The sequence below is a fragment of the Mangifera indica genome, chromosome 17 (assembly GCF_011075055.1).
Source record: "Mangifera indica cultivar Alphonso chromosome 17, CATAS_Mindica_2.1, whole genome shotgun sequence".
Lineage (NCBI taxonomy): Eukaryota > Viridiplantae > Streptophyta > Magnoliopsida > Sapindales > Anacardiaceae > Mangifera > Mangifera indica.
Window position 1 is genome coordinate 3880557 of NC_058153.1, and position 141234 is coordinate 4021790.

The window sequence follows — 141234 nt, forward strand, 5'->3', positions numbered from 1 at the left end:
TAAGAAGAAAATAACTTGAGACCTACAGGTATACTCAGCTCGCCTACAAAAATTCATTATCTACAAATACAGGTAAAAAAAATGTAAGATCTATACTAATTTTTAAGTGAGTTGCCAACAAGTTATGCGAATGACCTGCTCGTTTTGTTAAGTCTATTTGCCACATAAAATGCATTCTCTCAACTAGCTAGTGAAAGAGCTCGATAAGACAATAAACATATTCATCATCCACAATTTTAATAGACCTCTTACTAGTTAACAATTGAAGGTTTCATACTTATTTGAATATTGTTCCACTTACGATCAATAGAAAAACATTTGCTCATTAATCGAATTAATTCCTTAAATATCATGTTTACAAGAATTTTTGCCCCTTTCCCATTGCCTCCAAAATATTCCATTTTATTATTATTTCTTTGTATCTATTCCCTTCTATATCGAACCAAACAATAACAAAACTCGTTATTTCGATTAATTATACAATAGAAATATTTATAATTAAATTTACCTGAAATTTCATCCCTAAACATATAATTAATTACAATTTTAAAAAAAATATCAATTTATCTTTTACACGATAGAATATCCCTTTACCCTTACATGGTTAAATGCCACTTAACCTTGATAAAATATCTCACTAATCTTTAATTGAACCAAAAGAAAAACAAAACTAATCATAAAATTTAGGGTTTTACTGTAGGCTGTTAGAATTTAGGGGTTAAGGGCATTATGTGACCCTCACTATGGTAAAATATCAGTTCACCCCCCATATCTGGAAACATTGTTTAAATCCATGGTGATCTTTCCTATAAACTATTTGGTAACTAAAGTAAAGAGAATTTGCATAAACAAATGTATAAGTACAATTTGAGTACATAGACGATGTATCATCATATGATTAGATGTTATTTTATCTTTGATTTAAAATAATCTAATTACATGATGATATATCATCTATGTACCCAAATTATGATTATATAACATTGTTCTAAGTTAAAATGTATAAGCACAACATCTATTAAGTACAAACCACAATATAAACACTTTTTCAATAGAAAGTTGTAATCCGGCCACAAAATTTCCCATCTCTCAGCAAGATATAAGAAAGGGAGTACAGTAGTAGCGATTTAATATGTGAGATAGATGAGTGAAACTCAAGGGTTAAAGAGAGAAGCGCCGCCTTTGCATTTCCAGCCTTCAGTCTCAGTTTGCATACTGAAGCCCCACTCAACCAGACACTGTGAGTAGAGACAGATTTGAACCGAGTTTATTTTAGTTTAATTCGAATGAACTTGAAATCAATGCAATTCAAATAAACTCAAGCTCGAATCTAAGGGTTAAGTTTTTTCAAACTTAAGCTTGGGGTGTTTGGCTTGTGAAATTAAAAAATTTTGTTATAAATTGATTAAAATAATATTATTTTGATCAATATATATTATATATCTTTGAGACGGCCTTGAACTTGGCTCCACTCAAGTCTCAAGCGTGTTTGGCTTGAATCCAACCCTAATTGTGGATATTTGAATGGCAACACATTGTTCGTACTCTACATTCCATGTTATAAGTTTCTTCAGTTCCGGACAATACTTTTTGCGTTTCCATGTTCTGATGAAATCCCTTTATATGTCGACCAACAATGCGTTTCTATATAGCTAACAAAGATCCTGACAGATAAAGAGCGAGAGAGCTGCATTACTTGGTTTAAGTCCGAAGCGGCTTGTGGGAACTGCTGGATTAATGGATCTGTTTCATCAACTATAGAAAAAAAATAGTGAATAGGGGTTATACTTAATCAAATCGGTTTTCAAAGGAGAAAGGGACAAGTTTCATGCTGAAGAAAAAGTTGTAAACAAGCTTTCTCTACCAAAAAGCCAAAGCCCACGTTAGAGAAAGAAAATGTTGATCATAACTCTAATAGTATACTAACATAAGGTATTAGACTTGTTAGAAAATATAATTTTTAGTGTAGAGTTTATATGATTTTGGATTTTTCAATTTTAACAATTAGCTTTTGAGATGATTATAACTCTATTAGAATCCAAATACAAGGTATAAGACTTGTATTATATACTAGAGAGTATAACTTTTAGTATATGATTTATATGATTTTAAGTTGGGCTCAACGACCCCAATAATCAGTTTTTAAGGTGTGATTTTCTCAAAATTTATATCATTTAATGACATGGATATTGTACTGTTAGCCTGAGGCTAACAAGAACCTAATTTTTGAGATATGGTTTTCTCATGTCAAACTATTAGCCCTCCTACTTTTAGTTAAGAGTCTATTCAGTATATAAATCAATGTAATTCTCAGTTTCTCAAGACTTGGCAATTTTCCTGACTGAAATCGGATCTTCAAAACATACTATTCACTATTTAGTAACACAGTGAAATTCCAGTTGTCTTAGATTATTCATTTTGAAGGTCACCAAAACGAGATTCCTGAAGATTTGTGAGTGCTCTAAAGTCTTAATCCTTGGGATTAGGTGAAACCAAAATGCCTTAAACAAGCATCAAATCTAGCGATTAAAGAAAAATAAATCATATCTGCACTAAAAAAGAGAATGTGGAAAAGGGCTTACACCATTGTAGCCATGGATAATCAATTGGTGGGAGCTTAATTATTTGTATTGAATTGAATGGTTCTTGTAAAGTTGCTTGGTTAAGCATATATACTTTTCTACCCTAAAGTAAATCTCTGTGGGGTTAACTCACTTTCTACCTTTGAATGGAGAATTATTGAACCCATTACTGGAAGAAGATAACTTTTCTTCCCATTATTCTTATTTGATCATTTCTCTCAGCAGACCTGTTATTGTCGTCTTGTTAAAATTTACCATCACTTTGTTTCGAGTAATGAAAAGAAGTATTCACTTCAAAGGAACAAATTCAATACAAAAATACTTGTTACTTAAGAAAAATTGAATATTTTGCATATCCATAGAAAAATTTGTTAGAAAATTTCTTGGTATAGACTAACTTTAATTATAATTTTGGTTGAAGGTAATTAAATTCTTTAACGATAGTTTATAGTTGAATTTAAATAATCAATAAAGATAAATCCATTATATTTAAAAGTCAAAATATAGGTAATAATAAAAAAAAGTTTATTAAATCTTTTATGAGAGTTTCAGTAACCTATTATATATTAATTAGATCATTTTTCCGAAACTAATATAATATACTTTTATCAGTAGAAGACTAATCATTTCGATATAGTTAATCTTATCATTGTTACAAATTCATATTACATATACTGTTATAACCCTAATTTGAGCATGGAATAATTGTTATTTGATGGGTGATGTTGGTGATGACACCAGCAAAAAACCCTCGCATGCAATGCATATGATTGACTGTTTTTGTTTTGTGAAAGTTTTAAATTAACCATATAGATATATTCCTTACGTGATCCATTGGCCAATCCTTCTCATGGCCTTGTATATATAGACCCTAGAAATCTTCAGTTTAATTCAACACACAAGCTTGGAAAAATCTTTCAACTGATGATGGGGAGATCGATGGTTTCTAATTATATATCCAGGTTTAGCTAGTGAGGCAGATGACAGAAGAGAGTGAGCACACATGGCTATTTTCTTGCATGAATCGCGGGCATGCTTGAAGCTGTGCGTGCTTGCTCGCTTTCTGTCGTCTGCTAGTCTTTCTCTTTCTCTTTCATCACCATTTCCTTTATTTTTGTCGTTATCAGCCATAACATAATCCATGTTAGCTGCGCAGAGAATTAAAATCCAAAGGGAAAAGGTCGACTTCGATGTTGTCCCTTCACTGGCAAAGCTCAGTTATTAGAAGGAAGGCATAGTAAGTGAAAACCTTGAAGTTGTGAAAGCTAATCGTTAGGGCTTGAAAACGGCGTGGTGCTCAAGTCAACACGGGTAAATTCTATCCCTCTTTCGATAACTTCTTGCTATGAGAATATGCATGCATGGATATAAACAATATTATACATATTTATTTTTTTGTATATAATTTATATACATATATAATATATCATTTTGTGATTAGATATTATTTTATTTTTAATTCAAAATCATTCAATCACATCATGATACATTATTTATATATATGAATTTTGATCCAAAAGTAGGTATAAGTTTTATTGTATATTAAGAGGCCAACTGGCAAGGTCCTTAAGTATCCATGGAGCAATATTATGTTTATCCATTTTGAGTATACAAATGAGTACACACTTATATATATTATTATATGATTAGATATTATTTTATCTTTAATTTAAAATTACTCAATTACATATCTAAAATAAATATATATAACTTAACACACTAAATTTTTAACATTTATAGTTACTTTGATCGTGAGTACATAAAGTTTTCTCTTTTATTTCAAAAATATTAAACAGAAATCTTGGTAATTTTGTGGATTTTTACTAAAAATGTTTTACTGGTATATACTATGTTATATTCTTAGTCTCTCGATGCGCCATGGACCCCTGTTTCAGCTTTCAACAAGAAATTAGTCAATGGAGGTGGGCTACTTTTGGACCACAGAAAAAAGACTTTAATTTCCTTTGAATATCCTTCTTGTTGTGACATGAAGTCTCACATCATTCTCGTACTGTCCATTAAACGTATATATAAGCAGGGGTCAGAAGCCCTTAACTTGAATGATGCATTTTCATAAGAGAAACAAAACTGTGCGGGCCTGAAACCCAAAACGGATAATATCGTTCAGATTGTTTATAACACGTTATCAGTATGATAGCGATAGAGGGATGTGTTATGACCTAAAGTCCCACATCACTTCCGTACTATCCACTAAGCATGTATATAAGTAGGGGTCAGAAGCCATTAACTTGAATAACGCGTTTTCATAAGAGAAACAAAACCGTACGCGTCTGAAGCCCAAAGCGGAGAATATCGTTTAAGCTATTTATAACACTTCTCTAATTATTTAACTAAAACTAGCCTGAATTTATAATACAATTAATCACTTTTTATATAGAAAAAAATTATTTGCATTATTAATATCAGAGGTAGGCTACGAAGGAGAGATCGGTAGTCTATGTTGCACTGGGTACTGAGTTGATTCTGAGTGAAGAACTCATGCACGAGTTGGTTTATGGGTTTGAAAAAAAACTGGGTTGCCTTTTATTTGGTTGTTAAAAACTGGCTAAACGTTGAAGGAAAGATTATGGTAGGCTTTCAAAAGGGTCCACGTAAAATTGTTTTGATTGTGTCCATCTTTAGTTTCGATCTGCCATCATTATTCATTGAGTAGGATGAGCTTAGATTGTTTTCGAAATCTCGTTTGTAACCCGTTGTAGTTCAAATGTAGTTCCCCTAAGGGTGTGAAAATCGGGTCTCGGGTCAAGGCTTGATATGAGGGTGTGAAGAATGAAGATTCAGAATGTTAGGCATTGCAGTCATGTGGCGTTCTAAAAGCTACTGAAACTGCTGTGGTTGCTAGGATTTTACTTTGATTTAAGTTAATTCAGTTGACCAAACAGAAGTTATGATATTTCTGTTAGGATTCAAAGTGACAGTTAACAGAAGAAGACGGAAGTTGTTAAAACTTGTGATACGGTGAGCTTCATCTCAAAACTTAGCGTTTTCACATAAAGGAATTTCATCAAGAAGGATTTTCTTCATTCTTGTCCGTCGATCTCTGCTATCTCAAGTTACAAAATTCAATTGCCAAGATTTAGAGTTTCTGTAACTTTAGTTTTTCAATCTAATGGATCTACCCATGAATGACCAGGATTGTCAATTAAGTCCCCATCTTACCAAATAATTACCAAATAAACCGGTGGCTTTAATCCTATGTCAACCCTAATTTTAAATATTCTTAAAATCGTCAAAAAAAAATATTTGAAATGTTTATCTGTTTCTTAAAAATTCAGATGGGTTCACTATTTTCCACTCGGAGTTTGATGAAATAACGTTTTCATTCTTTAAATTTAAAAAATTTATTTTTTCACTTGTTTATCTAAGTTAAATATTAATTTTAATATTTAATACTGTTTACACACCTAATATTATGAACAAATTTTTTTAATCCCAAAACTTTATATCCTTCTTTTTTCCTCCTCATCTCTTTTTTTTTTGTTTTTCCCTTCTTGTTTCTCATTTTTTTGATATCAAAAGACACCTACAGCGAGCTAGCAAATTTGGAAGCAACTATTTCTAGATCAGAGAGGTGTGTGTTGTGATTATTCTGTTTCTTTTTATCATGTTCTTCATTTTTGGTGTTTTCAAGGTGGCTTTTTGACACTGTCCTCCAAATTTTTTACACTATTTTGGTGGCTTTTCGTAGGTTTTCTCATGTTTATAATGTTTTTCTCCTTTGTTCCCAACTTTTGACATTGTTATAGCGACCTTTGGCGATGTTCTGCTGTTTCCAATGTTAATGTTTGGTTTTGTCTCCTTTCGGTGTCTTTTTGACACTATTCTCCACTTTTCAATACTATTTGAGTAATTTTCAGTAGATCTAATAAACGAATAGGTGAGTTAGATCTAAACTAAGTAAAAATGAGTAAAAAAATAAGTTAATTTATATTAGTTGTAATTTTTAAAACTTATATTCAATTTTATGGGTATAAATCAACCCATGAGTTATCCATTATTACTTTCTCATAACATTTTAATTTTTATTATTTTAATATATTTATTTGATAATTTTAATATTTTTCTTTTTAAATACTCTATAATGAAGATAAGTATTTCATAGAAGAATAAAAATCTATCTTAAATTATAAAAAAAAATTCTACAGATTTGAAAATTTTTACTATTAAATATAGAATAAATATTTGTAACAAAGTATGTAATGCTCAAATTCTTCAAGAACAAAACTATTGAAAAAATATTTATATAATGGGATGAATATAAATATAAAAAATAAGTTTCAAAATCCAAATTGGAAAAAGTAGGTACAAACAAAAACCCTAATTAACTTGAAATTTGGAAAAAGTAGGGTAAACAAAATCCCCTAACCTTAATTAAGTTTGGTTTCAGAAAATGAGAGACAAAAAAATTAACTTAATTAAACAGGGATATTTTTGGTATTAAATAAAAAACAAAAAAATGTAATAATTTTACAATTGAGATATTAATCAATTTGAGGGGTCTCAAAGTCATTTCTCATTCCGAAATTATTATAAATTATTGAACCGAAAAAGATTCTGAACAAAATTATGGACTGCCGCCCACCGGCAGCATCAAAACACAACAATTCTCACGTCCTGCATGCGGCAGGAGGATCCAGCTTGATAGTACTAATTATCTCCATACAAGGCCGTCCACATTTGGTGTGCAGGGAATACGTACGGAAGATAACCGCAGAAAAAGTTGTGATCGGTGTCTTTGTGCCATTCCTGCCGAAAGATTACACAAATGGATTGATATATTGAGAATCCGAGCCATTTGGTCAAATATTCTATCCGCGTCCGATATAAAAAATATTTTATTATTAAAATAAAAAAATTATCTTAAAAATATATTTTTAAAAAATTATTATTATATTTAATAAAATTTAATTAAAAATATAAATAAAAATAATTATTGTGTTTAGTTAAGTTACTAAAAGAATACTAATATATTATTTTACTTAAATATTTTTAGATTAAATTATTCTAAAATATTTTTATATTTTTTGTTATATTAATTAAAAATGAGATTATTTTTATTAAAAAATTAATAAATAAGAATATAATTATAATAAAATTAAAATTATCTTAATAATCTTTTGATACATAAGGTAGAAGTAATAATCATATTATTTCTTATATTACATGTCATATTATCATTAGTAACAAAATATTAATCGAATATTTTATTATTTATAAATCAAATAAAATAATAACATAATAAAAGATATATTACTATACTAATCTTTATAAACTTTTAACCAAACGCCTTGGATTAAATAATATTTTTTATTAAAGTTAAAAAATTGTCTTAAAAATAAATTATTTAAAAAATTATTAATATAAATAAATTATTATATTTGATAAAATTTAACAAAATTGAATAAATATAAATAATTATTGTATTTAATTAGAAATAATAAAACAACAATAGTATATTATTTTATTTGAATATTTTTTGGTATAATTATTCTAAAATATTTTTATATTATTCATTATATTAATTGAAAAAAAAATGTATTTTTGTCCTAAAAATTTTATAAGGGTAGAATTGTAATAAAATCAAGAGTATTTCACTAATATATTAATACTTAAGATAAATATTGTGATAAAATATTTCAATAATCTTCTATTATCAATAATTATATGATAGGTAATATAAGAGATATCTCTATCTTATAATTCTATTATGACAAAAATACTCTTATTTTAAATTAATATAATAAGTAAACTGAAGTATATTTTAAAATAATTATATAAGTATATTTAAGTAAAATAACATATTAATATTTTTTTATTATAATCAAACATGATAAATATTTATATTTATCAATTTTTTTAAAATATAATAATAATAATTTATATTAAGTAATTTTCTTGATAATTTATATTTGTACTAATCTTTCCATTTTTGTAATAAAAATTTACCAAAATCAAACACATTCTAGGCATCTTGATTGACCAAGTTTAGACTTTTTAAATAGTCACGCGGAATATTATGACAAAATTCAAGTGAAGTTTTAAGGCATACGCACTGAATTCCAGCATACTGCGCACTTAAAAGTCCAGAATCTGTAACGCATCAGGAGTAAATAAATATGACATTTTAAAAAAGGAAAAATATAAATAAATGAACAAAGCCAATCAAACTGGATTTAAAAAAAAAAACATTTTTCTCTTAAAATTCTAGTTTCTACTGTCATAGTTGCCCATTAAATCTTGGGCTGATATGTTTGATGCAAAGCCCTATGTGTATATATATGCAATGAACAAAAAAGAGAGGGAAAAAAGAAAAAAAGACACACAATTATAGTATTAAACCGTAATATTCTTGAATTACATTCATACTATTGATAATATCATAGTGTATATATTCCAATTATCACATCAAACCACATAAAAAATCTCGTGTTTCACTTATTATTTTACTTATCCTTTAAACACATTGTAACATACTAATCTAAGTATTTTTAAATCTAATTATTATTGACGTAATCAATTTTGTACAAAATTTTCAATTACGTTTATCAATTAACGACGAAAAATCATATCTACAATTAATAATTTCCGTAGTTTGGTCTTCAATTATAGATTAATCATATACGTATCAATTTTATTTATACAAAAATATCGTCCAAATTTCCATAGATATTGTGAGTTAAGGCGTAATAGGATTTTTGTGGGGGGAAAAGTAAATTCAAAGTTTCACTAGATTATTATCTTACTCTATAATTGAATTTAAATAATTGAGAGTTACGCATATATAAAAAAATATCCTATTTATAAAGATGTTAAAGTCTTTTTAAATGAGTGTTATCAAGTATATATCAAATCTAGGTGAGTCTCCTTCTTGATGGGATTGTTACGTGTTCATGAGTAGAAGGAATAGTTGCAATAGATTCCTCCTTTATTTCTTTACTTCTCTTTTATAAAAAGAGAGATTTGAATTGAATGTTTCCTATAAAAGTTTTTTCTTAACTTCCCTTTGCAAATGTTTCCAAAGTTATTTTTAATTTTTTTCTTTTGAGTTTAGATGGAGGAAAAATGTTCGAAGTCCCAATCTTCTATAGAAGGAGAAGAGTCAGTGTTTTAAAATTAGATTAAATTAGTCAATTTAATCAATTAAACTATTAATCAGTTTATAATCCAATTCACTTTATATACATATTGAATTAAAATAATTATTTAAAACTGATAAAACTAAGTTTATATAATACTATAAAATTTTATATTATTAAAATTTTAAAAATAGATTGTCAATTATTTAATTAACGTATTTAAAATTATGTTTTATATATTTTATATTTAAAATATTTGATAAATAATTGATATTATTTAAAAATACATAATAAGTTAACAGTGTGTTCATGCCGTGTATAAGATGTTGGATTGATCCTCACAGCTACTTTTCACATTTATTGGTAGGTGGTTCATTATTGCCTATTGTTGTATTTTCCTTTGGCCAAAAGATTTATTTCCACCCAAGGTACTGGGAAAACTCAAATTTCTTATTTTCTAATTTTTAAAACTTAAAAATTTCTGTTAAAAATCTCAATTATGATTGAAATAAAATTGTCATTAAAATTTAAAAAAAAAGTAAAGTTTTATCATATTTTTCTCTCATAATTTAAAATTTTTGTTATTTTCCCCATCCAAAATTTAGAAAATGATAATTTTTTCCTAGAGTTTTGTTCTCTTCTTTTAGATGACAATCTATTGTCTTCGACAGTTAACTATCCTCTCTCTGCCTTTATCTCTCTTCTCGATCTCCCTCCCTTTGCTCTTCAATGACAAATTGATGAAAACTGTATGAAAATCCAGATAATTTTTGTCTAAATGACGATGTTTAGACAAATAATTTAGATACATCGTTGTCTAGATGAAAAGATCTCTTTATCTAGACGAAAACGGTTTAGATTTCTAGATAATTTTTGCCAATCCATCATCGGAGAGCAAAGAGAGAGAGATCTAGAGGGGAGATAAGGCCGAAGGGAGGACGAACAATAATTGGAGATAGCTGATCATTACCGAAAAGAAGAGAAACAAACTTTAAGAAGAAAATTGTCACTTTTCAAATTTTAAGTAGAGATGAATTATAATATTTTTAAATTAAAAAATAAATATGATAAACATTCATTTTTTTAATAAATAATAATTTTATTTTAAATTTTAATTAAGATTTTCAATAAAAATTATTTTATTGATAAATGTTTAAATTTTAAAAATTTAGAAACTACAAATTTACAAGAAAATGAGTTGTTTGACTTTTTCCTCTTGTGTTGTTTTTCATGGTGACTTCCCATACGTGTACGGTGTACCATTATTCCTCCACGAATTTTCAGTCATGGACTGTTCCAACCGTATTGGTTTATCTATAAAATTAAACAGCTGAGGGTGCAAGATGAAAATAAGTGGAACTTAGAGACTTCTGCAGAAAACAAAATAATCACCCAACGACCGTTCGACATTTTTAAGATTCTAACACGTTGGGCCCGCGTGAACTGGCCATTGATTCAAAGCTGAATGGAATGGAAGAAAACAGGACACAAGTATAACTTTAATTAACTATAATCCCCATAATTACTTTAATTAATTACTCATCTGGAATTCATCATTGCAAGTAACAAAACATGCTGACTGATGAGTTGATTTGACGGCAACGATAGGGAACGTGGTTACGTATGAAAACGCGGAGCACAGGATCAGCTGCGATAAATCTGATCATTATGATCAAATTTTGGATTATTTTTGCATTGAAAAATCATCAGAAAGAGACTGGGGATGTCGCCAACAAAAGCGATGATACATCGAAATATATCATTAAAACAATAATTGTTCAAAAGACAAAATAAATTTTTAAAATATAAATATAATGATGAAATCTTATATTTAAAAAATTAATTTTTATATCTAAAAAATATAAGATTATAAAAAAATCATTAATTTTTAAAATAAAGATGAAAAATAAATAATTTTTTTCTTTAAAAAATAATTTTATTAAATTAATAAAATTTTAAAATTTTAAAATTTAATCAACTAAAAATTTAGAAATGCTCTAAGTCTTGGGTGGGAGTGGGTCTCTTGGCCAGCAGAACAAGCATAACTTTAATTAATTATTCTTTTGGAATTAATTATTTCGAGTACTAAACATGTTGACCGATGGGTTGATTTGACGGCAACGAAGGGAATGTGGTTATCTATGAAAACGTGGTGCACAAGACCTAGAAATTATGAAAATTTAGAAATTAATTATGACGTATGCGATGACATAGGGGATGATGTGACAGTGTGACATATGGCAATTTAATTTAAGTAAGAGATGGAGGACGGTTTGTGATTCACGGGAGTCTTCTGTTGGATCGACGCACGTGCCTATTAACCATATTTTATTATTGTTAAATATCTAAATCATTGTTCCTTAACTCGAGCTGCAATAATCACATGCTTGTCGAGCGATAATACATGAAAATACTTCAAATTAAATAAATAAAAATTTACACTTGGGGAAAAAAATAGAATAATATCATATATAAAAATAAATAATTATATTATTTAATTATAATAAATTGTTATTTTAAATTATTTGTCCCATGCATCTCATCAATATTTTTTATATTTATATGTGTGGATTGTCTTTCGCTACTTTAATATTGTTGTCTTTTAATTGACAACCAACTCGTATTGATGTATCATTGATACATATATTGCGTACATGCAATAAGAGCTAAGCGAGTGCATCGTGTAAGAGCTCGCCTATGTTTACATGTTGACGGAGCATGCTTCATCGGATGACTTCTATTTTTTGTCCAACTAGATAAAGAAAAAGTAAAAAGGATTTACCAACATGCGGAATAACATAGACATTAGGCACAAAAAAAAAAAATTAATTAAAATAATCAATAGGTTTAATCGTTTACGTTTTCCATTATCTTTTATCTTATTCTAATCATACAAACTCTTTTTTTATTAACCGTCATAAAAAAAAATTGACTGACTAATACCTTTTTTAACTTACTACTACCAGACTTTGACTGCATAACCTTCTTCTTCAAGCGGCGTTGCTTTTCCAACAATCTAAAAAATCACCAGAAGATCTCACAATCATGAGTGGGTTGATGGCAAACATCCACCAACTAGAGATATGCAAAATTAAAGGAAAATTTTACACAAACAATTAGATAATTAAAGTGGTTTAACTTATCAAGCACAAACTTACGTTATTGTTATATTATTAACTTTTTTTTGAAGAAATTTGGTAAAATAATTATACGAGAATACAAATTATTGTCTCGTTACCTTTAGGCAATTCTACTATTTATAAAATATGAAAAAATAACTATTGAATAGTTACATAACAAGAGAAAAAATTATTAATTGTGTTTATCTCCTAAAAATAGGATAAAAAGATGAAATATTATTAATTAAATTACGAAAATGGTTGAAATTGTTAAAACGCACTCTCCCCACTTTCTTGGATAACGAAATTTCTACCTATTTTGAGTCAATTCTCGTATTAATAGTATGTCTTGTTGTCACATACCCCTTAGATGATTAATTACTCATGATGTAATGATTAAATATTTTTACGATGTAATTCTTATGAATTTTTGACGGGGGGGAAGTCTAATCTTTCAACAAATCGTAAAAAAAAAATTTTAAAATTTAATACACTTATGAAATGTTGTTCATTTAGAATGTTTGAAATATATTATAAATCATAATTGACACGTATTTCTCAACAAATATTTCAACCTTCTAAAAGATTTGTTCTCTTTGTCATTCCAAAAATGTTATAATATATATGATATTATTAATAATTTTACTTGCACATAAAAAGAAGTGCAAAAGACTATTTTCTACTTAAACTATGTTAAATTTTTAAAGTTTCTCTCGTTAATTTTAAAAATATTATTTACCAGCCCATGACCGATTAAATTTAACGAAACTTTAACACTTAAAAATTTAATTCATTTTTCCCCTAAAAGTTTAAAAATTAACATTTTATTCCCTAAGCCAAATTTGGAAAGATCACATTTTCCCTTAGGGTTTTGAAACTAAACCCTAGGGGGGAAAATGTAATTTTTTTAAACTTGGCTTAGGAAATAAAATATTAGTTTTTTAAATTTAGAGGAGAAAATAAAATCATATTTAAGTTTATTTTTAATATTAAATATAAAATAACGATTTTATCCTTAAAATTAACAGATTTAAACAATCATAGGTAAGTAAATAAGATTTTTCAAATTAACGAAGAAAATTTTGAGTATTCAACATAGTTTGGGTGGGAAATAGTCCTTTGGCCTAAAAAGAATGTGCAAAATATTGTAAAATATAATTATAAAAACGTCACAGTTGGTAGTGTTGAACATGTTATTTAACTGATATAAATAAATGGTATATGATCTGCATGAGCTGTAAGTATTAATTTATTCATGTATTAGTCAAAAGGATAGTTTGAATAAAAAAGTTAGTTAATTTTATATACTATACATTTTACAACTGGCCAAAGGACTTATTCCCCTCTTAGCTTTGATGACATACCAAAATTTCATCCGACAATTTTACAAAATTTAAATATTTATTTATGAATTAATTTATATTAAAATTTTTTATTAAGATTAAATGTAAAATAATTATCTATTAAAATTATTTAAAAAATAAAAAATTTATTATATTTTTATTTCTAAATTTAAAAATCTAACAATTTCTCCTTATTTAGAATTTAAAACGTGACTATTTATATTTTAGGTTTTTTTTCTCTTCTCTTTAGCAACTATTTACCTTCTTCCCTCTTGCCTTCTCTCTTTCTCCCACTCAATATTGCCTCTGTGTTAGGCCAATTTCTTCTTAAACCAAGACTGTTCATCTTTGTCAAAAGTCTCCAATGAAGATGGTTAGAGATGGAAGGAAAAGTGACCGAGAGGGAGAGAGAAGATGGGAGAGAAATGACCAACAGTTAGAAACAATAAATCATTATCAGAGAAAAAAGAAAAAAACTTGAAGAGAAAATTATCATTTTTCAAACTTTAGATAGAGAAAAACTGATAAATTTAAGAGAAAATGTGATAAAATTTTAATTTTTTAAATATTTTTAATAAATAACAATTTTATCTTTAATCATAACTAAATTTTTTTATAAAACTAATTTATAAATAAATATTTAAAATTTTTAAAATTAATTATAAAAATTTGGAATTATATCAAACCTAGGGTGGGAACAGGTCTTCTGACCTTTACAAATTAACAACTTTCAATATTGTATTTTCTGACCAACATGTCACTTTAAATCCTTTGTTCAATGAGCTATACTCATACATCATTCTCTTAACATGATAGAATCTTTTGACTTTTTGTGGAGATGATGAGTTTCCAGATAAGGGGGTGATTAGAATTTTCTCCTTTTGGTTATCAAAGGATTCTGGAAAAGTCACAAATGCCTTGACAGAATTTGAAACTTATTTTAACAAAAAGACATTAATACCCTTTGTCTCTCCCCTTTTTAAAATTAAATTATTAATTAAACAAAAAGGTATTATAATTTTTATATAAAATAGTTAATATAATTAAATACATAAAATAAATATATAAAAATAATATATTATAATATAATTAGATAATTTTAAATTAAATATAATATTATATTTAATTATATAATAATATATTATTTATATATCTATTTTATATATTTAAAATATACGTGTATAATAGTTCTCAAATAACAAATATTTTTGGGTTTTTTTTGGTTAATTTCCTCTAATTTCAGGGGAAATTAAGGAGCTTTATCCGAAGAAAGAGCTTTAATGATAAAGTTTCCTTTCTGTTTAAGATTCCCTTGGTCACTTTCTACCTTCCTTCGTATCTCCGTTTAAACCCCCGCCTTCTAAAGAAGCTTCCCAATTCCCAACGTTCTCAATTCCAAAACCATCAAACTGAAAGCCCCCCAACCGCGTAAAATTTTTTTTACATAAAAGTCCGAAAAGTCAAGTCACCGTCCGAGCCCCACACCGCGTTCACATTGGCACACGCGCTTCCTTGTACGCGCACCTCTTCTCTGTTTCACCTGCTATATAAACAATCTTTCTTATCGTTGCTTCTCCAATTTGAACTCAATTGCGTTCTCATTTCTTCTTTCAACCATTTGTCGTCCTCTCGGAGCAAAGTAAACCAGTAGACTTAGTCTTTCATGGAAACTACGCCTTTCCCATTTCTTAATCAAGAGGAGTTTTCCCATTTCTTAAGTCTCCTCTCTGAAATGGATAATGGGAACACCAATTTAAAGAAGCGGAGAAGAAAGGAAGAGGAAGAGTTTAACAAGAGTGCTTGGAGTGATATTCTTACTTCGTTAATTATGTTAGACGAAGAGGAGAAACAAGAACAAGAGCAGTGGTCTTCCCAATCTCAGCAAGATAGAGCTCTCTTTGAAGACAATCAAAAGCGAAGCAACCAAGCTATGAATGATTATTTAACTGAATTTCAGCAGCAATTGGACGAGGTAGATGCAGTGGATCAGTTGAGGACTAAACGGTGTCGTCGTGTGGCTGCCGTGGTGGCTACTACTGCTTCTGCTGCAGCAGCATCTGAAAACGCCGCCGCTGTTGCGGATAATTCGAACCAGAGCAATTCGGCTGGGCCGAGTCACAGGCGGTTGTGGGTGAAAGACCGATCCAAGGACTGGTGGGACGAGCGAAATCACCAGGATTTTCCTGACGAACAGTTTAAGCGTGATTTTCGGATGAGTAAGGCCACCTTTAACTTGATTTGCGAGGAGCTGGAATCTGCGGTTATGAAGAAGAACACTATGCTTCGTGACGCTATTCCGGTTCGCCAACGGGTGGCGGTCTGTATTTGGCGGCTGGCCACTGGTGAACCGCTCCGGGTTGTCTCGAAACGGTTCGGATTAGGGATTTCAACTTGTCACAAGCTGGTGTTGGAGGTTTGCTCGGCCATTAAAACCGTCTTGATGCAGAAGTATTTACAATGGCCCGATGAACAGAAAATGAAACAAATTAAAGAGGAGTTCGAGTCCATTTCTGGGATTCCAAATGTTGGTGGATCAATGTACACAACCCATGTGCCAATCATCGCCCCCAAGGCCAGTGTTGCAGCTTATTTTAACAAAAGACACACAGAGAGGAACCAGAAAACTTCTTACTCCATTACAGTTCAAGGAGTCGTCGATCCAAGAGGCGTTTTCACTGATGTTTGCATTGGGTACCCAGGTTCAATGCCAGATGATCAAGTTCTTGAGAGGTCCGCTTTGTCTCAACGGGCCAACCGCGGGCTTTTAAGAGATGTTTGGATCGTGGGAAACTCTGGGTATCCACTAATGGACTGGGTTCTAGTGCCTTACACACAGAAGAATTTAACATGGACACAACATGAATTCAACGAGAAAATCGGGGAGGTTCAGAGAATAGCTAAGGATTCTTTCGCAAGAATGAAAGGCAGATGGGCTTGTTTACAAAAGAGGACCGAAGTGAAACTACAAGACTTGCCCGTGGTTCTTGGAGCCTGCTGTGTTTTGCATAATATATGTGAATTGAGAAACGAAGAGATGGACCCTGAGCTCAAATTTGACCTCTTCGACGATGAGATGATTCCTGAAAATATCCTGAGGTCTCAATCTGCCGCACAGGCTAGAGATTACATCGCTCATAATCTTCTTCACCATGGGCGCGCTGGGTCTTCCTTTCTACGTTAATCTTCTGTTTTTGCAAATTTGTTATTCTTTTTGGAGTATAGGTTGTTAGTTACTTAATTTACACACTTATTCTGTTGTATTATTGTCATTAGATTTTTTGGTGGGTTCACTTCTATGTATAAGATTTGTTTACCCTCTTGACTAATAAAATGATTGTATACTTATATTTGATCCCCAATTACTCTTCTAAACAATTTTATTTTTGTGCAACTAAATCAGAGTTGTTGAATATCTTGACTTTAGCCAAGTAAACGGACTTACTTTTCAATTCTTTGACTTCAACGACCCTGTAACCAAAATTGGATTGTCAGTCTGTATATGAAAGGGAGACCAATTTCAAATTGGATTACTTTGGGCTGATGTCAGTAATGACGTTAAGTTCACACTGAAACTTCCGTATAAGTATAACACACAAGTTGTTCCTTTACTGGACTGGCTCAATTAATAGGTTCCACGTGGATCTATTTGTGACGCACTGCCAGGCAAACAGCTTGGTAGGACCCATGCCAATATGTTCCCTCCACGTGTCTTTGAGAAATAGGATGTTGAATGCAGCACAGCAGCAGCTGACATTTTTTGACCTTTTGCGGCGTTGTCACTTGTCACTATCGCTAAAATTCTCAAATTAAAGAAGCCAGGCAGAGAGAGGAGAAGAAAGAAGGGCATGGAAAATCATAAGAAGAAGGAGGAGGAGGCCCCAGTGACAGTAATGATCTGTTTAATGATTTTGTTGGTGTCAGATTAATATAAAATTATTGAATTATCCGATTCAATCATTATATGACCCAATTTGAAGGCTTATTTATTTGACATCAATAGTTTGAGTCCATAGAAAGGGTCCGGCCAAGCAGCATATCGAGAACCAAACCACTACATGGCTCAGAAGAAGCACTTCATGAACACAGAGACAGGTTTCTTTCCTTATGTATTGCATTTCGAAATTTCTCAATTGGATGCCCTATTAATTCCGCAAATTTTGACATTCCGCTATATATTTGATCGGCTGAAGAGTAATCATTCATTATTGCTTGTTCTGTGAATTTGCAATTCTTTTATGCAGTGTTGATTTAAGCATTGTTATTATATTGCCTAAAGGGAATGGATTATGCGAGGGGAAAAATGGAATTATTAGAAGAATTCACTATTGATGTTGCTTTGATAATATATACGGTGCAGGGCAGTGAATTATTTTTAGCTGTTTGCATAGTCATAATTTGTTAATGCATATTTGATTTGGAAAGAAAATGTGAATCTCAAACATGGAGGGGAATGTATTGTTAAAGTTGCAGGTGGAAGCGCCTTTGGATGTTTGCCGGACTAATCTATTTTTGATTCTGGGCTAAGCTTAAGAAGCTTAACATCTCTTCTATGGTTGCTTTGGGGATGTGGGATTTGTTAAGGGTGTCACAATCAACCCTTTACGAAAATGGCTTTGATACTAGTTGTAATATATCCAGAAGAATCTATTGTCAAGATATTATCTATTTTGAATATATAATTCATTATGTTTTTGCAAAACCCATTTGGATGTAAAATCCATCATATTTTTGTTTTTAGATTTTACAAACCAAAACGTATTTTGACAGTTTAAAAAACTTACAAGTTGTTTAACCAATTTTATCTACTTATTCTTAAGCGATGTGGATGTACAAGCGTACCTAATATTTCTCGTGTTTTGCTGATGTAGGATTCGCTTACAAGTGTCACAATCTTGGTGTGGTTTTTGGATTATAATATATTGTTAACAAGTCAACTTATATTTAGAAAGTGCCTTTGGATGTTTCTGTGCATTGGAAAAATCACTTTGAAATTTCCAGAGGAGGCATGAACCCTGAAGCAAAGGATCTGATGACTAGGTTGCTTTGTGATGTTGAGCATAGGCTTGGCACTATAGGGGCAAGTCAAATTGAAGTATTTTTCTTATTACTGCTATCATCATTAGTTGATAAATTTGCTATTCCCTTTAGTGATTTTTTTAACACCAAATATGATCTGGCTCTTCTTGGTTCAAAGATATTTTGTGGGACAAACTGGATGAAATGGAGGCAACAGACTGTCTAGATGGTCCTTCAGTAATTTACCATGCCCTTTTACTATTTTGTTTGAATTTCCGAACACGTGGTTGCATGTATACCACAGTTTGAACATGTTAGAGCTGAAAGGAATTTGCTTGCTGAATGTGGCAGTCACTGCATTGTGAAACTCTTCTGTTCCTTTCAAGATGCTGAGTACTTTTAATTGTGGAATTTCTGCACTGGTGGGGACATGAAGACTTTGCTGATGAGTGAGTAGACCTTGACTGAAACTGTGGCTAGAGATTTTACATTGCTGAAAGTGTGCTGGCCATAGAATCTATTCATAAGCACAACTACATTCACAGGTCTGTATTTTCCTGTGGTGACATGTTTTTCAAAAAACCTATGTGGGTACTGAGTTTCTTGAAGTGCAAAGTAATTACAACTTGGTCTACATCTTCCTGGTTTAGGTTCACAACCAGTGTCTGGTTATATTTTTTCAGAGATTTAAAACCTGACAAGCTGCTGTTGGACAAAAGTGGACATATGAAGCTCTCTGATTTTTGTCTTTGCAAGCTTCTTGACTGGACAAATTTGCCTGGTATAAATGAAAATGAAGCTTTGGATGATGAGGATTTGAATGAATCAATGGATGTTGATGGCTGCTTTCCAGAATCTGGTAGTGGGAGACATTGGAAAAGCCCTCTTGAACAATTACAGTATTGGTATGCACTGAATACCTTTTCTTGAGAACAGACATGGCACATATCCCTTCTGTTTTCATTGCAGATTACTTATGTTCAAGACAGACATGTTTGCTATCTGTATTTTGAAGGATTACATAAATAAAACTGAAGATAGTGATTTATAATGGATGGAAATTTAATTATGTGGCTACAATTGGAATTTGTTGAGGAGCTTTGTTTGCCCAAGGGTTGTTTCTCTGATGGGGCATGGAAATGCAAAGTGATTTTTGGAGGTTATGTTTCACTTCTCACAAATGATAGCATATATAAACATATAATGTGTGTATAGATCTCAAGGGTTAACTTGAGTGGTTGAGGAAAAAGACTCCCTTATAAACGGTAAGGTTTGAGTAGCATAATTTGTTATGTGAAAAACTTCGACTGATTAACTTGAAACCAAATAATGAGGTGTTACAAGAAACAAAACCCTGATGTACCCACTTAGTGCAGTAGTTATGAGTCCAATCATTATGTTCTGGGTTTACTTGTTTGACAAAGTTAGACAAAGCCTCGGTCATAAAATATATGTGTGTATGTGTATGTATGCGCTTCGAAGTTTTGGGTTTAGTTGCCTTCATTATCATTTTCCTGTCTCTTTTATCAACATTTATCCCTTAAGGTTCTGGATAACTGGACTGTGTATCTCTACACAGTGACTGAATTCTTACTGCAAAAGAAGTGCAACAATCTTAATTATTTTATTACATGATTAATCTAGTCATTAATGGTTTATTCCAATTACTTAGATTTAGAAAGTTCTGTGTTTTAAGTTTCTGTTTTCTGATTATTCTATTAACAGGCATTTTCCACAGTGGAACACCTGATTGTATTGCTCTGGAAATGTTTGCTGAGAAAAGGATGTAAAATGGAATGTGATTGGTCAGCTAATAAGCTGAATTATGCTTTCTACTAACTGATATATCAAGGATCATGCTGAAGGGTTTATGCTGTTCATGTTTTTCCATCACTTACTTGTTTTTTCAACTTTCCTTACTTAAGACCATCCTTTGAGGACCAGGGGATTTCAATCGGCATTCTCATGCGTAAAATCTTTTTCAATTGTCATTTAAGTTACTCTACTCTATTTTGTTTACTTTTTTATTCCATCGTTTAAGTGAATTTTTTACGATAAACACTCTCTTAGAGATCAAACTAATCATATCAAACATATTAAACTATTAATTCAGTGATCGATTCTATAATTATTGAATCAAATAAGTCAAAAGTCTTATCTTAATATGTCACTAAAAAAACTTAAACTTAAACCTAAACTTTTTACCGTAAAAGCCTACTCTTTTATCATTTAAGTTACATTTTGGATAGTCATTTGAGTGAATGTTATTTTGTTAAAATGGTTAATTTTCAACCAGAAAATCCAAAAAGCATTTTGTATTTATTTAAAATACTTTTAACTTTCCAAAAGGAAAGGATGGTGAATATCCCATAGGAACTAATTTGTCCCCTCTTAATGTTAACTCAAGTAAGTTGATATAGGCTCATTCTTATATATATTTTTCACCAAATAACGTCGATTATGATATGTAATCTTCATGCACAGTCATTCAAATGGTTGCATGCATCCTTATCATATTAAATCATATTTTGAAACACGTTATATCTTATATTCAAAATCATGCATGCTTGTATATGGTGGCTAATATAAACTTTATCCATTTATATATCTGGTGCATGAGCAAGCACCCTCAACGTGCGTAGCCATACATCTTCTCATATTAAAATGCCCTCACACCATATATACAAACGTGCACTCTTAATATGCATGATATTTCAACATACTTAAACAATACTTTATACATAAACATTAATCAAATATTAAAAATGATTGAATTACTCTTAAGATTAGAGGGGGTAATGGGTTGGCCGGATTAGCTTTGGTGTGACCCTCCAGATTAAGACTCGTATAATAACGAATTTTACAAATTATGTTGCCTTATAAAAAGTATGAGATTTACAGTCTGAACTATATAAATAGAAGATTGGATTAATTCATTAATTTTAATAAAAATATAAATTTTATATTATAATTATTAATTAATTTTTATTTTCTAATAATTATAACAGCAGTAATGAATGGGCTGTGCTAACTCACAGATTTTGTGTCTAAGATCAAGGCCCATCTAACTATTACAATAGCAAATCGGATCGGTTTTCTATGCTTTAACATGGATCATAGGTTAACCCGATTCATTTAACACCTCAACTTAGGATGTGTCTAGGAAAGGTTATCGTTGAACGAACTTTTGGCTGGGTGGCAAAAGTTGTTGCCTCGGAGTATTTTGGGCGTGGACAAAAAACACCTTTGTGACACTTGCCACGATGGTGACAGTGACACAGATTTATTTGGGCTCATGCCAAGGGTGTCAGTCAAAGATTAATTTTAATAATAAATAGGATAATTAAATAAAATGAACACAATTGAGGGACTTAATTTAATACTAAGATTAACCTTGTATCAACAAAAAAAAAAAAATTCTAATCACATCCTATAAATTTCGAAATTTCATATTTTCAATCACTTGCCGTATTGGGGTTATTAGATAATTATAAGTATGTATGGATAAATTAAAATTTTATCAAATAAAAATAATTTGATATTTTATCAAGTGGGGGTAAATTGATATTTGTTAATTTTTGTATTGAATTTTGTAAGAGTATATTTTGTATTTTTTAGTTATAATACTCAAACTAAAAATTTAAAAACTATATTTAAACAATCTTTAAATTAGAATATATCTATTTGCCCACCAAAATAAAACATATTCGAAACCCCACCTTGCAAATCAGATATACCGAATAAGGTATGTGCGATGAAAAATGACTAAATGCCCCCCTAAGTGTGCCCTACCCCCTGCTTACTTAAAAATCACCATAAACCCCCACCACACATAACCGATGTGGTTTGAAAAATAATAAATAAACCTTTTGTCTTCAACTCAAACCACCACTTATGATTCGTATGGTGATTGTGAATCACGTGTGGTGATTAGATCACCTTAAATATATTATTTTCAAATCTAATTTCATTACAAATAGATCGAATACCTATTCTAATACAAATTCATTAATAAATTTCATCAAAATCATAAATAATTCAAACTATTTTACACAAAAAAATCAATCAGAAAAATCGTAGTGAAAAACATTATAAATCTACACAAAATGCTTAAATCTCTACACAAATTTCATCAAAATCACAAAGAATTCAAACTATATGATAATGAATTATTTACTAATTTTTTCTTCTTCTTTTTTTTGTAAAAAATAAGCAAAATTGTTGAATCTTGAGTTGGGAGAACAGGGATGATCGGTAAGTATGAGCGTACAAGATGAGAATAGAAGATTCCAAAGTTTAAAGTATAACTGGACTGTGTATCTGTGCACAGTGAACGAATTCTTACTGCAAAAGAAGTGCAACAATTTTAATTTTTTGATGGCGGGGTTAGTTATTTGGACCCGAGGTTTACACTACTTGATATAGTTAGTTTGGTTCCAAAAATAACGATCCAATTCGGATAAGGTTTTTATTACCAAAAAGAAAAAAAAAACAATCTTAATTTTGTTATTACACGATTAATCTAGTTATTATTGTTCATTCCAATTACTTAGATTTAGAATGTTCTTTGTTCTAGGTTTCTGTATTCTGATCATTCTATTAACAGGCATTTTCCACGCGTTTGGAACGCCGGATTATATTGCCATGGAAATGTTGCTGAGAAGATGATGCAAAATGGAATGTGATTACTAATTGATATATCAAAGATCTTGTTGAAGGGTTTATGCTGTTCATGTTTTTTCATCACTTCTTTTTTTCAACTTTCCTTTCTTAAAAGACCATCCCTTCAGGACTAAAGGGGATTTAAATCCTTATTCTCAGGCTTAGAACCTTATTTTATTGTTACTTAAGTTATCCCACTTCATTTTGTTTACATTTTTGTTCCATCATTTGAGTAAATTTTTTTTTTTGTCAGATCGCTCTTTCAAGATCAAACCAATCATATCGAATATATTAAATTTTAGGTTTAGTGACTGATTCTATAACTACTGAATCAGATAAATCAAAAGTCTTATCTTAATATATCATTAAAGATATTTAAATCCAAACTCTTTACCTTGAAAGTTCAACTATTTACCATCCAAGCTATCTCTTGATGGCCACTTGAGTGAATTTTATTTTGTAAAAATGGTTAATTTTCAACCAAAAGATCCAAAAAGCATTTTGTATTTTATTTAATATACTTTTAATTTTCCCAAAGGAAAGGATGGTGAATATCTCATAGGAACTAATTTTCCCTCTCTTAATCTTAACTCAAATAGGCTGATATAGGCTCATTCCTATATATATATATTTTATCAAATAACTTTGGTTATGATATGTAATCTTTGTGCACACTCATTCAAGTGGTTGCATGCATCTTTATCATGTTCAATGATATTCTAAGACACGTTATATCTTATATTTAAAATCATGCATACTTGTATACAGTGATCGATATAAGCTTTATCTATTTATATATCAGGTGTATGAGTGAGCACCCTCAACATATGTAGCCATACATCTCAGATTAAAATGTTGTTACACCATATATACAAACATGCACTCTTAATATGTATAATCATTCAACATACTTAAATAATACTTTATACATAAACATTAATTAAATATTAAAAATGATTGAATTACCCGTAAGATTAGAGATGGTAATGGGTTAAAGTAGATCAACTCTGGTGCGACTCTCTAAGTCTAAGACTTGTATAATAATAGATCTTATGAGTTAGATTAACCCATGAAAAGTATGAGACTTATAATCTGACTCTATATATATATAGGTAGGGATGGCAACGGGGAGGGGCGGGGAGGGGATATCAATCCCCGTCCTCGTCCCCGTAGGGGACATCAATCTCTGTTCCCGGCTCGTCCCTCTTACGGGGATAACAAAGAATCCCTGTCCCCTTCCTGTGAAGGAAAGTCCCCTTCCCATCCCCTCCCCATCCCCTTCTCGTCCCCACGGGGAAAAATCTTCTCCCCATACCTGTAAATATAAATTTTAATTCCTTCCTATATTTTAATAAATAAAATAAATCATATTGTTCCAAAATATCACTTGTTACAAGAGCTACAAAATATTCATTGTTATTTTAGTTCAAATGCAAGTTATTAAGGTTATAGTTTTTAGTAAATATGTATGTGATTTAGGGTAATTTTGTAGTAACATTAAATTTAACACTTTTCATTCACTTCAATTGATTTTATTTAGTTTATAATTTGTCTTTTTTTTTGTAAAACCTAGTGGATTGGTTGACAAGTTTTGAAGTTGAAATAGAATTAGTTTGATGCATTTAGATTTTATAATAACGAGACTCTTGGGGTTTTTTTAATATATTAAATTAATAGTTTAGAAATTAATAAAAGTTGATAATTGATAATTCAAAAATTAGTAAAATTAAAGTTATAGTTTTAATAAATCATAATGTAAAAGTTTCTAGAACTTAATAGTTTAAAAATTATTATATTAATATATTAGATTTAGGGAGTGAGGTGGGGTGGGGCGGGGCGGGGCGGGGATATATGTATCCCTGTTCCCGACCCGTCCCCGATTACGGAGATTTTTTTCATCTTCATCCCTATCCTTTTCTCTTTTTTTATCAAAAAATCTTCTCTCTGTTAGGGTTGGAGTCCCTAAAATCGAGTCCAAATTGTCATCCCTATATATAGGGTTGGGTTAACTTTATTAATTTTAATAAAAAATAACTTTTTATATTATAATTATTAATTAGTTTATTTTTTTCATCTTTTTAATAATGATGACAACGGTAATATATAAGGTAAATTAATGTACTAGTTTTGTGTCTAAAATTAAGACCCGTCTAATTGTAACAATAACGAATCGGGTCATTTCTTTATGCTTTGACTTAGATTATGGGTCAACCCAACTCATTTAACACCTCTGTTTAAAGATGTATCTCGGAAAGTTTATTGTCCAAGAACTTTTGGCTGCGTGACAAAAGTTGTTGCCTCAAAGAGTATTTTGGGCGTGGAAACAAACCACCTTTGTGACACTTGCCACGATGGTGATAGTGACAGATATTTATTTGGGCAAGGGTGGCAGTCCAAGACTGGGGTTTCATTTCTTTTTTGTGAAAATCGTCTCATTAAATTATATAAAATGACCACAATTTAAGTACTAAATTTAATACTAAAATGAACCTTGTATTAACAAAAGAGTATTACCATCACATCCTATAAGTTTAGAAATTTCACATTTTCAATCTCTTACCATATTGGGTTGGGTTATTAGATATTATAACTATGTGGGGGTAAATTAAAATTTTATCAAACAAAACTAAATTGATATTTTATCAAGTGGGGGTAAATTGATAGTTGTTAATTTTTGTGTTAGAATTTCGTAAGAGTATATTTTGTACTTTTTAATTATAATACTTGCTCCATTCAACAAAACTTTGCTTCACTCCATTAAAGGAACTAAAAATTTAAAAATTATACTTAAACAAACTTTAAATTAGAATATATCTATTTGCCCACAAAAATAAAACATATTAGAAAACCCTAAGATATGTGTGATGAAAAATAACTAAATACCCCCCTAAGTGTGCCCTAACCCTTGCATACTTAAAAGTTACCATAAACCCCCACCACACATAACCCATGTGGTTTGAAAAATAATAAATAAACCTCTTGTTTTCAACTCAAACCACCATGTATGATTCGCATGGTGATTGCGAATCATATATAGTGATCAGATCACCTTAAATCTATCATTTTCAAACTTAATTTCATTACAAATAAATCGTATCTCTATTCTAATACAAATTCATTAATAAATTTCGTCAAAATTACAAATGATTCAAACTATTTTATACAAAAAAATCAGCCAAAAAAATCGTAACGAAAAACATTATAAATCTTAGAAAATGCTTAAATCTCTACACAAATTTCATCAAAATCACAAAGGATTCAAACTGTATGATAATGAATTATTTGCTAAAATTTTTTTCTCTTTTTTTTTTTTGTAAAAAAAGGAGCAAAATCGCCGAATCTTAAGTTCAAAGAATAGGGATGTTCAATGAGTATAGCTACACAAGATGAGAACATAAGATTTCAAAATTAGAAATCCATTTAATGCTTGTTATACATGTGCATTTTTATCAAAGTCTAAAGTATTGGTCATACAAGTTTAACACACAAAAAAAAAGGTTAATTATATTTAGATTAAGTTAATTCTTGTTAATCTAATTAATTTATCTAAAAAAATATGGTAAGTGATGCTAAATATAATTAATTAATTTTCTTTTTATCAATTTCAATTATGCATTATTTATTAAATATTTTTTTATGGATCTTCTAAAGTAATAAAAAGAAATTAAAAGATGTTTAAAAATAAAAAATATTTTAGTTATGTTTTAAAAATAATTTGTTTTTTTTTTCTATTACTTTTATGAAACAACTTTTATGTGTCTCATTAATAATGGTAAAATAAAATAAAATAGAGTAATTAATATTTTTTGACCCAAAGTTTGATGCAAAAATCCTTTTCCACCCATAATTGATATCAATAACATTTTTTCACCCAAATTACAACTCTTTTAACAGAAAAAGTATTGTAGAATATACCATTATCCTAATATTCTTTTAACTTGACCTTTCCTTATGACATCATTGACTCACCTCATTTTTTATTATTTATTATGTATTTTGTTTAATTGAAAATAGCAATTTTGGTAGATTTTTTTAAGGCAAATTTAAAATTAATATATTATCTCAATTCTGAATTTAATTATGATTCTAGAAAATATATATATATATATATATATATATATATATATATATATATATATATATATATATATATATATATATATATATATATACACACACACATACATATATATATATATATGTATATATAATGTTTATAAAAATTGTTAACAAAAATATTTGAAATCTATCAAATAATAGTTTCAGCTAAACAACAATTTTCGCAAGTCTATGCAACAATGATTTCAGTTTTACAAATCAACATTTTTATTATTAAACACTCAATATACACAAAATCAAGATAACCCGATCGACTTCCCTAATAATAAAAAGAAGATGAAAATGGTTGAAAAAGATATATTTAAGATCAACAATTTTAGATGTAATAGTAGCTATCGGAAATGGCGACCAGAATCTGACAACGAGGCTAGTAGGTGGATCTAGCTTTTAGCAAATGTGAGAAAAGAGGATAGGAGAGTTTGCAAGAGAGAAATCCAAGTGAAAGAAAAAAAGATTTTAGAAACCAATTAATGTTGCATTGAATAAACAAAAAGATAAACGTTGAGTCTAACTCTTGAGCTAATCTATTTTTATTAATATTAAATTACGTTTTTGTCTATTTATTTTAAATTTTCTATTAACATTGTTATAATTTGGATAAAAAAATATTATTAATGCTAATTACGGGTATTACGGTGAAAAAGGTTTTCCCATCAAACCTTGGGTGGGAAAACGTGATTTGCCCAATAAAATAATTATTATTCATTTGGAATAATATTTAATAACAATTAGTGATAACTAATCAAACATTCACATGCATTAATTGCCATTTCTTACATAATCCACGTCAGTTAATGTCGTCAAAATTTAGATTCACGCATGTCTACATATCAACTAGGAGCTTTCTGACGCTTGGAGCCGGCTCAACACTTTCTTCCCAAAATATCCCTCCTCAAAAATCCAGTTTTATTCTAAAATAAAACAAATAGTGGACAAGGAAGTAATTGTACAAAGGCCAGTTCTATTGCCGATCAAAACACAGGCTTCAATGGCTTTGTACGAACTTTGATATCGATTTCCAGCTCCAAATCACACAATCTCTCACAATTTTCCCATTAAAATCCACAATCTGTAGATTCTTTAATGCTTCGCAACACCGCTTATAGAAGGATTCATTATTTTGGCCATTCAAGGTAGATTCAAATGTCTTCATTTTTTACGTTCCTTCTAGTTCTAGGGTTTACTAATTTAGCTTTAAAGTTTTTATTCAGGTTAATTGAAGGTAGATTTCGTTGTTTTTCTTAAGGTTTGTGTTGTGTCTAAGCTCTAGGGTTTTTGTTGTTAGTAATCTTTGGAATTGTCTTTTTGATGGTTTTGCGGAGGTTTTGTTCAATGAAGTGAGGTTGAAAAGTGAAATAGAAGAATTAAAGGAGATAAAGTGATTTTGAACTATTACTAAGCATGTTTACGTAGCTGAGCAAGTCATTTGATCCATGTGGTTTTTGTTGGTTAGAATGTGTTGAGGAATGGTGAAATGTGTGCAAATTTAAACGGGGAAGTTTCTTAACGAGAGTATTATTGTCATTCTGTATCATTAATGGAGAATTCAATGGACTGAGAGTGAACCTAGAGGCAGTTGCAAGTTTGTTAAAAATAATGGAATGTCTTTGTAAAAAGAGGGAAAGTCTAAAGCCAGATTTCTGGTCATACACCTTACTGATATGTAACAGAAACTACATTCCAAGTATGTTGCTTTTTAAATTAATTGGATGCTAATTTACAGTTTGTATTTTGATAAATCGAGCTATGATGGGCCCAACAGTGCGTATAAGATTATTACACTTGTATAAGAAAAAAGTATTTGTTCTAGGCTGGGAAATTGCAAAAGTGCTTTTTATAATTAATAATTTTCTTTTACTGCTCTTCTTAGGTGAGTTAAGTTTTTATTTCCTTAGACGCTTGCATAAGACAGAAATATAGATTTCAGTGCATTAATTGATATTTGTTTTTCATAAAATTTTATGTCGTCATCTGAGTTGCTCATAATTGATTTTGTTAATAGTCCATTTTTGTATTTTTTTTAATCATGTTATTGGCTTACAACTGATGTCATATTAAGTTTCTTGCATGATGGAACTCTTGAGCTTTGGTTCATTAATGTTTGTCACATCTTGAGAGCTTGGTTTGTCTGTCTGTGTTTTTGCTGCAAATTGAACTGCAGTGGCTAGTTAAGGAGACAACAGTTGTTCTCGACTTCTGTAACAATCATATATCTCTAAGTTTTGCTGCCTGTAGCCAGTTCATGATATGTTTTGATGATTGTCTTGGTAGTTGAAATGGAGCTTGAATTCTTTTATTTATGTTGGCATGGTTTATTGATGAAGTTGTTAACCAATTCAGAGACTGGTTTTCTAGACAAGTGGGGCATGCACTTTTGGATTCTGTAAAAAATCTTTATGCTAGAAGGATCTCATCTCCTGTAAAATAGGATTGATGGTGAGATTAAAGGTTTATACAATCTTACTTCGTTTAAGTACATATGTTCAGTGAGAGAGAAATATAGAAAAGGTCGATCTTTATAAAAGTAAGAGATACTTAGAGTTGTCAGTAAAACTGTTTTAATTTACTGATGAATTAATTTGTAATTAATTTATTCTATATTGATGATTTCCATATTGAGAATGAAGGGAGGCTTTTGAGAGACTTTACTAGGAACAAGTATTTTTAAATGACTGAAGTGACTATGGATGGGAAAGATGACAGATTCATGGTATTACAACACTTATGGCCAAAGAAATGTATGTATCATAGTGAACTGATCTCTACCAACTGAAAATTTGTTATTTATATTTTGTTCTCAAGATTATGGTTGTTTTCTTATGCAAGATTCAATGTGTCCAAGGTCAAGAGAAAGGTTCAAGGTATGCTAGTCAAGTTGGAGTGAGAAGATGTGATGGCCTATAACCAAATAGATGATATTGTCATATATGGAAGTTTTTAATGAGAAAAGATAGAAAAAAGTACAAATGAATTACCTGAAGTACTCAAAATTGAAAATTTGTTATGTTTAGGTGCTATTTATTTGTTGACTGCTTGCAGTTTTAATGTAGTTGATTAGTTCAGCAAATTATAATTAAAAAGGGTCCATTTTCATGGTCAAGAATTTCATAGCTTCATGACTTGGTGGGGAGGCGTGAATTGATGAATCATGTACTTATAAATGAAAATAGAAAGTTTTCTGGTCTATGAGTCAGTTAAGCTTATTTTCATACTCCCGTAATTTTGCAACTGAAATACTTGTAATAATGTTGAATCAAATCCAACCTTTAATATCCTGTCACATTCCTGTTGTTAGCATCAAGTATCTAAATTTTTGAATCTGGACATATTATGTGAAGCTTAGTATAGCATTTCAATGGAATTAAGATTTGTGTGCCTGTTCTTTAGTTTCTCCTTTTTGCAGGTACACTGTCTTGTCATTTTCCTCAGAACATCAAAATTGGCCTTTATGTACCGTGCTGCTCCAATTTTGTCATGCACCACGGCAGTTTTTTGGTTTGTAACAAAGAGGATGATCAGAAGCTGATGCAATGGCAATGTCTAGCAAGTTTGATCTATCTTCTGGTAGCCCAGATAGGCCATTATACACCAGTGGACAGCGTGGATCCCACTTAGCTGCTCAACTGGACAGATCAAGCAGCTTTCGTGAGAGCATGGAGAATCCAATCCTAGCTTCTCTTCCAAACATGTCCAGAGGCAGTTCTGTAGTGACACAAGGAGATGTGTCAAGTTTCTTCCAATGCTTGCGTTTTGATCCGAAGGATGTTGTTGCTGATCATAAGTCTAATCGTCCAGGAGAATTTAGACGACACGTGAATATTGCTCTTGGGGTTCCAGTAGATGATTCTCCAAATGGTTTGTCAAAAGGAAAGCCTCTGCTATGTCCTGTACCGGAGGAAATTAAAAGAGCCAAGGCTGGTCTACGTGAAAACTCTGTCAAGGCCAGGTTGTTATTTGTAGCATATGTATTTTGGATTAGAATTACAAGTGATTTATTGTAATGTTTTCTTGGCTGGGTTAACAGGGAACGCATGAAACTTTTCAGTGAAGCCTTATCTGTTTTTAACAAGTGCTTCCCAAGCATACCCTCAAAGAAGAGGTCTCGATCAGAAAGTTTTGCTAATGACCAGCGTAGTGCCTTATTATCAAGTGAGAGGTCAGTCCTTGGACCAAACCTTAGTAAGACGGGGATTCATAGTCATGCCATGCCTGGTGGCTTTGAACTAGAGTCAGAAGAGCGAACAAAAACAGCTGTTCCAAATAAGCGCACTCGAACTTCTTTGGTGGATGTGAAGGGGGTATGTATCCTGAAATTCTTTCTTTAATGTCTTTTTTGTATCACATTTTTTCAATTTTTATCCCGTATTAAGTGTTTTACATAAAAGTAATATTTATAATTTACTTGCAACAACTATTTTAATGTGCTTATTGTTTATGGATTGGGTGTTGCCTCTACTTTTTCTTGTTCCTTTTTAAAAATCATCATTTGCCTATGTAGGATGTAGCTATTTTAATTAATATCCTTGTTCCTTTGATGCTGCTTAAATTATGTATTTGAAGGAGACAGACAAGAAGGGGGTAGAGACCACTCAACAAATGAAATGTATTATATTTGTTGAAGCCTGTCAGTTTTCTTTCTAACTGTCACATAATTTGAATCTATTCTTTTTTGTTTTTTCCTGATTGAGTGTGGGGTACTGTTCTGTTTTATGCTTAGATATTGTTAACCTTAATTTATACATGTTTTTGGTAGTTTACCCTTGTGATTTCTTTGTATCAGTTAATAGTTCTGTCCCTTTCCAAAAACAAAATAATAAGGAAAGGAAAATGGTCTGTGTTGCATTTTCTTTCCATGAAGGATTGTTTGCTTATCTAACTACATTCTCCCCATGTTATATGATTTTACTGTTGCTTGTTTGCTTAATACTGAAGTTGTAAATGCCAATTCTTGTGTCCTTATCACATGAATATGACATTCTATTGGAATAATTATAGATGGATGTTCGGAGTAATGCTCTTGTCAGACCACCTGGCTCTGTAGATAGGGATAGGGAAATGCTAAGGCTTGCAAACAGTGGTAGTGTTCAGGGTGAGGATCGGACTTTATCTATTAGTGTTGATGGTTGGGATAAATCAAAAATGAAGAAGAGGCGTTCTGGAATAAAGCCAGAAACATCTCAAAGTTTTGTATCACCTAAACCTACTGATGGTTATCGGGAACCTAAACAGGGGTTGCAGCAAAGACCTGTTACTGATGCCCGATCAAGGATAAATGAGTCACATAGCTTCAGGTATGACATCTGACAGTGCACTAGTTGTTAATACGAGTAATGTTATATGTGCATATGTGCAATGATGACTGTTTGAAGCCTTGACATGCATGTATTAAATGTCTCCTTTTGGTATTGCTAGGAGGAAAATTTTTAAAATTTGGCCTTTGTTTTGAGAAGCTTTTTTTTTTTTTGGTAATTATAAAAAATAATAATTGTATTAGTAGTAATTTTTTAATACCGTGTTTTATTAAAGAAATTATGATGTGAATTTTCATGCCTCTTGGCGGGAATTTCTTGGAGGTTGGGGTTAATATTGGTGACAGTTCTTGCTTGTAGTCCATCATCAATATTTTATCTAATGTTATTTTGCTGTAATTACACTATTCCTTTCTTAGTTTCTTATCTATTATTTTCTTTGGGAAGTTCAGACTCATAAATTAGAGCCAAGTTTCAAGAATTTGAGTTTTTTGCTGATTGCATTTTTTGTTGCTCTTTTATGCTCTTGAGTTTTTTATTCTCTTGGTATCACGCTCTTAATTATGATTGAGATATTAGGGATAATTGGTACACCTTTGAAAGCTGTCCTTGATCGAGGTTGTGGTATGAATCGGGAAGAAGAATGACTGACATGAATGCATACATTTTCAAATGATTTATATGTTTATTGTGCTTATGTAAGTTTTACCATTGTCTGCTGTATTACTGCTATACAGGTTAGCCTCTTGACAATAATTAGGAAAAGCATCTCAATATATGGTGGTATTAAGATTAATTCAATGATTTTTATTTTTGCCTTATTGTTTATGGCATTGGTTGAGATGTTGAATTTCATGCATCAAAGAAGTATATGAAGGTGAACTTTCAAAATTTAAATGAGTAAATATGCTCTTCTTCTGTTTATAATTATCAACTGGCCTTATGGTCAGTATTCCTCTCCACTGATACTAGCTGCCTGATTCACATATTGAATAGCATGCATACCTAAATGATGGAAATGCTTGACATCAAGGATTGCCATATCAAATACCTTAATCCATTTGTAGTCGTAAGCCTAGTCGTTCATTAGCTTCTTGCAACTATTAGTTGACCTTGATTTTAATTGAGAACAATGTAAAAAACCTTTGAAAAGATTTTTGGCAGCGAAGTATGAGGGGGACAAACTTTCTTTCTAATCATGTTCAAAAGTATGTGTGTTTTTTGGAATATGTGAGTTAAGGATTTTTTGCCATATCATTTCATTGAAATTCTTACTGGAATAATTTGTTAAATGGCATCTCCTTTCCAGTTGATTTTCCCCATTGATAATTACCCTTTCAACCTCCTTCTTTTCATCGATGTTATTAATATTTATCGTAATATAGGCCAGGAGTTGCTAATGGAGCTGTTGGAGTTGGAAAATCAGATGGTATCTCACAACAGACTGGCTTGGGTGCACGTGCATCCATCCCTAAGACTGAACTGGATAACAATTCCATTCTCAATGATAGGAGAGATCGTTCTACAGGTTCAGATAAGGAAAGGGTGAATTTCAGAGCTGTCAATAAGTAGGCATTGTGTTCCTTATCATTTCTTTTATATATCACCATAATTTCGGTGTCTTCTCTTTTTCTTGTTTATAGGAGGCTTGTGCTCACTTTTTTATTTTTTAATTTGCATTCTGCATCTTATTCCACCTGTTTCATATGTTTTATTTATATACTGTATTTGTATACGTTATAATGTTCTAAATTATGCTTAGGATGAATGCTCGGGATGAATTTAATTCAGCTAGTCCTTCTTCAAACACCAAAATCAATGCATCTGTTCGAGCTCCGCGATCAGTTTCAGTTGCTGCACCACCCAAGTTGTCTCCAGGTTTCCATAGAGCTACTGCTCCTAATGAATGGGAACTTTCTCATTGTATAAACAAGCCACCTGTGGCTGTTGGTGCTAACCATCGCAAGCGCACAGTATCTGCTCGATCTTCATCACCACCGGTTCATTGGGCCAGTCAGAGGTCACAGAAGAACTCCCGTACAGCAAGAAGGACGAATTTGGTTCCAATTGTTTCTAATAACGATAAAACTCCTGCTTTGGATGCTTCATCTGACGTAGCAGGCAATGAAGTTGGAATGGGATTTGTTAAACGCTTGCCTGGCAATTCTCCTCAGCAAGTTAAATTGAAAGGTGATCCCTTGTCTTCATCAGCAGTATCTGAAAGTGAAGAGTCAGGGACTGCTGACATTAAACCTGACATTAAACCAAAAGACAAGGGCAGAAAGTTTGATGAGGTAGTTGAGAAAGCTGGACTGAATGTTCAAAAGATGTCAACTTTAGTTCTGCCATCAAGAAAAAATAAGCTGGTTTCTGGGGAAGACCTTGGGGATGGTGTACGGAGGCAGGGGAGGACAGGGCGGGTTTCAACATCTGCAAGGACTCTCATGCCAATGACAGTTGGGAAGCTGAGTAATGTAGGAACAGCAAAACAGCTCAGAAGTGCCAGACTTGGTTTTGATAAGACTGAAAGGTTAAATGTTTTCTCCTTACCTATTTTTTTTTTAACATGTGTCCTGAATTTATAGTTGCAGAACTTTGTTTGAATTGGAATCTCATAGCTTTTAGAAATATTTTTTCAGCAAGGCAGGTCGTCCTCCAACTAGGAAATTGTCTGACCGCAGGGCTTATAAACGTCAAAAGCATAGCTCAACCAGTACAGCAGCTGATTTTCTTGGTAGCTGTGCTTCAAATTCATGAAGAGTTCTTTTTGTTGCTATATAATTGTTTTTTCTTGTTAGAAATATCAATTCTCTTAAACTTGAAGTGTAGATAAACATCTTTATTAATTATAGGGTTTTAGCATGTTTTGGGTTCCAATTTTTACAATGATTTAAGCCATTCTAACTTGGATACTCATTACATTATATATCCTTTCATCTTTATTTTTCTTCCCAATATAGGATTTACATATTCCAACACTTCCTCACAAGTGCAAATGTACTACTAGTTGACAGTTGCCATACATGAGGCGACCCATTTAAACTTGAGTCTAGCTTTTTTGGGCTCAATCCAAAATAGGTTTTAGCTCTTCTTGGCTAGTCTATCAGTCCATTTGGGTTTTTTTAACCCAAAGGTCTAGCTTCTTTCAGCTTAGTTCATCATGTTCAAATGGGTCTTAGATCAACAACATTTAGGCTCTGTAGCTCTGATAACACACTCTAAAAACTAGTTTAAGGGGTGAAGCTTTCTCTCACACTTATATACCCACATCCAACTTAATTTCCAACCAATGTAAGAAACTCAACAATCCTCCCCCTGATCACACATTACGCCATCGGTCCAACACCACTCATAACAAACTCAATAACCTTTCCTTAACTAGGCCAACCAAGGAGTAGAGGAGACGGAAACTTCCCCTCATCTAGGCCTCCAGGGATGAGATTTTACCAAAGTTGGTGTTAGAATCACACGGATCAATACCTCCGCATAGACTTTGGGTGGAATTGCTCATAAACTTGGGCTCTGATACCATGGTAGAAAAATTGGGCCCCTCAAACTTGGAGTGTGAATCAACATCTTTAATTATGGGCTTTTAACCTGTTTGGGTTCTAATTGTTAAAATGACTTAAGCCAATCTAACTTGGATACTTATTACATTATATACCCTTTCATTTTTACTTTTCTTCCCCATATGGGACTTATATGTTCCAACATTTCTTTTTTTTTTAATCCATCTTTGTGGTTCAATTTTTGTAGTTGGTTCAGATGATGGTCATGAAGAGCTATTGGCTGCTGCAAATGCTGTTATTAATTCTGGTATCATATCAATATAAAAAAAATCTGTTGATTCTAGCGGTAACCACTTGTCTTGTTAGACTGATGGATTTAATCTTCACTTCAGCACATGCCCTTAGCCCATTTTGGAGGCAGACGGAGCCACTCTTTGGTTTTTTATCTGATGAAGAATTTGCTTACTTAAGGCAACAGGTGATGGTCTTTATGTTATGAATAAATACTGTGTTTTTACAGAGTGATGTTTCCTTTGGTTTCAATTTTGAGTTTTGTTTTTTTTTGGGTTAAGCTATTGTAACACAAGTTTGTGGCACAGATTCATGGCTATGGATTCATGGTAATTTTATGGCTTAGAAATTGGTTACTTGGAGTCAGAAATAACTAACTCAACTTCTCATCCAAATTGATTGGACTGCATGGAATCAAAGGAGAAGAATGTGTCACAAATTTGTGTTGCAATAGCCGAATCCCTTTCTTTGGTCATATTGTTGAACATTGTAACATAATGTGTGAAGTTTTATGGCTGGATCAGCTTGTTTCAGGGCTAATACCTAACCCTAAAGCACGGTCTCACACATTTGTATTATATATTTTTATGCATCATGAATTTATGGTAGCAAATAATAATTTCGTTGTCACATATCTTGAATGCCTTGTGATTTATAATGAGTTTATCTATAATTTTTCCTTACACCCCACCAAACAAAATGAAAAAAGTAGTTCAGAGTTAGATTAACTGTGTATTTTTTGAATCTCTCAAGTGTCTGTTTTTCCTAGAATATTTTGTCATTAGTACATGTTATTCTTCTCTAATTCTTACTATCTTTCAGGGTAATCTTGAATCTGCCACACCAACACAGAAACTGTTTCCTTCTAACACAGGTGGTTGCACTTCTGTACCTAGTGGGTTGGCAGAACAGGAGAGAGAGGTTGGGCGTGAAACAGCTAGGGGTGATCTACTTATGGAACAGTTAGTAACTGGTGCAAGAAGTCATGCTCCAATCCCCCTTTACCAAAGGTTCATAGCTGCTTTAATTATAGAGGAAGATTATAGCAGTGAGAATGAGGACTTCAAAATTGATGCATATGGAGTTGGATTTGAGCTAGATGCAGAGATAGAACCTAATGTTTTGGATCACCTATTGAACTTTCAGCCTTCTGAACATACTGGTTTTAATAGTTATAGGATAACTGGAAAAGGAAATATTGATGATGAGCCAGAAATTGATATATTGGGAATTTCAAGTTCCAGGATTAAGTCAAACTTTGGTCAGTCCCTAAATGGTGTACTTCCTGATCAAGCATCAATACCTGGCATGATCTTTTCAGAATTTCAGTATGATAGTATGCAGATGAATGAGAAACTTCGTTTGGAGGCTAGAAGTGTTGGTATTTTCCCAGAATCACTGGTAGGTTTATTTTACTAGAAATCTTCTCATTCTAATTTAGTAGTATTGCTTTAATGTGGCTATTTTATCCAAATCTGATTCCAGCTACCTCCACAACACAAACACACTCTCCCAATTGTTGAATAATGCACTCCCTCATCTTGTCACCTCATCTTTTTGCCCTTACTGGACCTTTTGCATGTGTGATATTTGGCTTTTGCTCTAGGGTTATCTTGTTCTTAGGACATGCTTAGCGTATTGTTCTGTGCTGTTTTATCTTATTTTATCTGAAGATATTTGACTAGTTGAACACCCTTTCTTTTCTCAGTCTGACATGGTGCAGTTAGAAGATTCAGGAATCAGTGATGAAATCAAAAAATTAGAAAAGAGGCACCATGAACAGGTAATTTACAACATTAAAATGCCTTAATGTGAAATCTAGCTTTTCTCTTATTTGTATAATATTCATTTTCACCCTCCTTTGGTTGTCATGGGATATTCTACAAGTTTGAGCTTCTGCACACGACATATTATTTTTGGATATTCCTTGCCATGAAATAAGTTTATTCTTGAAAATTTCATCTCTTGATTTGATTTTGACGCAATAGGTATCCAAGAAGCAAGTGTTGCTTGATAAACTCCTGAAGTTGGCCTCAGAAGTGAAAGAACTTCAAGAAAAGTAATGAATTTGTCTTTTCTTGTTTACTAGAGATGAATGTGTGTGCTTATCTCTTAGCTTAAATTTTGGTACTTATGGCGTTCGCACATATTCTGCTTTTTGTATAGGGAGTTTGAACAACGTGCACTTGACGAACTTGTTGCAATGGCATATGAGAAGTATATGGTAATCTCTCTTTAAGATCAAAATATTGTTCATTATTAGTTCTTGTCATTTTCCTGTAATGGTGAAATGGATTATTGGGATGCTGCTTTAGGTGCTGTAGTGCCAATTTGGTGTTGGACATCCCTTTGTCTAGGATTAAAGCTCCCCATAATGAATCTAGGATGGTCTTCAAAATAGGTTTTAGTTAAAAATTTGCTATGCTGGCGTTTTGGTCAAGCAGGTTTTATAATTAACTAATGAGTGAAGAATTTGAGAGATAAATAGGGGTAAAGAAAGATTGATTTGAGGCATTCCAGACGTTTCAAAAATTTTTTCTCTAAGGAAAGATTCTGGAAGGATGTTTGGCTGTTTATCCAGTAAAGATGATCCAAACAGTTATATTTTTCTCTTCTGCTTAAAGAGGGCAATTCTGGAAAGAGGTCATTACCCAGTCTTTGTACAACCTCAGCACTTGTTCGATGGTGGCAATACTGCTGATTTCATTTTTTTAATTGGAAGGATATCTATACTTTGACTTGAAGAAAGTAGAAAGAGCATCTATATTCATTTTGAACAAGCCCATAGATTGAGTGGTGTTGGAAATGTTTAATTGAGTTTTTTCCTGTTACTGTTTTGTATCATTTTTTATTTCATCCTCACTGTATGTAAATTGTTGTGCTTTATTTAAATTAAATTAGTGATTACATTCTTTCCTCTGGTTATTTTATGCTATAACATAAATCAAGCTGCTGCATTTTATTTATGATTAATTTATTTTTGGTTCAATAGACTTGCCGGGGTTCTAATGCCACTGGTGGTAAGAGTTCCAGTAACAAAATGGCCAAGCAAGCTGCACTAGCATTTGTAAAACGAACATTAGAAAGATGCCATAAATATGAAGATACTGGTAAGAGCTGCTTCAGTGAGCAGTTATTTAAGGATATGTTTCTCTCTGGGTATTCCCACCTAAATGGTGGACAACCCAGAAATCCTCTTACAGATGGTGAATCTGCAAAATCTTTTGCCAATACCTCTGGCCATTCTCTGGAAGTTAGAGTTTCAGGTGACTTTATATTGTCCCTCCTGGATAAAATATTTGGAATTTACTTTTATTCTTAGTGCATGTATAAATATTCATATGGAATAATACAGGTCTTTGGTTTCTCATGAAAGAGAAAAAAAGACTTTTGTCCCTTTGATGAAATTGGCAAATATCTTGGTGTCCTTTTGTGGGCATGCCTTTCTCTGTTTTTTTCTGCATTTTTCTGTTCATGTGTCATGATTAAGATCTGGATTATTACTTTCTGCATTTTTCTGCAGCATCCATGGGCTCACAGCCAAGTCCTTCAACATCACAGTTGGGTCAGAATGGAGATAGTTCTGATATGCTTCCAGCAACAAATCGCTCATCTGAACAAAGTACCAGTAAAGAAGATACATGGTCAAACAGGGTGAAGAAGAGGGAGTTGTTGCTTGATGATGTGGTTGGTACTATTGGTACCTCAACTACCCCATCAGGCATTGGAAGTTCTTTATCAAGCAGTACAAAGGGAAAGAGAAGCGAAAGAGACAGAGATGGAAAGGGACATAGCAGAGAAGTTTTATCAAGAAATGGAACTATTAAAATCGGTAGACCAGCATTATCTAATGCTAAGGGAGAAAGGAAATCTAAAACAAAGCCTAAGCAGAAAATTACTCAACTATCTGTTTCTGTAAATGGCCTTCCTGGAAAGATGTCAGAGCAACCCAAACTAACAGCTTCAGTGTCAAAGTCAAGTGAAGTAGCTACCAACAGTAATGCCAAAGAAAAAGATGAATTTAACTTGGATGTATTGGATGGTTCTGATCCTATATTGTCACAGATATCATTAGATGTCTTAGGCGGTCCTGATGGTCATGCTCAGGATCTTGGTTCATGGTTGAACATTGAGGATGATGCATTACAAGATCATGACTTCATGGGCCTTGAAATTCCAATGGATGACCTTTCAGACTTAAATATGATGGTTTGAAGTTGCGCTCTTTGTATAGTTTTGTTCATTATAGTATTGACAAATCAAACATAATCGCTGTTGTTAAGAAATGACCAGTTATGTGGACGGTCATTCGGCCATCCAGTCCACAATTAGGTTATATAGATTCTTTTGTAGACTCCTCCACAAGTTGATTTTCGAGTGATCCTTTTTGAGATTTTGGATTTTGCTTCTGTAGTAAGTTGGCTACTGCGACTGTAAAGATCTGCTGTTCCAAGGTGCAAGTTAGTACAACCTAGCATTATATCTTAGGCAACTCTGTATCCTGGCTGTAGCTTTTACAAATCAGAGGACGACCATGCTTCTTGTACATACATTTTTATTTCCAATAAAATTATCTTTTTATTTGATGTATTATCTTTTGTCTGCATAATGATAATTTTTGTATTTATTTTGTCCTGGCAATTGCTCATGTTTCAGATTTGATTCTCAGTTTCAATTGTTCTTTCCTCAGTCTATGTCACTTTTGATCATGTCTCTGGTTATAAAAGATAAATCTCTTGGCCTATTGTTAGTAAAGCTTTTCATCAGTTCTTTAGTTCTTTAGAATCATCTGCTGCAGATCTAATTTCTTTCTTCTCTGCCAGTGCAGATCGGAACAGGTGATGAGCTGTGATTTCTGATATTGCATACTATTCCAATATGTGGTCACGATTACAGGACCTCCCATATGCCTCTCTGATAAATCATAGTTTTAGTATTTATTTATTTTTCCTCTGTTTTGGTGTGGAAGTGCTTGGTGGTTGAAGGAAAATCGCATGCATTTGGCTATGCTAATCGCAATGTAGAGCTATGCTGTCATCTTCACCTCACAAGTCCAATTAACTGGAATTTGGCTATATCTGGCTGACATGGGTACATCTCTATTTTTCTTACTTTCTTTTGTTTTTATAGCAAATTGGTGGTGTTGAAGTCCTAACATTTATTTGTATTGCTGGTTTAGCAGTTTATCTATTTAATTAACTTATTTTCTCCTGTGTTCTTCTAAAACTTTAAAAAAGAGGTTTAGAGGCTTGCCTAAAGCCTGGTAGCATAGGGCAGACTATTGTTGTGTTTTTATTAAATCTCAGAAATTTGTTGCTTACCTATCAACAACTTGATTCCTCAATCCTCTGGCCTAGTTATGGCCGGGAATTTGCCTTGCTAGGAAGCTGCCATTTACCCTTGATGCTTAATTTTGTTTTCTTTTTCACTTTTCCTTGGTTCAATATGCAATATTCAAACCTAAGACCTGCTATAATCTAGGCATTATTTGAGCCAAGGCCTTGGGATGATAGTTCAAATCAGTGTAGAAATGTGTTGAACCATAATTCATAATCTTAATAATTATGCTTTTAAGATTATTAGAGTACTTTGATGGATTTTTCATGTGAAAGATCTGGCTATAGGCTATATAGCTTTTATATTCTAAAAAATTACTTTAATTTGTAAAATTTAGAATGGAACTTGTGGTTTAAATAGACTTTACAAATCGGTCGGGTGGCCTGTGGGTGTCCTCAGGTACCTATAACTGGTACAGGTTTTAAATTTTTGAATCTGTACTCATAAAACATATGTTTTTATGGGCAGGTCAGGTATGCCCACAGGTGACCCAAATTATTTTTAAAAAAGTAAATTATTTTATTTCTTAATTACCCGATAAGTTTCAACAATCTCATTTCCTAGCCTCACCAAATCAAATGTCATTCTTCCTTCCACCAGTATTAATCATCTTCTTCCTTCTATCATTTAGTTTTAGACCATTTTTTGTTATAACTATTCTTCTACCAACTCAAATTTTTTTCTTTTTCATTTCTCATTTCTCTTTTCAGTTGTTAATTTTGGAGTTTTTATTTTTTTGGTCTGTTCTTAGGGCTGGACTCGAGCCGAGCCAGCTCGAGCTGGCTCGGTAGATTTTTTTTAAAAATTTTTTATACAAAACGACGTCGTTTTGATCAATATATATTAAAAACGATGTCGTTTTGATAATAAAAAATGAGCCGAACCGAGTCGAGCCGAAAATGAGCCGAACTCGAGCCGCCCATAAATAAATCGAGCCGAGATCCAGCCCTATCTGTTCTCACTTCTCAAATTAGGGGTTTTTGCCTGCAGTTGCCTGTGGTTATCTGTTCAAAAAAAGGGTATGGGTTTTAAGGTTTTAAACAGGGACCCATTTAGACCAGTACCCATAAAACATATGTTTTTTATGGGCGGGTCAGGTATACCCGCGGGCAACTCGAATTATTTTTAAAAAATAGATTATTTTATTTCTTAATTACCTAATAAGCTTCAGCAATCTCATTACTTAGCTTCACCAAATCAAATGTCATTTTTCCTTGCACCAGTTTTTTTATCATTTAGCTTTAAACCATTGTTTGCTGTAACTATTCTTCTACCAACTCAAAATTTTTTCTTTTTTATTTCTCATTTCTCTTTTCAGTTGTTAATTTTAGGGGGTTTTTTTCTTCTGTTCTCATCTGAACTCACTTTCTCATTTCTCAAATGAGGGGTTTCTGGCAGGACTGCATTCAATGGAGTTGATCTATGATCTTTAGTTTTTTTAATTTCTGTTTTTTCTTAATTTTGCGAAGAAAAAGATAATGAAATGATTGAGAAGTTTCGGAATGTTGTGAGAGCAAATTTTCATCGTGTGAGATGTTTTCTTTCTATCTTATAAGAAAGATTTGGTTTTTTGTACCTTTTGTTTGGTTTATCCAAAATGCAATTAGAATGGTAACTTGATCATTAGAGTTGGTTGTGCTTAGAATAAATATTTTTTGCTGTTAATTATTTGTAAATTATTTTTGGTAATTAAAGGAGGTAATAAACTCATGAATGTTTACATAGTGAAGAATTTATGAAAATTTAAGACAATATAAAAAATATAATTAAAAAGAATTAATACAGGTACCCATGGGTCTACCCGTACCTGCAGGGCTGGGAACGGGTGTATATGTTTTCTGCCTGTATACTATACCCGTTTTGGCCCAACCCAACCCATCCACTTGTCAGGTCCATATAAGTTGGTTCTCATTTTTAGCTGGTTTTTCAGGTGAAATAAATTGTTTATGTTATTCCGTATTTATTATAATTTAATTTCAGTATCTCACAACCAATCACTTAATTTCAAATGCTGGATATATTTGGCTTTAGGCTTTGCCAAGCATAGTCCAATCTAGTTTAAGGGTATTCAGCTCTGAAGAATAGTGATGATATATTTTTGGTAGTTTATTACATTGAAGAATTTCTTTGTGGAGCTGTTATTTTCATATGTTACAGACTGTCATGTCAGTTTATACAATTTGTTTGTATGCATAGTTTTATTCGGAAGAGAAAATATTGATAACCTGTTTCGTTGGTGTTTATGTTTGCGTATGAAGACCTTTGGTAGTTTATTATATTGAAGAGTTTCTTTGTGGAGTTGTTATTTTCATATGTTAAACTCAATTACAAACCATCACGTTAGTTTATACAATTTGTTTGTATGCATAGTTTTATTCGGAAGAGGAATTGTTGATAACCAGTTTTGTTGTTGTTTATGCCTGCATATGAAGACAGTGGATTTGCGCCCTTGGTGGTTTTTCTTCTTTTGATGTAACAAAAGAAAAGTGGCTGCTCATGTTCAAATACAGGTGAAGGTAAATTTTCTCATGTGAACCGCCATTAATTTCAATTGCTCATCGGTGCAGGGTTTCAGCATGAAGGATAGGTCTCTTTTTACTGACTTCCCTCTTTTTGCTCAACAATTTCCTCCCGACATGTGAGTTCCTGTATCTTTATCTAATCTTTTATCTTGTCATTTAACAGTTTCAAGTTGACACCCCCATAGTAAAAGAGATGACATATTTTCTGCTTTTATTGTGCTTTACAGTTAGAGTGCTTCTATTCTAGATTTGTAAAACTATAAATTGTTTTTTTTTTTTTAATTTTAAAGTAATTCAAATCAAAATTTCACAAGTTCGAATAAGGTTTTTCCCTGCAAGTTTTAATGCATGTTAAACTATAGTATTGTTGAGTTCCCTATGTTTATTTCGGTAACATTTTTTTGAAATTCATTTCACCTCTAACTTATTAAAATTAACTGCATTTGCACCCAAAATCAATAGATTATTTAAAACTATAGTGTATTTGGGTGAAATAATCTTTTATTAAAAAAATGGATTATTTAAAAAATTATTAGATATAAATTATTATTACGTTGAATTAAAATTGATAAATATACATAATTATTATATTTAATTGAATGTAAAAAAAAAATATTAAAATATTATTTTATTTAAAAAATATTACCTTCATTTGTTATATTAATATTAGTTAAAAATATTTGCTTGAAAAATATTTTACTATTTAACATAAAATTTATAATTAATTTTTTTTACATTCCTTTCCATATGATTTTTGGATATTTTGTTTCCTTATATTTTTATAATAAATTTTTGGGCCAAAAGAGTTATTTCCACTCAAGGTCTAGTGTAGTCTTAAATTCATAATTATTAGTTTTTAAAAATTTAAATACATATTATTATGTTAAAATTTATGATTTAAGTTTAAAGTTAAAAATGTTATTTATCTAAAAAATTTAAAAAATTAAAAACTTATCATATTTCTTTTTTAGGTTTAAAAATATAATAATTTTTCTTTATCCAAAATTTAAAAAGTGATTATTTTTCTTATAGGGTTTTTTTTCCCTTCTTTGATGCCCATTCCCATTTTGTGCGATAATCAACTTTTTAAAATATTTTCTTCTGTCAAAACCTAATAAACGACTTTTATTTTTGTCTGATAAAGATAAATCATCTTTGTTCAATAAAAACGATTTGTCTTCATTGCTAAAAATTATTGTTGTTTGTTAGACTTTGATAAGAGAAGAAAAGATTTGAGAATGTCAACTATTGGTTGGAACAAAGATGACAATCAGAAAAGGAGAAAAAAACTTTAAGAAAAAGTTATTGCTTTTTAAATTTTAAATAAAAAATTATTAAATTTTTAAGTAAAAAAAAAAGTGATGAATTTTTATTTTTTAATATTTTTTTATTTATAACTTTAATAATAAATTTTAACCCAATGAGTATTTAGTTTTTTTTTTGAAAATTATAGTGGGTGAATTTGAGATTTTTCCATACCTTTGGTGGGATCAGACATGTGGCCAAATTTTTTAAGAAAGCGTGATTCACATCTCACCACGCAACAAAATGTGGTGGGACTGGCGAAAATATCAATCACTGAGATAAATAAAAAATTGTCAGTTCATCCCTTGACCAAGACTTGCAATTAGTATGACACAAAATGAACTACCGAACTATTTTAATATATAAAGATGTTATCTTATGAGCACTGCAATAGCAGCCACAGACACAAACACCCCACCATCGATCCATCCCATTTTCTCCTTTTCGTAAAAAATGGAAGAATTAAAGCTCTCCTCTGCAAATTCATGCTCATTAACTCCGTTAGGTTTCTTGGAAAGAGCTGCAACTGTTTACGCTGATTCTCCTTCCATCATTTACCATGAAACTACTTACACTTGGTCCCAAACCCACTCCCGTTGTCTCCAGCTGGCCTCTTCTCTATCGTCTCTCGGTGTCGGCAAGGGCCACGTCGTCTCCGTCGTCGCCCCCAACATCCCCGCCATGTACGAGCTCCAGTTCGCCGTTCCTTTCACCGGTGCCATCCTCAACAACATCAACACTCGCCTTGACGTGCGGACTGTCTCCGTACTCTTACAGCACAGCCAATCCAAGCTCATCTTCGTCGATCATCAATCACGCTCTCTCGTTCTAAACGCTGTCGCTTTGTTCCAGTCGAACGTCAAGCCGCCTTCTCTCGTCCTCATCACTGACGAGTATGATGATGCTTCATCTCAAACCGTTGATTCTCATTTCCTTTGCTCCTACCAGAGCCTGGTGGCCAACGGAGATCCCGGCTTTAAGTGGGTCCGGCCGGAGAGGGAGTGGGACCCGCTGGTGTTAAACTACACTTCAGGTACAACTTCATCTCCTAAAGGCGTCGTTCATTGTCACCGTGGAATCTTCATCGTCACCGTTGATTCTTTAACTGACTGGTCCGTACCGAAACAGCCAGTGTTCTTATGGACACTGCCCATGTTTCACTCCAACGGGTGGTGTTTCCCTTGGGGGATGGCCGCCGTCGGCGGCACCAATATTTGTCTACGAAAATTTAATGCTTCAGTTATTTATGACTCCATTAGAAGACACGGTGTCACTCACATGTGCGGTGCTCCCGTTGTGCTCAACATGCTTTCAAACTCTCCAGCCAATCAACCGCTCAAAAATCCCGTTAACATTCTCACCGGCGGAGCGCCTCCTCCAGCGGCCGTTCTCTTGAGGACGGAATCACTAGGTTTCATTGTAAGTCATGGTTACGGTTTAACGGAGACAGGTGGAATCGTTGTATCATGTGCATGGAAATCTCAATGGAACATTTTGCCAGCTACAGAGCGAGCAAGGTTAAAAGCGAGACAAGGGGTGAGGACAATTGGGTTGACTGAAGTTGACGTGGTTGACCCCCAGTCAGGAGTGAGTGTGACTCGTGACGGGTCAACACTGGGCGAGATCGTCTTGAGAGGCGGCTGCATAATGCTGGGTTATTTAAAAGACCCAATTGGGACCCGTAAATGTTTGAAAGAAAGCGGCTGGTTTTACACCGGAGATGTCGGGGTGATGCACGCCGACGGCTATTTAGAGATAAGAGATCGTTCAAAGGACGTGATAATCAGTGGCGGAGAGAACTTGAGCAGCGTAGAGGTAGAGTCGGTGCTGTACACGCACCCAGCCGTTAATGAAGCGGCGGTGGTGGCTCGGCCAGATGAGTTCTGGGGCGAGACGCCGTGTGCGTTCGTGAGTTTGAAGAGCGATTTGAGCATGAAACCAACGGAAAAAGAAATAATAGAGTATTGCAGGAACAGGTTGCCGCACTTCACGGTGCCGAAAACGGTGGTGTTTAAAGAAGAACTGCCGAAGACTTCAACGGGGAAGATTCAGAAGTTTTTGCTGAGGGAAATTGCAAAGGGAATGGGCTCTGGTGGAGTGAGTCGAATGTAGGGTTGAGTGGAAGAAGGATTTCATGTATTCTTAGTAATTGATGCAATGGAACGGGTTTTGTATCTTTGTTTTTCGGTCAAAAGACTATTTTCTATCCAAGTTTAAGGAGTGGTCTCAAAGTCATACATATAAAGATTAAAAAATTCAAAATCTCGCATATAAGATAATAGTTATTAAATTTTTTTATTAAAAATAGGATAAAATTATTATTTTATTAATAATATTAAAAATATATATAATTTATTATATATTTTTTTAATTTTTTAAAACTAATAATTTTATCTTTACATAAAGTTTGTTAATTTTGAAAATTTATATTTTTTCCTCAAATTTTTTTTTCATCTCTTTGACCCCAATGACCTCTCCTCTCTACCTTAAATCATTAGTCGATATACGTAAACAAATCTGAAATGAATCTCTTTGTCAGAGATGAAGAGATTTGAATGAAAAGATCTTAAATCTCTTCGTTAAAGATGAAGAGACGAAGAGGCTTTGTTGTCGTTATTTTCATATCGCTGGAGAAAGTGGGAGGGGAAAAAAATTTTTTTAAGGTTTTGAAGGGGAAAATGTGAGTTTTCAAAGTTAAAAAACTGTAGGAAGAGTAAAATATTAATTTTTAAAACTTGAAGAGAAAAATGTAATAAATTTTGTTTTTTTTTTAATATTATTAGTGAAATGATGATTCTATCCCTATTTCTAACAGAAATTTCCAATAACTTATTAACTCCAGTACTACAATCAAAGGTGGGTAAAAACTAAACTGAACCTTAATATCTTTTTGTTCATATTTAATTCAAATGAAAAATAGTTTAGTTTAAGTTATAGACTTAATATTAAAGATGTTTTGAGTTCAATTTGAATAAAAATAATTTAATTTGAGTTTGATTCAAGTTTAATTCAAATTTATGATTCAGATTCATTATTCGAATTTATAAGTTATTGACAAAACAATATTATTTATAATTTACTTAATATAATTTAAATCGAATAACAAGTTAAATTAGAATTAAATCAAATTATCTATTCATTACATGAGTTAGATTGAACTAAATTATTTTTAGTTTAAATTTGGTTCAGTTTTTAAAATAAATCAAATCTTTTAATTTGAATTAAATCAAATTAAATTAAAATAAATTGATTTTCGACTCTAAACTACCATAATTTTGATCTAACTCTAAGCATTCGGATCTAACCTTAGTTACACTCAATCAGTCATCCCGCTTATCCAGTTTCAATAATTGGAGGAATGAGATGGGATGGCTTGGGCCACATAATTTATTTATAAATTAGGTGGTTTTTGTCTTATTATTGAAACATTTCTACTTGTTTCGCAATCATGGCGCTTCCGAGAGATTTCCTACCAAAGAATCATCAGGGGACACGATTGGATAAAAGAAAACAGAGCACGATTGTGGAGGCTGCGTTCATATTAATTAGGCCCAAGGACTTAGTTCCCATCAAGGCAATAAAAACCTAAAGCTTTATCTTTTAGTTTTTAAAAATTTAAACATTTATTTATGTTTTTTTATTTTTTTAAAATTTTAAATAAAAGTTAATAATAAAATTATTATTTAATAAAAAATTATATCTTTTATTATATTTATTTTATCTAAAATTTAAAAAATAGTAATTTTTTTAAGTTTTTTTTCTCTCTAATGATCAATTTCTTTTTGGTTATCTATCAATCAAAAAGAATTTGGTCACTAAAAAGAAAAAGAGAAAATTAAAAAAAAATAATTATTTTTTAAAATTAAAAAGATAATAATAAAGGATGTGAAATTTTAAAATTAAAAGAAGAAATATTTTTAATTTTAATTAAAGTTTTTAATGAAATTTAAATTATAAATAAGTATTCAAATTTTTAAAAATTAAAAAATAGGATTAAATTTCGTTATGCTTTAGGCGGGAACAAGCTTTTTGGCCTCTCAATAACGATAAGATATTGTTGTAGTCTTCACACACGACAAACTTTGGTTGGTTCACAACGCCATGTCAATTCTTCCAATGACTGTGACTGTGACTGTCTAGCAAAACTTCCTGAACTCATTAAAATTTCCATACATTTTTCTAACCACGTGATTCACGTTATTGACTAATATTATATATATTTTAATTACATGATATATATATATATATATATATATGAATTATTATTTATTTGATAATTTTAAATTAAAAATAATATAATATATAATTATATTTATATGATAATATATATATTTATTTATTTATTTATATACTTAAAATAAATACACATAATTTTTTAAACAAATTTAAACCTTTAATCATGATTTTAACCATAGTATTTTAAGGATTAGTAAGTAAACTGGATCATTAATAGTATTTTTCGAGTAGATACAAACTCCAACAGAAGAAAGAGAGGAAAAATCAGAGAAATATATTGATCCTATATTCTTTCACTCCAAGTTATAATTTATATTGTAGGTAATTTTTCAGAACAAAATTGGGTATATGAGTGTATATGTCATAATATGATTTGTTAATTTTTAATTAAAAATAAAATAATATTCAATATATTTATAACATATATAAATATATATTTATTTGTGTATTTAAAGTAATATCTCAAGAATTCGTAAGTAAACTAGATCAAGAATAGTATCTTTCGAGTAGATACAAACTTCAACAGAAGAAGAGGGGAAAAATTAGAGCAATATATTGATCATAAATTCTTTCACTCCAAGTTGCAGCTTATATGGTTGGTAATTTTCCAGAAGCTGAATGCAGAGTTTCCAGGAAACAAAATGTTAAAAATGGTCAAAGCAACAAAACTAATATTTCTTGTGTGTATTGGGACCACTTCATATAGCCTTTCATCCTATTGGATCATGCCTTCTACGACCCAATTGTCTAGGCCCATGTCTCTCCCCTTTGGTAGATCTGATCTCTTCCTCCTTATTGTCCATGTCTTCGCCCCTCTTGGATGATTGTTCTAGCACAACTTTTGGATCCAACAACATAAGTTTATGCATAATTGTAATTAAATATTTAAAGATTTAAGAGAGAACAAACCAGAGGGGGAAAATGCCAATGATATATATATTTCGATTTCCAAAACTTTTTTGACAGTAAAGATTTTAGTTGTCTTCAACCCTGTTTTTATCCAAGAATCTCTTCTTTATTCGGAAGAGAATAGAGTTGAAAACCCAATTTAGGTCCCGTCCCCTCCTCCCAATTTGTGATTGGGACTAAATGCTCTGTGATTTTTTTAATGTATTTCAAGTTAATGCAATTGATATATATTTTTTCACATACATATTTGTTATTAGACACATGATTATATATATCTTATAATATAACACAAGACCTTTTTTCTAGTGTAAAAAATATTGACACGAAAAATTGTACCAATGTAATAAGATAACTATCCAAAGATAACATGAGAGTGTTATGATAAAATTGGGATTGAGAGTGTTCATGTTAGAAAAATACAAAGTAATAAAATATTATTACAAGAGAGAGTTTTAAACAGTTTGGTTGTCTAAGTGAAACTTATATTCATTATTACATTATTATTATTTTTTTATAATATGTTTATGGATGATAATTACAAAAAATATTACGTTTCTAGTAATTGATAAAGTCTGAGAGATTATTAGGAGAGTTCTAAAGAGAGTCGATAGAATGTTTTCTTGAGTTTGTTTTCGGTTTGATCCAAAATCGAAGGAGCCAAAGCCAAAGATTGGGAAAAAATATCTTTTCTTGGCAACTTGCCTGGCCAGAGAAAAATTTTCTCCTGTTTCTACGTAACAAATTGGCCAGCCCCTTTTTCCCCATGTATACTGCATTTATAGAGGGGAGGGTATTATTGTAATTATTTAGATGCAGGGGCTCAAAAATATATTGGCATGAACAACACGTGCGAACCGAAATGCAATAAGATGTGATGTTGCCAACTAAATTGTCATTGTGACGATCTTTCTCTCGATAGTGCTCTGGCAGCAACTCATGATTTTCATTTGGTGAGGCATATATGGCCTTAATTGTATGGTCAAACATTCTTGGCCAAATGACAATTTTCCACCCAAGTTTAAGTGGCACCACAAACACACATCTCTAAGGTTTAAAAAACTCAAAATCTCACCTATCCGTTAAAAATTTCGGTTAGGGTTAAGGGTAAGTCTTTTAACCAAAAAACTAAAGTTTTATTTCTTTGACCTTTCTCAGTTTGAAAATCTCACAATTTAGCCTCCATCTAAAATTTAAAAAATCAAAATTCTCCTCTAAAGTTTGCAAATCAAAGTCAGAATCGTTGGAGATGGTCGTCTCCAGTAGCATTAGCTCTCTCGCTTGGCTCAACTCTCCCTGTCGATCACTTCCCAACAACCGGCGTAAGCTATTTCCTCCAACGAAAATGAAATCGTCGTCGTCTCCAAAAAAGACGGACGAAGACAACCATCGGTAGTCTTAGATGGTCACGTCGTCTCTGTTTGAAACCTCCGATGGTTGTCTTCATCCTAGACGAAGACAATCTGACGAAGACGATTTCATTTTCGTCAGAAGAAATAGCCTATGCCGGTGGCTGAGAAGTGATTGACAGGGAGAGTTGAGTTGGGAGAGAGAGCCAATGCCACCAGAGACGACCATCTTCGGATATTTCAACCTTGATTTGCAAACACTGGGAGAGAAATTTTGATTTTTTAAACTCAAGTGGGGGTTGAATTGTGAGATTTTCAAGCTGAGGGGGGAACAAGTAACAAATTTTTAGAGTTTTAAAATTTTTTACTAAATAACTATTTTGGCCCTAACCATAACTATGATTTTTAACATATGGGTAGAATTTTAGATTTTTCAAACTTCATTTGGTGTGTCTTTGGAATAGCACTTAAACTTGGGGGTGAAATAGTCCTTTGGCCAATATTCTTTCTATTTGAGATGGGATTGCTTTGCTTACCATATTTTAATGGTAATCTAGTCATTAGTGATATGGGATAACATAAGTTTAGATAAAATGTTCCGATGTTATTTGCTTAATCGAATATCAACTACTGGATAGTTAGATGCTATCCGTGTCACCAATTTAGAAGGGCAAGTCAAGCCCCACAACATGAATAAATCTTTATAATTAGATTTAGGGTCAGACTGACATTTGCTTCCAAATTTTGTTGAAATTGTAAAACTCAAACACCATGTTTGGTTTTTTACCAACTTTGTTGAAACTGTAAAACTAAATTACTGGGTTTGATTATTGTATTTTGAATTTCAATTAATATAGATGAAATTTTTGGTTAACACCGAAAAAAAAAAAACCCATGTTTGGTTCCTCAGAAAATTTGCATAAAAAATTAATAACTTTGTTAGCTTAATAAAGGTGTCAACAATATATTAAAATTAGTTAGTGTTTGGTTTAACTACAAAATGATTCTTTTTTCTTATTCAAAAACAATTAAAATATAAAAAATTAAATTAAAAAAATAAAAGATATTAAAAATGAAAAACAAAGGAAAAATGTAAGAAATGGATGGAAGGAGAAGTTGTGCGGTTAGAGCTGAGCGTTAGACTGGTGTCGGCTTCTTCAGTTCTTCTTTAAACGAAAGAGAATTTTCAGTGCAATGCATATTTTCCCAATTCTTCATCCATCTCCCCTGTCTAACTCTATTCTATTTTATATCCTACACGTCATCGTTTTATTTGGTCACCGACCTCTGCCTTTACGTGACACTTTGGTCCCACTCCTTCCTCATTTCCATGGACACGTGTGTTTCCCCAAACCCATTTCACTCTTACCATCTTCTTAGCTACCACCATCTTCTTAGCTACCGCTTCTTTTTACTTGTTTCTGCTTCAGCTGGTTTCAGGGTTTCTCACATGTTTTTTTTTTTTTTTCTGAATTAGTTTGTGTTTTGAAAATGGTTTCATAAGGCTGAGGGAAGGTATCTCTAGAGCTCATGAAGATGGAAGAAAGAAAGACTAGGTGCAAGGTGAGGACTATTTTTTTTTTTGTTGGGTTTTGTTTTCACTTTGGTTGGTTATAAGTATTTGAAGAGAGCGAAAGAACCCATATTTCAAGAGGTTGAGATATGTTGCTTCAAATCCAGGGAACCCGATTTGGTAATATTTTTTCTGGGATTTTCTGATTGGGTTTCAACTCCTTTTTCATGAACTTATATTTGTCTTTTTAAAACTCCCTTGGCTCTTGGTATGGTGAAGTTACGACATTTAATTTTCATATCTTGATGGTTTAATGTTTTTAAAAAAGAAAAATTTGTCTCCTCGATCTTTCTTTTTGTTTGATTCTTTGAATTTAATACATAGAAGTTTCTCTCGAGTCTAAATGCATCCTCTTATTGATTAGTCTTCATATATATTTTTTGATCCGCAAAAAGATTTATATAGAAGTTCACTTTTGTTATTTGAATGTCTTTTGCAATCCGTTGATTAGATAAGCCTAATTGTGATAATTTCATTTCTGGGTTATTGACAATTGTTTTTTATTGTTTGGACCAATTGAATTGAGTAAAGAGGGGAAAAGGAAGCTGAACAATAGCAGTGAAGATGATTTTGGACGGTTTCGGAAGTAGGAGAGAACCAATGGAGGAAACGGCGGTAGCTGTTCCATTTACGCTTAGTTCCAGAGTCTCCAACGAGTCAGCAATGGAGATTACTGGGCTGAAGTTTTTAGCAGACACTTCAAGCTTGTTGTCGTGTGGCAATAATGGATATAATATGAGAAATAATCATGGTGGAATCTCAGAAATGATAAATGAAGAAGAGGGTAGTTGGAATTCCACTAGGAAAGATGATTTGCAGTCAGTACTTAGTGATTCAAATGGCATCTCTATGCAGGATTGTTCAGCTTTGGCTTCTAGTTCTCTGACAAACTCACTGGTGACATTGGATAGGAGACAAACTGGTGACAGTGGTGAAGTTATTAAAGTAAGCTCTGATGAACCAAATTTTAATTTGAAGGCTGAGCAGATTTCTGTTGATGTTGATGGAGATTATGGGAATAGCAATGGAGAATTAAGTTCTGAAGTGCAGCAGGAAAAGAAAATATGCAGAACAGGAAGCCTTCCATTAGAGAACTTATCCTGTTGGGGGTTCACATCAATCTGTGGTAAAAGACCAGAAATGGAAGATTCTGTTGCAGTTGAACCAAGATTTTTACAAATTCTAACTCAAATGCTCATAAATGATAGCACGAATTCAATTCTTCCAAGTCATTTAACAGGGCATTTCTTTGGTGTCTATGATGGGCATGGAGGCTGTCAGGTATGCTTTCAACCTAAATCTTGCATACTTTTCAAGTTCTTGCTGTAAGATTTTATTTACATGAGTAAACATAAAATCATTCAATCCTAATCGACAAGATCTATGCAAAGTTTACAAAATACCGAATTAAAACTTTAATATTATAGGAATACTTGAAACGTTATACATTCTGAATCTGTAAAGTTGTTAAAGTACCGGCATCTGAATGATTAGTTTTCCGCTTCTAAAATCCCGTCTGAATCACAGGTTTCAGTGGATAAAACTATAATTTTAAAGAGAGGACTTAGCCATTATATAGTGAGATATTGGATCTCATCAAAGATCCAATAAACCTTAAAGTTTACATTAGTGTCATAACTTTTAAATGTATTAAGTTTATCTTTATTAATTATTTAAGTTCATCTACAAATTGTTATTAGACTATTCAATTAGTCGGTTTTAATAAGTCAAAATTATAATTAATGTTAACCTATATCAAGAAATTTTTAAACAATTGCTGGAATCAAAGGAAATACAAATATTGAGTGTTGTTTTTGTCCAGGTTGCGAATTACTGCCGCGAACGAATCCATAAGGCTTTGGCCGAGGAGATAGAGACTGAGAAAGCAAGATTAAGTGAAGGAAGTGTTGGGGGCAACTGTGAGGAGCTTTGGAAGAAAGCCTTCACCAACTGTTTTCTGAAAGTTGATGGTGAAATTGGGGGAGCTGATGAACCAGTTGCCCCTGACACTGCTGGTTCCACTGCTGTGGTTGCCATAATATCACCAACCCACATAATAGTAGCAAATTGTGGTGATTCAAGAGCAGTTCTTTGTCGTGGAAAAATGCCGATGCCCTTGTCAGTTGACCACAAAGTATGGCTTTATTGTTTATCCTAGTTTGCCATTGCCATTTCCTCATAAATATTCATATTTGTTTATCCCTTTTGTGCATGTGTGTGTGTGTAATAGCCAGATAGAGAGGATGAATTGGCCAGAATAGAAGCTGCAGAAGGCAAGGTAATACAATGGAACGGTTCACGTGTTTTTGGTGTTCTCGCCATGTCAAGATCCATAGGTTTGTGTTTATGTTGATAAATTTTCATACTTAGTTTCGCATATGCAGATTTCTAAATCTAAATCTAATGCATATTTTACTCTAATCAGGTGACAGATATTTGAAGCCATGGATAATTCCAGACCCAGATGTGATGTTTGTTCCTCGAGCAAAAGAAGACGATTGCCTTATTTTAGCAAGCGATGGCTTGTGGGATGTGATGACCAACGAGGAAGCCTGTGATGTTGCCCGAAGGCGACTCCATCTTTGGCACAAAAAGCACGGTGATGGTTTGCCTGCAAAAAGTGGCAGAGTTGATCCTGATCCTGATCCTGCAGCTCAAGCAGCCGCAGATTACCTCGTGAGGCTTGCCATCCACAAGGGAAGCAAAGACAATATCACTGTAATTGTGGTGGACTTGAAAGCTCAAAGGAAGTTGAAGAGAAAAATATAGGGCATAATAATTGTTCCCGTTTTCTTCCTTCCTTCCAGAAATATTTTTTAACGGTTAAAGCAAATTCCTAGTACACTAGTATTGAGCAATCTAATGCTCTGTGAGTCCAATTTTTCAAATGGGCAACAGCAACATGACAGCTTTGTATGAGTATTTCTGATACTAAAATCAGATTTGTTTTTAACAAAAATGCTCTGCTGTGTCTGGTATAGCATTTAATTTTTTCGCCGTGGCTTAAAGTTGTTCCTGGATATTCAGGAGCAGCACCAACAAATTAAGGCTGACCAAACTGAAATCTTCAATATACCGATAAACCGTCATTTTTTAAAATGTTGTTTATGCATTTAAGATTTGATTTGATCCGAATTTGATCAAATTCAAAAATAAATTCAAACCCAAACAAACTTAAAATAAACTTAAACTCAGAACTTATAAGTTAAATATTTTTAAGTTCAAATTTTAAGATTTATTAAATTTATAAATGTTTAAAATTTTGGTATAAATAAAATAAAATAATATTATTTTAATCAATACATATAAAAATAATATCATTTTAGTTATTTTTATTCGATTATAATATCAACCCGAGCTCAAAACTTAACTCGAGTTGACTTTGAGCTTGGCTCTCCTAAAACAAGCCGAGCTCAAATAGTTTTGATGTCAGCTTAAACTCTAAGTTCAATTCTACTCAAATTGAATCAAACTTAAGCTTAGGGAAACTCAAATTCAGTTGGCTCGAATCCAGCCCGGATTATTGGCAACTCACGACAGGAAAATTAAAAAAAATAAAAGTTCATTATTACAACACGGTAAATTCCCATCTGAGTTCAATTCATACGGTTAATAACAGTGGTTGACAACATAGCCATACTTCTTGCAATTCATAAAACCTGATTATTCTGGTTTGCAGAACCTTCACTCCAAGTTGAAGGCTTCTGGTACTACATTGGAATGTTAATACTTATAAAATTGTGCTGCTCTTGCTCAGACAATCACTAGAATTCAGCCGCCAAGACAAATATAATATTTTCACCAGGTTTCTATATTCAACATCGAGTTTGCGTCTCCAGCTAGTTTGCAAAATGTGAACTCATTCAACATTTGAATCCTGCAACAAAGGTCAGACGACAACAATTATAAGGTGGAAAGCAGACATTGCCCGAGCATATCAGCTCGGCAGATGCAGCACTGTGAATGGAATACAGCTTAAAATAGGAACTACTGTGCACATATTTGAATCATTCCATTTTCTGAAAATACTGAGCCCACATCTTCTGATAAAAAGATATCAACAAGACCGTACAACTGATTACATATTGGAGCATGCATTTGTAGTTTTAAAAAAAGTCTAAACTGAATATCAAGTATCCTCACAAAAATTCAGTAGAAACATTGAAATTATTTTGCCTGCAAGTGATGTATCGAAACATTAGTCATACCACCCAAGTTTCAAAGGGTTGCAAGTGGAGATCCTGCATTGGTGAAGTATGCGGACAGATCTACATTCAAGTCGTCATACATGCTCGTGAAGGGATGTGCCTGGGTTTCACAGTACAAGAAAAAAGAAAAGCACAGTAAAATTAAAAAGCATCAGTTCGATGCATATTCCACAAAAAAGGCTGTACTTGGACGGTAAAGGGGCAAAGGAAGGTAGGATTTACATACCAAAAGTTCCTGAGCAGACAGTCTGTCACCTGGTTCCTTTTTTAAACTGAAAAACACAACAGAACCCCAGGTTAGGAATAAGCAACACCAAAACACAAAAAAGTCGCATGATATACAGGTGAATAAAATACATCAACGAATGAAACACAACTTTGAAAGTAATAGATTTTAAATATAGAAGGAATTTAGGGCCTGACAAGGTCACAAATGAAAATGCTTATGATGTAATCCTAAAGAAAAAGGAATCAAATAGTCATTCCAAGAGTTTAAATACTACTGGTGTCTTTCTTACTCAACATTATATCAAAACCTATTAGCCAAACAGGTTATGTTCAAATCCTGGAATAAAATCTTGTTCTCTTAACTAAAAATCAAATATGAACTTGTGAATTTGTAACCACTTATGTTTTTCCTGCTTGTAAATATCTATGGAACAAATCCATTATTTAAATGCATTCATACACACGAAAGGACATATTGGAGTAAACATATTACAGTAACAGACCCTTCTCCCAGAGTCTTCAAGAGTTTTAGATTGGTTACTTGATATGGTTAACAATATAGGTTTCGTAAACAGTAAATGTTAAGAGTGTTGAGACCAGTTAAATTTTTACCATGCAGAAATAAATGAGCAAAACTCTGGGGAAAATTGATCAGAAGGTGCACATGGTGGTGGCTGGTCAACAATAGCTTCCATAAGCTCATAGAAACTAGTCCATCCTTCCTCTTGCTCTTGTGGACAGTATGGAAACTGACCAGTTGCACACTCAAGCAATACTAATCCCAAGCTCCAAATGTCACTTTTATAGTCATGTTGGCCTCCACTAATTCTCTCAGGCTATAAGGAAAACACATCAAAAGTAACAACTAATAAGTTTCAATCACAAGAGGAATAGAGATGTTCTGGAGCAGCCAAAAGGAAGTAAAAAACATTGATCAACAAGGGAGAAACATGGCGCTATTTACTCACAGACATATAGTTGTAAGTGCCAACAAAAGTATTTGCCTGAGCGGAGGTGCTTGCCATTATTGTACTCACACCAAAATCAGTAATCTTGACTTCCCCTCTATGGTTTATCAACAAATTAGAAGGCTTTAAATCCCTGTGGATAATGTGTTTTTCATGATGAAGATACAACAAACCCCTAAGCACCTGCATTAAGGTAAAGGACTAAATATATCACACACCCAAGCAATTGGGGTATATACCTGTAATCAACAAAATTCACGAGTTTTCTACCTGCTTACAGATGGCAGCTAAATTCGGTTCTGGAATCGATTTAACCATTTTCAGAAAATCTGCTAAAGATCCACCATCCATATACTCCAAAATGATTGAAATGGTACCATTAATGTAGAAAGATTGGTAACACACCACAACATAAGGACACTGTGAAGATTGATTAATTTTCAATTCCTGTGCAATCAGTCTCCGAGCTGACTCCTCAATATTCATTTGAATACTCTATTGACAGAGAATATTTCAGAACTTAAGATTGAGTAGAAATAATGTAACTTTCAATGATATGATGGAATATAAATTTTGAATTCAAATAGTTATTCATTACAAGTGCACGAATGAACTACAAGATGGTGTGATAAACAGATGCAAGTAGCCTAACATGCAGGTATAAAGGAATGAGAACATAATATGATGTTAGGTTTATCACTAAAATTGAGATATGTTGAATAGTACTTGAAATATATCTTACAGCCCAATGCAAAAAGACTACTAAAACGTCATGCTTTTGATGTAATAATATCAGTTTGACCATATTTCTCAAAAGTCTAGTGCACAATTTGGCACTGAAGCTTGTAAAAACCAAACAGATAAAAGCGTATGGGCGGCATGAAGCACCTAATAGGCTTAGAAAGAGATATCCAGTCCACCAATGAGACACATAATATGTTGATAGGTTTATCACTTAAAATTGAGAGGATAAATTGAATATTAATTGTAATATATCTTACAACCAAAATTCATGCCAAAAAAACTACTATAACATCATGCATTGGATGTAATAATATCAGTTTGACCATATTTCTCAAAATTCTAGTGCATATTTCCACACTGAAGCCTGTGAAAACCAAATAGAAAAAAGCATATGGGTAGCATGGAGCACCCAATAAGCTTAGAAAGAGGAATCCACCTTGCCCCTCTTACAAGGGAAAGCGGAACTCTGCACAATTTTGAATTTCCAGCTTATTGCAACCAAATATGACTTTTAAAAAAAAATAATAATAAACTGCCATAAGAGAATATCTGGCATGGCAATGACAGGAGCCATGCAGCAGAAAACTGTTCAAGGCCAAAAACCAGTGATGTGATCTTTATCCAAAAAAAACTCCATTCAATCTTCATTTTCATTAGGATAAACAATATAAAAGTTTTTTGAAACCCATGGTGCATACTGAAATTGATCTAAACTCCTGATTAAATTTCATATACCAACTTAAAGGTTTTCAAGCTTGCTAGTTAAACTCAGAAATTTGTAGAAAGTTTTCATTTTACCGGATGAACACCAATACCAGCACTCATCTGAAACTATTACGAAGAACCAGAACCATTTGTGCGAAACCAAAAACATGCGTAGTTGTCACAATCACCATAAGTGACCATCCCATCAAAACAATTGAAACTACTGTTGGTTCCCAACAATCATTAATGTCACAATCAGCATTGTTAACCATCAGCCACAAACGTGGCCAATTACCAACAATGATCATTATCATTGTTGTCAATTTTTTTTCTTTTTGATAACCATCACTAATTAATGTCAATTAATGATCCACCAATAACTATCAATCAATATTGTCAATCAGTAGCAACCATTGCCTCATTAAAAATATCTAGATGTGGCAAATACCAAAAGATTAGTTGCAAGTGTTCTCTACCAAAACTACCTTTTTACAGTAAAAGGTTTTCATTAAAATAATTGGAGCCTCTCAAATTCTAAATCTTTGCAAATGATAAAATGATAAACTACTGTTGATATTCATTAAAGTACATAACCAATGCAGATAATATTTGACTGGAAAATTAGTTAAGGATTAATGTGTAAGAAACAACAAGTGTAGATGAAATAATACCTTTAATGCAAAAAATTGGCCAGTCCATTTATGTTGCACCAATTGCACCATTCCACCATTCCCCTTTCCAACAACTTTGATATAGTCTATATCTTCCAAATTCAGCTGGTTGTCAGATGGTTTAATAGGCGGTGGCTGAACACAGAGGCACACACATATCACTAACAATGCAAAAAATTATCCTAAGCATAAAGTAACCGCATCTTTCCACATATTAGATAATCAGATATACCTAATTAAGAGTTGAAAGAGAAGACTAGCTAAACAAATATATGTTAAGTGGCTAGGCATGAAATAGAAGAGGACGAACAAAGCAAGAAGCGATGATGGTTGAAGTGAATTACTCTATCAAGAAACAGATCAGCCAATGGTAACATAATATTAGCCACAAACCATCATAAAATTAAGATTGTAACCACACAGAGCGAAGGATTAAATCACGGATCCAATAAGGAGCAAGAGAAATTTTTTTCTTTCAATAAATGGTAGTTTAATTGAAGATATTGGAAAATAAAACTTAGAATAATTAGAAATATCTTACAGCTTCAATTTGACTTTGATGGACAATTCGAACTCCATCTCTGTTAACGAGCAGATCGCCGTCCATAAACGTACCGCTTCTCGTTCTATAAAGAAATTCATGAATAAAACAGCGGAACACATAAATTATCAACTAAATAATTTTAATTAAAAGAGAGATAAAGCGAGATACAGGAAGGCGGCGAAGGAGGCTTCATCGGAATGAGGAACAGCCAGCTTGAGCTTGACATTAGCGTTTAAGCCTCCTCCCTTCTTCATGATTTGGATATTACCCGGCAGTTCTTAAGACGCAGAGTCGCGCCGGTGTTGAGTTGAGTCTAGGGTTATAAAAAGGGAAAAATTATATTAAAAAATATGAAAGCGTAAGTGTGAAATGATAAAGAAATTTGGTTAGACTAAATCAAGTGTGTTGTTTTGGTTGGTGAAGACTGAAGACCAGTCACATCATGACTGCTACAAGGAAGAAGACAGACTTTTCGTTTACTTTTCCCTGCTTTAAACGCGCCCCTTCTTCACCTCCGAATCCACCAATGCTCTGGTTACCTTGACTTTCTTCCCCAATCAAAAACATGTAAATAACAACACTGATTCCCTTTAACCTCTTACACAGGTCATTCCAGTTGTTATTTTTACAGATAACATACATACACGCGTGATCTTGTTTCAACTTAATTAACCGTAACCCACTACGGGCACAACTTTTTTTTCTCAGCCCAGTCTGACACGGAAAACCATGGGTCAGGTCATCTCTTGGGTTGTGGACTATTTTTAGAACTTTCTATATAAAAAAATTATTTTTATATAATTAAAAAAAAAGTCATAACTTGTGGCCAAATAATAATTATAAATTATTTTTATATAATTTAAAAAAATTAACATTTAGTACTATTAATTTTTTATATATAAAATATATATTATTATATTATTAATTTAAAATATTTTAATTATTTAATAATATAAAATATATATATATAATTCATAAAAAATAATATATATGATTTTATTAAACTAAAAACATTTATTTTTTAAGTTAATTTGAATAAATCCTGTCAACCAACCTATTAAAGGTCTATAGGTCAACCTATGAAAGGCCATGAGGGCACAATGCAAAGACCTTAGATTGTGTCCCAAGTCTTCATATTTTATCAGGCGAGTTGGCACAAAAGCCCACCAAATGGATTCAATGAATCATATCGAGATTGATATAACACGATCAAACTCAATCTATTACCACTTTTAGATCAGGCTAGATAAGAGTTCGACCGTGACAATTCTATCTCTCTCCTTCATATATCAGATGAAAAATCTAGTTGACAAATTTGATACATGTTTTGTCTATCCAAATACTTAGAATTTGCAATCTAATACTTGCACGTTTGCATGAGCAATTATAACTTAGAATGGAGCATTGGATGGGCCGCCACAATGAGAATAAATCCCAAACACACGCTCAATCATTGTGTAAAAGTTGACCATTCAAGCGGCTTTCTAGATTGTTCATGCCCATTGCACTCTTTTTCTTTTTAACTAAACAGAAATAGGGAAGAGCAATAAACAAATTAGTTGACTAGGGCGATAAGATCATTAAAATGTCAACAAGCATTAAGGAGCTTCGAAGAAATTGTTTTTCTGCATCATCTTCTTACTATTTTTTCTCATGAATACTCATGGTTCGAACCTCCTCTGATGATTCTCTTAGTTGTTCTTTTTCTGAAAATTGAAAGCTCCATCAATCTCTGACTCATACTGGAAGTTTTGCTACAGCAAGAGCAAGCCAATGTGATGGAGAGGGGTGAGAGATGGTGGATGACGGGTTTTAGAAATGAATTAAAGGTTTTTAAGTAGGAATGATAATAGGGAGAGATCTCAATCCTCGTCACTATCCTATTATAAGGATAATGAATATTTTTTATCTCTTTTCACAAAAAAAATTTTCTTTTCATCCCTTTTTCATCTTTGACCCTACTAAAAAAATATTCTTTTTATACCCTCTAAACACAATAAAATATATTAAATAATAAAATTAATTAAAATTAAAATCAATCAACTATTTCAAATGTTACAAATATCATATATTAATTATCTTAATATACATAACAAAAATTTGAAAAAATAAAAAATTTAAAACTATAAAAATATATTAGTATTTTAAATGAAAATATTAATATAAAGAAATAAAGAGTGGATATATATATTCCCATTTTTTATTACAGTGATATTTTTTGACCCCATTCCTATTTTTATCAAGAAATTTTGTCTCTATTAAAATTAAAAATTATATGTTCGAACCAAAATTGTCATTTCTAATTTTGAGACAACATGATCTAAATATCTTTCTACACAATAATTTTCATTTATAAAATTAGATGAGAAGTGGACAAATAAACTTATAAACTTAAAGGGTGAAAAATCACCGTTTTGTTAAAGGTTGGACAGAAAATAGTTATCCGACCCTAATACTTATCACCTTCAAGATCAATCAGGGTTTCATAAGACAAGAAATACCATCATAGATATATGAAAAATTGAATGATGTTTACATGGTAACCAATTAGTGCATTTGTGATATGACTTCAACATTTGATATATGCCGAGGTCAATAAACAAATGTTCTTTGCTTAGTTATATTTTATTAACAGCAAGCACAAAAAGTCAGTTTTCGTGTTTTGTTCGAAATGTTGCTTTCGGTCGTTTTAATGTGTAAGCAGGCAGTGGGGGTGGGTGTTGGGGTTGGCCAGTCAAGAAAGATAGGAAAGGAAAGGAAAGTCAATTAATGGAAACTTATTTGAGTAGCTCTCTCTCTGGTGGTCACCGGGTGGGCCATCCCCACCCCGACAACGATACAAATTCGTTTCTTTTATTTTTGGAAGAAAAAATCTTATTTAAATTAGAGTTTTTTTCAAACTGAATCAATCATATTAAATAAATAAGACTTTAAATTTAATGACTAATCTCACAACTATTATATCTAGAGATAGATATAAATTGAGTAAAACTCAAACACCCCTTGATTTGAATTCGACTCACATGAAAAATAGTTTGACTCAAATTCGTCGAACTAGCATTAATAGTGATTCGAATTTGTTTTAAGTGAAAACACCCCTTGACTTTAAATTTAATAACTAATCCCACAACCATTATATCTAGAGGTAGATATAAATTGAGTAAAACTCAAACACCCCTTGATTTGAATTCGACTCAAATGAAAAATAGTTTGACTCAAATTCGTCGAACCAACATTAATAGTTATTTGAATTTGTTTTAAGTGAAAATAATTTAGTTTAAGTTTGATTCGAATTTATAATTTAACTCTATGACTTGAATATGTAACTCTGTCTTATAGTTCAAATTTATAATTTATTAACAAAAAGACATCATTTAACAATTACTTAACACAATTTAAATAGAACCATAAGCTAAGTTTAAACCAAATCGAACTATTTACCCAACTCATGAACCAAATCTAGTTAAACTCTTTTTAATTCAAATTCATCTCAGTTTTAAAATGAACAGAACTTTCTAACTTGAACTTAACTCAAATTCAAATTAAACGAATTCAAAATAAGTTTAATGGAACTAAACCATTTCAAACCCGAACCAGCTCAGTTTAACTTGCATCAGGGAAGTCAATTAATGAGGCAATTCGCTCCAATTACACTGTACTGTTACAAACCTACCATTTCCATTTGCTCAAATACATTAACGGTCTGATTTAGAATGCAAAACAAAAAGAAATTGCTAATGGCATTTGACTCACTGAGTGCAAGTTTTACATATGTATGAAGAAGGGTATTCAGATAAATATTATGATCTGTATTGGTATTTAAGTTCATGATTCCAGTTAGGTTTGTCTGGAGAAACATCGACAATGTGCCCACAGCAGAATACAACACACCTGCAGACTGCAACTATGAAAGAAGATGCATAAATTGCTTAAAGAGGCAGCAAAACTGGTAGACTACTTGCAATCAATAAACATTGTAAGGTGCCCCAAAGGCTAGTTTAAGTGGCAAAAGAGAGAAATTCCAAACACGAGGGTAGAGATTGATATCCCTTCCAGCGATATTTCAAAATTAAACTTTTAATTTCCTGGTGCAATAGCTGTGCACCAATCATTAGACCCAAAGTTCCCGGTTCAGACCTGAGGGGCAGTTTTTGAGGTAGTCCAATCCTCGATACAAAAAGGAAAAAAAAAACTTCACAAGGCTAAACATATGGCTTATCTACAGTGGCTAATACTACATTACAATGTCTCATTGTTTATAACCTGTAAAACACTATAATATATACAAGTGTCTCTCATAACTTCAAAAGAATTACAAGCCATAGACATATTTTTTTGAAAATATACATCATACTTCCTATTCTCTGTATAATTCCTCAGCTAAAAACATTACCATAACCTATTTTAAGGGTCGATAATGTTGAATGAGAACTTTGATAGCAGTAGCGGAACCCCTGATATTACCTGTCCATATGTCTACAAAATACAACAATGAAAAAGCATTACATTCACCTGCAACAGTATCTTCGGAAAAACATATAATTGGACATCCAAGGAGGATTAATACTACAGTGAATCATAGGTGGCATTTGATAGCACATTTTTTATTTTTCTTTTTGAAGAAAAATTGTAAGCAACTGTTGAACTATACTTAAAAAAATGGAAAGGAGCTTGAGTGGACAAAAAATCCACAAAGAAATCAAAATACATGGAGTGTAACAAATTTACAAGACAGCTACAACATTAAGGCAGCCTTAGGGCTGATTAGAGAGGTTTCCAACACCTCAAATGGTCAAAATTGGAAGACCCCGACTCCTTGAATTATCAATGTATCATTACAAACGCCATTTTATCAATAAAATCATCTCAGTTTTCTTATTTGTTTGTGATTTTGGGTTGTTTTGGTTGAATAATTGGTTGGGTTTCTATCAGTCTAATTCAAATAATAGAATTTGATCACACAAATTTGCAGTAAAGATGACAAGATCCCCTGATTTCAAATATTTACTTGATGAATGGAGTTGAATGAGAGAAATTAAAATGTAGTAGTGTTTCCTCACTTTCGATTGTGTTTTCCTAATAACTACTTACTGAAAAATACTTTAGACCCACCTCAGATCTTAGTAAAACACATTTGTCTAACTTAATCTCAACAGGAGATCCAAATATACAACAAAATTAAATACCAGAATAAGGAACTATACCTTGTGATTTTCGTGAACCTGGCACAATGGAACAGCAAGCAATTTCAGGTTTTTTGGTACAATGAACTTTCGGCTCACTGGTAGCTTCACAAGAAAGAGTTTTGTGCACTCCTAAGAAAGAAAGCAGAAATAATAACTTAGGAAAGAATGCGCTCACATTCCCAAAACATATAGCTTCTGTGTACCACCTACCTTTGGCTGTTTTACATTAGGAGGAAGGTGTGGAAACAGCAATGTCTCAAAGTCAGGTTTCCACCACATCCCAAGGCATTCCCCCACCTAAAGAAAAGCAGCAAAGTAATCTTCACATGATGGAATGGACAATGAGAATGAAGTAATATAAGCACCATATAAAACATTAGTTATACCTCCCAATCCATTTCGTTACCATCTTCACTGAGAGAAAGCTTCCTCATCAGCTTACGTTTCAATCCATCAATGTCTGAAAAGTCCAAAACTCTATAATATTCAAGGTTGTAGGATAGCTTGACAGAAATGCCTAAATGATTATTTACCTGATTCACCTGGTCTCAAGCGACCACCAGGAAGCTTGAAGAAGGAATTTCTTACTTGCAGCAGCAACAGATGGGGGTGTTTGAACAACTCAACCTGATTTAACAAAGTTGGATCCTTTCAATAGAGTAGTATATCCAATAAATTTAATTCTTCTATAGGGTGTGTCCAATAATTTCTTATTCATTGCGGAAATGGTGTAAATTTTGACCAATATGCTTAAAATGATCTTACAAAGCCAGTTGTCCATCTCTAACACAAACTTTCCAGGGAGACTGAAAGATATATAAAAGAAATTAAAACCAATAAAAATATATAATTAACAAAGTATATGAAGATAAAAAGCAAAAGTAAGGGAATGGAAAGGAAGAGAAAGAACCGAAGCTAACAGTCAACTCTGAAACAATCTCATAGTTAGGAAATCTACGTCATTTGATAGAACCACCAATTGTGAAGGATGGGCAATTTTGATTGAATGGATGGATTACATGTAAGAGCTTAATGTCGAGAGATTTCTAGTGCATCGCCAGAGCCACTCTAATAATTGAATTACTAAAGGCTAATCCTCATCCTCTAAACCCAACCATTTACTCACTTCCAATCATAATCTGCTTGGACTTTTAATCCTAATCTAATTATTCATTCTAATCAGTAATTCCAAAATTATTCATATTCATTCTAATCTTGCAAATAAATAATAAATGCCTCAATTTTCAATTTCCTTCTTTGGCAGTTTGTTGGTTGCTATGGTGGGAGCCTAACAGAATTCTACAACAACATATATCTAACTTCACTCAAATAAAGCAGAAACCAATAAATCAATTTGTCCACCCATCCTTAATAAATTAGCAAAACCCCCACTCAACCCCCAACTCCACCGAACCAGTTTTACTCATTGGAGAAACCACCCTGTACAAGTTACATGTCTGAAAATAGAACTAAAAGCTGCCTATTCAAGGTTGCAAATTAACTTTGAAGAAAAACTGGAGCCCAGCACCTATTGCATGACAAAGCTAAGTAAGATTTGCAAATCCTGGAGCCTTGACCTCATATGGTGAGTTAACCTATACAATGGCGTTAGCCGCAAAAACATCTGTTTATGTCTTCAAGCTAATAAAAATTCGAAAAGCATCATGTCAGAGATTTCAACATTGTCCATAATGAAAGCATCTTGGGTGCATTTATTATCACTTTTATTTATCTGCACCCAAATGAGATAAATGGTTCGACAAGATCAAATTAGCATACGAATAGAGATAGCTATAAACTAGCAATCACCAATCAGAAAGAATAATAACAATCCATAACAAAACAAAGTAAAAGATTATCACTTTAATATGACAAGAAAAGATCGTGATGAAAGAGAAAAGTGAATAACCAGAATAACTGCTTCCACGCAAGTCCTCAAGCCATGAACAGCATAGCTAAAAGAACAACAAAAAGGAAACAAAATCAACCAGAATAACAAAAACAGTTGAAATAAAGAAAGAACATAATAATAATAAGAAAAGAAACTACATGGATTTCATCCTCTGGACACGATCATGTAGAGTCTCGTCTTTAAAAGGAATGGATTCTTTGGATCCAAAGTAGTAGTTACTGAGAGGGTATATGTCTAGAACATATCTCTGATCACTGGTGTTTTCATTTTCAAGGCTGCCACGGTTGGATACAACTGACATCTTCTTCTCTTTAATTGCGCTGGTACCCGGGAATTTTCAGCGACAAAGATAAAAGAGAGTATTGTGTTAAGTAGAGAAGAAAAGTAGCTAAAGTGTGACGTCTCCTCTGCAGGGGAAGGTCTGGAATGTGACGTTTCAAAGAGATTTGGGTACGCCGCAGGACTGTAGAAGCAGAAGAACAGGTTCGGTGGAGAAACAAAAATATATGCCGAAGCAACTCCAGCAAGTGGTCCGGGTTGAAGTTGTTTCATGGGCTTTAGCTGTTTTATTGTGTTCGTCTTGCAGTATTGGGCCAGACCAAGCAGAATTGACGGGTTTCACAGATTGACTCTTTGGACATACCTTCACGACTCTTTAATGGATTGGTCCACGTATTTTTCAGTTCGGGTGTTTAAAATTAATAAATCAAACAATTTGTGAAATTTTTAAAATTGAATCACATTTTTAATTTAAAAAAAATTATTAACTAAAATCAAATTGAAAATATCAATTAATCAAACTTAATTTATGATTAACTGGTTTTTTAATTTAATTTTAAAAAATTATTATACTTTATTTTTTAAATATGTTTAATATTTTCTTATTTTATTATTCAATTTTTTAAAAACTGATTCTATTCGGTTTACTGATTTTAAAAATTAAACAAATTAATAATCAAATTAAAAAATTAATTTTTTATATTTTTTAATTGATATCTAAATTAATTTTTTAAATTATCTATTTTTTAGTTTAAAAATTAATTTAATTTAATTATTAAATAATTTTAAATACCTTTATTTTTTATAGGTCAATTTATTATATTATATTTTTAACGACGGTCAGCCCATAAGCTCTACCCCCAAGGCTTATAGGTCGTGCCAAAAATAAGGGCATAGGCTGTACTGCAAGTCAAGCGATTTCTTTGACATCTCTCTAGGAGTGATTTTACAAATGCGCATGTTACAGCATATTTAAAATTATTGTATTGTCTGCCTTTTGGAAGAAATCCGCCATTGCCTCCGGCTCTATATAATGCGTCGTGCCTTCTCTTTAAGTTTGGATGGGTGCATATACTCATTTCCTAAACCTGAAGCGATTTGTGAAGTTTTGAGGCTAAATAATTTTTTTCCCCCCAGTGTTTGATGAAATGATCTTATTGTTCTTTACGTTTGAAAATTTTATTTTTGTATTGATAGATAGACCAAAAGACTTATTCTCATCTTAGGTATAATGTAATTTTAAACTCATACTCGTTAACTTTTAAAAATTTAAAGTTCCACCTATGAATCCAAAAGACATCTTTGTCTAAATACATCGTCATCATCCAAACAAATCTAATTTGTTTAAATGATAAAGGTCCAAACAAAGCCAATTTGTCTAAACGATAAAGCTCTAGATGAAAGGTTTCATCTAAATTCGACAAATCCATATGACATCTATCAAAGGGAGAGAGTTTGGACAAAAAGAAAGTGCAAGAGGGAGAGAGAGCGACCGTTGTTCGTTAGAAAATCACTAGTGAAATTTGAAACCCTAGATAAGAGAAAAATATCACTTTTTAAAACTTAATTTGAAAAAAAATATATTAGCTTTCTAAAATAATAGAAGAAAAAACGATATAAATTTGTATTTTTAAATATTATTATTAAATGACAATTTTATCGTAAATTCTAACTGAAAATTTTAACAAAAATTAATTCATAGGATAAATTTTAAGTTCTTGAAAATTGACGAGATTGGAGTTACACTATAACTTGGGTGGGAACAAATCTTGTTGGCACCAGTACACAAAATTATAGAAGTATTAGAAATTATATTGATAGTTTATAATTTTTTATAAGAACACATTTATCTTTGCACTGATTCTATAAAAAAAATCTGTTTTTCTTTTTTTGGTTATTTAAGAGAATTGTAAATAAAAGGATTTTTCTAATTTAATTAAAAAAAATCGTGCTTCATAAAAGTTTGACGGGAAGTATCATTGAGCATGGCATGCCCACCATCCACCAGCCAACAGCGTTTTAATTATTTATAATTTAGGCCAAAACATAAAGTTGACAGTAATTTAATCCCATGAAAACTTTATAATGCATAGATTCATATCGATTAATCATCAATCGATCTTTAGTTAGTTGACAATTCATCTTTATTTGAGAGATAAGAGAGAGCAGGTTAGCCGTTTCTGATTGTCAGAAAAGCAACAAAAAAGAAAATACAAGCTCTAGAAGGAAAATGAGTATTTTTCAAATTTTAGATATAAAAAATTATTAGATTTTTAAATTAAAGAAAAAATATAATAAATTTTTAGTTTTTTTAATATTATTAACAAAATAATAACTTTATCTTTAATTTTACTAATAAATTTTAATAAAAAATATATATTTAAATTTTTAAAAATTAACGAATAAAATATTTAACTCTCACCGAACTTTTGGGTAAAAATTTTAGGCTTAAAAAAAAAGGACGGGCGGCTATATCTCTCCTTAACTTTAATTAAATGATAATTATTTTATTTTTATAATTTTAAAAAATCTATTTTCACTTTGTGTGCTCTAATTTTTTTATAAAATCTATTAAATTAACCATGTTTCTGGGAGTGAATTTGTGCTCAGTTTTATATTTTGTGGTAATATTGATGTACAATTTTTTATCTTTCGTCATTCTTTGTTTGTTGGCTGAATGAGGGCATGATGAAAAACTCCTTTTGAATTGTCCTTTGCCTGATTTCTATCAATCATCGGCGGAATTATGGAAGCAGCAGCATTATTTGCGTAATTTTGTATATAATTTTTTTTATAAATAATAATAATAATATATTATTATATAATTAAATAATTAAATAATTAAAAATAATATAATATTTAATAATATAATAATATAATAATATAATAATATATTGCTATTTAGGTATAAAATTGCATGCTTAATTTTATTAGGAAAGAAAAGACATATATTTTATGAATAGGCAAAAGACTATTTTCTATCGAGGTATGCAGATTTATCAAAGTTCTTCTTATTAATTTTAAAAATACTATTTATCCACTCATGACTAGTTAAAATTAATGGAACCTTAACTCTTAAAAATTTTATATCATTTTCCTTCTTAAAAGTTTAAAAACTAACTTTTCTTTCTTAAATTAAGTTTAAAAAACTCATAATTTTCCCCTAGGGTTTAATTTCAAAATCTGATCACCTTCTTTGGCTCCATCGTCGACCGTTTCTCCCTCTCGATGGCTCCCCATCCTCCGATGTGCTGTCTCACCTCCACCCCAACCCCTTCAGTGTCCAAAAATATCATCTGGGAAGACAATCGTTTTTTCGAACAAAGATGAGACGTCTTCCTAGACGATGTTTTTGGATATCGGAGGGGTTGGGGTGGAGGTGAGGCAACACGTCGGAGGATGGGGAGCCGTCGGGAGGGAGAGACGATTGACGATGACGTCGAAAAAGGTGATTAGATTTTAAAACTAAACTCTTGGAGAAAAATATGATTTTTTTAAACTTGATTTAGGGAAGAAAAGTTAATTTTTAAACTTTTAGGGGGGAAAATAAAATCATATTTAAGTTTATTTTTAATATCAAATATAAAATAATAATTTTATTTTTAAAATTAATAAATTTAAATGATTATAGATAAATAAATAATATTTTCAAAGTTATTATAGGAAATTTTGGAAAATCCGCATACCTTAAATGGGAAATAGTCCTTTGGCCTTTTGAATATTATTTGTCTAAATCTAAAGCAAGAAAAATAAAAAAATAATAATAATGAAGTGAAAACAACTGCTCGCCTAAGATTTCCAAGTCCAAAGAAGACGAAACCAAATTGCTTATTAATTATAACTACAGCTAGTCTTCTTTCCTTGCGTTACTCCAACTTTCATCATTAACTAAAATCAACCCAACTTTTATCTCTTTTCAGGCAAGTTTTTTTTTTTCTTTCTCATGCCTTTTTTTCTTTTACGATGTTCAAAAATGTTGTATTGGAGGTAGTGTTTTTTTTTTTTGTTTTGTGTGTTGAAGATCAGGTTTTTGCTATGTTTTTTTTGTGGGCTTTCTGGGATTTTTTTACTAAACTGTTCGATGTTGTAAGCTATCAGATTATGCTATATGTGCACAGGGATTAGCACAAACTAAACTAAATTAGGGGGAAAATAGAAAGGAAGAAAATTTGCATCTTACTTTTTTTTTTTTTTCTAGCAACTGCAATTTTATGGGAAGTGGGACATCATCGATCCCTTTTGATTTAATAATTTTGGGTGAAGTTTGATCGATGAGGAAAAATAAAACAAAAAAAGTCAAGCAATTCTTATAGTGGGTTATTTACTGGTTTGTTTTTAGGGCATACATGCTTCATAGATAGGCTAGTAAAATGGTTGTTGAGTTGTACATATTATTTTATTTGTTCTTTGGCTCTTTTGAGCCTAATTATACAAGTTTTTGGAACACATATTATGAGGACCTATATATCTTGTAGTGATGATTTTTTGCAATTTTAGCTGTATATTTGTGGCATTTGGTGTTATGTATAGATGTTGGGTTCAATGTGGCAATATTTCCTTACATTGTATAGCTTTAAGGAGAAAGAAAAAGAAACCAAGGGATGAAGTAGTTAATCTTGGGGTAGCTAGAAATGTAAAGAATTGGTGTAGATAGGTGTTTTCTTTCAGTTTTATATAGAATAATTTAGTACATTAAATGAAGAACGCAAAGTTGTTGAATATCATAGCATATATTATAATCTGAAAGGTGGAAACTCAAATTCTACTTTACTTTTAAAGCAGGAATTTTTTGGGTGAAAAATACCGTGCGCTTCATCTGGCCGGATATATCAGCTTCAGCGCACATGGACCAAAGTACTTTACCTTTCTTGTCTATGTAATTTTTCACTTTTTCTGTAAATTGGTGCGTGCATTTGACTGATTGATATGGAAGAAGAATAGCTGCAATATAACACTTTTGGTATATTTTTTTCTTCCACAATGACTTTGAGATAAGTTCTCATGCTCTTTTACCAGAGCAGAGAACTTGACGAATTTGCTCATATAAGCTGGTATGAGAAACTATGTTGTCCACAGGATTATTAAAATGAAAACTAATGTATAAATTATGAGGAACTCCATGTTAGCTGATATAACATTCATCAGTAGTGTAGTTGAGGAGCTAAGCACATTTCCTTGTGAAATCTTTGACAATGCTAGTGTTGATTAGATTGTTAATTTGTTTAATAAGTTTTCCAATTACATAGCTACCAAGTGCTGGATGCTATGAGTTAAATAATAACATGTTTCAACTTGAATCTAGAATTACAGAGTTGCTTCAGTGACAGTAATTATAACAGTGTTGAATGAACTGCGTAACAACATCAAAGATATTTAATGTGTTAAGATATATTGTATGTTACCATGTATATTTCCAAATTTACGTGTATGACATGGGCACACAAACATCTGTGATGATTTTTTTGTAGATTGTATATATTTGCTGAGGTTAAAGCATTTGTGAGCATAATTAAGTTCACACACACAAAAAAAAAAAAAAAAGCTTAAAAAGGTAGCTATTATGCCCATAGACAATATATCACAGGAAAGATTGTTGTAGAAGTAGAAGGAACAGCATGATTATATGAAAAGATAGATGCAACTAGACTTCCAAATTATAAACCATCGCTCATGTCATTGCAGGTACTACTGTGGAGGTGGCAGAAGGTTTGAAAAATGGCCTTGAGTTGGTGAAATCAGTCTCTGCAAAGCATCTGGATCTTTTGAGGCCATCTGCACGATATTTTTCTGTATTTAAAGGTATTGATCTTACTCGGACCTGATGCATATTCCATATGAAGTTTTTGTCAATTAATACTGCAGCAAATGTAAATGTTTCTCTCCATGTCTTTAGTGGATTATATTTCATGTTTATTTTCTCAGTTCATTTGTTATCCATTCTTGTTTACTGCTAAAATTAAAATTCCATTAACTGGTGCGTGAGTTCTACATGTGGGATATTCTCTATGGTCTGGTATCTTATTCTTAAGATGCTTTCACATGGGCTATGAAATAAAAGACTTAAGTATTTCATTAAATTAATTGTAATTTTCAACATAATGTAGTTCAATACCTTCTCCACGTGCAATTTAATTAAATCAGCACGACATTTTTCTGTGTTCCTTGTTCATTTGCATCATTTTTTTTTTCCCTTTTTCTGAAGAAATAAGTGTACACAATTGGTCCATTCTTAGTCTTTATTTTTTCTTGATTTGACACATCTTCAAAGCAACTTGTGCTTTTTATCAAATGTTTATCCTTGCAAAATAAATAAATGGTAATCTAATGTGCCAAGAGGCATTTTGGTGATTGTAGGGCAAACACCAGATGCTACTGATCGGAACAAAGTCAAATATACCCTCATTAGAGATCCAGAGGACTTCCAGGCAGGGATCTATGATAAACCCCTTCCCTGCTTTGGCTGTGGGATTGGATGGTTTTCGTGAGTATTTTTCATTTTTCCTTCTTGCTGAAACCTTGTTTTCTTAATCTCATGGTCTTGCATATTGTTACAGTTTTCTTGTAGGATTCCTTTTCCCGCTGATGTGGTACTATGCAACATTCCTTTATCTAGGAAATTACTATCGCAAAGATCCTAGGGAGCGAGCAGGCCTTGCTGCTTCTGCAATTGCTGTAAGAACTCTCTCTCTCACTCTCTTTCACACACACACACACATTAAAGTGAGACCACCAGATTCATATTATTCTTTGTTTTTTGTGCTTATTTATCTGATGCAATACTTGCCATCTCTAGTATCTGCCATTTTTGTGTCATCTACAAACAGATTAAAACGGTTATTTTGTATGTTATTGTTGCTGCAGGCGATGGGATGTTCCGTTGTGTTGTTGATTATAGTGGCTATTCGATTGCTTTAGTCTGGTTCAAATTTCAACAGTGCTTGTAACACATTTATACTATACATGCCGACACAAAAAATAAAAAGTTGAACAGCCTGAAAGCGCCACCATACAGAGATAAGGATGTTGAGTCAGGAGCAGAAAGTTGGGTGTTACAAGACTTTTCCCAGCATTTGTGATTGTGATTGTGATGGCTTTTATTCATGGAACTTTCAGTGAGCCTCCTTAGACCTTAGGGATGCATGTATACTAGAGAATTTTTCAGTTTACAGGGAATTACAGGAAAATTTATGTTTAGGACTTGATAAGCAGGTGAAATTCAATTATAATTGCTCTATCAGCAAATTTGATGATACTATATGTATAAGTTGTTATTTGTTGATATTTAATGCGAGGATGTCATTTGTTGTAGAATACAATGGCAGTGATATTGAGAAAATTTGATGAGTATAATGTAGCCCCGTTGTACTTGTTACGTAGAGATTGGATAACGATCGTGTCTCAATACAGTGGAAAGTTATTGTTTAAATAGATTCCTTTTCGGGAGCGATTCATCTTTCTCGAACGCAACTTCCATGTTGATACGAGATAAGGAAGAAATGTAAGTTGTTGGGTCATTTCCTTTGAGCAAAGGATATCTACTCGTTGATATTGCATCATACATTTGGTAAATGAATTGTGTCGACTTTCATTCATATCCCTAATTTATAAATAAATATAATAAATAAAAAATTAGATTATAATATACTAGTATATTTAAAAGCATGGTTATCAATATTTATTGTGTTGATATAGTGAAAAATGATAAAATATGTCGAATTAATATAATATAATAGTTTTATTGTATAATATAATATCTATTATCAATACGAATTAACACATATTTAAAAAAAATTATAATATATTAAAAATGTATATAAACTTTTTTTAATTTATAGGGATATTTATGATATTTTTAAAATGACGACGATTTAATAAATTTTTATTATTATTTTGTTTTTAGAAAAATATATTCTATAATATAATATATAATATAAAAAATTAGATTTTCAATATACAATATACTAAACAATTTGATTGCTTTCCAATTTCTCTCGAGTACTTGCCATGAGACTCATCTTTAAGAGAAAAGCCCAGTAAAGGCCCAAAGTCAACTCCACTTCAAAACCTCCAGCTTCGCTCTCCAAAAATATTTCGTCCCAAAAAAGACTAAATTCGTGTAGGGTTCAGTTTCTACAGAAAATCGATGAAACTCGCAGGTCTAAAATCGGTCGAGAACGCACACGACGAATCTGTGTGGGCTGCCACATGGGTGCCCGCCACCGACACTCGACCCGCTCTCTTACTTACCGGCTCCTTAGACGAGTCCGTCAAGCTGTGGAGGCCCGACGAGCTTGAGCTGGAGCGGACAAACACCGGCCACTGTTTAGGCGTGGTTTCAGTGGCGGCACATCCTTCTGGTGTTATAGCTGCCTCCGCATCTCTCGACAGCTTCGTTCGTGTGTTTGATGTTGATACCAACGCCACTATTGCTACTCTCGAAGCTCCTCCTTCTGAAGTTTGGCAAATGCAGTTCGATCCCAAGGTAACGATCTAATTTCATTTTTTTCTATAATTTTCCAGCCATTGCACTAGTCTGTGCAATAATAAAGGGAAATACATTTCGTTGCAAAATTATTGATCTGGTAAAGATAGCTACCTGAAAGCAAAATGTTTGTATTTTTCTGGGGCCTAATGTTTTCTGGAACATTTATGTTTAGATAATTGTTATTATGGATTATTTTTTTTGCCTTCATCAGATTCATACATCCAATGGAACATTTCAGACTTAAATATTTGATGGATTTTAGCGGAATTCTATACCAGAGTGTTTGATTTATTCTTCAAGAAGGCATACTCTATCATTAATGTATCTTATCTTTATGTTATACATGTTTTCTCTTTTGAAATCTAGGCTGTGTGTCAAATATGCACACAGACCTAATAGAGTTCTTTCTATGTGGTATAAATTGATTTGTTATCTAAAATGCATTTGTTAAGAGTGATTGGCTCTTTGGGCTTATGAAAAACAGAAGCTGCAATAGAGACATAAATCAATGAATAAAAGATGTGCTTTTTTCTCTTGTGCAAACCAGTTGATGAAAGTGGAAACTGACATGCTAACTGTATCTCTCCCTGCAGGGCACCACGCTTGCGGTTGCTGGAGGGGGTAGTGCATCAATCAAGCTTTGGGACACTGCTACATGGAAGCTGAGTGCCACCCTCTCAATCCCTCGTCCAGAAGGACCCAAGCCCTCGGATAAAAGTAGCAGCAAGAAGTTTGTTCTGTCAGTTGCATGGAGCCCCGATGGCAGAAGACTTGCTTGTGGTTCAATGGATGGCACTATTTCTGTTTTTGATGTAGCCCGTTCTAAATTCCTGCACCACCTGGAAGGCCATTTCATGCCTGTGCGATCTCTTGTATACTCTCCTAGTGATCCACGCGTTCTCTTTTCTGCATCAGATGATGCTCATGTGCACATGTATGATGCCGAGGGAAAAAGTCTGGTGGGGGCTATGTCTGGACATGCTAGTTGGGTATTGAGCGTGGATGCAAGCCCTGATGGAGCAGCTATTGCGACTGGATCAAGTGATAGAACTGTAAGGCTTTGGGATCTTAGCATGAGAGCCGCTGTGCAGACAATGAGCAATCATACAGACCAGGTTTGGGGAGTGTCATTTAGACCATTGGGAGGTACTGGTGTTCGGGCAGGTCGACTTGCTAGTGTGTCAGATGACAAAAGCATATCACTCTATGGTTACTCCTGAAGACAAAGGCATCACTGCAGTATTCGGAATTTGCTTCTGTTAAAGATGCTATTGCTTCTTGTTCTTAATCACATTGTTCTCATGAGATTAATTTGTCTGTTGGCCATTACTTGTCGTCATCTGTTTAAATTAATTTGTGGTCAGACCGGACAGGGTACTTTCAAAATGGTAGTTGATAGTGTTGGAATGAATTTTGCATTAAAAACTGTCTCTGTAGCTATTTTTGATTAAATACATCTGCAATTTCAATGCGTACGAAAGTAATTCTGAAAGTTCTTCCTAATCCTATTTGAGCAATTAACTGTTTCTCAGTAGACATTGCCAGCGCACAGCAAGCGCAGAGTAAACAATTGTGGTAGGAACAGAGGTGTCAACGGGTTGTGTCGGCGGCCTGTTGTGCTGGCAGGCCGGATCACGCCTAAACCCATTACAATGCAGTCTGGTAGGTCAGGTTGGCTAATCAGGATTTGAAGGCTAATTGAGGCCGAATGACTATTTCTCATCAAGGTAAGTTGATTTTTCTAGTTTTTTTTTGTTAATTTTAAAAATTTTATTTATTTACTTATAGGTGATTAAATTTAACAGTTTTAAAGATAAAATTGTTGTTTTAGTTGTAATATTAAAAACAAATTTAAATTTTATTTTATTTTTTCTCATAAACTCTAAAAACTAACAATTTTTCTGTAACCCAAGTTTTTAAAAATTGCATTTTCCCTCCAAAGTTTTCAAACTTTCAGATTCAATTTTTTTGATGAGTATCTACGATCTCCAGACACTGTTTCTTTCTCTCTGTTGTCTCTTTCTTTCGGCCACGTAGCTAGGATTAGACTCGAACCGAGCCAACTTGAACTACCGCAAATTCCTCTTGTGACCCAGCCCCTGGAGAGGTTCGGGTAAAAAGCTTGCACAATTCCTCTCCAGTTGAAGGCACCACATCTTCAGTTCTCACGAAGTTCGTCAAAGGCGATAGGTTCAACATCGTTCAGTGCCCCTCGACTCGCTTGGGTGGCTAACTACCTATGGCGTAAAAGTGTAGGTAAGCAGAAGGCACCCGCACTTTCAAATGTGGTGTCACCAAATTACTTACCCGATGAGATCAAATCAGGCTTTCCCTCTATCCTTGTATTGATTTTGACTGTTAAAAAGTAAACAATTTCCTACAGTCGAATTTAAACACTATAAAATGAAGTTGAAACCCAGCACCAACACATGCACTATCATCCTTTATTTTTAACAGTGGTTGGATTTTGGTGTGAGATTCATGCTTCATTCTGATGAATTGTTGGTGGCACTGGGAGGTCTAGCGGGGAGCGGAGTGGTGGTCTAGCAATTTCTTTGGGTGCTGTGCTGTGGTACAAAACGAGAAGATTAAACCATAAAGGTTATTTTGTTAATTTTATTAATTTAGGGTTATTTCACTAGTTAAAATTCAAAGAACAAGGGAAAGTATACTCATTCTAATAAAACTATGCAAACAAAAATGAGCAAAAAATTATACAAAAGCAATGATATTTCATCTACTAACAATGATTTTGAATTAGAGATAAAACAATATTCAATCATATAATAACATGTCATCATTTGTACACTAATTTATGTTCATTATTGGTGTATATAGTACTACTCTATTCATTAAGTCATCTACAACAACAACTTCAAGTGTGTCAAAAGTTTCATTTTGGGTAAGCATGTTCAGATTAGGTTGGGGGGTTCAGGTGACCGATTAGTTGTTTTGGCAAATAGTATGGGAAAATGAATTTCAGCCATCAGTATAAGATAATTTAACAAGAATTATTTGAATGTCTCCAATGAGGGCATTTTCACTAAAACCAGGGAAAAACATAAACTTCCATAAGTCAAAAATTTCTGGTCAGTGACAGACAAAATGCTGCGGCAAACAAAATATGTGAGCTTTTATTCATAATGCAGAACAGAAAGAATAAGCCACTATTCATCCATCCAGAAAAAAGTAAGTTATGATTCCAAAAAGGAAAAAAAAAAGGATGATTTCTACTCACCCAGTCCTACATAACCAATCTAGTACTAGTACTACAACATCCATCAACAAAATTTAAACCAAACAGAAATTTAGAACACACCTATTAGGCTATTACTTTGAAGCATTATTTCCCAAGTAGTTTTTCAATACATCCATTACAGCCCCGAAATCTGCCTTCACTTGCACAGGAGGATTTGCAAACCTGCAACTCATATCCTTGATCTCCTTTGAATGATATTCAACTTTGCTTTGGGTAAACTTCAACCCATGAGCTGTACTAACCACCACCGTCCGATCAGTTGGGCCAATAACTCCACTACTCCTAAGCTTAATCAAGGCTGTTAAAGCCACCCCAGTATGTGGGCATATAAACATCCCAGTAGAATCAGCTTGCGCCATTGCATCCATCAACTCCTCCTCAGTGGCTTCCTCTACAATCCCATTACAATTTTTCAGAGCATAAACTGCTCTATCTATGGACACTGGATCACCTATCTGAATAGCTGATGCAAATGTGGTATTTGCTTTCACAGGCTTAAAATCCTTCCAACCCGACTTGTAATATAAGTAGAGAGGATTCGCACTGGTTGCCTGTGCACAAACAAGCCTTGGCATTCTATCTACAAGCCCTAAATCATAGCACATTTTGAAACCTTTATAAAATGCATAGATATTACCTAAATTGCCGCCGGGTACAATTACCCAATCAGGCACTTGCCAATCAAACTGCTGCAATATTTCTATTGCAGCAGTTTTTTGACCTTCAAGCCTTAAACTATTCAATGAATTTGCCAAGTATATCGGCAGTTCAGCTGTAACTTCTCGAATCAGTTTCATGCAACCATCAAAATCAGTATCAATACTCAACACGAATGCTCCATTTGCGATTGGTTGAACCAATTGCGCTATCGAAATCTTATTTGCAGGTAAAAATACAATAGAAGGAATACCTGCCGAAGCACAGTATGCGGAGAGAGCAGCTGAAGTGTCTCCCGTGGAAGCGCAGCCCACTCCGACGACAGGTCGTTTCATTTTCCGAAGTCTGTTCACTTGACTGACCAAAACGGTCATCCCTAAATCTTTGAAACTCCCCGTGTGGCTAATGCCGCAATGTTTTACCCATAAGTCGTTCATGCCTAGAAACTGTTTGCCAAAACGCTCCGCCCAGAACAGATTCGAGTTCCCTTCAAACGCCGAGACAATGTCATCCAGGTCGATTTCGGGTAGGACCCACTCTTTCTTGCTCCACACGCCCGACCCGTACGGCCACGTGGTCTTCCCCACGCGCGAATCGAAGAGGTCTCTCCAGTAGGCGCCGTCGTACTTCATTAAAGCTTCCATGTCGTGCTGGACATCGAGTAGGCCACCGGAACGGCTCCGGTACACAATCTCGTCGAGCGAGTAGCTCTCGGGCGAGTCGGGGCCCGCGTTGAACGGGACGTATATGGCGGAGAAAGAGTTGTTTGATGAAGGGCGGTTTCGGCGCGCCTCGTCACGGATGTTCTCATCGGCGGCGCGACGGGTCTTGGAAAGCGCCGGTGAAAGAGGAGAGTCGTTGTTGGAGCTATTTGTAGTGGAGGAGGGATTGGATGCGGACGAGGTGCAGGAAATTAAAGTGGAAGGACGGCGTATCATGCGATGATTCTTGTGATGAAATGATACGATTTTGGGTTTGGAAAGGAACAATGAACAGGATGCCATGGCTGCCAAAAGCTGCTAAACTAAACCAAGGTAAAGGGTGAAGCTTTGTTGGGTTAAACGGCAGGGTCTTAAAAGGCTGTTTAGTAGTCAGCACAGGCTGTACGCAGTATGCACGGTCGTCGTCATAGGCATCTCTTAGCACGTGCTGCTCAAAAGCTCGCGGTCAGTCAGCAATGCCATTGGTTGCGTAATTCCATTTAATCAAGTTGGATATAAACTAATATGTTAGCGTCTTTTCGAAGCCATTGAAGGGGTAAAAAAATTAACAAATAAAAACATAAAAAAGTCTCAAAAGAAAGCAGCCTAATCCAAGATTTCAAAATTATAGTAGAAAATTTGTTTGGTCAAAACTCTTTTTCAAGTAAGCTCGAAGATACGACACTTACGAAGGAGATTAACAACTAACATACAGATGTGACACTTACCCATTGTTATAATAGAAAAAACAAATGAGATCCGATCTCATTCAAAAATTATATATTATACACAAGGGTTCATCGGCTACGATTTTCATAATTTATCTAATATTAAATAATAATTTTTTTTTGTAATATTAGAGTCACTTCTCATATCGTAATCAAAATGTAATTAGTGATCACGACAATGTCCGACAAACCATTTTATCTAAATAGTTTTACTTATCACTCAAACCTCCATTAGTTAAATTCTTAGGAATGGTAGGGTTAAAAGGGAGGCATTTTAGCACTTAATTAGTATTCTTCATTATAATACAATTTTTTGCTAACATTACTCAAATAATAGCGTTACCATTGATGTAAGTTCTTGGTTTTTCTAATTGAACTACATTAAAAATCTATTGTCCATTCATATTTAATGTTTCTTTCATTTTTTCACTGAATTCCTCCCACAGTAAAGTGTATTTCACGTTAATGCAAATTTCATAACCAAAAATTTGGGTTTAGAAAAAGAGCAATTGAAATGTCTTCCTAAGGTTGGATTCGAACCGAGCTCAAGTTTAATTGTCAAAGTTTATAAATTAAAATTTTTGATATAAAACGACGTCGTTTTGACTAATGTGTATTAAAACGATGTCGTTTTAATAACGAATACTTAAATTCGAAACAAATCAAGCTAAACTTGAATCGAGTTCGAGCTCAAACATAACGAGTTCGAGTTATATTATTATTAAGCTGAGTCAAACTCAAACTCAATTCGATTCGAATCTAATCCTACCTCTTTCATATTTTGATGGTAGTATTCTCGGAGAAAATAGTAATTGAATCTATAACTACCACCAATCACATCGACAAATATAGTCTTAGTCATAATTTCCTCTTATATTTCATTTTTTATCATTTAAGTGAATCACGTTAAAAAAATCTTTTTATCTCTCATTTTATTTACTTTACACTCAATTTACCTTACATGGAATTGGATACCATGATTCAACAATGGATATTCAATGTCAGTATCATAACTTATCTTGTATAAGACTCTAAATTACTTATATTAGATAATGACTAAATTGTTTCTAAAAAGATAAAACAAATTACATTATATAGATTAATCGTAGAATTCATAATTGAATTTAATATTATTAAAAATAATAAAATTATGTATACCTATTTTGAGTCACAAATATATATATATTTAATATGTATTATCATATCATTAAATAATTTTAAATTAAAAATAAAATAATAATCAATTACATAATAACACATGTAAATATATATTTTTATTTATATATTCAAAATTTATATGCCCGTATTAACGGTAAAATAAAAAAAGACAATGACATCAAATCAAAATAATATAAATGTGTTTTTCTATCATTTATGAATTCTTTCTTCTTTCTTATAGTGTTTTGGCCTACACATGATTGAATAAAAAAAAAAAATTTGGAGATTATATTGAATGATTAAAAATATCTTATCATAACATTGTAAGTGTTAAAAAAGATGATTGCATAAATACATAATTATATATCAAATAATAGCGTATTTGAGCTATTTCGAAATTTGTTTTAGGCCAAAGGACTATTTCCCACCCCAGGTATGTGCATTTCTCAAGTTTTCATTTGTTAACTTTGAAAATTATATTTATTCATTCGTGCATAGTTAAAACTAACGGTTTCAAAGGTAAAATCATTATTTTGTCTGTATTATAAAAAATAAACTTAAATTTGATTTAATTTCTCTCCCTAAACCCTAAAAACTAATAATTTCACCACAACCCAAGTTTTAAAAAACAGTATTTTCCCCCCTAAAGTTTTCAATTTTCAGATTCAATTTTTTAGTACCGTTTCTTCCTTTCCAACAACCTCCAGACAATAGCTTTTTCTCTCTAACATGGTCTTTTTTTGACAGCTCTCCTAGGAGAGGTTATCGAAGACGAATCGTCTTTGTCTAGAGACGAAGACGAGGTCTTCGTCGATGATCGCTCCAAGGAAAGCCACCGGAAGAAGATCATACTGAAAAGGAAGAGTTGTCGCCTGGAGGTCACCGGAGAGGAAGAAACGACACCAAAAAATTGAATATGAAAACTAGAAACCTTAAGGGGAAAATGCTATTATTTAAAATTTTGGTTGAGGTGAAATTATTAGTTTTTACGGTTTATGGGGGAAAATGATATAACTAACGAACTCAATTAATTTTAACAGCCCATAGGTGGGTAAATGAGATTTTCAAAATTAACGGGAGGAAACTTGGGAAATGCGCATACTTTGGATGGGAAATTGTCCTTTGGCCATTTATAAATAATCAAGTACATAGATGATATATCATTATATTATCTATGTGATTTTAAATTAGAAATAAAGTGATACATAATTATATCATAATTTATCAACACACTCAATTGTGTAATAAAAATATATAGACATAGTTTTATTATATAGAAAAATGAAAATTTAAAGAATAATTTAAATTACAATTTTGCCACATCTGTTGTCAATACTAGATTTGAATCGAATTGAGCTCAGACTTTATTTGACTTAGTTTGCCTTAAAGATGTTTGAGAAGAGTTGCGCTTGAGTTTAAGTTCAAACATAGCTTTGAGCTCAGTTTTGGTATTATGGTAGAGTAAAAAAAAACTAAAACATATCATTTTATTGTGTATTGATTAAAACGATATTGTTTTAATTGATTTATATAAAGAAATTTTAAACTCATGAACTTAATGAGCCTAACACTTCTTAAATTTAAACTAAAAAGTATTTAAGTCTTACGGTTGAACTCAAATTTGAATAAAGTATGTTAAATCCAATTATAGTTACAATATTTTCATGTTAAACCTTTTTCAATACATTCAATCCCACTTAATCTAGTCGTCCTTGATAGCATCATGGCACGTGTCAACTTCAAAAGCGCTAATCAATTGATCAAGTAATTTTTCACTCTGAAAGGATGCGGTGAAGTTGATATAAGTGGTCGTCTGGTAACGTCTGTATCTCCAAATACTTCGTGTTTGTCATGAAGCATTTTATTACACCCTAAGTAAAGCGAAGTTCCTATTTACCCCTCTATGAAATTTAAGTTTCGTCTTGCCATGGTAGGATATTATTGTCAAAAAAAAAAAAAAAACACACACACACTTTTATATATATATATACCGTTATTTTATTAATTATATTAAAAAACATATAAAATTCATTCTATTTTTTTTTATAACTTTTAAAAACTAACACTTCACTTCTATCTAAAGTTTTCTAACTTTAAAAAGTCAAATTTTCTTCTAAATTTTTTCTGTAACTCTCTGGTCACCATCTCCTATATTGACGACCTCCCTTCTCTACCCTAAATCATTGGTTAATGCATGTAAACAAATCTAAAATAAATCTCTTTGTTAGATACGAAGAGATCAAAAGAGATCTGGGATCTCTTCATCGGAGATGAAGAGATCTAGAGCCTAAATCTCTTCATCGACAAAGAGATTTGGAATCTCTTCACCAATGAAAAAATCCAGATCTTTTCGTCGACAAAGAGACTTTGCCGTTGTCCTTTCCAAATCGTCGAAGAAAGTGGTTGGAGGGGAAGAGAAAAATTCTAAGGTTTTGCGGGGGAGGGGGGGAATGTGAGTTTTTAAAATTAAAAAACTTTAAGAGGGGTGAAATGTTAGTTTTTAAATCTTAGGAGAGAAAAATGTAATAAAATTTATATTTTTTTAATATTATTAGTGAAATAACCTTTTTACCCCTATTTTTAACATAAATTTTTAACTCCAGTTGGTCAACAGGTAAGACTTCAAGTTTTTCAAACCTTGTAGATGTGACTTTAAGATCGCACCTAAACTTAGGTTGAAAATAGTCTTTTGGCATATATATATAAAAGAATTTCCAATAACACTTGTAAAAAAAGTTAAATTCAAATCGAATTAAGTTTGAGCTGATTTTAAAGTTGTTCAAACTCAACTTACTTAAGAGAGTCGAACTTAAATTTAATTTGAATTTGACTCGATATTATAACATAATAAAAAAATGATTAAAATATCGTTTTAATGTATATCAACTGAAATGATAACATTTTAATCAATTTATATTGATATTTTTTAGATTCGCAAGCTTAGTAAGCTAAACATTTATAAAACTTAAATTTGAAAATATTTAACTTTTAAACTTGAGTTTGAATTCTCTTTAAGTTGTACTCATTTTATACTTGTTTAAATCAAACTCATTTTAAATTCATTCAAACCGAAGTTATTTTAAACTTGTTCAAACTAAACTCGTTTTTAAATTCAAACAAACTTAATTTGAATCCAATTCTACTTATAAAGATCTTCAATTTTGAGCAAAAAATGTTTAAACACAAATACAACTCGTTACAAGTTGATCAATATAAAAACAACTTAATTGAAATCGGTCAAGTAGTTTTAATAAACACTTAATAAAAAATGATACATACTCAATTATTATATAAATATTTTTTTAAAGGCCTAAAACACTATTTCCCACCCAAGGCATGATAAAACCCTAAATGATTTTTCTAACTTTTGAAAACTCAAATATTCACTTATGAGTAAAATTTCATTAAAAAACTTAGTTAAAGTTAAGAACAAAATCATTATTTAACAAAAAAATTTTAAAAACATAAAATTTATTATATTTTTCCTTCTAAGTTTTAAAAACTAATACTTTTACCTCTACCTAAAGTTTTCAAACTTTAAAAATTAATATCCCCTCCAAAAAAAACTTAAGGTTTTTTTTCTCCTAACTTTACTCACCATCTCTGGTGAACGACAACTTGTCTTGGAGAAAGAAAAAATGGCCATTGTTTGTTAGAGATGGTGGCCAAAGTTAGGAGAAAGAAAATCCTAAGTTTGGGAGGGGGGGAATGCTACTTTTTCAAGTTTAAAAACTTTAGGCGAGAGTAAAGTTGTTAATTTTTAAAACTTTGAGGGAAAATTTAATAAATTTTATATTTTTTAAATTTTTTTGTTAAATAACAATTTTATCTTTATCTTTAATTGAGTTTTCTAATAAAATTTTATTTATAGATGAATGTTTAAATTTTTTAAAGTTAGAGGAGGTCACTGGCATTTCACTGTACCTTGGGTGGGCACTAGTTTTTTGGCCTTCTTTAAATTGTGTCTAAATACAAAACCAAAAACACAAAATGTCCGTTACATCACTCTGTCTACTGCCGGTCTTCGTGCAAAAGCGCACTGTTGGTGGCAACCACGAATGCCCAACTAGTCCTCTCTCTTCTTTGGACCCCAGCTGACAAGTAAGGACTTAGAGAGAGAAAGCTTCTACGTTACTTTTGTGTATATAAACTTCACATCTCATTTTAGTGAGAGAATATCAAAATTAGAAACCGAAAAGCTCTTTCCAGTTCGCAAATCCTCAAACTTATTAACATTTTGTTTTCTTCTCATTATCGTTTTCTTGTCAGCTTAAATACTGTATCGTGGTTTTTTTTGGTTGTTATTTTGGTCTGGTAATTTCCGTTTGAACTCTAAAAGCTACAGGTCTTGGCCTCGCCGATCTGTCTTACTGAGTTCGTCGTTCGGAACTCGGTCATTTCGTCAATGAGTTAGAGGAGAAGACCGATACAACGCAATCGTCATGGTAATTTCGAACAAAGTTGTTAGCTATTGTGTTTGACTGATTTGTTAAGTTTGATCGGCTTGTGATTGGTGTTTGTATTGTAAAGTTGTTTTTAAGTTGTGAAATGATCTGGAACTTTGACGATCATTAAGAAATTCTATTATTGATGTTTTAGTAATTGAATTTTGAAAAAAGAGGATCGCATATCAATGAAAGCTTGTAGGATATGAGCTGTTAAGAATATAATTAAGTGTGTAAGAAATGAAAAAACTCAAACAATTGGAATGAATTTTCTTTAGTGTTTAGGCTAACGGCAGAGAGGGGAATATGTTTTACCGAACAAAGCTTTAAGACAAGGTCGGGGAGTGCTATGTGCTTGCAAATTTAATTTAATTTTTATTTCATGATATTTTTCCTTGATGGTGAGAGCATTTCCCGTTAATCTATATTTTAAAGCTGTTAGATTGGAGATTAGGGTAGTTGGAGATCTGTTTGACGGTAATTTTAGCTAGTTGACTTGAAAGTCAGTGGTTGAGACGGGGGCAGAGGATGTAGTGGTAATGTATGCTCAAGTTAGACAGACATTGAGTTAATTCCTCCATCAATGTTGCTGGCCTTTATTATTTTTCAATATAATTCTTAGTATGTCAGAAGTTAGTTAATTGCAACAACTTACTGTCTTGAATATTCTAAGAAGCAAGGCATTTTACCAAACTTATTATGTGTGATGATTATATTTCTCATAAACAGGCTCCAGCTTTAGATCATTGTTATTGTAATATTGCTATCAACTTGTTTTCTGCTGAAGTGTTGTTTAGTTGTTTTCTCACATCCTTGGTTTAATTTTCATATCTTCATGATATTTTTTGAGGCGTTTAGATTTTATACTTAAATTTGTGTCAGTCATTGTAAATTGCACCCCACAATGCATTTGGGGTGTAGTGTTTAAATCACATTTTGGTTGAATTTTTCATGCTGTTCTTGATTCTTTTATTGACTAATTTTTGTACATACATTTTGTTGAATAATTGTTACACATTCTAGTATTCATAAGCTACTTTCATTGACAATTAAGCATTCATCTTTTGCAGGCTGCACCAGTTAACATTATTGTGGGCTCTCATGTATGGGTTGAAGATCCGGTGCTAGCATGGCTTGATGGGGAAGTTTTAAAAATCAATGGTGAAGAAGTTCATGTTCAAGCAACAAATGGAAAAACAGTAAGTTGACCCTAGCTTAACTTTTTCTGTATGTTTTTATTACTCATCTACTTTTGAAATGCGTCAGCATGTTTCGTTTGCATGTTTATAAATTTACTGGCTTTAGGCAGATGATATTAAACAAATGCAGCTAATTCTTAGTATTCAGTGACTTCAGTAACTGTCTAGTTTAAAGTTGCCTCTGAATATTTATTAGTTATTCGAAAAAAACACTGATTATTACACTAAATATAGTTTTGATTTCCTTTTTTAATAATTTGTATCATAATAATTCTCCGACCGTCTGACTGGAAAAAATCATGGCAGGTTGTCACAGATATCTCAAAAGTATATCCAAAAGATACTGAAGCACCACCTGGAGGTGTAGATGACATGACGAAGCTCTCATATTTGCACGAACCAGGGGTTCTGCATAACTTGGCTATGAGATATGAACTTAATGAAATCTATGTAAGATTTATTTTCAGTTTTCTGTTTCATGATCTGATGCTGTCAAACAGAGTTTGATTCAAGAAAAAATTGCAGATATAACTGCAGTGCTAATCTTATTTTTATGGCTGAAGTAATATTTGATATTCTTCTCAGACGTACACTGGCAATATCCTGATTGCCATAAACCCATTTCAAAGATTGCCACATTTGTATGATACCCACATGATGGAACAGTATAAAGGAGCTCAATTTGGAGAGCTTAGCCCTCATGTTTTTGCTGTAGCTGATGTTGCATATAGGTAAATTTCCATCTCCATTTGATATCACATGATTCCAGTCATACTTTCTCTGATTGTGTCCTATCTTAATAGGGCAATGATTAATGAGGGAAAGAGCAACTCAATTCTGGTTAGTGGAGAAAGTGGTGCTGGTAAGACTGAGACAACAAAGATGCTCATGAGATATCTAGCTTACCTAGGTGGCCGATCTGGAGTAGAGGGACGAACAGTTGAACAACAAGTTTTGGAAGTATGTTGAAGATATTTTTTTAGCTTAAAAATCTCATTCTTGTATATTTTCTGCAACATTTGTTTTAGAGCCTCTGATTTTAAAGGGTGGGATATTTGTCTGAGTCGATGTTCCTGGTTATTGATCTAACAGTCAAATCCAGTTCTTGAAGCTTTTGGAAATGCCAAAACTGTTAGGAACAACAACTCAAGGTGAGTTTGTGATAACTGAATGTTTTTTAGGTTAAGTTGTCGTTCTGTAGCTTTTTTTCTTATCTAGATGTTCTTTTTGTTACCTTGGCTGTAGTCGATTTGGTAAATTTGTTGAGCTTCAGTTTGACAAGAACGGAAGGATATCTGGGGCAGCTGTACGGACTTACTTACTTGAAAGGTCTCGTGTCTGCCAAGTTTCAGATCCTGAAAGAAACTATCATTGTTTTTACCTTCTCTGTGCAGCACCACCTGAGGTACTGATGGTGTATTAATATGTGCTCTTATTGTTTTCCTGCCAATCTGCATGCAAATTTTGGACTAACTGTGCTTGTTAGTTATAATATATAATTAATTAGTGTCTCTCCAAAATTTACAGGTTAGAGAAAAGTATAAGTTGGATCACCCTAAAACATTCCATTACTTGAATCAGTCTAACTGTTACAAGCTGGATGGAGTGGATGATACTGAGGAATATCTTGCTACCAGAAGGGCTATGGACATAGTTGGAATCAGTGAGGAAGAACAGGTTTGTATTTCTGTCGAATTTCAGGGAACAGTGTTTTTCCACTACATTCAAAAACTCTTATGAGGAATAATTCTTTTCAGGAGGGAATTTTTAGGATTATAGCTGCAATTCTGCATCTTGGAAATATTGAATTTGCAAAGGGAGAGGAGGTTGACTCTTCTGTTATCAAGGATGAAAAATCTAGGTTCCATCTTAATACGACGGCTGAACTGCTAAGGTATGATCAATATGTTCTTTATGTAGGATGGATCTTCTGATCTCATGTTCTTATGTTTTTTTTAATTATATGTTTGTTTTAATTTATGTGTTACCCTAGGTGTGATGCCAAGAGCTTGGAGGATGCACTGATAAAACGTGTAATGGTAACGCCAGAAGAGGTTATCACAAGAACTCTTGATCCTGGTTCTGCAGTGGGGAGCAGGGATGCCTTAGCTAAAACAGTTTATTCTCGCTTGTTTGATTGGTATGGAAACTTCCTTAGCTCTGGGCACTTGTTTGTGTCTTATGTCCACTTTTTCATTGATATCAGAAATGGCTTAATCATATACATATCAAGATAAGTAGAACTATTATTTAATCCAATTCATTTTTACCTTAGATCATGTTTCTTAAGTATTTGATTTTGTTAACTAGGTGTTTTTTGTTTATAACTTTTTATGCATATGTATTGATAGGCTTGTGGATAAGATTAACTCTTCAATTGGGCAAGATCCAAACTCAAAATCATTAATTGGAGTTCTTGATATTTACGGGTTTGAAAGTTTCAAGTTTAATAGGTAAGAAAATTAACTTTAAATTTTATCTTTGATATAACATTTGCCATTGCAGCTAACAGATCTCTACATTCATAGTTTTGAGCAGTTCTGTATCAACTTTACCAATGAAAAGCTACAACAACATTTCAATCAGGTTTGGTGCCTTTTGACATAGTTCTTGCTTTGTATTTTGGATAGACTTTCTGGCCTTTCTTAATTTGGGTATATGGTCATTTGCAGCATGTCTTTAAGATGGAACAAGAAGAATATACAAAAGAAGAAATCAATTGGAGCTACATAGAATTTGTTGATAACCAAGATGTGTTGGATCTGATCGAGAAGGTGATTTTTCTGCTTGTTGAGCTGTTTTTAATTTGTATCATTTATATTTTATTGAATGGATAAAATATGCTTGAGAAACTATTTCTCAAACTCTTATGCATCACCAGATAATCTCATGAATGACTTTTTTTCTGCCTTTGCAGAAGCCTGGAGGAATTATAGCACTTCTAGATGAAGCCTGGTATGCAGCTGTTGTTTGACTCATCTTGATATACCATTCCTTTCTAAGTTTTAAGGGGCCTGAGTAGCTATATGTACTCTAGATTTTTTTAAAATAGTGTGTGTGGGTGTACGATATATATTCTGCTTAATAATGAATATAAGAAGCCTTACATGCTGCTAATGATGCTTCTATGATTTAATTTGTTTATTTTAGTTTCTTATGTTTGTTTATTTGGTTCACACAGTATGTTTCCTAAATCTACACATGAAACATTTGCACAAAAGTTGTACCAGACATTCAAAAACAACAAAAGGTTTATAAAACCTAAGCTATCTCGGACTAGTTTCACTATATCTCACTATGCGGGGGAGGTAGATATATTACCTGTATTTTATCATTTTTTTAAAATTTTTATATATAGTGAAGAATTTGCTAATTTGTTCGTTAATATTTTTTCAGGTTACCTATCTGGCTGATTTATTCCTTGACAAGAACAAAGATTACATAGTGGCAGAACATCAGGTGCTGTTGACAATCTCTAAGTGCCCTTTTGTAGCAGGTCTATTTCCTCCACTGCCAGAGGAGTCGTCTAAATCATCCAAATTTTCTTCCATTGGGTCACGTTTTAAGGTATGTATTGTTTATTTGTTTCCTGAATTTCTTTTGCTTGGTTGAGATCCAAATTGTTGCTTCAATTTCCTCTGTAGATTTATGGTGAATGGTATCATTAATGTGTATAAATCTTGAATAATGTTAAACACGAAGTTGTTTTCCTTGCATTATTCATTTTTTAGGGAGTAAAGTGACTTAGCTCACATGGTTCAATTTCAAATTGATGAGTAACATAAATCAAAGTAATTATTGATTCTCTATAGAACTTCTAGCTAGTGCAATATACTCTCCATGCACAAGCAGTTACAAGTTTAGTTGATTAACTACTATGCAGCAATTGGCACTTCAACCACAGGCAATCACAAACTTTTTTGAAGTACTAATGCAGCAATTGGCTCTTCTTGCATAGGCAATTACGATTTTAGTTGATTAACTAATAGGGAGTTATTGACTCTTCTTGTTTTGGGCAATGACAATTTTAGTTGATTAACTAATATGTAGTCTTCAGCATTTTTCAATAAAGATTTCTGGATTTTTTTTTAAAAAATTTTAAGTTAGTTATGTTTCAAAACCCTTTTTTGCTCTAACATGTGAGATGTGTTTGCTAAACTGCAGCTACAACTTCAATCTTTGATGGAGACCTTGAATTCAACAGAACCTCACTATATCAGATGTGTGAAGCCTAACAATGTCCTCAAGCCTGCAATTTTTGAGAATGCCAACATAATTCAGCAATTACGATGCGGTGTGAGTACAGTGTCCCTGCATTGTAAATTTGTTTTTCAACTCCTTTATAATTTGTCAGACTACAAAATATTGACTTTGACGCTAATGGTTCCAGAAGTTGTAGTAAGTTTTCTGTCTTTCTTTAATTAGGGTGTCCTTGAGGCAATTAGGATCAGCTGTGCTGGTTATCCTACAAGACGAACATTTTATGAGTTTCTACACCGTTTTGGTGTTCTTTCTCCAGAAGTTCTAGAAGGAAAGTAAGTGATACCTTCTTTTCTTTTCTAGTTGTTAGAACTTCAGGATTGAGATAGATTTATAATTTCTGTTGTTTTGCTGCTTAGCATATAAATAACATGACACATGACATCACTTGTGCATTTTTCTTTTGCATCATACATTTTTTATTTTTTCAGTTTATGTATTCTGTTATTGTTTTTTTGTGAAAATTATTCATTTTCCTTGTACAGCTATGATGAGAAGGTTGCGTGCCAAAAGATTCTGGACAAAAGGGGGTTGCAAGGTTATCAGGTAACTTAATTATCTTTTTGTTACTGATCATGCAAATAGGAATTTACGATTTTGTGGAAGAAAGGTGATGATTTTGGTGTTTATTAAGGCAAGGCCTCTGCTATTTGAATAACGAATCTCATTTCTGATTTCTGTTATGGTTGCACCTTGGTTTGATGAGATAATGTGGAAATGTGTCTGATTAATTTAAGTTTTCTTGTTAACCCGAGTGACTGTATGCTGATTTGTTCATTTAATTGATACTTGTGTTTACTCAGCTATGCTACACACTTAAAAGGTGGTGCTAAACATAAACAGTAAACATTCTTGAATCACAACAATCAGTTGTAACTGATTTCCCTGCTTAATAGGTTCTTGAGTTTTAAAGTAATACTGAGGTTTTCAAGTTAGGTTGTTGATGGAGAGTTCTTTCAATGGTCTGTGCAAAATTGGGAAAAATGCAAAAGCATAAACTTTATATACTTGTGGCAGAGTGTTCAAGGTGGGATGACATGGTTGCAAGCTCTTCCTGAATCTATGAATGACTGCTATTGTCTTCTCCAGTGATGGAACTCTAGTCCCTTCTGAAAAAGGGCTGGTTGGGTTGGGAATCCTGACTGAATTTTATCTGCTTTCAGTAATTCTACTTGCTATGGATCTTGACTGGAACTTTTAACTTTGATGTTAAATAGGTAGCTAGTCTTCAGAAACTATGAAACTTTTTAGAATAAACTTCCATATGAAAATAGTGCTTATCTGATGCAGTTAATTGTTCAAGTCTATGGTTTCTAATGACATACTGTTTAATATGATTGTCCTTTCAGATAGGCAAGACAAAAGTGTTCCTAAGAGCTGGTCAGATGGCAGAGCTGGATGCAAGAAGAGCAGAGGTGTTGGGTAATGCGGCTAGAACCATCCAAAGGCAAATTCGTACTTATATTGCAAGGAAGGAGTTTATTAAGATGCGCAAAGCTGCAATTGTGTTGCAATCTCATTGGCGGGGTATTCTCCCACTAAGCTATCTGTGTTTAATTTTTTATTTGAGTTGTAATATTAAAAGTAATTTTTGTTTAGAGAAACCATAACATTATTAGTCAAATAATAAATTGTAAGATTTCTGATGCTTTTAACATTAAATAATAAAAAGAACATAAACATACTGATGTTTGTGTGAACTACATCTATTCTTGTATAGACGAATTGTCTTTTAGCTCATCAAAAAATATATACAGATAATGACCACTTCTTTTATCCCCATTGTGGTTAGGCATCTTGGCTTGCCGACTGTATGAGCAGTTGCGAAGGGAGGCTGCAGCTGTGAAGATTCAAAAGAATTTCCACAAATACACTGCAAGGAAATCGTACTCAACAGTACAATTTTCTGCAATCACATTGCAGACAGGATTAAGAGCAATGGTTGCTCGTAATGAGTTTAGATTCAGAAAGCAAACAAAGGCTGCAATTATCATTGAGGTCCATCTTCTGATTATTTTGTGTTTTAGTTTAGAAAGAGAAATCATCTGACCTTTATTTGGAGTTGCAAATTGGCTGCTATGATGAACTGCAGAAAACTAATGATGTTTGTTGGTCACTTTCAGGCTTATTTGCGTCGCCATCTAGCGTATTCTTATTATAAGAGTCTTAAGAAGGCTGCATTGGTTTCCCAGTGTGGTTGGAGGCAAAGGGTTGCTCGTAGAGAGCTTAGAAAGCTCAAAATGGTTGGATCACATTTCTTGTCCTTGATTGATCTTGTTTTTTAGCGAAAATTTGAAATGTATCTTGCATCATCCATTAAATATTTTCAGGGGATAACCATCTGTTTTAACTCATTTAGGCTGCAAGAGAAACAGGAGCCCTTAAAGAAGCAAAAGACAAACTAGAAAAGCGGGTGGAAGAACTTACATGGCGACTGCAGTTTGAGAAGCAATTGAGGGTAATTACATAATTATTTTGTAAAGGCATTAAATTTTAGTTGATCTATGATGGACTGCAATGTAGTATTACTTTTACCTAATTTTTTATTCTGTTTTTGTTTGTATTACAGACTAATTTGGAAGAGGAAAAAGCCCAAGAAATCGCCAAGTTACAGGATGCTTTGCATGCAATGCAACTACAAGTAGAAGAGGCAAATTCTAGGGTTCTGAAAGAACGAGAGGCTGCTCGAAAAGCTATTGAAGAGGCACCTCCTGTCATTAAGGAAACTCCTGTTATGGTTCAAGACACGGAAAAGATTGAGTCATTAGCGGCTGAGGTAGAGAGTTTGAAGGTATGCACTCAAACTTGGATGACCATGATAAAATCATATGTTCTTCATCCACGATCTCAATCAATAGAAATACTTCTTTTATCTGCTACAACAGCTAAACCTTCACAGATGCTTTGTTGAGTGGTTATGTTTCTGTGATGCAGCAGCAACTACAACTTTCATTGTACAAATTGTTACAATTGAATGTTGCAAGCATACTGGAGCACATGGAGTACATAAAATTTTTAAAACCTGTACTCTTTTTGCAGAAGTGTCTCTGCTAAATCAATTAATGTTTACTACTTTTTCTGCCTAGATTACACGCCAAAATATGACCATCATCTCTGGGTGTTTTCTATGTTTTTATGCAGCTGATTTCAGAATATCTTGGCTTTTGTTAATAGCATGCTGGTGATATAGTTGATCCCTGACTCTTAAAGTGTAGTGGCTTTCTTATACTCGTGTATTAACCATGTTTTGGTTTATTGAGTCATTCATTATTTAATTTGGGTAGAATCCTTAAAAGAAATCCTGATAATGACATTTTTTTGCTTATTATTCCTTAGTTTCCTGGATATTAAATAATAGGTTTGGCACAGTTATCACTTGTTCTTGATATGTAGTCAATGGTTTGATAAACATTCAAAATTTTACAGGCTTTGCTTTTATCAGAAAGACAGGCTGTTGCAGAGGCCAGGAAGGCGTCTGCTGATGCTGAGGTCAGAAATGTGGAACTGTCTGAAAAACTTGAAGATGCAGAGCAAAAAGTGGATCAGCTTCAAGAATCCGTCCAGAGGTTTGTAAATGCTTTATAAGATGAATGTTTGGATAATAACATATGATTTGAGCATGTACACTCTTCACTTATTGTTTTGCACCATTCATTTGCTTCTATTGTGCTTAGAAGACATGTATGCTTCTTTATGTCTTCTCTTCATCATGTAGGCTTTTGGTGTACTTCTAAGTCATTAAAAAATTTCATGCTTGTTTATTCATATATCAGGCTTGAAGAGAAACTTTCCAATTCAGAATCTGAGAATCAAGTACTTCGTCAGCAGGCACTGACTATGTCACCAACAGGAAAATCTTTGTCTGCACAGTCCAAGACAATGATTATTCAGGTATAAATGTGATAAGGTTCCTGCAAATCCTTGCACTATATCACATACAAACTTTTATAACTATGCACATACGAATTTGCAGAGGACTCCTGAGGGTGGAAAATTTCAAGATGGAGAAATGAAAGTTGTGCCGGTAGGGGGAAATTATTGTTTCTGAACATTCAATAAATTTATTGTTTTATATTTTACAAATGGAAATTGTTACTTGTATTGCTTACTGTTTGCAACGTGTATTAGGACATAACTGTTGCCTTATCCCATGCACGCGAGCCTGAATCAGAGGAAAAGCCTCAAAAATCTCTAAATGAAAAGCAGCAGGTAAGTGGCCCAGGACATGCATTTATGAATTTTAACTGATAATGCATTTGAAAAATTCGTTTTTGACATTCCTTTTTGGGTGTCTATTTTTCATCTTCTGACCATTCGTAATCTGTTTCTAATTAGTTTCTTGCAATCTACTTTTTTCGGATCAGGAAAACCAGGACTTGCTGATCAAGTGTGTATCACAGAACCTGGGATTCTCTGGGGGCAAACCAGTTGCTGCTTGTGTCATATACAAATGTCTTCTTCACTGGAGGTCATTTGAAGTTGAAAGGACAACTGTTTTTGACCGTATCATTCAAACTATAGCTTCAGCCATAGAGGTTGTTTTTGCGGTCTCTAAATCCTTTTTTATTCAGTTGTATGGCATTACTGTATTTATAACTAATGTTAGAAATATCTACCTTATTGAAGATCCATGATAATAATGATGTCTTAGCATATTGGCTATCCAATTCATCAACGTTATTGCTACTGCTCCAACACACTCTCAAAGCTAGTGGTGCTGCTAGCTTGACACCACAACGACGAAGAACAACATCAGCTTCTCTTTTTGGGAGAATGTCTCAAGTAACAGGAAACTTATTTCCCTATACAAAGCACCTTTTTTTTTCTTTTTTACTTTTGCCCTAAATTTTCTGTACTCTTCTTATTTGTGTCAATTATAGGGGTTACGGGCATCTCCTCAAAGTGCTGGACTCTCATTTCTTAATGGTCGAGGGGTTAGTAGATTGGATGACTTACGACAGGTTGAGGCCAAGTATCCTGCACTACTTTTTAAGCAGCAGCTCACTGCCTTTCTTGAAAAAATATATGGAATGATGAGGGACAATCTAAAGAAAGAGATCTCCCCGCTGCTAGGCTTATGTATTCAGGTCTGACTGAAGCTGACTCCCCCTACTTTTTTTTTTTTTCTCTTTTTTCTTGAAAGGATAAAAATTGTGCATTCTGAGTGTTGTTTCACCAATTGTAGAAATCCTATTCCATTAGAGAGAGAGAGAGAGGGAAAGAATGCCTCTAATTGTTGAGTGCTTACCGAGGAATTATACTTATAACTTGTCTGCTATGTCGAAAACTGAACTTATTTGCAGAAGTGCCAAAAACAGCAGAAAAATTAGAAATTGAGGTATAATTTGAAAGACATAAAACTAAACTGATATACAAAAGTTCCAAAATAGGCGTCAATTTAGACTTATTGAGACAGTACCATGCTACATGTTTTACGTTGTGCATAATTTATTTCTTTAGTTAACAAGAAAGAAAGAAGACCTTTAATTTGTTGAATCAGTAAATTTCAAAACAGCTTGTTTAGAATAACCCAAAGCTGGACTTCTTTTTCGGAAGCTGTAAATGCAGCAGAAAATTAAACATGATGCATAAACTAAAGGAAGTAGAATAGACTTGTTATAGAAGATCCAAAATTAGCAATAAAATTTCACCTGTTAAGTCAGTATCAGGGAATTTAATGACAGCTTGTTTAGGATAAAACAAAGCTAGGCATTTGTGAGATCAGACACAGCAGAAAATGAGGTATACTGAAGAAGACACGAAACAGTTACTTTCTAGAACTCCAAACATGGCAGTAAAATAGAAAATGAGTTAAAACAAAAACTAATAGGTTTATCGCTTCCTTGAAGCACTGGACTGCCGATGAATAAGAATTATAAACCAGCCTTTTTCACTTTTCCTAGGGACAAGAACCTGAAAAACCATCACAAGTTCCACTTATTACTTTAAAAATTTTCAATGTCAATGAATTCGTCAATTTTGTGTCCATTCTGCTCTGATCATAGATTGAATATAATTGAAGGGGATAACATGAAAAACCCTTTCATCAAACCGTGGGAGGAGCTCTCTTGATCTGCTGTTTAATATTTTAAATATGCAGGCACCCAGGACTTCACGCGCAAGTTTAGTTAAAGGACGTTCACAAGCTAAAGCAGTTGCTCAGCAAGCTTTAATTGCTCATTGGCAAAGCATAGTCAAAAGCTTGAATAATTATTTGAAGATTATGAAAGCAAACTACGTGAGTTCCTAGTTCCATAGAAATTTTCACATTTTGTAATCATAACTCATAATAATATCATTTCTGTTTCATTTTGGCAATACAGGTACCTCCTTTCTTAGTCCGTAAGGTGTTCACTCAAATATTCTCATTCATTAATGTTCAACTATTCAATAGGTTTGTGCTCTGTGTGTATCTCTACTATTTGATTTAAAGGTACTTTCTAATATAAACACTTTCATGGCATCTTTTTATGCGTATGCAGTCTTCTTCTGAGGCGTGAGTGTTGCTCATTCAGTAACGGGGAATATGTAAAAGCAGGTTTGGCTGAATTAGAACAGTGGTGTTATGAGGCCACTGAAGAAGTAAGCACCAAATCATGTGTGGCGTTTTAGTTTCCTCCATTTTTTATGCCTTACCCTGAACTTTTCTTGTGAACAGTATGCGGGCTCTGCATGGGATGAGTTGAAGCATATTAGGCAGGCTGTAGGGTTCCTAGTAAGATTCATTTGTGTAGCTTCACTCATTCAATTGAAGCAGCAGATTATTATGATTTTAATTTGCTGACTTTACTGTTTCATTTTCTTTACAACTCAGGTCATACATCAAAAACCCAAAAAGACTCTGGATGAAATAACTAGAGAACTTTGCCCCGTTAGTCCTTTTACCCCTCTGAGCTAGTCAATATCTCTTATTAGATTTATCCTTTTTCCAATTTTTTATGTTCTACATAAATTATATATTTTCTTTTCTTCAGGTGCTCAGCATACAGCAGTTGTACAGGATCAGTACAATGTACTGGGACGACAAATATGGTACACACACTGTTTCTTCAGAGGTAGTTAACTTATGTCAGTTCTGAAAATTGATGATTGTTTGATCTATTACTTCGAAATAGTGTTAAAACCTATATCACATACAGGTTATTTCAAGTATGAGAGTCCTCATGACGGAGGACTCGAACAATGCTGTAAGCAGTTCTTTCCTGTTAGATGATGACTCAAGGTAGTTACACTTTCCCAACATAGCTGTTCTTGGTACTGTTTTGACTTTGTTCATCGATACAATATGTTGTTGATATGGTGTATAATTTAAACCTTAATTCAGCATTCCATTCACGGTTGATGACATTTCCAAGTCCTTGCAACGAGTGGACATAGCTGAAGTTGTACCTCCAGCATTGATTCGTGAAAACTCAGGTTTTGGGTTCTTACTTCCACGGTCAGAGTGAAATTCACTAGCATGAATTAAAGTATTTGAATCTTGTCTCTCTTTGTGGTGTTCTGGGACACACCACAAATCTGTGCATATAATCTCATTGTCTGTCACAATTCATGTGCATAATGCATTCTCCATAGACTCGGGCTACCTTTGTTGAAGCCCGGGCCGTTTTATTCTTTCCCTCACGTTTCTTCAACAGGAGGGGTTTTTTAAGAAGGCATATCACTCGGTGTGATGATGTCCAGTTATAGAAACAAGCATGGTGTCTGGCAATTTCAGACACCCCTTATATTCTTTTCATTTATTCATTCATTTTCTCAGTTGGGCTTCTTTTGTTGTTTCTGGGGTTTCTAATTTTCTATTGGTTTAGAGTGTTTTTCTTTCTTTTTTTTTCCTTGGGGTGTGAGTGATCGAGGCTGTATTTTATAGGCTATTGTTTGCTATATGAGAAGTGATTTGCATTTGTATGGTGTAGTTGTTTTTGTTCTAAGAACGGATATAAGAAGAAAGAGCTGCCCTACGCTGTTGCTTCTTTTTCTCTCCTCTCTCACACCACCCAATTCATCAACATGTGGGGAGAATTTTGTCTATTTTTACTTACTAGCTCAGCAGTTTTACATTGAACCCTATTGAGTTAGTGTTGAGATCTATCACTTGGTTTCTAGAAACAATTTGAGATATATATATATATATATATATTTTATATTATCTAAAGAGTCATTTCATGATACTGGTATAATATTAGTAGGGAAGATAAATTTACTTGTGGTGCCTTCTCTTCCTAATCCGATCATCTACGGTAGTCCAGCCGATAAACGATGGGCGAGAACACACAACTCATCTAAATACTCCAATTTCGCCGCAAAGTGCGGCAAGAAAGTAGCCATACGCGTCAGCTTATAAGTCCAATTTCGGTTAAAAAATACTCTCTAAACTGAAATTAATGCCTCAAAACACTATATTAGGGTTTTCGAAACTCTAGTTTCAGAATATAATGGATTAAGTAGGAATTGTAATTTCAAAATAATAAAATTATGTATATATATTTTTGATAAACAATTTAAATATATAAGTAATGTGACATTATGTGATTTAATAATTTTGTGTTAAAAATAAAATAATATTTAATCAAATATATATTTCAAAATTGAATCTTAAGCCTAATTTTGAATTTTTAAGTCCTAGTCCAAAATTATCAAAGGATAATTTAAGATTCTATAACCCAATGTGACTAGATTTGACACCACATGCAAGATAAATTTACATGATAAATAAAATCATTTTAATATGCACAATCATCCAAAACATCATACATACATCAGATTATGAATACAATCCTACAAAATTTATACAACAAATGATTATGAACATACAAATTCAGCTGGGAATAGGGCCCAAATCAACCAAACAATTCTTTGTTTCCTTGTCTAACAGGAGCAGCAGCTATCTCCTGAAACCTCCTCTATTGTCTCCCATTCAGCCCTAAAAAGAAAGAGTAAAAAAGAAAACCTGCAAGTATCAAAATCAATTAGAACATATTTTGCAACTAATTTTCTGTTAAATTGTCAGTTTGCATTGTATTCTCCATCTCCGTAGAGTCATCAGCTTTCATGGTATTTACAGTCACAGTCGGGGATTGAACAAGCTGATCAGATTGTATTGGTTTCATCTCTGTTTTCTTTTTCTCCTTCAAAATCACCTGTCTAGGCATCACTTCTAGCAAAAAGCTTCCTCCATTCCAGACAGATGCAGAAACCTTGAGAATTTGGAAAATTACATGCAATCTATATGACAAGAAGATGGGGACAGTGAGTGCCATCGTTGCCACTGTAAATATAGCTTGAAATGCAATGTACATGAACAAGCGATTCTGATCCCCGAGCAAACCACTTAAACGCCACCATACGTTGTTTGCTTTCTGTGCCTTTTTTGACAGTTCCCTACCAACCAAGATATAACTGTCAGAATGGCATAAAAATGAATCAAATAACACAAGCTAGAGCCATATGAGGTGAGAGTTGAGAAAGAAGTGGGAACCTGTATGAGGTCATGACTTCAGGATCTCGTAAAAGCCTCTGTCGGCGGAGGACATTAACAATGAGAAAATAAAGAATTTGCCAGAGAGTGTAAGCAGCTAAGGGAACCCAAAACAGCCAAGTTAAAAGGTAGGATTTATCTTCCACATAAGGCCATGATGCTCTTTGTGATGCTCCTTCCGGACGCATGGCAGCAAAGGTTTCTGGATTCCACCATCGAATGGTGAAAAACACTAACCCTGAAAAGGAAGATATTGCATAAAAAAGTGGAACTTCATCGACAAATTATATAATAGAACACAAAATTAGCCTCTCTTGTACGCAGATTCAGTCCGCTGTTGAGTGCACAAATCAACAACAATCAATGGCCATGCTAAAAAGATGATACAGAAATACAGAAAGTCCAACTCACCAGGCAAAAGATGTATTAGGACACTAACAATTTTGTCAACAGAATTGAAAACCAAGCTACATCGCCAAACAATCAATGCCCATGCTAAAGGCCCCTGCAGCAACATTCAGAGGGTGCAAAAAGGAAACAATGTGAAACATTCATCATTTCAAAATCTTTTCATTTCCCAGATAGAACTTTAACACAAAAATTTTAGTTTACCTCAGCAAATGAGAAGCAAACCATGAAAAGCTTTTCATTTCTAGGATAGAGAAGAAGATCAACCAAGAAGATTGTATTGGCATAATAGCAAAAATCCTGGCATAAAAAATTAAAAAGTTCATGTAACTCTTCTCATATTTCATCTGTACATGACATAGTGAAAACTTCAATAAATTAAACAAGTAAATGTTTTAAAAATCTCATAAAAAGAAAAGTTTGTCCCCATTCCTGGAATCAAATTTGTAAAATTAAAAAAGCTCCACCAATGCTGATCTATATCAATATGGATTGAACATCTTGTTGTATCTACAATATTGACCACTGCAAAATCTCCGGCATACCATATTCTGTATATATTTCCCTTCATATCAATTCCATCTTATTCTCTGAAAGAACAGTTTGCTTTCTCAAGGTGAGATATTATTAAAAAGGAATCCATGATGTTAAAAGTTGAAACTAAACTTAGCTCATCTTCCAACTCTCAGTCATTTCAAATCCACCACAAAACTTGTATCGAAGATCAAATATTGTACTAGGAAGAGTAGTATCAATGATACCATCTTCTAATACAAACCACAACTAAGCACTACAAATCTTTGCAAAACCCTTTTAAACTTGAATAATGCCACTCGTTTTTTCCTACAAATATCATAAGTAACATTCAACATAGCACCTCAACCAACTGTATATCCGCTGAAAAGAGACCACAAGCTTTGAAAAAAAAAGCAATATTACAGCAGCCTAGAGGCAGAGGTTTACCAGAAGATAATAATGCCATTTCTTATACCGATAATATATCCACCGAAGGGGAACAAAGGTGACATAGAACAAACAATACACATACGGAATATCTTGGGGCCCTGCCAATTAACCAAAAAAGAAAATAAAATAAGCTATCAAGACTTTCAATTGTTGCAATTTGTCCAAGCAGGTTTACTCACTTGCTCCCAATAGAAAACAAAAACCCCCGAACCCAAGAACGCCCAGAAGATGTGTCACCTAAACAATACAAACCGAATTAAAAGCTCAAATCCAATGATCCGAGAAACATAAAACTGCATATAACCATCAATCTATTGAAAAACAGAGACCTTATTTATAAATCTTTCATGTTCTTCTGCCTGTTTAGCGATCTTAACGGCATGTTTAGACAACATCTCCTTCGTTTTAACAACTTTCTACAATTAAAAAAAAAAGGATAAAAAAAGAATATTCCTCAGATCCATAAACCATAAGATCAACACAAAAGAAAAAAAAAGCAAAAACTAACGAAATGAAAGCTCAACATTTGACAATACCTGAGATCGACCCTTGAACCGCTGCTTCACCATTCCAAATGAATCCCCGTTCCCGTTTACCTCCTCCAAAAGCTCTTCGTTGCCGGCCATAATTTTTTTTTTTTAATTTCTCCTCTTCGTTCCCGTTTACCTCCTCCAAAAGCGAAATAAAATGAACCTGTAAAGACTTCAAATCTTCAATGTCGTGCTTGTACAGTTATGGTGATTAAGAACCATAATACAATACATCCCAATTCATTTTACCTCCTCCAAAAGCGAAATAAAATGAACCTGTAAAGACTTCAAATCTTCAATGTCGTGCTTGTACAGTTATGGTGATTAAGAACCATAATAAAATACATCCCAATTCATCTATACAAATGAATACATCACCATCCGGGTCCGCGGGGAGAAAATAACACAACAATGGAAGAGACAAAGATGCGTATATTTAAATACTAATCATACTTATGTTTAATCCCGTCTTCCTATCCTAACCGTCCAATTACTCAACGGTCAATCATGCCCTTGACTGGTGTCGTGTCACCTTGAATGAGTGAGGATGAGATGCGCTGCTACTCTTTGTTTCCCTGAGTTGTGCCACGTAAGACGATAACGTGTGGGCCAGACCCTCTGTGTCTTTTTCTAATATAAGGTTGACAGATCATTGTCCATGTGGCAGATAACTAATGGATATAAATTTTCACATTTTCCTTTCACTCCAATTATTTCAAACATCAACAAGTTCGCTTTTTCTTGTTCTTCGCAACTGACTCCAAAACTTGGCCCTGAAGCCGGAGGGTTTAAGAATAAAAAAATGGACGAAGGATTATTTCCCTCCAAAAGTTACACTCATAAGATTTAACAAATTTAAAATCTCACTCGTAACATAATTATAATTAAAATTTTTTTGTTAAAGATAAGAGTAAAATCGTTATTTTATTAATAATATTAAAAAATATATAAAATTTATTATATTTTTCTCTCATAAATTTTAAAAACTAACAACTTTACTCTTACTTAAAATTTTCTAACTTTAAAAAATCATATTTTCCTCCCAAATTTTTTCTTCACCTCTTTCGCGATCATCTCCTGTGTCGACAGCCTTCCCTCTCCACTTTAAACCATTGGTCGACGCACATAAACAAAGTTATAATGAATCTCTTCGTTAAAAACAAAGAGATCCTACGAGATCTAGGTGAAGAAATATGAAATCTTTTTATTAGAGATGAAAAGATCTAGAGCCCAGATTTCTTCATCGATAACGAAACCTTTTTGTCGACGAAGAGATCTGGATCTCTTCATCAACAAAGAGATTCCAGATCTTTTTGTCAAAAAAGAGATTTGTCCAGATCTTTTCGCCAATGAAGAGATCCAAATCTCTTTGTCGATGAAGAGGCTTCTTTATCGTCCTTTCTAGGTTGCTGGAGAAAGTGGTTGGAGGGAAGAAAACAATTCTAAGATTTGGGGGGGGGGGGGATATAACTTTTCAAAGTTATAAAACTTTAGGAGGGGTAAAATGTTTAGTTTTTAAAATTTATGAGAGAAAAATATAATAAATTTTATATTTTTTAATATTATTAGTGAAATAACGATTTTACCCCTACTTCTAATAGAAAATTTTAACTTCAATTAGTCAACAGGTGGGACTTCAGATTATTCAAATTCTATGAATATAATTTTGAGATCGCACCTAAACTTAGGTGGGAAATAGACCTTTGGCCATAAAAACAAGGGTCAGGGTTATGGCCCAAAAATATACAAATGTTCTCCCTAATTTTATAAATAGCAATATTATATGTATATATTTTTGTCTATTATCAAGCCAATAAATTTAATATCGAGTCTAAATTCATCACATTACACTTACACTCATACTATATACTATTGTAGAGATCAACATTCTCAATAGCATGCCTCTTTCATGAGGAATTCAAGAACAAATGAGATGATAAACACCTACTTTCCTCACTTTGGACACAAGCTTAATCTTCAAGCTCTAATGATCCTTCAATACGTGTAGATTCGACCCTCAACATTTTTTAACTTGTTTTTAACAAAGTTTATATAAAAATAGTGAAAGTCTTCTTTTGAAAATTAAACTTATATATGTACATTTTCAAAATTAACTTTCATGAATTGACATTCATCACTTCAAAATAGGTGTTTAACATAAGTACCCTATTTTAATTGTGTTTTCCTCTCTGTTAGAATCATGATTTTTTTATAACTTCTAATTTGGAATGATTGTTCCTCGTATTGGAATAGGGGTTTCAATAATCAAAATTACTTTTATACCCTTGAATTATCGCTCATAAACTTTGAACAATTCTCATGTTATAGAACGAACATTGATCTCCACCTAGTACAATGCCGCCCACCACCATCCCTCAATCCATCAATGGCCTACACAAAATTGTCCATTTGTTATGGGGAAAAGGACAATTTTCCATCCATTTTTTAGGTTATTCTCAAACTTATATCCACGGGATATCAAAAACCCCTTTTTCCACCCATAGATAAACTTTTGTTAATTTTTTCTATTAAAAGGAGGGGTAAAATAGTCATTTTATTGTTTATATTAAAAAGTTATAAAGTTTATTACTTTTCACCCCCCTTAGGTTTTAGAAACTAACATTTTACCTTTACCTAAAGTTTTTAAACTTTGAAAAGTAACATTTTCACCTCCAAACATAGGGTTTCTATATTTTTCAAAATGAAAATGCCCCCCATAACTTTCAAAAATAGCATTTTCACCCTTATTTTTTAACTTCATCTTCCAACATCGTCTCCAGCATCATTACTGGCCTCCTCCTTCTCCTGGTGCGACAGCGGTGGTGCGATGAAGGGATCTTCATCTCCTCGTCGCATGGTGCGACGAAGAGATGGAGATCTCTTCGTTACTCCACCTAGACGACGAAGGACGACGCTTCGTCATCCTTCGTTGCTCATCACATTATCCAGATGCGATGATGAAGCGTCGTCCTTAATCTGTTATTCCAAATCTGAACGATGTTTTGTCGTCCAGATCTAGATGACAAAGGGTCATTTTTAGTCGTTCTTTGTAGTCGGAGATGAGAGATTGATGGAATGCGTCGGCCGTCGGTGGTGGCTAGAGAAGGAAGTAAACCTTAGGGTTAAAATCTAAACTTTTCAAACTTTGAAGATGGGTTGATGTGTTAGTTTTTAAAACCTGAAAGAAGAAAATGATAAAATTTTAAAGTTTTGAAATTTATAATTAAAATAATAATTTTATCTCTATCCTTAATTAAAAATTTGGATGATAATTTAATCCTGAATGAAAAAAGAGGTTTTTGATCTTTGATAGGTATAGGGTTTGAGAATGAGATAAAAAATAGGTGGGCATAGTCCTTTTCCCTTTGTCATGCTTGCACAAAATTGTCTTATTTTATTGAAAATCGTGAGGACATGAAAGTCGACGAATTGGAAAGGCCAAACGACTATTTCCCACCCAAGGTTTAGCGTTTTCTCAAATGTCCCCCCTTTAACTATAGAAACACCAAACACTCACTTATGACCGGTTAGATTTAACAAAACCCTAACGGTGGTAAGGGTAAAATCGTCATTTTCACTATAATATTAAAAATAAACTAAAATAGAAATAATTTTGCCCCCCTAAACTTTAAAAACTAACATTTTTCCCCAGCCTAAGTTTTAAAAAACCGCAGTTTCACCCTAGGGTTTGGTTTTGAAATCTCCGGCGACCTCTCCGGCTTCGTTGCCGACGGCCTCTCCCTCCCGAAGCAACCTCTCCTTCCGACGATATCTTTCCTTCCATTTGGAGGTCCGATCGACGCCCGGAGACGCCGTGGGAGACGAAGAACTTCGTCGAGAAGACGAAGTTCTTCGTCTTCTCAGACGAAGACGACGGCTTCGTCTTCGTCTGGGAAGACGAAGAACTTCGTCTCCCATGGCGTCTCCGAGAGTCGATCGGACCTCCAAATGGGAGAAAAGATATCATCGGAAGGAGAGGTTGCTTCGGGAGGGAGAGGCTGTCGGCAACGGAGCCGGATAGGTCACCAGAGATTTCAAAACCAAACCCTAGGGTGAAACTGTAGTTTTTTAAAACTTAGACTGGGGAAAAATGTTAGTTTTTAAAGTTTAGAGGGGCAAAAAGAGATAAAATTTTTAGGCGTTAGGGTTCTGTTAAATCTAACCGGTCATGGGTGGGTGTTTGGTGTTTCCATAGTTAAAGAGGGGACATTTGAGAAAACGCTAAACCTTGGATGGGAAATTGTCGTTTGGCCAATTGGAAATTATAAACCTCACATTGTCACGTCATCATTTAATGATGCTTGTTATAGATTCACTTGTGTCGATTGTCGAAAACGCCAACAACAAATTTCTTGCAACAGTCATTAGATTTTTTTGATGTAAATCTATCATTCTCAATTACTATCATTTTCTCTTGCTTTGTCTCGTCTAATCCCCATCCCCTTCTATTTTACGGTCATTTAACCCTTGTGACTTTATTTTTGCTTTAGTTTAACATAAGAACACACCATTTCAGTAAAATTATATTATAGATTTTTTAATTAATATTAATCCAACTCAATAAATATTTAAATATTTTAATTTTAACTAATACAATAATAATTATATAATCTTTTATTTTTAGAAAGAAATATTTAGAAATTTTTTTTCATAGTATAAAAAATAGTTTAGTCGTTGGTTGGTTTGATGTTGACCGGGGAGAGGGTACCGGCATTTCAAAGACAAAGACACACCATTGCGTTGGCCCCGCCCCGCCCCGCCCCGTAACTCATTCTTTTAGAAACCTCTCTCTTCCCTCTCACTCTTCCCTCTCACTCTTCCGTATCTTTTCGGCTTCTACTTTCACTTATATTTTCTTTATTCTTTCTTAAAATGATCAAAATCCAATTTTTTTCTTATATTGGAAGAGGGACCATGTCTATGATTGATTAATTTATGGTTCTTGTCAATAAATTTCGATTCTCTGCAAGTTCAATCAGGTTTTTTGTTTTTGAATTTATTAAAACGGATTATATAAATAAATCGATTGCATAAAATTGTACTTACTTGGTGAATATGAATTATACAGCTTTGTGAGGATCTTAATTAGTTGTACGATTGGAATCTGTTTAATCTGATTGAATTTTTAATTTGTTTGGAGATAAAGACGATGTTGCCAAAAACTGAATCTCGGAAGAAGATAGGTGAGAGTACAAATAGTTTGAAGTTGTTAAATGACATTGAAGCTATAAGCAAAGCTCTTTATTTAGAGGAAAAATCTGTAAAAAGTTTGAGTTCTACTGCCAATACCCGGTCCAAATCGGCCGGGAAAGCCCCTTTGCTTGATGCCAAAGGGAAGTTGAAAGACAGTACTGAAGATCCAATTATAAAGAACAAGAAGTCCATTTGGAACTGGAAGCTCTTAAAGGCCTTCTCTAGTATTAAAAATCGTAGGTTTAGTTGTTGTTTCTCTCTCGAAGTCCATTCTATTGAAGGTTTGCCACAGACTTTTAATGATGTTAGTCTTCTTGTGCACTGGAAGAGGCGGGATGGGAGTTTGGAGACCCGTCCAACTAAGGTTCTTGATGGAACAGTTAAATTTGAAGAGATTCTGACACACACTTGCTCAGTTTATGGCAGTAGGAATGGACCCATCATTCAGCGAAGTATGAGGCAAAGCACTTTTTGCTTTATGCTTCTGTGTTTGGAAAACCAGAACTAGATCTAGGGAAGCATCGGGTTGACCTCACAAGGTTGCTTCCTCTTACATTGGAAGAATTGGGGGATGAGAAGAGCACCGGGAAGTGGACTACTAGTTTCAAGTTATCAGGGAGGGCTAAAGGTGCTGCGATGAATGTTAGTTTTGGATATACTCTTATTGGGGATAACACAATTCCTAATGGAAATAATAGGAGTGTTCCTGAGGTGGTGAATGTGAAGTGGAATGACTTGGGTATGATCAAGCCTATTACTAAATTTGGTACAATGCAGCAGATTGAAAGCATTCCCGGTAAAGTTAATCAACTGTCTCATTCCTCAACTCACTCCATGGAGGACATCAAAGATCTGCACAAAGTTTTGCCAACATCAAGGTCGGAGCTTGCCAGTTCGGTACAGATGCTGTGTAAAAAATTTGATGGAGAAAATTTTGATACATCAATTGATCATAAACCTGAACTTGATCCAGTTGCTGAGCATCATCTTGAGCCTATCAAACCACAATCATTTCCCATGTCTGTCTCTGGAAGAGAAAATGTTGATAATGAGTATGAAGACAATGAGTTCTCTGTAATTGAACAAGGGATAGAATTGTCATCAGAGGAACATAATGAAGAAAAGTTGGATTCATCAATTGATCATAAACCTGAACTTGATCTGGCTGCTGAGCATCATCTTGAGCCTATCAAACTACACTCATTTCCCATGTCTGTCTCTGGAAGAGAAAATGTCGATAATGAATGTGAAGACAATGAGTTCTCTATAATTGAACAAGGGATAGAATTGCCATCAAAGGAACATACAAAATCTCTGGAATATACTGTGGAAACTACTTCTTTTCCTACCTTAAAAAGTTCTGAAGTTGAAGTTGATACCTCGGCAACAGCTTTTAAAAAGGGAGAACTTTCCCAGGATGGGAACCATGTCAGTGACATAAATAAGATTGTGGGATCTTATTGCAGTTCCAAAGATGATGACATATACTCCAAAGAATCATTGATGAAAGACTTGGAATCAGCTTTGAGCAGTGTGTCTAATTTGGTGTTAGAAGCTGCAGATTCTCCTGAATGGCCAGAGAGTCACATGGAAATTAATAGTGATCATAAAGTAATTGGGATGGGGAGATCACATAGCTTGGATGATGTTACTGCATCTGTGGCAACTGAATTCTTGGATATGCTGGGGATTGAGCATAGTCCATTTGGCTTGAGTTCTGAGAGTGAGCCAGAGTCTCCAAGAGAGCGCTTGTTAAGGCAACTTGAGAAAGATGCTCTAGCTGGTGGTCGTTCTTTATTTGATTTTGGTATAGCTAATGAGGACCAAACAGAATTTGTTTATGATGCTCCATCTGTATATGAGAGTGGAAATTTTTCTGAGGATTTTGAGCCTCCATCTGCAGTTCAAGCTGCTGAGGGGGAGCCTTGGATGTCAACTCAGGATATAAAGAGCAAAATGAAGGCCATGATGTTGGAAGATTTGGAAACAGAAGCCTTAATGCGTGAGTGGGGGCTGAGTGAAAAGGCTTTTCAAAGTTCTCCAACTGAAAGCTCTAGTGTGGTTGGGAGTCCTTGTGATTTGCCTCTGGAAGAGCCATTTCAATTGCCTCCGCTTGGAGAAGGAATGGGCCCATATCTTCAGACAAAGAATGGAGGATTTTTGAGGTCTATGAGTCCATCACTTTTCAGCAATGCCAAAGGTGGCAGGAGCTTGATCATGCAGGTCTCAAGTCCCATTGTGGTACCTGCAGATATAGGTTCTAGTGTAATGGAGATACTGCAGCGACTGGCATCTGTTGGAATTGAAAAGCTCTCAATGCAGATGAATAAACTAATACCTTTGGAAGATATAACTGGGAAAACAATGCAGCAAGTGGCATGGGAATCTGCAACAACTCTAGAGGGACTTGAGAGGTTTGCTAGCACTTCCTTACAGAGTTAAAAGAAGAATAAGCTCTTTTTCTCAAAATTATTTGGTAGATAAGTTCCTTTTCCTTTTTCTTTCTTATTTATAACATTTTATTTGTTCCTTGGCACAGCCAGCACATATTGCAACATGATACAGAGGCTCAACAAGACTTTTCAGATGTGCAGAAGACAATGAGTGGAAGATCATCTGGATACAAGTCTAGTAAGCTTAGTTCAAATTCAACTGGCAATGAAATTTGTTCAGAATATGTATCCTTAGAAGATCTTGCTCCTTTGGCTATGGATAAGATTGAAGCACTTTCAATGGAGGGGTTGAGAATACAATCTGGCATGTCTGATGAAGATGCACCTTCAAACATTAGTGCAGGTTCTATTGGGGAAATTTCAGCCCTTCAGGGCAAGGGGTTCCATATGACTGCATCACTTGGTTTGGAAGGAACTGGTGGATTGCCATTGTTGGATATAAAAGACAGTTGTGAAGAAGTAGATGGGTTAATGGGTCTTTCACTAACTCTTGATGAATGGATGAGGTTGGACTCTGGCGAAATCTATGATGAAGACCAAATCAGTGAGCATACTTCAAAAATACTTACTGCCCATCATGCTACATCCTTGGACTTGATTCATGGATGGTCAAAGGGGGAGAGAAGGCACAGGAACGGATCTGGGAGAAAGTATGGTTTGTTGGGAAATAATTTCACAGCAGCACTGATGGTGCAACTTCATGATCCTCTGAGAAATTATGAACTGGTTGGTGCACCAATGCTTTCTCTTATTCAGGTGGAGAGAGTTTTTGTCCCACCAAAGCCAAAAATATATTGCATGGTTCCAGAGTTGAGGAATAACAGTGAAGACTATGATGAATCTGAGTCAACAGGAAAGGAGGCAAAAGAGACAAAAGAAGAAAAAGCTGCTGAAGAGGAAGGCATTCCACATTTTCGAATCACTGAAGTCCATGTTGCAGGTCTGAAGACAGAGCCTGAAAAGAAGAAGCTTTGGGGCACCAAAACCCAACAACAATCAGGGTCTCGCTGGCTGCTTGCTAATGGAATGGGAAAGAACAATAACCATCCATTTATGAAGTCAAAGACTTTTTCAAAATCTTCAGCCCCTCTGACAACAAAGGTGCAGCCCAGTGATACTTTATGGAGCACCTCATCTTGTAGTCATGGTACTGGGGATAAATGGAAGGAATTGGCAGCAGCCAATGCGCATATTCGGAACCCTAATATTATTTTTACAAATGAAACTACTAGGTTGCAGTGACTTGCACATGCATTTAAGTGTCACTGGAATCATTGGAATCTGTATGAAACAGTTTTAACCTGTTTCATGAAGATGGTTCCATGCAGATTGTAGAGTTGCTGAAATGCATGATTATACCTTACGGTCATTCATGAGATGGAGTTGTTAACACAATGCACTCAGTAGACAAGATGAGTTCTGCTTGTAGTGTTTTTCTTGTATTTACTTGAGAAAGATAACCGATATTTTGTCCATGCAATACAAGGTAAAATACCAATGGTTTTGGTGCATCTTCATTTCTGTTTTTTAATTATGCCTGCTACCTTTGTAACTTATGCATTGACAGGAATCATTTATTGCAATTAAATTTCAACTTCTATGTTGCAAGAAAAATTTAGTTTTCATGTAAACAGAACAGAAACAGAGACCCCCATATTATCTTTATTTATTTTTTTTCCCTACAGATACAATTATAATTGCACTGGGACTGTATTGTTTGTTTTCCAATTGCTCATGCAGTTGATGAGAACATCTCCCAGCTTCCCTTCATTGATAGCCTCATAAACCTTCTCAATATCCTCTCCTGGACTCACCTTTTTGGCGCCACTCAGAAGCTCAGTTCCCACTTCTTCCCTCACAAACCTGTATATAGGATATGTCCTGCATTTCTTAATCCTCTTTGCAATTGATACGTCTCCATTATCAAACCTCTCCCTTGCTTTTGATATTTCTTCTTCTAGTCTTGCTTTCAGTTCCTTCATGAATACCGGGATTTGCTTGAAAATTGAATAGCCATTTTCATTAGCTTTAGAATCTGGAAGTGCTTTTGCAACGAGTATTTCTTGCAGCTTTGGCAAAAAGGCATAATGAGGGTTGGTGGGATCATCAAGATAGGAGAATACTGGTTGGTGTTCAACAACCTGCAAGAGTTCTGTCTCTGCGAAACGTGAGTTGAGTAGTGATCCATCTTCAGCTATGTAAAGGGTTTTCTTTATAACTTGGCGAACGGTTTGTTTCACAACTTGTCTCATGTTCTCTTCCAGATGCCTCAAGTCAATTGCCTGGCAAAGGGCTACCATAAAAGTTGCAGACATCAGTTTTAGTATCTCAATTGCCTCTGCACTTTTTCTTGCGAAATCAAACCAAGAGAATTCACATCTTGGTTGTGTTGTTCGGCGCTTTGTACATGTGTTGTAACAGGATTTGCCAGGTACTGAAGCTCTGAACAATATGCTGCCATGGCTATCTCTGCGCCTTTGAATCCATAGTCCAGGCTGGGATTAGGTCCACCAATTAAGTTAGAAGGCAAACCATTGTTGTAGTAATCACAAACAAGTTCAGAGAACTGAGCAAACATTAGCTTTCCAATTGCCGCAATGGCAATCCTGAGATTGTCCATGGAAACACCAATAGGCGTCCCTTGGAAATTTCCACCATGGAGAGCAAGATTCCGAGAAACATCAATCAAGGGGTTGTCATTAACAGAATTGATTTCCCTTTCAATTGAATCAGTTGCCATACGAATGACTTCAATCTGGGGACCAAGCCACTGTGGAGAGGTTCTCAGTGCATATCGGTCTTGTTTGGGCTTTGTAAGTGGATCTTTTTCGTTGCGAATTTTCGCCTCTTTCATGTAGTCACTTCCATCTAACAGGTGCTTCATTATTGCAGCTGATTCAATTTGACCCGGATGGTGCTTGAGCTCGTGAGTTAGAGGGTCTGTGAATTCGGGCTTGCCATGCATGACTTCACAGAACAAAGCAGAGAGAACTTCCGAAAGAAGGACCAAAATGTTGGCATCGAAGCAAACCGTTGCAGCCACAGCTGAACCAACAGCTGTTCCATTGACAAGAGCTAAACCTTCCTTTGCTTGCAGCTCAAAGGGAGCTGGAATTCCAGCTCTCTTCAGAGCTTCAACAGCAGAAATCTCCTTGCCTTCGGGAGTAACCACCTTGCAATTATGGCGGCCAGTTATCAACCCAGCAATATAAGACAAAGGCACAAGATCACCTGAAGCTGTAATAGTCCCTCTTAGAGGCAGTTTAGGGATCAAATTGTTGTTCATCAGCTTGGCCATTGCTTCAAGTATCTCCCAACGTATGCCAGAGTAGCCTTGCATCAGTGTGTTCACACGGACAAGCATTGCCGCCTTTGCATAACTGGAAGGAAGATTGTCTTTACCAATGACTCCGGCATTAAGAAAACGAATAAGCTCCGTTTGAAGATCAGCGGTTTTGTTGGTGCGTCTATGTGAAGTGGCTCCAAAACCGGTTGTAACACCATATGTATCTGTCCCGCGAGAGATGTTTTCAGTGACCCAATTGGCACTTTTCACCACCCGGTCACGAGCAACAGCCTCATCAGGGTTAACTTTCACTTGGTTTCTGCGTGCAATGGCGGTAACCTCAGCAACAGTGAGAGTTGTACCCTGGATATCAACAGTTTCAGCCTGGGAAAACTGTGACAACATTTGAAGGACTTGGTCAAAATGGGAACACTGGAGGGCCTCAACAGCTTTCTTCCAATGTAGTGGGGTTGAAACATGAGAATTTTCTGGTATACAAATGGGGTTGTTGCTGTGTTTTTGAAGAGTTGGGGCAAGTGAAAAGGCAATCTCATTGGTGGCCATTGCCAGAATTTGGCACTGAATTTAGTTATGAAAGAGTTTAAAATGCTATTGGAAGGTGTGAGATTGAGAAGGGAGTAGAGGTGAAATTTATAGTGATGAGTGAAGAGACATATGGAAGTGGGAAAGGGCTGCTGAAATTTGTCAAAATAAAGTTGAAGAGGAGAGTGAGTTTGGTCGGTAGAGTTGCGTGGAAGGAGAGGGGAAGTTTTGGCCATCTTTACTCCATGGAAAATGTTGTTACTGCTTGACCATTGACTCAATAAAGCCCAAAGGTTTAATATCATCATACAAAACAGCAATCAACATGCCATACATACTTTAGTCCTTTTCCTAGAAAATATACCATCTTAAGCTAACCAACCATATTTTTGTCTTTTTGGATGGCCCGTTTTCTCCTGTCGTTTGAGGCTTTCATTTTTCCATCTCGTTAATAATAAAGATGTAGCCATGAAATTTCCCTTCCCTTAAAATTCCTGGGCACTCAAACTCACAACTTCAACACTAAATTGTAATTAAGTAATATTATATGTACATATTTTAAATAAACAAAATAAGTATATAATAATATGTCATTATATAATTAGGTGTTACTTATTCATCATCTGGTTTGTCTTTTTAGGTCATTTGTGCACCATGAATCGTCTTCAGGGTCATGGGTTTTTATATTCCACCGATTGTGTTTTGTATGACTCAACTATGAAGACTCATGATCATCTTTTTGTGAGTAACGATTTCACTACTATTTGGGGAAAAATCAAAGTTAGGATTCTTATGACTTGACTAAGTTTCTTTAGATGCACATCCAAAGTTGATATCTCTCTAGACTAGTAGCACATTCCACACAAAACCGGCTGAAAACTTGTCAAAGAAGTGACCCTTCCAGGCAAAGTGATTGAAAACCACCCCAACTCATGGACATGTGGTGACTATGATAGATATATTAGAAATCATTAACAGTAAAGTGGCTTAACTGGGTTGAAATAAGGTGGTGTAAAAGTTTAATCTACAAATTATCGTAGTGTTTAACTGGTGAAAAATTATGGCAATACCGTAGAGCTGTTGGGGGATCTAGACAGTATATTCAGTAATGTAATTATTTAGGTCCATACCACAAGTAATACATATTATATGTAGAGTCATACTATATACATAAATAATGAGTATAAATTTATATACAAATAATTATATACCTTCGTATAATTATATGTTACTTTATTTCTAATTCAAAATATTTAATCACATAATAACATTTATAATTTGTGTATACAATTTTATTGATTTATATACTATTCTAACCACCATCAACAAAGAAAGAATGAATTTCCACATGCCGAGTAGTCAAGTAACCTATCAGCTTCCCATTCCAGTCAAAAAGAAGGCAGCCATCGCAGTAGGCCCTTTCCATAGAGTCAGTGGCTCGTTTATCTCCTCTCTCTCCAGACCAGTTAAAAATAAACGGCCAAAGAACTATTCCCCACCCAAGTTTTGCCCCAATCTTAAAAACATATCTGTGACATCTTAAAAACCAAAACACCGATCTATAAATCAATTGCTGTTAAAATTTTTAATTAAGGTTAATGGTAAAAACATCATTTTATCAATAATATTTAATAAATATAAAATTCATTATTTTTTCTCCCTAAATTTTAAAAACTAATAACTTTACCCTATTTAAAGTTTTTTAATTTTAAAAAGTCACATTCCTCTCCCTTCCTAAACTTAGAGTTTTTCTTTTCTTCATCCCTCTGTCTAACATATCCAGTGTCGACAACCTTCTCTTTCTATCATAAACCGTCGTCATCTTCGTTTCTTCACCTTTTTCGTTGAATCTACTCATCGACAGCGCTAAACAAATTGTCACTGTCGACGAGTGGATTTGGCTAAAGAAGTGAAAAAATAAAAACAACAACAGTTTAAAGTGAAAAAGAGAGGTTATCGATCGTCAAAAAGGGTAAAGAAAAAAAACCCTAGATTTGAGAGAGAGAATATGATTTTTTTTAAATTAAAAACTTTAGATAAGACTGAAGTTATTAGTTTTTAAGATATAGAGGAAAAAATATAATAAATTTTATATTTTTTAATATTATTATTAAAATGATAATTTTACCTTTATTTATAATAATATTTAGTTGATAGGTGAGTATTTAGATTTCTGAAATATCACAGGTATGCTTTTGAAATTGGTTAAAACTTGGGTGCGAAACAGTCCTTTGGCCAAAATTAAGGTTACATTGCGCTGTCAAGTGTGAACACCCATCAAAGCCATTAAACATATCGAGAATTTCCTGGGAACGATTATGTTCACATAGGAAACAGAATGGAAATAACCTTTTGAAACCGAAAAGGGAAGAAAAGGAAAATATGCATTCAATTCAATTCCTAGCTGATGACTACATGTGAGTTAGAGTTTCACAAAGTCAAAAGTTAGTATCAATTAGAGGTAATCAGGTGGAATTGGATAATTTTTCACCTTTAAGAAGGAAAAGGAATTTCTAGACAACGGAAATACATTTCCCAGTTCGATTCAGAAACTACAAACTGTTTAACACTAACATATCCTAATGATATAGTCTTCAAGACAAAGTACTGAGTACAATATGCTGACCAACATGGCATGATACAGGAAATCTGAACAACTAAACAGTTAGCTAATTTAATCATGAGAAATTTACAGAAGATGAACCCACCTCTGGTGTCAAGGCCTAGCTCTCTTGTTGCTGCAGGAGGGGCACTTGTACTGCTTGATGTGCTCCGCCCTGGCTGGAGTGATTTTCACACATTTTCCGTGGAACCATTTCTCACATATGTCACAGCAAATCCAGAACTCGTCAGCTGCATAATTCTCTCCACATGCCCCACATAAGGTATCTCCATGCTCTTCCTCATCCTCCTCATCCAATCCCTCATCCTCCTCCTTTGGATGCACAGTCTTTGACAATTTGCCAGATTCAGAAGACCTCTGCAGTCATATTCATCAAAGAAATAATGATGCAACAAAGACATGAGAACTGGATGACACATTAATGAAAGTAGCGCACTTAATATACAGCTAAATATGCATTATTTACTAAATCCACTTAAGCTTGGTTTACTAGGTTAATTGTCTATGCACATCTGTCAATAATACTGATATATCAATTTGAACAGTAAATATCCAACAAAGACTTAGGATGTCTTTCTTAAAAAGGAAAATATGTGTTTCTTTCACAATTGAAGTTCTTTTGTCAATATCTTGTGCAATTCAAGTTAAATGTATTTGTTTACAATGCATGAACCACCCAATTACATTCCATCTATCTTGAAACAAAAGCTATAATGATACTTTGAATCAATGGGAACCAAACGTACCCAGTCAAGCACTAACATCAGAATCAACCCCCCAAAAAATCAGAATTTTCTGTTAGAAACCAATATAAGAGTAACAATAGTAGAAAAAGAGAGTCATTTCCAATATTTATATAAAAAACAATTGAAATATAAGAGGAAACAGATAAAAGATGGGTTCCCAAACTTGGCCCCAGAAAGCAGGTTCCCATAATATATACACAATAGATAAAATAATAAAATATGCATGCCAGAAATAACTATCTTCATGATTACATCAAAATATTACCATTAGATCATCACCCAAACTTGACCCTGCCTATCTAGAGGTATAGACCAGGCATTTTCCATTTTCAATTACTGTGGCAACTCCAAAACTCAAACCCACACTCCCACTCTTGTTGCTCTAAGATATTCACAACAAAAGCATGCATTGGCCCTTTAACCAGGTCATAAAATTATGGTCCAAACATAGTAAATTCCTCTCAATCCAATAATCATTGGCTAGAAATGAATAAAACCATGAAAAATCAGAACTTGATACTACATAAAAAGTATTCCACATTTGTTTTACATAAAATTTATAAGAGGGAGGGAAATTTTTGCTGCATTTACCCCTTTAGAGCTTGACTTGGATTTGTTGCTGCTGTGATTTGAAACTGCTGACTTCTCCTTTCCCTGTTTCTTTGCACTTCCAGTAACAACCTCAAAAATCGTTGGAAGATCATTAATCATAGCGAAGAGACGTTTCCTGAAATAAAAATAGCATCTTATTAATAGATGACTGGACAATATAATACAAACCATTGACATTAAGCTATCATATTTGCCTTACTTTGTAATAGACAACAAGCTAGGGGTTAACAGAGATTACACAGAATACAACAGATTATTTTAAAATATAGAAGCCAACTACTCAATTCTTATCAGTGTTTCTTCTCAATCCAATCAAAACGAGACATTGAATGCAAGCTATTAGATACAGTGTACAAGTTTCCATCCGTTGCTCACAATTTAATTTGTGGGAAAGGAAAAAAGAACTGAAAGAAAAAAGAAGAAATATTTTCATAAGAGCTCAAGCCCGAAACGAAGGAGATGAACCAAAATATGCTAAGCAAAGAAGTATAAATTAATTAGTATAATCTGACTATCCAACATTGAAAAGTTTGCATTGAAGACAACAAATCCTTGCCAGATTGTTTTCCAAAAGTTTGGTTACACAGATATACATCTAACCACATTAAATATTATATAATGACAAACTTACACATTCTACAAGTGATGAACTTAAAAAAGGGGTTGGGAAATAGAGATGTATACCTGTCAGCTTTGTCAAAACCAAATCTAGCCCCAAAATAGAAAGCCACAGAAAGTAGCCATGCATCACTGTGAACAGCAACCAGAGACAACCAATCCTTTTCCTGCATCCCATCTCTGGCAAAGTTAATACCTAATGCAGGCTCTGGGAGCTCTGGAGGCACTTCTTCAGCAGGTGAATTGACTTCCCATTGTTCATTTGGGGATCCATAAAGGCAAAGATTCTCCTTCTCTAAAAGGTATAATATTCAGTTGGGTAAGAAGTTACCACTTATTAAAACACAAAGAGCAGTTATGGAACTCCTCCGTGGAATTGAAATCTCACCAACAATCCAACAACTTTCAGAAAAAAAAATTAACCAATTCAAAAAATGAAAAATTGCACATAATTGATACTGACAGTTAGGGGCCCAAGATTTCTTAAGACTCATAGAAACATGTAACTGACAGTTACATAAAAAATATCAGCATGAACTTATTGCCATGACTATCTTATCACCCTGATGATCAAGAAACAGCTTTTAATAAACAGACTAAGTTCCAAAAACAAATGCGGCCACATATTTCACTGGAAAATAAAATGAAAAGAAACATTAATAAAGAAACACACATATAAAATCACTAAATATTTATGCCTTGGCATTTCAGTTCGTTTCAACTTTAATAGATAAAAGGATATAGATTAAGAACATTACAAAGATGTACCAAAATGTGGACATCATGCAACTGACCCCCACAAGCAAACAATTTTAACTCCATTTCTTGTCAAGTTTGGGCAATTTTATGGTGTCAAAATGCTATAACCCTTGTGATTATCATGTTTAAACATCTTAGTCATTAAGTTTATATGACTCAAGATGGAATTCAATACGAACCTGTCTGAAAAGTATGATTCTCATGCTGTGAAATACACTCCCGAAACGAAATCAAACTTTAGCAAAGCAAGTAAAACAAGCACACAAAAAAAAAAAAAAGTCCTTTGATTAAGCACGAGAAATGAATAAAGCTATAGGAAGAAGAAGCTATAGTACAGACATAAAATCAGCAAGCAGTCACAACACATTGCAATTCTAACAGTAAAGATAACCACACAGAGGTAAAAAGCAGCTAACATATTTACAGAAAAGGAGATTCATATAAGGAGTTCAAAACGGAAACCCTAACCAGGATCGCACTGCTGATAAAATTCTTCAACATCTGAACAAACAAATTCAATAAAAGTTAAGCATTAGCATGTGACAAAATGAGAAAAACCACGGAAAAACCCTAAAAGCTCACGACGTTCAAAATTAAGAGAAATTAAAAAAAAAAAAAAACAGAAATAAGGAGAAAAACGAACCAGTGGTTAGAGCCTTAATCATGCCGGTTCTACGGCCCTTAAAATCTCTGAAGACGTCCTCCACCGTTCTCGGATTGTACTGTGCTCCTCCGTCCATCTCCCAACAGTATCACTTCAACACTCCAAAATTAGAGATAAATTAATTACGCGAATTGAGAGACAGTGGATATTGTCGGAAATCTAACAGTTTGTTCAGTGGGTGTAACAAAAAACAGACATTTTAGTAGCAGCAGCAGACAGAGACAGAGACAGAGAAATTGGTTGGTGTTTTATCTTTTAATTATTAAATTTTCGAAATAAAAATAACACCTCGTAGAGTCAATTCTTTGGTAACTAGAAGAGAAGATGCTTTAGTCTGACGCGGACGATAAAGACTTTATTTCCACGTGGCATCCATCCTTTGGTTTTGATTTTCAGCCACGTAGAACCACCTGCAACGGATTTGAATTCGTCTCTCATTGGGAGGGTTCCGGAGTTCAGATCAGTAAATTGGTCACAGTTTCAAATCTGTGATAGGTCAGATCGGGTGCCTGCCGCACACGTGTCTCGGTTTAGCAATGAATCTTTGAGCTGAAAGGGAGCTCATCGGGGTGCTCAGTGTATTAGCCTGCGCAAGGGAGGGTTCGTCAAGGATTACCCTTGCCACATTGTCTCCGTTTTGGGACATCGATAATGTCAAGAACAACGGAGCATACAGTACTACGTTGTGCACAATTTTGGCATTTTACCTGGGCATCGGAACTAGCAATACCTCTGGAATGACGAATATGCCATCAGTAAGGACCGTAATCTGTCAACGGCTTTCCTGTCGAGACAATAATTAGTTGATTTGAAAGCTTGCTTGGTGAGCCGAGACCTTATTGATGCGAAAGAGGCTGGATACAAACCGAGTTTATTTGGATGTGAAATGAATTTAATTTTAACAAATCTATGGTGAATTTAACTTAAATAAATTTTAGGTTTAAATTTGAATATATAAGTTAAATATTTTTAAATTTTATTTTGAATTCAAACTTAAATATATTTAGTTTATTAAATTCACAAACTTAAACAAATTTAATATAAATAAATTAAAATGATATTATTTTAACTAATATATATAAAAAAATATATTATTTTAGTCTTTTTTTTTTGTTCAATTATAATATTGAATTAAACTTAAAACTTGACATTGTAACCAAACTTAAGTTTGACTTTTCTTAAACGAATCGAGTAAAAGTGAATACGAACCAAACCAAACCGAATCCACATATCTCTTGACTCGAATTTGATTTAAATTTGTTGAACTAACATTAAAGGTGGTTTGAGTTAGATTTGAATAAAAATAATGCTGTTCAAATTTGACTAGAATTTATCGCTGAAATTCATCACTTTGATATGTGCTTTAAATTCATAATTTGAATTCATAGTTCATTAATAAAATGATATTATTTAACATAATTCAAATTTAATCACAAGCCAAGTTCAAACCAAATCGAACAATCTATCCAATTCGTGAACCAAAGAAAATCCAACTCTTCATAACTCAAATTTGATTCGATTTTTAAACGAGATTAACTCGAACTTGATTCATATTCAAAATAAATAAATTTGAATAAAACTAACCCAATTCGATTCAAGTCAACCCTAGAACCAAGTTCAAACAACTTTGAGATGAACTCAAAAAACTGGAACTCAAAGCATGCACTCAACATCTCTCAAACCGAATCAAACTTGAATTACCCTAAACTTAAACTTAAATCAATTCGAATCTAACCCTATACGTGAGCCAACCCAACAAACAAATTATCAACTTGAAATAAACCAATTTCCTGCAATTTATTATTCAAATCTTTTTTTTTTTTCTGAAAATTTATTGTCAAAATGGGAAATTAAATGTTGATGTATTACATAAGAAAAAAATAAATAAATAATAAAGCTAACCAGTGGAATTATTCCATTATCTGAGTCTTATGATGGTAGTCTTCTTTGAAACAAATTGAATACTTGACAAAGTTGACCGTTCAGACAAGACGATCTCAGTGCTACTGATTAAATCAGAAAAAGTAAAATGAGCAGAACTCGAAAGACCAAAAATGTTAAGGATGTCAGGGAGACAATTATCAAATAACAGTCTTGTCTGCACATAAATACAAGAAATCTACCTGCACTTCCAAAAACTTCGTAATTCTTATTTTACACAATGAATTGGTCAGAATAAGCATTCAGTCTATATGTCAAAATCTTACAATGTTCGAATGGGCATTCACATCTTTCTGGTGTCTACTTAAGTTTGTTAAGCCAACAGCTCTTCAAGAGAAAAATCTGAATGGTACATCAGGGTTCAAGATGTGGTAACTCATAGTGTGCTTTTAACAGCTGCAACTTCAACAAACAGGAGAATGAGGTCCTGGTCTGTACCAATCAATAAATCTCAAAAACTTCACATGCAAACAGTCACCTTCCCTCAAAATCTGAAAATACCATAACATAAACAAGAAAAAATTGAAGAAAGGATGTCTGAGTTGAAGACATGTTTGGCACAAAGCGAAGTTATAAATTTCCCACTATTTCTATGGTGGCAAATTGAACTAATGAAGTGATTATAAGTAAGAAAAGCAATAAAGTTCAAGCAATTTTGCAATTCGGTGTTAAACAAATACCAGAAAAATATACCCCAATAAAGTTTTGTGAGGATAAGAAACCATATCTCTTATGGTTCACAGGCAGAGAAAGCATTTTGCAATGATGAAAAAAAAATATGATGTTCTGTTCAGGCCATAAGTTTGGTACTTGAATGATGAAAAAGGCTTTCTTCCAGATATTAACATAACTTGATTCCCTTAAATGGATCGTCAACTAAAGGCCTGAACAGAACATCATATTTGACATTCAAAGTCTGAGGGCAAAAACAATTCAATGAATCCACTTGTTTCCTTGGCCTTTTTCATATAACATCAGTATAATTGTTACTTCAGCTCCCATCTGGTGGCTGGTGTGGTTTGCAACACCAAGACTAAAGGCGATTCAGGGAAGAAAGAATACCAGTATGATTTCTTGATGATTCAGTTTCTTTATTCTCAGGAATATGTTGATCAAGGAACTGCTGTATCATCCTCCAGTAGTGATCGCCACCAGACAGCCAAGTATCCATATGCATGCCAGAAGGAAATTCCACAAACTTGGTTTGATTATTATGAGCAGCTGCTTTAGCATACAGCATTTGCATATGAAATGGTGGAACCATCTCGTCTTGCAATCCAGAGAGAAAAAGGACCGGCTGCTTAATCTGTAGTGATAAATCCAATATAGGAGTCATGAAAAACCTTTTGAAAACTTGAAAACAAAGTGAAGCAAGGATTAAGGAAACAGCAGAAGGTGAGAATCAACACCCTGCATTGTTTAAAATTTAATAGAAGATGCAAACAAAATCCTGAAAATGGGCTCATAGCATCAGAAAGTCACACTGCATAACAGTGCAGGCATGCAACGCATGTGAATTTCAAGAGCTAATACGTCTTATGACATGTATACTATGTTGATACAATGTCCAACATTCAGTCAGATGTCTTCCCATGATATAGATCCAGACAAGGGGTGCTGTAGAGCAGGAGATTTTACTAAAAGCCTCACCTCGCCAATGACATCAATTGTACTCCATGGAGAACGTACAAGAAAATTAAGAAGTTTGGGACCTTTTGAACAGCTGCCTCCAATAAACCATTTCAAAAAGGGCAGTAGAACTCCAGCCATGTCCAGAATAGATGTGAAAGTGTTTTCCAGTATCAATGCAGAAACCTGCAAAACAAAGGAAGATAAAATAGTAATGAGCCCAAAGATAACCCCCATAGAAAATATAAGACTTCAAACAATAAGATTTTGGGCAGGGGATCACTATGGAGGCACCAAACTAGGTGTACCTACATTATTCAATAGTTGTTTCATGTTTTGCCCGCATTAATTGATTATATTACTAAAAAGTTATTTCTCAAAAAAAAATTCAAAAGATTAAATACCATAAAGTAACACAAAGACCTTGGAACTTTGTGATGTAAATAAGACACAAGTAAACAGATAAATGAATAAGACTACTGAGATCTAACAGTCAGGTAAGTGCTTGCTTAGAATTAACTTTAAATAATTACTTAAAAGATACAGCTGGAAAAGGAAATGCTATCACAAGTAGCTAATATGGACACCAATGCATTACGTTATAACTATCAAGTTGGCCCAACAACTTTGTCCCAACAGGGTAACCCACTAGGCCTTACCACTTTATAGAGGCCAACAGATTTGTTTTAGCCATGTATTACATGTCTTTTTTATCTCATCCCCAGCTCGTATTGTATTCTTTCAAATCTTCTCCGAATCTATGAGGCACATAGACTTAAATTGTGCCACAAAGAAATTGTAAAATATGAAAGCTTAGAATTTCTCCACTTCTTTAAACAACTTCCAAAAAAAATCAGTGTAGGAGTCACTGACTAGTCAATACCTCAGACATAACACCTACATCCTAATGAAGGAAACCCTAGCTTTTATGTTGAAAAGGTGGTCAAACTTGCAATGAATTATCATTGATCAAACTGTAACAATATCTAACCATAGTCCAAACAGTACAGAATAATGAAAGACTTCTCACAACAGATTATGCACCGTGCTGCTGCTTCAGCAGCCAATGTAAAACCAAAGCTTCAAAATTATTTTCTTCCATTATCATTCTAGCCAACCATACAAGAAGATCCAATAGTTTTAAGCCACCACATGCAGTGGTTCATCAAATTTAGTGGGGAAGAAGGACAATATTCAATACTACAATCTTTCCAACTTGTTTAATAGTGTTTCAGTTACAACTTATACAGAATCTAACTTGGATATGCCAATCAGTTGCCATGTGAAATCAAACGCAAAAATCAGTAGACAATAGTAGCATTACAGGGGAAAAATGATGGAATAAAAGAAAATAAAAAAATGCCAAATCACTAGCCATGTCAATTTGGATGCCAATTCTGGTACACAAGTTTGGAATAGCATTATCAATATCAGGAGAAATAAATAAATAAAGGTAAGGAGAAAGATTAGGATGATACCTTATCAGGATTGTTTTTAGTAAGGACAGCACCAACAGCACCTCCAAGTGACCTTCCAAATACAACTATTCTAGATGTGTCAATGTCAGTTCTCTGAGAAAGATGATCCAATGCAGCCTAACAAGGAAAAATATACTAATGAGAACACTGCTAGAATTTAGAATAGCAGAATTCAGATATCAAACATCTGAATTGATGGAAAAGCACACCTGAGCATCATTTGTAATTCCATGCTGAGAAGGATAGCCATCACTTGCTCCATAACTGTTTATACAAATGAAGCATTAGTCTCCATCCAGCTAGGCGAGCAGCATACAAAGACCATTTCAGAATTTATAAACAAAGAAATCCAGAGAACTTATTATGATAGATAAGTACAAACCCTCGATATGAAAGCATGAACACATTGCAGCGCAATCTCTGTATCATTATGCGAATCATTTCAAGACGGTGAGCGATATCTACGGGTCCGAGTTAAGTTTCCACAAAGAGAAACAGGATTTAAAGACAGACTATAGCAGAATCAAGCCCAAGGGATGCAAATTTAATTTAACAAATATCTAATTCAAAAACTCTTCAATGTATCTATAGTGATAATTATAAGGATACTTCCTGCATTCTCTTGGAAAAACAAAATGGTTGGACCTGCAAAACCAAAAGCTTATACATTTTAAGCCTTGAATGTAGAAATAATTAACTTAGTCCTAAGAATTAACAAAATAAAAAAAATGATAAAAAAGCTAATTATAAATGAACCAATGAGTACTGAGTAAATGCAGAGACAATAATTTTCACATGATAATGGTAGTTATTATCCAGTATCCTAATGAAAATTTTCTTTCAATTTTTACCCGAAATATCCAACAAAACTAAAAGAAGAAAACAAATCAACCAAACACGCGTTTATTATACAACAATCAATGATCACCCAAAATCCAAATGCATTTCCTCTCTCCAAGACAAACCGAACTTAACACCTGTAACAAATCACATTCAAAACAATATTTTATTGTGACCACATTGAACAGTCAAAATTGAGCAAAAATCCCCTTGGTAAGGCATTTTCTGTCCATAAACTATTCTACAGAGTCAAAACCTAACCTCATATTATTCAACCACAGCTACTTATCAACTTCTAACCTTTAACTCCAGCTAAAGAGCGCTCAAGTAAATAATTACACAATCTATGATTGAAATATTAAGCGCGAAGAATGGAAATCACCAAGAATCACACAAATCTTACAGAAGACATTCGTTCACATGGAAATGAGCCTTAGTTGACTCTGTAGTTATAAAACTGAAATAATCACCTCAAAACGAAACCCTAACTATTAATCATAAAATTCAAAAAATAATGGTAAAAAAGAAAAAGCAAAAACGAATCGAGCTTAAAAAATTGCGATCGGACCTCGGCAATTGGGAAAGAGTTTAATGAACCAGGCATGAAGACGAACACCATCGGAGGATCGAAGCCAAACGTCGTCGTAGCTAAGACGAAGTCTGGCGGGCGTAATCGGGTAGGATTTAGTGAGACCAGGAAGAACCGGGACGTAAACAAGCTTTTCTTGGAAAGCAACCAACAGTGCCATCCCGGCCATGACTATGCCTCCAACTCCGTAAAAAAATGCACTCACGTATGACACCATTGCTGTGGATTTTCTCTTTGCTGTATGAATCTATGCTTGCTTTATTTTGTACGAGTTGCTTGTACTTGTACCTACTTATTTTTCAGAAGTATGTGATGTCAGTTCTTGGATACTGACTTGGTTAAAGTAACCAAAGCACTCCGGAGCATGAAGCCAAACGGTATGAGAAATGTAAAGTCCACATTTAGTCATTTTTTTATCAATTTGGGGTTTCCAATTTTCCACCAAATTAAAATTCAAGATAAACATACTTGCGGTAACTCTGGATTTGAATCGAGTTTATTTGATCTCAACCTTGAATTTAGTTTAAACAAATTCAAAATAAACTTAGTTTAAACGAGCTAAAATTTGAATGTTTCATATTTTTAAGTTCGAGCTTTAAGAATATTCAGTTCGTTAAGTTCATAAACTTAAAAAATTTGACATAAAACGATATTATTTCGATCAATATACATTAAAATAATATAGTTTTAGTAACGAATAGAACTAAAATTTGATTTGAATCAAACTCAAACTTAGATCTTTTGAAATGAATCGAGCTCAAAATTGGTTTGATTTGAATTCAACCATATTTACTAATAAGGGTAGATTCAAGTCTAGTTAAATTCGAGCTCAGTTGATTTACATGAAATTAAGTTCAGGTTCATCAAGTTTGGCTCATTTCAAAAGAGTCAAACTCGAGTTTGATTCGAATTCAATTCGAACTAAAACTTTTAACTTGCTCATTATTAAAATGACATTATTTTAATATATATTGATTAAAATAATATTATTTTGTATCAACATTTATAGCTCGCGAGTCCAGTTCGAGCTTAAACTCAAAAATATTAAAGTTTCAGGCTCAATTTCATTTGAGCTTAACTCGTTTGGGACTTGTTCAAATAAATCTCGAATTTGAATAAATTTGGTTTGAATCTACCCTTACTTAGCAGGTACTAGTATGTCTTCATTGTTTATTATTAACTTGAGTTTGTAGTGTATTATGTGTAAGCTTAAAAATACTTAAAAATCTCTTGAAAAACTTTATTTTCAAAGGATTCAAATGCTCCAAAAAAATCTTTCTTTCACTTTGTTATTCAACATATATACTTGGAACGAAAGAATAGTCATCATAAAGTGCACGTGGTGCTTAAGATTTTACTAGGTTTATATGTTTGTTTTATTGTAAGGGTATACGTATCATCAGAATTATTATATTTCAAAAGGGTTGGATACAACAATATTGTTTTTTATTAAATGTGGTACATGTTATCATGATTAGTTCAATTACCTTGTATTCAATGTGTCACTGGAGCAATACATTTCTCATTCATCAATGTGACAAAACTAGTTTAGTTGATATAATGATAGTTATACTCATTTGCTTACTACATTGATTTGAATCTCTTGATCTTGAGAGACACTTGCTCACAATCGATTAACTTGAATATTCCCTTACTCGAAGAGTTCGTACCCATATTAAGTGGAACAAAGTGAGTTATCTACATGTAGTTGGTCTGAGTTGTCTATACATCTATGTCAAACAATTAAATTGTCGAGGTGTTAGACATATGTCGAAGACCTACAACCTAACAATTGATGCGACTTGAAGCATAATTATTAAGGGATAAATTATAAAAGAGAAGGAAGGGTCGTCCTTGCAGCAAGCCAAATGGTCTAGCACGAGGCAGAAGTAAAGGACTTCCGGCCAATTGGCAGAGAGGGTTAGGGTCTGATCCTCCACGAAGAGTTCAAAAGAAAATTGCAGACCCGATGACACAAATGGCCTCTCATATTGCTTCCACAGGCAACCAACTTATGGAAGACGGTCAACTAAAGTGTCGGCTAGAATTAGGATTGGATTTGATCCAAGCCAAACTCATGCTCGGCTCAACTCATACATTCTCTACTAATATCGGCATTCAAGATGCGGAATGCACACAATCACTTTATATGTGAGAAGACTTGAGAAGAAAATAAACTCCAAATTTTTAAAACCAAATGCAAAAGAACAAACACACTTTTCACAACCGCATTGACATCCCTACATCAAATGCATAAATAGTAGAAGGAAGATCCTGGTATGTAGTATCTCTTTAACATTCAAGTAGATTAAAGAAGCCAAGGATGAATTGCCTGCCGGTGATGTTATCTCACCGAGCAACTGAAGCACAGTGCTGCATTTCACTGCACACAAGTCTCCCATGGTTTTGGATGGCAGAGAACCCACGCTCTGCCTGCTGCAAAATGAATTCACTGTTGGATACACTAGTGATCTCTGAGCAGGATGTTACTGAAGCAACATATTCCATTGTTCCTGAGTGACTTTCAAATTCTGACGTAGTGTTCTTTTTATGGAAATGGTTGGTGTCTGAAATGCCTCTGGCACTACTAATGCTGGTTGGATCAGCCTGCTGGAGCTTTTTAGAGCTCAGAAAACGTCCACCAGATCCTCGAACCCTGTTTACTGCATGAAGATGCCGAGACTCATGAAGATATGGCTGCAATTTATTGAAAAGTGTTGAGATAAGTGGATAAAAAGCTCTATTGAGGAAGCACAAATTCACATAAAATAAGTGGAAAAGAGGCCCTATTGAGGAAGCATAAATTCACATAAATGGATAGTTCAACCACAGAGATGAGTTTCACAGAACTTTTGAGTCTACTGACTCCTCTGTGGAACCAGAAGTTTAAACATACGCCAACTAAGCATTCATACCTTTCGAGTTTTGACAAGTTTGTTCTGGGTCAAAAGCTTTGCCCGTGATTGTCTTCTTCTCAGTATCCCATAGTACTGTTTTGGATTGACATAAATGGGGCCATCTTCTGCAGGATCAAGGGGCAATGGGACTCGTGCAGGTGCTATCCCCATCATGAGGGAGCCTATGTGAGGTTGGATCTGATGATTTATTGAGAAGACTCATAAGAGCAATTATCATTGAAAGTTATTTAACAGACATACTTAGAATGAAATGAGGCACCAATGAAAACAGATGGTCTAAGCTCCATCTTTTACCTCTCAGACCCACAGGTCAAAAGTATAGTTTAGCCTTAGCACAGATATTGGAAAACCATCCCCACATTCTAATAAGAAATAGAACTTCCTTTCATTCATGGCAAGCTATTTATTGCAAATTAACATTCACTATGATTTCCCAAATAAAAACTGTTTAGGGCAGTTGCATGTGCATAATCAGTGCAAACTTACAAGAGCTTGTGTTTGTGGTCCATATGGAGCGAATAATCCACCAAAATAATGATCACCATAAGGATATGGAGTATGAGCCTGAAATAGGTCGGAACGATTAGTTTCACAACTGAGCAAACAAGCTGCAATCCAGAAACCACATTTCAACATACCATTGATTGGTTATAATAAGCATGTTGCGGGTTGAACACAATTTCAGAATTGCTCAATGGGAAAACAGGCTTCATTTGACCTTCCACACCCTTCCCACAACTTTCATCTTGACCTGAATGCATGCGAAGACAAATTCATTTGAATTAACTTAACACAGATTATTATTCAGATTAGTTTATGCAAACATTTAAAGTCCCAAACCAAAATTAAAGTACAGCAAATCAACTTATCTCATCAGAAATGGGACTTGTGACATCATAATATAGGTACAATGTGTTCAACAAGAACACAAAAAGCAGATAGCCTTTTTGTTTCTCAAAAAATTTATTAATGATTCTGCAACAATGTTCCACAAGAACCCAATAACACTGTGCCATAACCAGGGAAGGTACTACCAACTATGTGGGGAAGAAGGGAAATACATGAACCAGGAAAATATAAGCATATGTATTAAGAAGACAAGAGATATGTTTCTAGAGATAACATGAACCTTCATGAAAAAAAATCAATAACAATACTCTGCTCTATTTGAGGCAACAATCTACTAATAAACAGAAGGAAGCTAATTCTAAAGATCACTATTCCCCTCTTACAAACTATGACATTTCAACTTCCCCATATTTCCTCCCATAACTTCTCATTGAAAGAATTAAGTGCAGCAAGAAGCAGGCTAGGGGCAGATAGAGATATTACCACATTTACACAGCACCAGGCACAAATTATTGCAGAAATATAGTGCTTTGAGATTACAGAATCGTGGTTTTGCATTTCTGATATGGAGACCAATTTGTAACAGCAAACAAGGACAGCATATCATAAGAAAGAATTGGGAAAAAGAAACGAAGGATGTAAAGCTTCAATGTTTGTGAGCCACTCATGAGCAATTCAAACCAAAGAAGAAAAAGTATGCACATAAAAGGTGTAGCAAGACACAGCATGTTTAAGATTCTGAGCCTATTAATACCTGCCACTTAATTTTTTTTACCAAATTATATAATTTTCTTCTCTTTTCTGTCTCATTTTGTAGTATGACAGCAATACTCTTATAATAGCAACAGAAGTGAGACAAAAAAAAATGTTTTCTAATGGCCAAAAAATCATTAATCTGAAAGTATAAATACCAGATTCTGATGATATGCATTGATCTTGAGAATCCACCCCTCCTACACCACTCACTTCACAGTGAGATTGACCAATTGATTGAGCTGAGGATGATTCCTGGTCTGCTAGTTGAAGACCTAAATACTTTCCATCATGAAAAAACTGGTGTGGAGATTCCACCTTCGGACTACTAATCTTGGGTAAAGACTGCAAAATTTGCTGTTCACTTGAATTCCACCACGATGGACAACTAACAGAAAAATGGGGCACAGAATGACCAGAACTTTGATCATAATTTTTCTTGGTTAAGTCTTGAATTCGAATAGCCATAGATTTCACCAATTGTCCTAAACCTTCATGAAGAAATTCAAAAAAATCCTAAATAACCAACAGTGTCGTTTCCCCCGCGTTGGTTTAGCTAATCAAAGGAAAAGTAGACAAAAAAAAAATTAGCTTTTAAAAAATATTGAGAAAAAATGTGGTAACACACCATGCAATGTTCAATATATTTTAAAAAAAACAAGAAAGACATAATTCTACACAAAAAATTCTCTCTCTCTCTCTCTCTCTATATATATATATATATATTTTGATTTCACTTAATACAATGATACACCATTGATATATCCCAGCTTGCAAATGAATCTTACTGGCTAAATGATTTAGATTAACAATCATAACGAAGAAAAAATATGAATCAGCAAAAAGATGACAAGCTGAAAGAACATGAATGCAACAGTGTTATGAGGATAAAAATTCACATAACACCATGCACTAAGGCCACCAAAAAGAGGATGTACCAAAAAACTATAGCGGTGTGACATTGTTCATAAAATCTTACTTAGATAACAACAACTGGTTTTTTTAAGTTGGCTTATTGAAGTTAGAAAATGATATTTCAAGATCTCCAAACAACATATATTACACCACAGTCTATCACTAAAACAATTTTATGATATATGTCTATACCACATGAGCAAACACTCATATGATCATATGTAGGGAAATCATCCAGCTAAAAACCCTTAACAGGGAAAATTAATATATATAGCCAAACAATTATAACTGCATTATAAATTAAGGGATGCCTAGATCATACAATGCTAGCTCTACTCTCTTAAAAATCAACAGTACTAAGGAAGGCCAAAAATGGGTTCTGAAAAATAAAAAAGAAACAAACACGCAAATACTAATAGCCTTAGCCGGTGGTCAAAAACCTTTCAACATCACAGTATGAGAACGTTTACACCACTACACCAATCCCAGAACACAGCTTTAATAGTGGAAAAACCATTGATAAAAGATCAGTGATGTTTTCATTACTTTTCCATCTCTCTTATTTATTTATTATTTCAAAGTTAAAACTTAAAGCAGGTACAAGCATATGCCTGATAACGGACGTGTAATGAGCACACTTATGAGGTCAACAAGAGACAATTTTTCATCTCATGCGTTGGTAAATAAAGCAAGGAAAAAAACCAGATATACATCAGCTAACCTTATTACAATGCCTTTAACTATAAATCAACACCAATTTTGGATCCAAACTATGACCATATAAGAACAACAAGAAAGGATTTCTCGATGAATTTTCTATACAAAAGCAAACAAACCAAGCTAGTTTACTTTGTTAGCAGAGTAAACCCTAGTTTCAGAAAACCTGAAACGGACACATAAGTGCCAGCCAAAACATTTTTTTTATTCAATATGGAGAGATAAGGCTGGCGCTTTTGTGTACATGCAAAGTGTACAGCAAATCAGACGCAAACAAGCCCACCAACCATATAAGCCAGAGGCTGGCATCTTATTCAATGCAATGAGCCGGTGAAAAGTCATTGACTTAATGAAAACAAAACTAAAGCTCAGTCAAACAAAACCTCAGGCAATAAGTGGGCAAAAAATGCAGTCACAATTCATTTCCAGAAATGGAAAACTTTGCTAGAGATATAAATTGTTTTAGAAGAAGATAAAAACATCTAAAAACAACAATAAGTCCAGAAATCAACAGTACTAAGCACTTTACCAGAAATCACAAACTTTACTATTTTCACACCAACTTGATCTCAAACTGCACATGCATTTAAAAAAAAACAACCAATAAAAACAACCCACTTGGATTCTACTACCACCCAAAAACAAACAAACCGGAAAAAAGGTAAAGAGAGAGTGAAAGAAAAAGAGAAAGTCAAGTGAAGCAACAAAAGTAAAAAACAAAAACAAAAGGAAGCTGATTAGAATGAATGAATGAGAAAACACAGAAGAGAGAAGAGAAGTGAGAACCTTTGGGATCTGTTGAGAGAAGAAGCAGCATAAAATGCAACTGATGGGAAGAACTTCGACATGTCTCCTCTCAAGAAACTCTCTCTCTAGCCAAGCATTTCAAGTCTCTCTCCGGTTTCTTGGTTGTCACTTTTAATAATATAATAATAATACATATATTTTTTCCACCATTACTCTACCATTTCTTTTCTTTTTTATTTTTTAATAATTTAACGTCATTTTCTTCTGTGGACCACTTTATTATCCACAGCCGCCCTTAACTGTAATGCGTTTCATATACCCACGCGCTTCTTCCAGGGCCAGATGACACCTGTACTTCCTTCTGTTAAACTTTTTGTTCTATTGGTCCTTTTTTGAAGTGACGCGTGAGTGAGATTCATCTCTCTCGTCAAGAATGTAATAAATTTAATTAGTTTATTTTCGAAAATACCCTGCCTTATATTAATTGTTATTATCAGTATTGGGCAAATGACAGTCTTAGATTTAATCCAATTAACTTTTATACCCGAAATACCCCTATCACAACAACAACTGTACGTAGAGATGTCAATGAGTCGAGCCGGGCCTAAGAACCAAACAGTAATGGGCTTTCGGATTGGCCCATTAAAATATAAAGACCCAAGGCCCGGCCCATATAATAGCGGGTCTTAATCGGGCCGAATTTGGCTTTAATTGGGCCGGGCCGACCCATTTAACCAATTTTTTTTTAAAAAATTTAATTAAATTTTTTTAACATAAATTTTTTTCAATTATTAAAACCGATAATAATATCCGAATATTTTATTTATAATCTCTCACTTGTGGCGGAGGAATATCGTAGTTATATAATGAAAAATATTATAAATTGATAACATAGTATAAATAAATTAATTTACATACAGTATAAATTACAAACATAAATAAAATATATCTACTATATAATATTTATCTATTCATCGTCTATATTTAAATCTCTGAATTCTTCAAAAATAAATAATTATTATTTGTGAATTTAGATATTTTATAATATTTTGTAATTATAAAATTAAAATAAAAATAAAATTGTAAATATAAAGAATTATTATTTATGAATTTAGATATTTTTTGAAAGAGAGTTAATGAGATTGAAAATATAATGAAATAATTGAAATTGAGTGATTAAAAGATTTATAAATAAAAGTAAAAATGAAGAAAAATAAAATAGTTTTATTTTAAAAAAAAATTTAAATTATGCAAGGCTTTTGCCGCAAGGCTGCTTCTGCTGCCTTTTGCTTATACCGCCCAAAAAAAAAAATTATAAACAATACTAGGTCGGGCTGGGCCAACCCATGGGCCTAATATCAAAGCCCTAAGCTTGGCCCGGCCGGTACTCTACAGTATCATATCGGGTTTTATCGTGTTCGAACTTTTTTTTCGTACTTTGAGTCGGGCCTCCATTTGGCCCGACCCAATTGACGTGTCTAACTGTACATGAATAAATTATGTGATCCCACCCAAGGTTTGCCTGAAATTCTTTTCACCCTTATTCATATACAACATCTTTTTTTATTCAAAATCAAACTTAATAATAAAAAAAAAGAATGCCAATTTGTAAAATTACTATTTTATCCTTATCATTTCATTTTAAAAAATGGCTACATAACCCTAAATTAATCGAAATTAAAAAACTATTTAAATATCAAACTTATGTAATGATCTTATTATTTCATTTCATTTCACTTTTATTTATTTCTTTTTTTGTTTCCAGTTGTAACCCATCATCATTCTTTTCTCTAACAACTCATCCCAGACTCTCGAGTCATAATCACACCTAAACTTTGCAAGCGAGTTAGTCTACTTCTTTGTCAACTTTATCATTCACATTGGGCAATTATAAGTTGATGATGAAATCGAACAATGTGTTGACAAGTTAATTGATCTCAAGGCTTACCAAGAGTCTATCTATGCAAAGAAGTCAGACATGGTAGCAAAATGTTTTTGTCATGTGTAACTAAAAGGTTAAATGTTTTGAAAATTCTTTTCCCACCCTAGGTTTTGAAAAATTTACTTCTCACCCTTAAATGTTTTTATTTCAAACTCCTACCCAAATTACAACTCAAAAAGGAGCGAACAACGGAAGAGCATAAAAATTATTTTAGCTTTCCTAAACCCTAGATAAAAAATTAAAAATCTAGGATTTTAAAAAAGGTGGGCATGCAAATTTGCATTAATCCCATAATTGCCCCTTGGTTAGTCTGATTATGATTAAATTGCATCCAGAAAAGTTTGTCCTTACTAAAATCACACTAGGTTAGACGAAATTGCGACCAACATAATTTTGCCCCAGAGGTGTAATTTGGCTAGAAATTATACTAAGTTAAATAAAATTTCAATTAACATGATTAGCCTAAGGGTGCAATTTGGCTTGAATTACACCAGACGAAGTGCCACTCGATAAGATCACACAGTAGTTAGTGTGTTTCCTATCGAATTTGGCCAAATCATTGACAACTTACTTTCAGTTTTAGTTTGTTATTAATTTTTAATTTATTTCAAAAATTATTTTTATTTTAAATTTAAAATAAAAATATACAAAAGTAGGGATTACCTGTCCAACTAATCCAAATAGGTTATCCGTTTACCAAAAAAAAATCAACAAAATATTAATTTTAAAATATATTTATTTAAAATATATATATAACTTGCCAAGTGGTGTAAGAATTTGCTTTCCTTCCAACAAAAACAAAAGCGAGGAATCTGACACGTTTGTTAGAGTAAGAAAATATTTTGATCTGAATTATATTATTAAATAATAAATAGGAGCAATAGTATAGGTTTATAGGTTTATATTTTACCTGTGTCTATATATATATATATATATATATATATATATATATATATATATATATATATATGTGTTATTATATAATTAAATATTATTTTATTTTTAATTTAAAATTATTTAATTAAATGATAATATATCATTTGTATATATATTTTATATGTTCAAAATGATTACATATAATTTTATTAAATAAATAAGGAATATTCCCTGTTGCAATTTTGATAATTAACTAATGTTGACTTCAAGTCATGATTTAACGTGTTTAGTTTTTGAAATTAATTAAATCCTTAACTTCCCTACCCTAAGGAGAAGAGAATAAAGGTTGTTTATCATTGGATGCCTATTTGAATAGAGTGCAATTATTATTATTATTATTATTTTAAGGTCAAAAGACTTTATCTCACCCAATGTTTTTGGAGTAATTTTAATTTTTTATCTATAAAATTTAAAAAAATTAAATACTAATATTTTTATTAAAATTACAAATGAAACCATCATTTAATTTATTAAATTATTTTATAAAAAACGTATTATACGATATTATATCATGTTTATATTGTTTAATCCTTCTTATTAACAAAAAAAAATATTGATTAAATGTAAAAAATTAAATATTATATTATCTCTAATTATTGCTATTTATAAAATTATATATTACTCCAAATTAACTAAATTTTAAAAGACATCAATACTCTCTTCTTACCTTTTCACTTTCACTCTCTCCTTCATTGCAGATCCAATTAATTCCATTAAGTTTGTAATGAGTTTGGCTTCAGAGTACAGGGTTTCTGTGGTTTTAAATTTGGGGACAGGGCATTTTTGGTGGATTTTGGTTTGAATGGAAGATAACAATAACGGGTAGAGTTTCCAAATTTGAATTATAGGTTTTTAAACGTGTAAAAGAATCAAATTATCATATTTAAAGTTTTTATGGGTTTGGGCAGACGACAGTTCTAGTGAGTTTTTGTTAAGTGGTTGACGATTTTGGTGGGTTTAGGTTTGGATGGTTGTGAGAATTAGGGCTAAAGTTTCTAACATTTAAATAAAAAAAGCTAAATTGTAAGTTTTTAATTTTTAGAAAAAGCAACTTGCCCCAAACTCAGAGCTGATACCCAGTCAACAGAACTATAGTTGTCAATTCTATTTCAACCCAGAAAGTAAAACTTTCCATCACTTTAACAACCAAAACAACTACTTCCTGGCCTCATGGGCCTCAGCGGGCCACCAGTTTCTTAAAATTTTAAGTCAATACCAGAACATAATCAACAAAATAACGCCTGTAAAAGGAAACGCTAGAATGGCAAAGCACAATCACAAATGCTATAAAGAACATCTCACTATAAATGAAACATTTACTAATCTCTAACTGAGTTTATTGACTATGTCTACTTTTAAACAAATAAATGGAATATCCAAAAATTCAAGCCACTTGGACGAGTACGTTAATGCGCCAAGGATAGTTGTTTACCTGACACCTGAGATGCAAATACCATGATTATGATTTGGTGATTCCAATAACAATGAAGTCTACAGGTAGATGACTGTACAAATCCTGATGCACTGGCTTCCGCTACTCTCTTCTGTTTCA

At 33.3% G+C, this 141234-nt stretch overlaps 16 protein-coding genes, 1 long non-coding RNA gene and 1 pseudogene across 29 annotated transcripts in view; 9 read left to right on the forward strand and 9 right to left on the reverse strand.

Annotated features, from left to right (window-relative positions):
* Positions 1 to 15715: 15715 nt before the first annotated feature.
* Positions 15716 to 17500, forward strand: LOC123200727 (protein ALP1-like). The gene has a single exon (XM_044616078.1). It carries the CDS (start codon positions 15805 to 15807, stop codon positions 17320 to 17322), a length of 1518 nt encoding a protein of 505 aa, XP_044472013.1. The 5' UTR covers positions 15716 to 15804; the 3' UTR covers positions 17323 to 17500.
* A 1957-nt stretch (positions 17501 to 19457) lies between these two features.
* Positions 19458 to 20237, forward strand: LOC123200728. Its single transcript, XR_006498670.1, has 2 exons — positions 19458 to 19702; positions 19841 to 20237. It is a non-coding gene; the product is annotated as an uncharacterized LOC123200728 (long non-coding RNA).
* Positions 20238 to 28873: 8636 nt separating this feature from the next.
* Positions 28874 to 41580, forward strand: LOC123200517. 3 transcript variants are annotated; one of them, XM_044615704.1, is made up of 15 exons: positions 28874 to 29071; positions 31326 to 31884; positions 31963 to 32236; positions 32934 to 33229; positions 34573 to 34755; positions 34950 to 35717; positions 35827 to 35921; positions 36944 to 37003; positions 37089 to 37174; positions 37810 to 38388; positions 38711 to 38770; positions 38976 to 39046; positions 39154 to 39211; positions 39980 to 40253; positions 40511 to 41580. In XM_044615704.1, exons 2-15 carry the CDS (start codon positions 31469 to 31471, stop codon positions 41200 to 41202), a joined length of 3912 nt encoding a protein of 1303 aa, XP_044471639.1. In that variant the 5' UTR covers positions 28874 to 29071; positions 31326 to 31468; the 3' UTR covers positions 41203 to 41580. The 3 variants fall into 3 exon arrangements, with proteins under 3 accessions (XP_044471639.1, XP_044471637.1, XP_044471638.1); XM_044615702.1 differs by having other exon boundaries at positions 28877 to 29071; positions 38696 to 38770; XM_044615703.1 differs by having other exon boundaries at positions 28877 to 29071; positions 31342 to 31884; positions 38696 to 38770.
* Positions 41581 to 46517: 4937 nt separating this feature from the next.
* Positions 46518 to 48362, forward strand: LOC123199996 (2-methylpropanoate--CoA ligase CCL4-like). The gene has a single exon (XM_044615063.1). The coding sequence runs from the start codon at positions 46605 to 46607 to the stop codon at positions 48261 to 48263; it is 1659 nt and encodes a 552-aa protein (XP_044470998.1). The 5' UTR covers positions 46518 to 46604; the 3' UTR covers positions 48264 to 48362.
* A 5684-nt stretch (positions 48363 to 54046) lies between these two features.
* LOC123201008 (protein phosphatase 2C 77-like) lies at positions 54047 to 57174 on the forward strand. 2 transcript variants are annotated; one of them, XM_044616450.1, is made up of 5 exons: positions 54047 to 54205; positions 54747 to 55496; positions 56038 to 56349; positions 56446 to 56551; positions 56641 to 57174. In XM_044616450.1, the coding sequence occupies exons 2-5, from the start codon at positions 54780 to 54782 to the stop codon at positions 56982 to 56984; spliced, it is 1479 nt and encodes a 492-aa protein (XP_044472385.1). In that variant the 5' UTR covers positions 54047 to 54205; positions 54747 to 54779; the 3' UTR covers positions 56985 to 57174. The 2 variants fall into 2 exon arrangements, with proteins under 2 accessions (XP_044472385.1, XP_044472386.1); XM_044616451.1 differs by lacking the exon at positions 54047 to 54205 and adding an exon at positions 54217 to 54335.
* Positions 57175 to 57760: 586 nt separating this feature from the next.
* LOC123200809 (mitogen-activated protein kinase kinase 2-like) lies at positions 57761 to 62879 on the reverse strand. Its single transcript, XM_044616193.1, has 9 exons — positions 62452 to 62879; positions 62281 to 62365; positions 61740 to 61874; positions 59890 to 60114; positions 59620 to 59802; positions 59264 to 59487; positions 58650 to 58695; positions 58424 to 58523; positions 57761 to 58092 (listed from the first exon to the last, which is right to left on the reverse strand). Exons 1-8 carry the CDS (start codon positions 62535 to 62537, stop codon positions 58434 to 58436), a joined length of 1074 nt encoding a protein of 357 aa, XP_044472128.1. The 5' UTR covers positions 62538 to 62879; the 3' UTR covers positions 57761 to 58092; positions 58424 to 58433.
* A 3597-nt stretch (positions 62880 to 66476) lies between these two features.
* On the reverse strand, positions 66477 to 69901 carry LOC123199927 (pre-mRNA cleavage factor Im 25 kDa subunit 1-like). The gene is made up of 7 exons (XM_044614975.1): positions 69519 to 69901; positions 69379 to 69424; positions 68003 to 68096; positions 67856 to 67929; positions 67680 to 67766; positions 67488 to 67598; positions 66477 to 66759 (listed from the first exon to the last, which is right to left on the reverse strand). Exons 1-7 carry the CDS (start codon positions 69680 to 69682, stop codon positions 66688 to 66690), a joined length of 648 nt encoding a protein of 215 aa, XP_044470910.1. The 5' UTR covers positions 69683 to 69901; the 3' UTR covers positions 66477 to 66687.
* A 3538-nt stretch (positions 69902 to 73439) lies between these two features.
* Positions 73440 to 76971, forward strand: LOC123200029. 2 transcript variants are annotated; one of them, XM_044615112.1, is made up of 6 exons: positions 73440 to 73580; positions 74440 to 74514; positions 75343 to 75459; positions 76015 to 76141; positions 76215 to 76332; positions 76522 to 76971. In XM_044615112.1, the coding sequence occupies exons 2-6, from the start codon at positions 74505 to 74507 to the stop codon at positions 76573 to 76575; spliced, it is 426 nt and encodes a 141-aa protein (XP_044471047.1). In that variant the 5' UTR covers positions 73440 to 73580; positions 74440 to 74504; the 3' UTR covers positions 76576 to 76971. The 2 variants fall into 2 exon arrangements, with proteins under 2 accessions (XP_044471047.1, XP_044471046.1); XM_044615111.1 differs by having other exon boundaries at positions 73441 to 73580; positions 74443 to 74514.
* A 763-nt stretch (positions 76972 to 77734) lies between these two features.
* Positions 77735 to 79629, forward strand: LOC123199946 (WD repeat-containing protein VIP3). Its single transcript, XM_044615002.1, has 2 exons — positions 77735 to 78142; positions 78739 to 79629. The coding sequence occupies exons 1-2, from the start codon at positions 77804 to 77806 to the stop codon at positions 79363 to 79365; spliced, it is 966 nt and encodes a 321-aa protein (XP_044470937.1). The 5' UTR covers positions 77735 to 77803; the 3' UTR covers positions 79366 to 79629.
* Positions 79630 to 81254: 1625 nt separating this feature from the next.
* LOC123201059 (threonine synthase 1, chloroplastic) lies at positions 81255 to 83273 on the reverse strand. The gene has a single exon (XM_044616511.1). The coding sequence runs from the start codon at positions 83063 to 83065 to the stop codon at positions 81476 to 81478; it is 1590 nt and encodes a 529-aa protein (XP_044472446.1). The 5' UTR covers positions 83066 to 83273; the 3' UTR covers positions 81255 to 81475.
* Positions 83274 to 88799: 5526 nt separating this feature from the next.
* LOC123200557 (myosin-17-like) lies at positions 88800 to 102614 on the forward strand. The gene is made up of 39 exons (XM_044615780.1): positions 88800 to 89093; positions 90164 to 90292; positions 90599 to 90742; positions 90878 to 91023; positions 91096 to 91252; positions 91385 to 91443; positions 91538 to 91697; positions 91820 to 91969; positions 92050 to 92186; positions 92286 to 92432; positions 92644 to 92745; positions 92821 to 92878; positions 92965 to 93066; positions 93210 to 93247; positions 93474 to 93600; positions 93689 to 93859; positions 94457 to 94588; positions 94718 to 94827; positions 95038 to 95098; positions 95902 to 96079; positions 96345 to 96550; positions 96676 to 96795; positions 96912 to 97010; positions 97122 to 97343; positions 97979 to 98118; positions 98326 to 98443; positions 98526 to 98576; positions 98681 to 98761; positions 98917 to 99087; positions 99179 to 99334; positions 99433 to 99639; positions 100653 to 100790; positions 100876 to 100946; positions 101035 to 101134; positions 101211 to 101267; positions 101367 to 101423; positions 101527 to 101607; positions 101692 to 101774; positions 101877 to 102614. The coding sequence occupies exons 1-39, from the start codon at positions 89091 to 89093 to the stop codon at positions 101998 to 102000; spliced, it is 4593 nt and encodes a 1530-aa protein (XP_044471715.1). The 5' UTR covers positions 88800 to 89090; the 3' UTR covers positions 102001 to 102614.
* A 635-nt stretch (positions 102615 to 103249) lies between these two features.
* LOC123199951 (glycerophosphocholine acyltransferase 1-like) lies at positions 103250 to 106338 on the reverse strand. Of its 4 annotated transcripts, none has more exons than XM_044615009.1 (9): positions 106310 to 106338; positions 105938 to 106094; positions 105731 to 105817; positions 105581 to 105638; positions 105399 to 105499; positions 104640 to 104735; positions 104439 to 104532; positions 104028 to 104265; positions 103250 to 103930 (listed from the first exon to the last, which is right to left on the reverse strand). In XM_044615009.1, exons 2-9 carry the CDS (start codon positions 106025 to 106027, stop codon positions 103537 to 103539), a joined length of 1158 nt encoding a protein of 385 aa, XP_044470944.1. In that variant the 5' UTR covers positions 106028 to 106094; positions 106310 to 106338; the 3' UTR covers positions 103250 to 103536. The 4 variants fall into 4 exon arrangements, with proteins under 4 accessions (XP_044470944.1, XP_044470942.1, XP_044470941.1 ...); XM_044615007.1 differs by having other exon boundaries at positions 105938 to 106067; positions 106181 to 106337; XM_044615006.1 differs by having other exon boundaries at positions 106181 to 106336.
* Positions 106339 to 110711: 4373 nt separating this feature from the next.
* On the forward strand, positions 110712 to 115088 carry LOC123200756 (protein PLASTID MOVEMENT IMPAIRED 1-RELATED 1-like). The gene is given in 3 exon segments (XM_044616125.1): positions 110712 to 111558; positions 111561 to 113538; positions 113664 to 115088. Coding segments are annotated over 3 exon segments (3612 nt in total). The 5' UTR covers positions 110712 to 111080; the 3' UTR covers positions 114820 to 115088.
* A 66-nt stretch (positions 115089 to 115154) lies between these two features.
* Positions 115155 to 117766, reverse strand: LOC123200757 (annotated as a pseudogene).
* Positions 117767 to 119881: 2115 nt separating this feature from the next.
* Positions 119882 to 124077, reverse strand: LOC123200760 (PHD finger protein ALFIN-LIKE 4-like). Its single transcript, XM_044616131.1, has 6 exons — positions 123717 to 124077; positions 123408 to 123519; positions 123233 to 123265; positions 122072 to 122300; positions 121367 to 121502; positions 119882 to 120386 (listed from the first exon to the last, which is right to left on the reverse strand). The coding sequence occupies exons 2-6, from the start codon at positions 123502 to 123504 to the stop codon at positions 120123 to 120125; spliced, it is 759 nt and encodes a 252-aa protein (XP_044472066.1). The 5' UTR covers positions 123505 to 123519; positions 123717 to 124077; the 3' UTR covers positions 119882 to 120122.
* Positions 124078 to 125483: 1406 nt separating this feature from the next.
* Positions 125484 to 130262, reverse strand: LOC123200758 (alpha/beta hydrolase domain-containing protein WAV2-like). 4 transcript variants are annotated; one of them, XM_044616128.1, is made up of 8 exons: positions 129885 to 130262; positions 129086 to 129121; positions 128859 to 128937; positions 128686 to 128740; positions 128477 to 128593; positions 127020 to 127184; positions 126432 to 126675; positions 125484 to 125771 (listed from the first exon to the last, which is right to left on the reverse strand). In XM_044616128.1, the coding sequence occupies exons 1-8, from the start codon at positions 130120 to 130122 to the stop codon at positions 125746 to 125748; spliced, it is 960 nt and encodes a 319-aa protein (XP_044472063.1). In that variant the 5' UTR covers positions 130123 to 130262; the 3' UTR covers positions 125484 to 125745. The 4 variants fall into 4 exon arrangements, with proteins under 4 accessions (XP_044472063.1, XP_044472064.1, XP_044472065.1 ...); XM_044616129.1 differs by having other exon boundaries at positions 125484 to 125765; positions 129885 to 130261; XM_044616130.1 differs by having other exon boundaries at positions 125484 to 125860; positions 129885 to 130261.
* A 1804-nt stretch (positions 130263 to 132066) lies between these two features.
* LOC123200140 (nuclear transcription factor Y subunit A-3-like) lies at positions 132067 to 137328 on the reverse strand. 2 transcript variants are annotated; one of them, XM_044615280.1, is made up of 6 exons: positions 136844 to 137328; positions 134584 to 134981; positions 133462 to 133574; positions 133310 to 133387; positions 132821 to 133000; positions 132067 to 132602 (listed from the first exon to the last, which is right to left on the reverse strand). In XM_044615280.1, exons 2-6 carry the CDS (start codon positions 134891 to 134893, stop codon positions 132255 to 132257), a joined length of 1029 nt encoding a protein of 342 aa, XP_044471215.1. In that variant the 5' UTR covers positions 134894 to 134981; positions 136844 to 137328; the 3' UTR covers positions 132067 to 132254. The 2 variants fall into 2 exon arrangements, with proteins under 2 accessions (XP_044471215.1, XP_044471216.1); XM_044615281.1 differs by lacking the exon at positions 136844 to 137328 and adding an exon at positions 136062 to 136745.
* Positions 137329 to 140762: 3434 nt separating this feature from the next.
* LOC123200792 (phospholipid:diacylglycerol acyltransferase 1-like) overlaps positions 140763 to 141234 on the reverse strand; it is a 5663-nt gene continuing 5191 nt past the window's right edge. For both annotated transcript variants that reach the window (XM_044616174.1, XM_044616175.1), the window contains exon 7: positions 140763 to 141234. This exon is cut by the window's right edge and continues 110 nt beyond it. The gene's annotated coding sequence lies outside the window, so the exon portion shown is untranslated.

Bases quoted from the DNA above. Each gene is read 5' to 3' on its own strand.
- LOC123200727 (XM_044616078.1), top strand. From the start codon at position 15,805: ATGGAAACTACGCCTTTCCCATTTCTTAATCAAGAGGAGTTTTCCCAT.
- LOC123200517 (XM_044615702.1), top strand. From the start codon at position 31,469: ATGGCAATGTCTAGCAAGTTTGATCTATCTTCTGGTAGCCCAGATAGG. The intron at 32,237-32,933 runs GTATGTATCCTG...GAATAATTATAG, and splicing joins CTTTGGTGGATGTGAAGGGG to ATGGATGTTCGGAGTAATGC. The intron at 37,004-37,088 runs GTATCATATCAA...TCTTCACTTCAG, and splicing joins AAATGCTGTTATTAATTCTG to CACATGCCCTTAGCCCATTT.
- LOC123199996 (XM_044615063.1), top strand. From the start codon at position 46,605: ATGGAAGAATTAAAGCTCTCCTCTGCAAATTCATGCTCATTAACTCCG.
- LOC123201008 (XM_044616450.1), top strand. From the start codon at position 54,780: ATGATTTTGGACGGTTTCGGAAGTAGGAGAGAACCAATGGAGGAAACG. The intron at 56,350-56,445 runs GTATGGCTTTAT...TGTGTGTAATAG, and splicing joins CCTTGTCAGTTGACCACAAA to CCAGATAGAGAGGATGAATT. The intron at 56,552-56,640 runs GTTTGTGTTTAT...TACTCTAATCAG, and splicing joins CGCCATGTCAAGATCCATAG to GTGACAGATATTTGAAGCCA.
- LOC123200809 (XM_044616193.1), bottom strand. From the start codon at position 62,537: ATGAAGAAGGGAGGAGGCTTAAACGCTAATGTCAAGCTCAAGCTGGCT. The intron at 59,803-59,889 runs GTAGAAAACTCG...ACCTTAATGCAG, and splicing joins TAGCTGCCATCTGTAAGCAG to GTGCTTAGGGGTTTGTTGTA. The intron at 58,696-59,263 runs GTAAAAATTTAA...TGTGTTTTTCAG, and splicing joins TGCTCATTTATTTCTGCATG to TTTAAAAAAGGAACCAGGTG.
- LOC123199927 (XM_044614975.1), bottom strand. From the start codon at position 69,682: ATGTCAGTTGTATCCAACCGTGGCAGCCTTGAAAATGAAAACACCAGT. The intron at 69,425-69,518 runs GTAGTTTCTTTT...TTGTTCTTTTAG, and splicing joins GTCCAGAGGATGAAATCCAT to CTATGCTGTTCATGGCTTGA. The intron at 67,930-68,002 runs GTAAATAATCAT...TGGACTTTTCAG, and splicing joins CTTGAGACCAGGTGAATCAG to ACATTGATGGATTGAAACGT.
- LOC123200029 (XM_044615112.1), top strand. The intron at 75,460-76,014 runs GTATTGATCTTA...TGGTGATTGTAG, and splicing joins ATATTTTTCTGTATTTAAAG to GGCAAACACCAGATGCTACT. The intron at 76,142-76,214 runs GTGAGTATTTTT...ATATTGTTACAG, and splicing joins TGTGGGATTGGATGGTTTTC to TTTTCTTGTAGGATTCCTTT.
- LOC123199946 (XM_044615002.1), top strand. From the start codon at position 77,804: ATGAAACTCGCAGGTCTAAAATCGGTCGAGAACGCACACGACGAATCT. The intron at 78,143-78,738 runs GTAACGATCTAA...CTCTCCCTGCAG, and splicing joins AAATGCAGTTCGATCCCAAG to GGCACCACGCTTGCGGTTGC.
- LOC123201059 (XM_044616511.1), bottom strand. From the start codon at position 83,065: ATGGCATCCTGTTCATTGTTCCTTTCCAAACCCAAAATCGTATCATTT.
- LOC123200557 (XM_044615780.1), top strand. The intron at 90,293-90,598 runs GTAAGTTGACCC...AAATCATGGCAG, and splicing joins AAGCAACAAATGGAAAAACA to GTTGTCACAGATATCTCAAA. The intron at 96,080-96,344 runs GTATTCTCCCAC...CATTGTGGTTAG, and splicing joins GTTGCAATCTCATTGGCGGG to GCATCTTGGCTTGCCGACTG.
- LOC123199951 (XM_044615009.1), bottom strand. From the start codon at position 106,027: ATGGCCGGCAACGAAGAGCTTTTGGAGGAGGTAAACGGGAACGGGGAT. The intron at 105,500-105,580 runs GTGAGTAAACCT...GTTAATTGGCAG, and splicing joins TTGTTTTCTATTGGGAGCAA to GGCCCCAAGATATTCCGTAT. The intron at 104,736-105,398 runs GTAAACCTCTGC...TTTTTATGCCAG, and splicing joins AATGGCATTATTATCTTCTG to GATTTTTGCTATTATGCCAA.
- LOC123200760 (XM_044616131.1), bottom strand. From the start codon at position 123,504: ATGGACGGAGGAGCACAGTACAATCCGAGAACGGTGGAGGACGTCTTC. The intron at 123,266-123,407 runs GTTCGTTTTTCT...TTGTTTGTTCAG, and splicing joins GATTAAGGCTCTAACCACTG to ATGTTGAAGAATTTTATCAG. The intron at 122,301-123,232 runs GTTAGGGTTTCC...TATACCTTTTAG, and splicing joins TTATCAGCAGTGCGATCCTG to AGAAGGAGAATCTTTGCCTT.
- LOC123200758 (XM_044616126.1), bottom strand. From the start codon at position 130,122: ATGGTGTCATACGTGAGTGCATTTTTTTACGGAGTTGGAGGCATAGTC. The intron at 128,741-128,858 runs GTTTGTACTTAT...TTGTATAAACAG, and splicing joins TTCATGCTTTCATATCGAGG to TTATGGAGCAAGTGATGGCT. The intron at 127,185-128,476 runs GTATCATCCTAA...TTTGTTTTGCAG, and splicing joins CTAAAAACAATCCTGATAAG to GTTTCTGCATTGATACTGGA.
- LOC123200140 (XM_044615280.1), bottom strand. From the start codon at position 134,893: ATGGCTATTCGAATTCAAGACTTAACCAAGAAAAATTATGATCAAAGT. The intron at 133,575-134,583 runs GTATTTATACTT...GCATGCATTCAG, and splicing joins ATGCATATCATCAGAATCTG to GTCAAGATGAAAGTTGTGGG. The intron at 133,001-133,309 runs GTAAGTTTGCAC...ATAAATCATCAG, and splicing joins GACCACAAACACAAGCTCTT to ATCCAACCTCACATAGGCTC.